Source organism: Pyrus communis, chromosome 5, assembly GCF_041283825.1.
Source record: "Pyrus communis isolate YQ-2024b chromosome 5, ASM4128382v1, whole genome shotgun sequence".
NCBI lineage: Eukaryota > Viridiplantae > Streptophyta > Magnoliopsida > Rosales > Rosaceae > Pyrus > Pyrus communis.
Window position 1 is genome coordinate 31,063,927 of NC_142569.1, and position 144,179 is coordinate 31,208,105.

The 144,179-nt window shown below is 37.5% G+C and overlaps 9 protein-coding genes, 1 long non-coding RNA gene and 3 pseudogenes across 21 annotated transcripts in view; 4 read left to right on the forward strand and 9 right to left on the reverse strand.

Annotated features, from left to right (window-relative positions):
- LOC148697137 (uncharacterized) overlaps positions 1–709 on the forward strand; it is a 7,216-nt gene extending 6,507 nt beyond the window's left edge. The window contains exon 2 of the long non-coding RNA XR_015963097.1: positions 263–709. This is a non-coding gene — a long non-coding RNA (uncharacterized LOC148697137). The remainder of the gene's footprint in view (positions 1–262) is intronic.
- Positions 710–9,328: 8,619 nt separating this feature from the next.
- On the reverse strand, positions 9,329–13,682 carry LOC137725973 (metacaspase-1). 7 transcript variants are annotated; one of them, XM_088694920.1, is made up of 6 exons: positions 13,128–13,602; positions 12,825–13,037; positions 12,060–12,393; positions 11,673–11,784; positions 10,738–10,923; positions 9,329–10,342 (listed from the first exon to the last, which is right to left on the reverse strand). In XM_088694920.1, exons 1-6 carry the CDS (start codon positions 13,318–13,320, stop codon positions 10,283–10,285), a joined length of 1,098 nt encoding a protein of 365 aa, XP_088551046.1. In that variant the 5' UTR covers positions 13,321–13,602; the 3' UTR covers positions 9,329–10,282. The 7 variants fall into 7 exon arrangements, with proteins under 7 accessions (XP_088551046.1, XP_068320923.2, XP_088551045.1 ...); XM_068464822.2 differs by having other exon boundaries at positions 12,825–13,682; XM_088694919.1 differs by having other exon boundaries at positions 12,060–12,390; positions 12,825–13,604.
- A 2,183-nt stretch (positions 13,683–15,865) lies between these two features.
- On the reverse strand, positions 15,866–22,943 carry LOC137725348 (uncharacterized). 3 transcript variants are annotated; one of them, XM_068464005.2, is made up of 5 exons: positions 22,763–22,943; positions 20,125–21,176; positions 19,100–19,241; positions 17,814–19,016; positions 15,866–16,496 (listed from the first exon to the last, which is right to left on the reverse strand). In XM_068464005.2, the coding sequence occupies exons 2-5, from the start codon at positions 21,018–21,020 to the stop codon at positions 16,125–16,127; spliced, it is 2,613 nt and encodes an 870-aa protein (XP_068320106.2). In that variant the 5' UTR covers positions 21,021–21,176; positions 22,763–22,943; the 3' UTR covers positions 15,866–16,124. The 3 variants fall into 3 exon arrangements, with proteins under 3 accessions (XP_068320106.2, XP_088551041.1, XP_088551040.1); XM_088694915.1 differs by having other exon boundaries at positions 17,814–19,019; positions 22,763–22,917; XM_088694914.1 differs by having other exon boundaries at positions 17,814–19,019; positions 22,151–22,909.
- A 3,304-nt stretch (positions 22,944–26,247) lies between these two features.
- LOC137726100 (uncharacterized) lies at positions 26,248–30,063 on the reverse strand. Of its 2 annotated transcripts, none has more exons than XM_068464970.2 (6): positions 29,431–30,063; positions 27,968–28,180; positions 27,628–27,723; positions 27,314–27,459; positions 26,896–27,115; positions 26,248–26,726 (listed from the first exon to the last, which is right to left on the reverse strand). In XM_068464970.2, exons 1-6 carry the CDS (start codon positions 29,563–29,565, stop codon positions 26,535–26,537), a joined length of 1,002 nt encoding a protein of 333 aa, XP_068321071.2. In that variant the 5' UTR covers positions 29,566–30,063; the 3' UTR covers positions 26,248–26,534. The 2 variants fall into 2 exon arrangements, with proteins under 2 accessions (XP_068321071.2, XP_088551054.1); XM_088694928.1 differs by having other exon boundaries at positions 26,588–26,726; positions 26,840–27,115; positions 29,431–29,792.
- Positions 30,064–50,496: 20,433 nt separating this feature from the next.
- LOC137726670 (tubulin-folding cofactor C) lies at positions 50,497–57,552 on the forward strand. Of its 3 annotated transcripts, none has more exons than XM_088694930.1 (5): positions 50,497–50,830; positions 52,911–52,981; positions 54,070–54,176; positions 55,868–57,134; positions 57,278–57,552. In XM_088694930.1, exon 4 carries the CDS (start codon positions 56,014–56,016, stop codon positions 57,085–57,087), a length of 1,074 nt encoding a protein of 357 aa, XP_088551056.1. In that variant the 5' UTR covers positions 50,497–50,830; positions 52,911–52,981; positions 54,070–54,176; positions 55,868–56,013; the 3' UTR covers positions 57,088–57,134; positions 57,278–57,552. The 3 variants fall into 3 exon arrangements, with proteins under 3 accessions (XP_088551056.1, XP_088551057.1, XP_088551055.1); XM_088694931.1 differs by having other exon boundaries at positions 57,296–57,552; XM_088694929.1 differs by having other exon boundaries at positions 55,868–57,552.
- An 874-nt stretch (positions 57,553–58,426) lies between these two features.
- LOC137725050 (tubulin-folding cofactor C pseudogene) lies at positions 58,427–59,615 on the forward strand (annotated as a pseudogene).
- A 14,107-nt stretch (positions 59,616–73,722) lies between these two features.
- LOC137725660 (protein EXORDIUM-like 2) lies at positions 73,723–74,886 on the forward strand. The gene has a single exon (XM_068464430.2). The coding sequence runs from the start codon at positions 73,802–73,804 to the stop codon at positions 74,681–74,683; it is 882 nt and encodes a 293-aa protein (XP_068320531.2). The 5' UTR covers positions 73,723–73,801; the 3' UTR covers positions 74,684–74,886.
- A 3,588-nt stretch (positions 74,887–78,474) lies between these two features.
- On the reverse strand, positions 78,475–79,732 carry LOC137724477 (small ribosomal subunit protein uS13c). The gene is made up of 3 exons (XM_068463218.2): positions 79,504–79,732; positions 79,193–79,417; positions 78,475–78,884 (listed from the first exon to the last, which is right to left on the reverse strand). The coding sequence occupies exons 1-3, from the start codon at positions 79,615–79,617 to the stop codon at positions 78,720–78,722; spliced, it is 504 nt and encodes a 167-aa protein (XP_068319319.2). The 5' UTR covers positions 79,618–79,732; the 3' UTR covers positions 78,475–78,719.
- A 636-nt stretch (positions 79,733–80,368) lies between these two features.
- Positions 80,369–84,463, reverse strand: LOC137724476 (phospho-2-dehydro-3-deoxyheptonate aldolase 2, chloroplastic). Its single transcript, XM_068463217.2, has 5 exons — positions 83,901–84,463; positions 82,826–83,103; positions 81,960–82,236; positions 81,478–81,723; positions 80,369–80,794 (listed from the first exon to the last, which is right to left on the reverse strand). Exons 1-5 carry the CDS (start codon positions 84,387–84,389, stop codon positions 80,528–80,530), a joined length of 1,557 nt encoding a protein of 518 aa, XP_068319318.1. The 5' UTR covers positions 84,390–84,463; the 3' UTR covers positions 80,369–80,527.
- A 15,809-nt stretch (positions 84,464–100,272) lies between these two features.
- Positions 100,273–105,061, reverse strand: LOC137725782 (ABC transporter G family member 1). The gene is made up of 8 exons (XM_068464566.2): positions 104,383–105,061; positions 102,809–102,888; positions 102,118–102,588; positions 101,923–102,009; positions 101,717–101,836; positions 101,394–101,588; positions 101,211–101,297; positions 100,273–101,126 (listed from the first exon to the last, which is right to left on the reverse strand). The coding sequence occupies exons 1-8, from the start codon at positions 104,738–104,740 to the stop codon at positions 100,425–100,427; spliced, it is 2,100 nt and encodes a 699-aa protein (XP_068320667.2). The 5' UTR covers positions 104,741–105,061; the 3' UTR covers positions 100,273–100,424.
- Positions 105,062–111,881: 6,820 nt separating this feature from the next.
- Positions 111,882–114,812, reverse strand: LOC148697138 (ABC transporter G family member 1-like; annotated as a pseudogene).
- Positions 114,813–115,348: 536 nt separating this feature from the next.
- LOC148697139 (uncharacterized) lies at positions 115,349–116,508 on the reverse strand. The gene is made up of 5 exons (XM_088693461.1): positions 116,443–116,508; positions 116,139–116,357; positions 115,930–116,023; positions 115,755–115,837; positions 115,349–115,657 (listed from the first exon to the last, which is right to left on the reverse strand). Exons 1-5 carry the CDS (start codon positions 116,506–116,508, stop codon positions 115,349–115,351), a joined length of 771 nt encoding a protein of 256 aa, XP_088549587.1.
- Positions 116,509–140,661: 24,153 nt separating this feature from the next.
- LOC137725052 (protein FAR1-RELATED SEQUENCE 5-like) lies at positions 140,662–143,075 on the reverse strand (annotated as a pseudogene).
- Positions 143,076–144,179: the final 1,104 nt, after the last annotated feature.

Consider the following 144,179-nt stretch of genomic DNA (forward strand, 5'->3'; position numbering starts at 1 on the left):
TTTGAATCAATTAGATTTTTTTATTTAGTTCATTATTTAATAAACTAATAATCAAGAAAAACTAGTTAATTAAATGATGATTGTGTTGTACAAGGAGTCTTTCTCCTTCCTTTCCTTGGGTTTTACAAATTTTTCAAATGATGTAGCTATCCACATTAGATGCCAGCTAAAGTGGTATAGAAATATGGTATAAAAACATGGTATGAATAACATTAATCTTTACTCAATGCAAGTGACACCCTTTAATTTTGGTCTCTATTAGATTCTCAGTTAACCGCTGACCGGAGAAAAGGACAGAGGGAGGGAAGGATGCCAATTCACGCAACATAAACATAGCAAGGTGAGGGAAATGATTTATGCACATTATTTTTCACTTTATGTACACTCCTTTTTTAGCTGTATGATTAAATAAAGAGAAAATTGTAGCAACGATATTTTAACCTTAACCCAATTCGAGTGATGGTCCCTAAACTAAAAACTCATAACCATTGATCCCTTGACTTATCAAAATGTGCAGCTATGGCCCTTTTCGTTAACTCTATTAAAATTCCGTCAAAATGAGTTATGTTGGAATGAGCATTGCTACAATTGGATTAAAGTTAAAAGACCATTACTCCAATTGGGTCAAAGTTGAGGGATCATTGCTCCAGTTAGGTTAAATGGTCGGCTGTATGAATCCTATAACACCACTATGCTGGGTTTTGCACCATGTCTTCCGTTGTTATAGTACTAATGAAAAATTAACTGTAATTAACATGTAACCAATTAGTTACAGGGTCTATCATGGAAAATTTTGGAAAAAAATAAAAATAAAACTACAATAAAACAATCAAATTTCTGATATATGCATCATATAATTCCACCATCTCAATGTCCTCATTTTATGAAAATGACCAACTTGTGGGGCCCATGCAAAAATATGGTCTCAGTACCAGCTCCGTCTATCTTTTAATTCTCCTCCAAGCATCATCACTATAAGTTCTCAAATCAAAATCTACTTATTCGGTTCCCCTCATGATCACCTATAAGTTTATCGGCAGCACTTTGTCCCTCTATTTATTACAGGACAATTAGACGACTAAAGAGTCCACTGGACTCTCCTTGCATGGATAATCCTTGAAGGCAACAAAACAATCAGTTGGATCGGAATCTTCTGATTATGAGACCTTCTTATGGGTCCCACAATGTAGTCATTTTTCTTTAAACAAAATGTATTTGTGTGTTAAGCACATAACACCTTTTTTTTTTTTGTTTACTCATTAATGCGACAATAGAAGTAATAGAATTGAATCAAATAATTTGATGCGACAAAAGAAGTAATAGTATTTCAAATATTTTGATAGACAAAGTAGACAATTATTTGATCAATAAACATTAGCTTCTTCCCTTTAGTAGGAAATGAGATTCTTACCAAAATAAAACTAGACCACCGTACAAAAAGACAATAGACTAATAGTGTGAACACGAAAGATTCCTTGAAACAAGAAACCAGAATAACGCGTACAAAATAATATTTTTGTGTTTATGATTTTGGGGTTACGATTTCTCTCAAATTTGGTCCTCTGATTCTATCTTCGTAGGGTGTAGGTTTGTGGATGAGTTGTTGATCCAAAGGGCCGTCGGGGCTTGATCTAAGGATGAACAGTTGATGAACGGATCTTCAAGGGGCGTTGGGCTTGATCTTGAAGAATGGGTGTATGGATTTCTTCAAGGGCTTTTGGGCTTGATCTTGAAGGTTGATGGATGAGCAGATCTTCAAGGGCTTTTGGGCTTAGTCTTGAAGAACGATTGGATGTGTGGATTTGTTTGTGCTGTTGATCCAAGGGGCCGTTGGGGCTTGATCTTAGGATGAACGATGAACACTTTCTTCAAGGGCTGTCGGGGCTTGATCTTGAATAATGGTTGTGTGGATTTCTTCAAGGGCTTTTGGGCTTGATCTTGAAGGTTGATGGATGAGCGGATCTTCAAGGGCTTTTGGGCTTGATCTTGAAGAACGGTTGGATGTGTGGATTTGTTGAGGTTGTTGATCCAAATGGCCGTTGGGGGCTTATGCTTAGGATGAACGGATGAACACTTTCTTCAAGGGCCGTCGGGGCTTGATCTTGAAAGAGGATTTAACGAAGAACGAAGAGAGCTTTCTTGATCCTTCGGAATTCTTGGGAATTTGGATGGTTGGAAGCCTTGGAGTTTCAAAGCTTCAAGGATTTGGGGAATTCTCTTCCAATTTGGGAGTAGAGAAATGTATTTGTGAATTGGTTGATGCTTGATACCTTGATGGAGAAGCCTATTTATAGGCTTTGAGAATGAATCACCACCACAAAATATTTTTTTCCTTTCCAAGCACCATTGCCTAATTTTCCCACTTAATGCAATATTGAAATTGAAGTGGTGTAACTTATGGCCTAATTTCCCACTTAATACCATTTTAAACTTGAAATGTGTATGCTTTGTCATTGCCCAAATGAGAAAAACTTGCTTTGATCCGTAATGGATTGAAGTGTGCTTGCCTTGTCATTGCCCAACATGAGAAGAAAAACTTGTTTTGATCCTCAATGGATTGAAATGTACTTGCCTTGTCATTGCCCAAAATGAGAGGAAAAACTTGTTTAATCCTTCAAGGGTATTTCTTCCTATTTTGTTGAGTCACACGCCATGTGTACAATTTGTACAACACGTGGCGTATGCCATGTATGCCTTGACACGTCAAAACTTTAATGCATTGGTGAACATTTGTTTTACTGAAATTTCGATGTCTACAAATGCCCCCACTTCAAGGCGCGTCGTAGACATGTGCTTGTCACGTGTAGAAGATGCGTTTTGAAGTCCCTTAATGTAGATGTCAACCCAAGGGCCGTCGAGGCTTGATCTTGAATTGGGCTGGAAATTTCTTCAAGGGCCATTGAGGCTTGATCTTGAGTTCGACTGGAAGATTTTCTGGTTTCCTCCAATCGTTGATTTTCCACAGGCTTAGTCTTGAACTGGGCTGTAAATTTCTTCAAGGGCCATTGAGGCTTAATCTTGAGTTCGACTGGAAGATTTTCTGGTTTCCTCCAATCGTTGATTTTCCTTTGTGCTACTCTTGAACTGGGCAGCAAATTTCTTCACCCATCGAGGCTTGATCTTGAGTTCGACTGGAAGATTTTCTGGTTTCCTCCAATCGTTGATTTTCCTTTGTGCTACTCTTGAACTGGGCAGCAGGATTCTTCAAGGGCCATCGATGCTTGATCTTGAGTTCGACTGGAAGATTTTCTGGTTTCCTCCAATCGTTGATTTTCCTTTGTGCTACTCTTGAACTGGGCAGCAGGATTCTTCAAGGGCTATCGAGGCTTGATCTTGAGTTCGACTGGAAGATTTTCTGGTTTCCTCCAATCGTTGATTTTCCTTTGTGCTACTCTTGAACTGGGCCGCAGGATTCTTCAAGGGCCATCGAGGCTTGATCTTGAGTTCGACTGGAAGATTTTCTGGTTTCCTCCAATCGTTGATTTTCCTTTGTGCTACTCTTGAACTGGGTAGCAAATTTCTTCAAAGGCCATCGAGGCTTGATCTTGAGTTCGACTGGAAGATTTTCTGGTTTCCTCCAATCGTTGATTTTCCTTTGTGCTACTCTTGAACTGGGCAGCAGGATTCTTCAAGGGCCATCGATGCTTGATCTTGAGTTCGACTGGAAGATTTTCTGGTTTCCTCCAATCGTTGATTTTCCTTTGTGCTACTCTTGAACTGGGCAGCAGGATTCTTTTGGTCTCCCCCGAATGTCTGAGCTTTACTCCTTTTTTCTGTTTCTTTGTTCAATCTCTCCAATTCGTATTGAAGAGGGTTAGAGGATAGCTCAGCATATGCAGTTGTTGCTTGTCTCCACATGCTTTAATGTATCATTTTCACTTGCCTTACTTGCTCCCCTTTGCAGAAGTGGTATTTCCTTATGCAGGTTTAGCATCTTCTCTTGTAGTATTTGTCCTCTGATGCAGGAGTTGAATGCAAACCTTGCATTTGAATGGACCCTCACTTCTTGGTGGCAGCGCAAGTTTGAGTAGAGGTTCCGACATATTGCTTTCTCTGTCCTTGTCTTGGCAGGTGAGAACAAGGGCAAAGGAAAAGACAGGGAAAAAGCATGATATGAGATACCTTTGCTTTCGCCCTTGATGATATGAGATACTTTTGCTTTTGAAGAAGCAGCGAATGAATCAGCACATATATTTGTTGTGCTTGTCTCCACATGCTTCGATTTACCATTTCCTCCTGCCTCATCTGTACTCCAGGCATCTGGTATCTTCTTTGGGGAAGAAGAAAAAAATTGAGTATTTCGAGAGGCTTTACTGGGAGTGCGCCCTCAGAGGTGAGGAAGAGTTGGGCATTTTTTTTTTTTGCAGGTCTGCCTTGCCATAAAAGATGAAGGTTGACACATATAGGGATTTCCCAATAGCAAGTGGTGGTACTGTTCCTTTACCATTGTCGACAACTGTTGGGTAATTGAACAGCAAGATTCACGCGTTCTCAACTTTGTCAGAAATCTTTGACAAAGTTGCCCGTGATTTCTGCAAAGCTGGGGTTGCATATGAAGGGTGATGACAAATCTGGAAGAGCCCAGCTTTTGAAATTCAGAGAGTGATGACTCTTCGATCCTTGAATAAGCGGCCCAGCTTTTGAGGTTCGGAGGGTGTTACCTCTTTGATTTCTGAACAAACGCTTCTTCGATTTTTGAGCAAGCGTCTCTTCGATTTCTGAACAAATGCTTCTTCGATTTTTGAGCAAGCGCCTCTTTGATTTCTGAATGGCAAACAGTAGTGCGGATGCGGCTTTGTCAGAGATCTTTTGACAAAGTTGCACGCGTTTTCTGAAAAGCCGAGAAAGCGTCGCCTAACTTACGCCTTTTATCTGGCTTTTGAGATTTTGAAGAGTGGTGTCTCTTCCATTTTTGAATCGGTGGTCATGTCGCCTCTCCTCTTTATAGAGGTATCGATTACCTCCAACATGCACATCTTGAAGGTTGCTCATTCCTGAAAATCATCTCCGGTGTATTTTGTTTTAACAGCCCCTTGAGATTTTTTCTCCATCCGACCCTTCTCTTTTAACACCTTTGAAAAATGGCCAACCCATCTAACATTTGCTTAGATTTGAGTCTCAGCAGTGCGCCGCGTCAGGGTAAGGTATGGTGCCCGTCTTTTTTATCTTCTAATGGCCCTCTTACAGGTGAAGACTCTGTGATGACGGATGCAACAACAGCTACGATAGTAGCTAGGAACCTCCTTACTCCCAAAGATAGTAGGCTGCTTTCAGGACGGTCCGATGAGTTGGCCGTACAAGAGCCCCTCGCTCTCAGTGTTCAGTGTGCGGGCTCTGTGTCCAACATGGGCCAACGCCTGCTTGCTCGATCCCGTCAAGTGGAATCATTGATGGCAGAGGTGGAAAATCTTAAGCAAGAGATCAAACAGCTTAAGTACGAGAATAGAAGTTTGCATGTGCTTGCAAATAACTATTCGACGGGCATGAAGAGGAAGCTTGATGAGCTGCAAGAATCTGAAGGTCGAATTCAAAGTGACCGTCAAAGGCTTGCGACTTATTTCCAGAGGCACCTTTTTCCTGGGTCATCTAGCGTTCCACCCAATATTGAGGCCTCGAATGCTCTATCTTCAATGCCTCCCGCTCCGATGCCTTCTGCTCCGATGCCTTCCGCTTCTAGAGTTTTGCCACGTAGTGGGGCTTCACGTGAACAACCTTTGTGAAAGCTCCATCTTTTTTTTTTTTTTTTTTTTTTTTTTTTTTGATGATGTAATAAAATTGACTTTCTTTAATGAAACATTTATTTATTTATTTTGATGTGACTGTACTTGAAGTTTTGAAGTTTCAAGTTGCCTACGTACTCTTCCAAAGAAGGGATCAAGTCATAACGTAGTTCAAATGAGTGATGGTTTTGATGATGATTTTGCCGTACACAGTTTATGCTCTTGCAGGCCAGGAGCGTTTTGGTGCCGTTTGCAGTTTCAGCTCGTGCAGGCAAGGAGCGTTTGGTGCCGTTTGCAGTTTCAGCTCGTGCAGGCAAGGAGCGTTTATTGTCACCTTTTAGGCTCGTGCGAACGAGGAGCTTGTGGTGTCGTTTGCAGTTTCAACTCGTGCAGACAAGGAGCTTGTGGACAAGATGGTTGCTGCTTGTCCAATTTCTTCGAAGCGATCTTCGAAAGGCATTCCTCACAATCTTCATAGCAATGAGCCTTGATCGAGAAATTGAATAAGTCTTCGATGAAGAAGAGATCGCGCATGAACGATCTTTGTGTTGAAATTTTCTTATCTTCAACATTTTCACATTGCTTTGGAGGTTGGCGAAAGCTGCTTTCCCTCCTTTCTGATTGGTGCACTTGTGGAGAAGACATATGTTTCTCGTGCAGTTTCTTCGGAGTGACATGAGTCCATCCTTCAATTTCACTTGACTTGGAGCATGCCCCCAACAGTCGAGGTGAAGACTTTGAGTCGAAAGAGCCAGAAGTGACATCTTTCTTAGGGATTTCATCTTCAGTGCCGTCCTCTTGGGTTTGTTGGCATGAAGATTTGCCAGTGTGGACGATGATGCGCCTTCTTACTTTCAGTGGTCCTTTTGTGTCGACCTCTAGGATTGCTTGGCGCTTCATCCTTGAAGGAATCAAGCTTCGAACGTCGCCTTTTTCTGCTAACCCATCGAACTTTTCTTCCTTTGGTGTTGTCTTCCTCTTTCCAAAAGGCTTCTCATTATCTTCAAATCTTTTCGAAGCTGATCGTCGCAGAGGAGAGATAGCTGTGTTGCTTTGTTTCTTAGGCTTTAACAACCTTTCAAAAACAGAGCTTTGGGATGTTGGCGCGTTAAGCCTCTTGAAGACAGAGGTTCGGCCTTGACTACCAATGCGATTAAGCACTGAAATTCTGGAGCTTGAATGGCTCATCCTATCGAAGACCGACGTCCGAGGGGCGGGTTTAGGCACTTTTTGGTCTTGTTCAATGCTCACGCTGATGTGTTGAGCGCTAGCTTTCTTCACTTTGCTTGAAATCTTCACGGGTGTATTTGGTGTGAAGCCAAGTCCAGCTTTGTTGTTGTCAACTCCGTAATCATGCTCCTTCAACTTCTTTTGAGTCTCGGTGAGGTCACGATCTTTGTCATTGACGGTGTTTGAAACCTTCTTTTCAAGATTTGAAGAGGAAGCAAAGTCATGCCTAGCCTTTGACATGAGTTCGTAGGCATTTGGGTTAAAGCCTTCTTCGGTCTTCTTAGTTGGAAGAGAGCTTGGTTTCCTTTTGACGCCATGCTGTGCCTCCAGACGGTTGATGAGTCCGGCGGTTTGCAAGTTTTTCTCATCTGCAGTCCGTGTGAGCTTTGCGATTGCTTCATTCATCTGAGCTAGCTGCTCCTCGATTGAAGTTACTCCAGTGGTCATGACTTGCATGGTTGTACTGCCGCTCGAATCAGCGTCGGAGAGTAGGGACTCTGAGTATTTCCTCGGGCTTTCCCCTCTTGATGCCCTTAGCGAGGCTAGGGTGATCACAGGCTCGTGCCTCAGGTGCTCTTGTTCCTTTGACAGAGTTAATGCAGGGGCGGAAGCCGCGGCAAAAAGAGCTCTTGCCTTACTTCGGGTTATGGTGCCCGAAATATCACCACTTGCGGCGATGATGTTCTTGTTCTTTGCTTTGATTACAGGAACAGCTTGATCCTTTCTTGATGCCATTTGCGTTTTTCGATGATTTGAGGATAAAGATGAGAGGTAGAGATGTCCCACCGGGCGTGCCAAATTTGTGAACACGAAAGATTCCTTGAAACAAGAAACCAGAATAACGCGTACAAAATAATATTTTTGTGTTTATGATTTTGGGGTTACGATTTCTCTCAAATTTGGTCCTCTGATTCTATCTTCGTAGGGTGTAGGTTTGTGGATGAGTTGTTGATCCAAAGGGCCGTCAGGGCTTGATCTAAGGATGAACAGTTGATGAACGGATTTTCAAGGGGCGTTGGGCTTGATCTTGAAGAATGGGTGTATGGATTTCTTCAAGGGCTTTTGGGCTTGATCTTGAAGGTTGATGGATGAGCAGATCTTCAAGGGCTTTTGGGCTTAGTCTTGAAGAACGATTGGATGTGTGGATTTGTTTGTGCTGTTGATCCAAGGGGCCGTTGGGGCTTGATCTTAGGATGAACGATGAACACTTTCTTCAAGGGCCGTCGGGGCTTGATCTTGAATAATGGTTGTGTGGATTTCTTCAAGGGCTTTTGGGCTTGATCTTGAAGGTTGATGGATGAGCGGATCTTCAAGGGCTTTTGGGCTTGATCTTGAAGAACGGTTGGATGTGTGGATTTGTTGAGGTTGTTGATCCAAATGGCCGTTGGGGGCTTATGCTTAGGATGAACGGATGAACACTTTCTTCAAGGGCCGTCGGGGCTTGATCTTGAAAGAGGATTTAACGAAGAACGAAGAGAGCTTTCTTGATCCTTCGGAATTCTTGGGAATTTGGATGGTTGGAAGCTTTGGAGTTTCAAAGCTTCAAGGATTTGGGGAATTCTCTTCCAATTTGGGAGTAGAGAAATGTATTTGTGAATTGGTTGATGCTTGATACCTTGATGGAGAAGCCTATTTATAGGCTTTGAGAATGAATCACCACCACAAAATATTTTTTTCCTTTCCAAGCACCATTGCCTAATTTTCCCACTTAATGCAATATTGAAATTGAAGTGGTGTAACTTATGGCCTAATTTCCCACTTAATACCATTTTAAACTTGAAATGTGTATGCTTTGTCATTGCCCAAATGAGAAAAACTTGCTTTGATCCGTAATGGATTGAAGTGTGCTTGCCTTGTCATTGCCCAACATGAGAAGAAAAACTTGTTTTGATCCTCAATGGATTGAAATGTACTTGCCTTGTCATTGCCCAAAATGAGAAGAAAAACTTGTTTAATCCTTCAAGGGTATTTCTTCCTATTTTGTTGAGTCACACGCCATGTGTACAATTTGTACAACACGTGGCGTATGCCATGTATGCCTTGACACGTCAAAACTTTAATGCATTGGTGAACATTTGTTTTACTGAAATTTCGATGTCTACAAATAGTTCCATAGCCAACACACTGACAACTTACAAACAACTTCAAGCAACAAAAACCATATAAACAAAATTATAGACTTCTTATATTTGCTATATTTCGGGCAGGGTTGCAATCTAGGAAAAAGTTTGAATGTCAGTTCTTCAACAATAATTTCGGTTTTAGTTTTGAAGAAAAAAGTTTGAATGAGACGCAGGCGTATCAGTGTATCTGGAAACCAGAAAGAAACAAAATATGGCAGCCATGCTTGATAGTACCTTATCCTATCTAGCAGCAGATGTGGGAAAAAGAAACATGATATATATTTTTTCAATGCCAGTTCTTCAACAAGAATTTCGGTTTTAATTTTGAAGAAAACACTTTGAACGCGAATCAGGTGTATCAGTATATCTGGAAACCAGAAAGAAACAAAATATGGCTGCAATGCTTGGTAGTACCTTTTCCAATATTGCGGTAGATGTCGGAAAGCAGACCAATGATCGCAACAGTGGTAATGAGGAGTCAGAAATCCCGATTTGCAGTTCATTTCCTTCATAAGCTTGGCATACAGATTCTATCAAAGTATCATTAGATTTAGATGGTTCGTGATCAATGCTGCTACCAAAGTCAATTGCTTGTTCACTATTCTTGTTAGCGCTGTGTTCAATGGCATTGGGCTGCTCTGATGCACTTGTGCAATTCAAAATTGCATCCCCTACTGCATCACAAATACATTTGTCATCCGAAGAAGCATCTATCTTGCAGTGAGTAGCTCCATCCTGATTATTACCAGACTTCTCTAACTCGTCAGAGGTGGATGCCGAGCCATCTTTTTCCCAAGGACATTCAGATGGTTTACCGTTCTTCTCCGTAGCTGATAACGCAGCTGTATTCATACAAGAGTCCTTAATATCTACAACTTTGTAGCTATTAACATGTGGTAATCATCCATACCATTTAGACTTCTTGGGTGGTCACGGTTCACTGAACTATGAACTTTGTTTGAGGACTAACTGACTATAGAATACAAGTCTCTCTGCCCTAACCTCATTTAGGACATTGTTTCCATACCCTATATCATATGAACTCATTCATAGTATATTATCCCTATAATGTAAAAGCCTAAATTCAAGAATGAATTAATATTGCCCAATTATTAATTATTTAAAATGAAATTGTTACATAATATTCAATATTACAAAATTAACTTTTAGGACACAACTCCCAACAAGAACTCCACCAAAAAAATGTCATTACAAGACAAATTTCTTCAAATTAACATCAAATGTTTCAGAAGATGACAACATAGGTTCCTGCACACATCCACATTAAGTAAATTTAGCAACTTCCAATTTCTTAGTTTGACACTAGTAAGATGTATGCATTTTTTTTTTTTTTTAACCAAAGTAAGATGTATGCATTTGAGCATCCAATCCAATTGGCATTGTGTGGAGAGGACCAACATCTTTTAAGAACTTATGCTAAAGTTTCATCCTTCCGCATAGACAAAACAAAACTAGTGTTATTACAATGTGCACTTGTGATTCGGAGCCTGGCTGTAACTGTTTGGTATATCAACTTTGATAAGAACTGAATGAGCTTTGTAGTCAACATGCATGTCACATATAGTACATGTATATATGTAAGAAGAAAAAAAGTGAAGATCGAACCCATTTGATTTAACATGTTGCATGAAGAGAAAGCAAACCTGTATGGTTTTGTGTCGAAGTACAGTCCTCAAGAATCTTGAGTTAGTCCATCTTTCGCTGTTAATCTTTTTAATGTACTTTACCATCTCGTCGAGCAAATCTCCATATGTTATGTCGGTCTTGTTTCTAACAGTTTCAGTGAGAATGTATGTCATTGCACCATTCATTGATTTTCCAGCAAAAGCCTGCATTTGTGATTAATACTATATTGGCTCACATGAAAATGAAGTAAAAAAAGAAAGAAAAAGTTCAGAAGTACGATAAAAGGGGGGTTCGACGGAAAATTTTTTTTGGTCACCCGTTGAACGGTTTAGAGAATGTCCAAGGCCAGCAAGGCTTTATGACAAGGAATGTTGAACGGTCAAACATCAACACGTGCAAAAATGAGTGCAGTGGAGATGAGAATGTTTTGTTAGATGTGTGAGCACACGAGAAAGGACAAGATTATGAACGAAGATACTGAGGTAAAGTATGAGGGACCACAACTGAAAATAAGATGAAAGAAAATCCGTGAAAGTGGTTTGTATATGTTAAATGCAGACCTACATATGTTCCGGTTAGAAAATGCGATTATGAGACAGAAGGTCAGGGGAAAAAGGTTAAGAGGAACACTTGGACATAGACATTAAGAAAAGACGTGGAGTACTTAGAGCTAATGGAAACTGGGTCAAAACTGAAAACAATGGCGTTCTAAGATTCAAATAACTGATCCTACTTGGTGGGATAAAACATTTTTGTTGTTATTGTATTATTGAACGGTTTAGAAAGGCCTTAAGAAAACGTATGCCTTCCAATCCCATCATTTTGTGGAGATAATAAGGGATAGGTTTTCTTTCCCTCCTTACCAACTAACATCTAGTTTCAACATGGAAACATTCAGAAGTTGGCTTTTCATCATATTTTCCTTAAACACAATAATAGAGGGATCACTTACAGTAGTATCAGCTGCCATTTTATCATCTTCGCAAGCACTAAGAGAAATCGCTAACCCACCCTTTGTACTTTTTCTAGCACGAGATGGAGGACTATTATCTTTCCAAGCATTCCTGCAAATTAACACGTAAAAAGAAAATGTATTTTCATAGTCCATTATAAAGGAGAATTTTTAGAGTTATGATGAGATTACATTGCATGCTGCTATGGCATGGACAGTATTGACTCTTAAACTATGGATTTGATGCCCATGATATCTAAATTGTGAAACTTTAATCAAATTTATAATACGTGGTATTATATTCTCATAATATATAAATTTGATGTCACAGATTGAACGTATGTAATCATATAAATTTGAAGTTAAAGACTACGTAAATATACTCACAGTTTACGGTCATACACGTGCTCCAGATCAAGAATCGTTCCACTATGACAAGCATCAACGATAGCGTGAAGTGTGACACCCTCCTCGAGTGGCCAAACAATGGTTTCATTAATATCATTGTCAAGGATCATTCCCTCTTTCATAAAATCAACAGGGCAAATGGTCTCGTCGAACCCATCAAGCTCATCGTCTTTGAAATCAGGCTGTCGTAAGCCATGCCCCGAGAAGTAAAAAACCAATGAGTCTCCCCACTGGCATCCCTCCACAAGCCATTTCAAGGAATTTTCAATATTTTTCTTTGTAGGAATCCGCTCTAGGTCACGCGGATCATCTTCTGCATTCATTGGTAAATTAAAAACGTAAACATATTATCTTATAAAGCACAAATAATGTCAGAGCCCACTCTCCAGTAAGATAATATCCGCTTTGGGCAAGGCCTAAACGGTTTTGTTCATGGGTCTCCATACCCAAAAAACATCTTGCTACAAGAGATCAGATGTGCGCATATAAACTACATAACATTTCCTCACCCAATCGATGTGAAAGTTTGATGCCAACGCAGGGTCACCACAAATAACCACGTCCTTTATCTTTTCCCCCTTTTTCTTTCTCAATTCATTTTTTATGATTGGCTTCTCTTTTAACCTTTATACATAGTATTGGAGACCAATGTTTTCTAAATGAGAAATAATTATACATGTAATTTCCGAATGGTTATAGGATTACGATCGACAAATAAAGAAAAGCTAATTAATTAATAATTACCTGAAAGTATGCGTATGCAGTTGGCAGGAAAACCGAAGGTCTTAGTCAGCAAGTTTTCCATGTTTTTCACATCATTATAAGTGCCTTTGAGCTTGTATTTATGTTGCTTGTATGTCACCCCGCAAAGAAGTGCACGCTTGTTTGCTCGTGATCCACTGGGTACCGAGCTGGAGGAGGGCAACAACATCAGCGTCCCTGTCCCTGTCCCTGTCCCTGTATAAGATTGCTTGAAACTATTACGATTTGAACTACAAGTACTAGAAGAATTGTTTGATGATGATTCCTTGGTTTGAAAACACCTGCCAAACCATCTCCGCAAGCTATGACGCTCACGTTTGTGATCTCCAAGAACATGAATACTAGTTTCTCGTTGTGTTTCTGCAGCAGCACTGCGAGTCGTGATTACATGACCGCAGACGCATCGGTGCTGTGTGGCATACAGCGTCATTTGAACCCATTGCTTGCAACTAGGGCAAGTGATTTTTTTGCTTGCCATAATTGTCCATGTATAATATATATCAATGGCTACAAGGCCAGTTAAGTAATATCTATATATAGAAGCGTAGCCATATAGGGAAGCATAATACGTCGGGCTTTCATATCATCTGGGATTTTTAATAATTAATTGTCAAAACCACAACGGTTGAGACGTTTTGGTCCGCTGAGTTGAGCATCTTCATTTTATCATATATATTCCTAGCCTTATTTAAAATGTGGGAGATCGACCGATCAAAGAAATTTTGGATACAATTTGATATCTATAAAATCTGAGACGTAAGCGTTAAAGAAAAAAGCCTCTAACTACAAGATCAATCTACTACTTGTCGTGAAAATTCATACATTTTAATTTAAAGGAACAGTGTACGTTAATTCATATGTCCAATCAAATAGCAGTGTATGCATGAATCATGCTTCTTTTTTTATTCCAAGTCATGTAATAAAAGTAAGAATTAGATGCCCTACGAAAGGCAAAAGTAACATGGCAAAGACGAGCCACTATCATGGGATTCGATTTACTTTAATTCATACTTTATATTTTAGGGGAAATGGCCGATAAAAACCAATCTCCGTATAGCACTCAACATATTCGCCCATGGTTTGCTGGTCTGTGGATCTGTGCTTTTCTTTTCAACGTTTGAAATAAGGTGTTGACGTCACTCACTTTTTAATTTAAATCAATTCAAAATTTACTTGGCACAGTTAAGAAATTACGTATAACGTGCATGCCAAACGTAAGTTTCAAACAAAACTGAAGTCGAGTTATCTGCTAAACTAAATAGGCAGAATTGGGCTAAAGCAGGTTCTAGAACCTATTAGGAATTTGGCTTGTCAATTTTAGTGTCCTATTTTGTTTAGGATTGTATTATGAAAACTAAAGGTGCATAGATTGTTGTCTTAAAAGAATTAGGAAATAATTAAGTTTCCTTGTATAATTCAAAATAGGAATCCTAGAGGCCTAATTAGAATAGGAAAAAAATTCCATTTAGAATAGGAACCTTAAAAAAAATAAAAATAAAAAATAAAAAAAAAGAGGCATGTAACAATTGGTCTATGTACTACTATAAATATACTTGTTGGGGGCTGATTATTCACATGAACAATAGAGTAAAACACTTTAAGAGTGTGAGGAGTGAGAGATACTAATAACTAGGGTTTGCGACAAGAAATGGGGCTTTTCTTGTAAACCAAAGGGGCCTTCATACTAGTGAACGGTAATTACCGAACCACTATAATTCTTTGAGTAATGTTATTCATACTATATTTTTGTACCACATTTTCATATCACTTTAGATGACATTTGATGCGGACAACTTCATCATTTAAATTAATCAGATTTTTAAATTTAGTTCATTATTTAATAAACTAATAATTAAGAAAAACTAGTTCATTAAATGATGATTGTGGTATATGAGGAGTCTTTCTTCTTCATTTCCTTGGGTTTTGAAAATTTTTCAAATGATGTGGTTGTCCACATCATATGCCATCTAAGGTGGTATGAAAATGTGGTATAAAAACATGGTATGAATAGTATTACTCTAATTCTTTGTGATCATGGCGTGAGTTTTCTTTTGTGTGTTGTGTTTTGGTTGGTTGTTTATTCTTTGTGCTTTATTAATTGTCGGGTCATAAAGAAAGCGTGTTTGTACAACATAACCAACAAGAACTAGATGCCTTTTTCGCTTTTATTCAATGCAAGTGACACCCTCTAATTCTGATCTCTCTTAGATTCTCAGTTAACCGCTGACAGGAGAAAACGGAGGGAGGTAAGGATGCGAATTCACGCAGCATAATCATAGCAAGGGGAGGGAAATGATTTATGCACATCATTTTTCACTTCATGTACATCTCTTTTTTAGCTGTATAATTAAATAAAGAGAACATTATAGCAATGGTCTCTCAATTTTAATCCAATTAGAGTGGTGGTCCTTCAACTAAAAACTCATGATCATTAGTCACTTAACTCATCAAAACGTGCAACTATAGCCCTTTTCGTTAACTCAATCAAAATCCCATCAAAATAAGTTATGTTGAAATGATCATTACTACAATTAGGTTAGAGTTAAGGAACCATTGCTCCTATTGGGTTAAAATTGAGGGATCATTGCGCCAGTTGGGTTAAAGTTGAGGGACTATTGTTACAATTTTTCTCGTTTGGTTTTTCGTATTTGCCCCTCGATTTAGCCTCATGTGCATGACACGTGAATCATTTTGATGAAAGTTATAACAGAATTGAAGAAAATGACCATAATTGCACTTTTTAAGGAATTAAGGGACCAATGGTTAAGGATTTTTAGTTAAAAGATCATTACTTCAATTGGATTAAAGTTGAGAGACCATTGTTGCAATTCTCTTAAATAAAAAAAAATGTTACTCTTACCACATTTTTACTATACCACCTCTTTAATAAAAATCAAACCCACATGGTAGCCCTATTTTATAAGAGAGATGATTGTAGTATGTAAAACGTGATAAGCGTGGCATTTCTCTTAAATAAATCAAAGAGAATCATGGGCAATCATTAGGAGGGGGAGTGCAGAAGGTGGAAAAAAAGCGCGGAATTCATTTCTCCAAAGTGCTAGCCAATAAAGGTTCAAATTGACCCGAAAAACTGAAGGGGAAAAAAAAGAAAAAGAAAAAGCAATATTTCGGGAATTATGACTAAATATTACAAAAGGCGAAATGGAAACATTCCAAAATGGCCAGGTTAGTAAAAATAAAATTTACAGACATCACTAGAAACTAATCACATGAAATGATAGAGTGCCATTTAGAGAGGATTAGCATTCCCAGGGAATGTCGTTACCCAACCACATTGAGCTGCCCAGAGATTTTTGTTTTGCAAGTTGAACACATAAAACCAACGGAATCTGGTTGTATCTCGGAATCAACAGCCTCATGGTTGAACTCTACTCCGCACCATACGCACGCTGTTGTGATCTGATGTCTGCCAGCCATGCTTAGGATGGCTTCTTCTGATTCAAACTGGACAGAGGAACCAAATGCCTTTTCCATCCCCGTGTTGTTTGTCAAATCCATGGGTACCTCCTGCAGTGTAAGAGATTCGTGCCCACAAGGAAATCCATACTTCAGAGGTTCTATTTCCTCCAACCTCAGCTCCTCAAACCCTGTTTCATCGTGTCTCTGGGCAGCACTACTAAGATGCTCATCTCCCTTTCAACATGGAGAAAAGACAATAAAATTAATTTTCTTTAGCAGACGACATATTGCACAGAACAAAGAAATATAATCACGTCTAAGATTCGTTATTATAGTACAACAACCACCAAGTCTTCTAACTGTATGAATCCTAAAACGCCAGTGTGCTCGGTTTTGCACTAATGAAAAATTAACTGTCACTTAACATGTAACCAATTACTTACAGGGTCTACCATGGAAAATTTTGAAAAAAAAAAACTACAATCAACAATCAAATTTCTGATATATACATACACATAATTCCACCATCTCAATGTCCTCATTTTATGAAAAGGACCGATTTGTGGGGCCCATGCAAAAATACGGTCTCAGTATCAGCTCCGTCTATCTTTTAATTCTCCTCCAAGCATCATCACTATAAGTTCTCAAATCAAAATCTACTTATTCGGTTACCCTCATGATCACTTATAAGTTTATCGACAACACTTTGTCCCTCTATTTATTTCACGACAATTAGACGACTAAAAGAGTCCACTGGACTCTCCTTTGCATGGATAATCCTTGAAGGCAACTAAACAATTAGTTGGATCGGAATCTTCTGATTATGAGACCTTCTTATAGATCCGACAATGTAGTCCTTTTTCTTTAAACGAAGTGTATTTGCGTGTTAAGCACATAACACCTATTTCTTTTGTTAACTCATTAATGCGACAATAGAAGTAATAGAATTGAATCAAATAATTTGATGCGACAACAGAAGTAATAGTATTTGAATCAAATAATTTGATAGACAAAGTAGACAATTATTTGATCAGTAAACATTAGCTTCTTCCCTTTAGTACGAAAAGAGATTCTTACCAAAATAAAACTAGAACACCGTACAAAAAGACAATAGACTAATAGTTCCATAGCCAACACACTGACAACTTATAAACAAATTCAAGCAACAAAAACCATATAAACAAAATTATAGACTTCTTATATTTGCTATATTTCGGGCAGGGTTGCAATCTAGGAAAAAGTTTGAATGTAAGTTCTTCAACAATAATTTCGGTTTTAATTTTGAAGAAAAAAGTTTGAATGAGACTCAGGTGGATCAGTGTATCTGGAAACCAGAAAGAAACAAAATATGGCAGCCATGCTTGATAGTACCTTATCCTATCTAGCAGTAGATGCGGGAAAAAGAAACATGATATATATTTTTTCAATGCCAGTTCTTCAACAAGAATTTCGGTTTTAATTTTGAAGAAAACACTTTGAACGCGACTCAGGTGTATCAGTATATCTGGAAACCAGAAAGAAACAAAATATGGCAGCAATGCTTGATAGTACCTTATCCAATATTGCAGTAGATGTGGGAAAGCAGACCAATGATTGCACCAGTGGTACTGAGGAGTCAGAAATCCCAATTTGCAGTTCATTTCCTTCATAAGTTTGGCATACAGATTCTATCAAAGTATCATTAGATTTAGATGGTTCGTGATCAATGCTGCTACCAAAGTCAACTGCTTGTTCACTATTCTTGTTAGCGCTGTGTTCAATGGCATTGGGCTGCTCGGATGCACTTGTGCAATTCAAAATTGCATCCCCTACTGCATCACAAATATATTTGTCATCCAAAGAAGCATCTATCTTGCAGTGAGTAGCTCCATCCTGATTAGTACCAGACTTCTCTAACTCGTCAGAGGTGGATGCCAAGCCATCTTTTTCCCAAGGACATTCAGATGGTTTACCGTTCTTCTCCGTAGCTGATAACTCAGCTGTATTCATACAAGAGTCCTTAATATCTACAACTTCCATAGGATCGTCAGCTCCTTCCACACTTCCATCAGTTATTGTATGTTCACTATCATGTTGATCTGAATCAATTATGTCAAACAAGCGACCCTCCAGGTCCTGTTCACTAAGAGGTGAATCTATGTTCATTTCTTGATGAGAATCGGAAGCAGGAATTTCTGAACTAAATCCCATGTATGGTTTATCAGGTGCAGCATCAGCATCACCTTTGGATTGATCATTAGGTTCAGCAGTTGTGGTTTCTATGATAGAGTTTTGAGCAATTTCAATCAGAGCATCCATTTTTGAGATCCTTGATGGCAAACCTTCGCTGTTTGGAGACTCTATTCTCTTTTGAAGCGTTGATGGACCTGGCGATTCTTCCACCCTCCTGACATAATTTCGAACATGAATCCCTACATGACCATTGTAGCGACGCCTTTCCAAAAATACCTTATGGCAAAACTGGCATTCATATTTCCCATCTTTAATTATTACACCATCACCAACAGTAGAACCAAGTCTATACCTCCTTGTAGTCCTCTGGTGAAAGGATAATAGATGCTGCAAATATGAATCCTTCTCATTAAAAGTCATATTGCATTTGTGACATTCAAAAAGGTCATGTATCTGAACCTCAGCAAGATTGTCTACTCCCAATAAGGTAACTTCCTTTTCACGCCCATTAGATATTGAAGACACGACTAGAGCAGAGCTGGAATTCACGTCTTGCCTACGGTCTGCATCCTTAACAGCATGCTGCTGCACCCCAAACAAAATTTGAAAAAGATTTCTTATCGAAGGTACAATAAACCAAACAGCTGCACTAATATATAACTTACATTTTCAGTAGCCACTATGCACCCTTCCAGAACATTCTCACGCCCATGACCACCATCTGGCTGTCGTGCATTATTGTGATCAGAGAAGGAGTGCAGAAATGAAGAAACTTCCTTGCAGGTCAGAAATTGTTCTCCAGTGGGGCTGGAAAATATCAAGCAACTTGTAACGATGAGAAACACAAGAGAGAGAGGTGACTTCAAAATACAGGATACAAAGTAGAGGAATACTGAAATGAAAATATAAATAACCACAACGCACCAGTTAACTAGTTATGCATTTTGTTCAAGTTATACTATTTTTCTGGTCAATTAAATAGTTATGCACTTTGCTCAGGTTTGTAAAATGCATATATAACACATATTTCTGCTTTCTTTAACACTGCCACATGAGGCATCAGAGTAGTCATGCTACATACTTCAACTGGATTATTAGGTGATCAATATCTGTCAAATTAACAAAATTAATTTCCAGGCTTAGCAAACGGTTCAAAAGTAATGCTTTGTGGTACAGAATTCAATGTCATAGTCCAACCCTACAGCCAATCACGAAAAAACAGACACTAACTCGAGTGACCGCCCTTGCCAAACTATAGCAATAACTGTGTTTGTGTCTCCCGTAATTCGTTTGTAATAGGGGTGAAAACCAGTACAGAATCCTAATTTGATCATCATTACTCAAGGATGATCTGCTAAGATAACCTATGTTGCCATACAAAAGAAGCATTCTCATGGAAATGATACGAAAAAAAATTAAATAAACTTGGAATTCCGGGCACCCCTAACGATGCATTCATACAAAGTTCTAACAATCGGGAGTTCAATGATCAACAGAAATGTCATGGCAAAGTCAATGTCGAGCAATAGAATATAAAAGTATCTTCAAATAATAACTAATTAGACCTCAATGATGCAAATGCCAAATACAAGTGAATCCAAGCACTTATGTATCGACGGCAAAAGAATATTAAACTATCTACAAATAATAACTAATTAGACCTCAATGAAGAAAAAAAAGCAAGTAAAACCTTATGTATCGGCGGCAGTAAATCCAAGCACGTCCTTCCTTCCTCTTAAGACCCAGCAAGAGCTTCCAACCGACCGGCAACGCATCCCCGAACTCACTGGCATCAACAATCTTCCTCTTCTTCCTTCTACTCCCCCACTGCCCACCCAAGTCCCTCATAAACCCCAACAACTGCTCCTCCGTTTCCAAACCCACCGTCCTCCGCCTCAATTCCTCCCCAAAAGGCTCTTCTGCATTCTCCAAACCCGAAATGTCCACCGCAGCGCCCTCCTTATTCACCATCCCCATACCCGCATATCCCTCATTCCCCAGACCCAAGACTTTCACTTTGGGCTTCCTCCCTCGCTTCCTTTTCTTCACCCCCATTTCACCTCTACCCGTCAAACCTACGATTCCACTCCCCATGTCGGGATTAGGGCTGAGCACCCTGAAAAACGACGCCGTCTGGGCGGGCTCGAAGTCGATTTGGCCGAATTTGGGGTCCTGGGAAATGAGGTTCTTGAGGTGAGCGATGATCGCATGGTTCTCGTTGCGTTCGGGGTCATCCGGTGGCACTGGAGTGAGCTTAGGAGGGGTGGCAAGCAGGCCGGCAACGCGACGACGGTGGCCAGTGGCGGCGGCGGCAGTGGAGGTATCAGACTGTTGACGGCGGGGACGAGAGTAGGTTTGGCGGCGGGAACCGGCGCTCTCGTTGAAGACAGATCGGTCAATTTTGGGGACGACGAGGTCTTGGGTGCGGCAGAGGTTTAAGGCCGACGAGGAGGAAGAGGAGAAGAGGGAGAGCGCTTGGAGCTCCGATTGAGAGAGTGTGCTGATGTCTATGTGGGTTAAGGAGTCTAAGGGAATGTTTGCTAGTTGTGGCGATTGTGGCCGCGGGACGGTGGCTGTTGTCGCCATTTGTGGTGGCGCTGCTTGACAGAGTGTCTGTGAGACTGTGACAGTGTGAGGAAATGGCGTGGGACTGTGGAGAGGTTTCGCTGTGGTAAAGGTACAGTAACCATCAATGTTACTGTCCCCATCAAAAAAACAGTTTGTCCTCAATCCAATTTTACCCTAAAAAATGTTCGAGAAATGTTAGTTACACCAACTTTTTAAATTTTTCGTGAAAAAAATAAAATAAAATAAAATTTATTTTATATTTGTAAATAATGTGATATGTCTGTAATAATAAATAAGCACATTAACTAACACTTATAATAATTTAATCATCAATAATTGTATCATATAGTTTATAAAATGAAAAATGAGATGACAGAAAACTCGAGGAGAATCCTACTTTTAAGAGAGTTCTCTTAGCATTTCTCTTATAAAATATGATTTAAATATGTGATCACCCTAACATTTTTTTTTTTTTAATAAGAGGCTTTTATATATAGCTGTTTGACAATACTTTCATTTTCATTTTTTTCACCTTTTTTTTAAATTGAAAACTTATTTGGTAACTACATTCAATTTTTATCTTTGAGAAAATGAAATATTTTTTGCTTACCACCCTCAAGTGAGTTTAAATTTTGAGATATGTGTAGTCGATAAATACAAATATCAAAATTTAAACTCATCAAATGGTATTAACTAATAAGTAGGATGGTGAGCAAACATTCATCCTTCAAAAAATTGAAAACTTAACCAAAGAGTGAAAACTACTTTCTTGCATTTTTAAATTTTATCTTTGAGTTTTTTGTTTTATTTTTTTGAAAACTGAAATAGTTACAAAATAAGCTTTCATGCGCAAAACTAAAATCGAAAAGTTGAAATAATTATCAAAGAACTTCTAGCATCATAATATAGTTTGTAGGATATCATAAAATCTACCTGAAAGCCAAATGTGAATATGAAGACCTAAAATTATATATTTTGCCAAAAGACATATTGCCTAATTACTATTACGGGGCAGTAATAATTAGACAAAGACGCACTATTCAATCCAAAAAATAAATAAATAAACAAAAAATTTTAAGCGATGTTATGGTTGCAAAAATTTGTCGTCTTTAGTCTTGACAAATTTATATCTACAAAACAAGTAACACCTTTGATCAAAGACCAAAGTCTCACGTGCCCACGAGATTGGGGGAGGGGGGGAAGTTTGGCCAATGAATCTTTGATGCCCAAGTCAGTATCTCTGAAATGAGTAAGTGCTTAGGGCTTGTATGCGTAGGGTTGGTTCGGTATGGGATCCTGTCTCGAAAATGGGATCCCGAATCCCAAACCAATCCTTTTTGTGATGAAAATCCAAATCCCGATCCCAAACCGATCCTTAGGTAATACCAAATTTCAGGATTCCCGAAATAAATTCGGGATTTCGGTATGGTTTCTAGATTTCAGTGGGGTAGAAATTTGGCTTCTTGTTAATGGAAGAAGCTGATAAATTCAATTCAAACCTGCAGATTGAGCATGCAAAGCAGAAAAGAAATCGAACATGCAAAGCAGAAATTGACCATGGAAATCCAGAAATCCAAATCAACCAAATCCACATAAAATTAATCTAGAAATCCCCAGAAAATTAATCAAGAAATCCAAATCAAAATCCAAATCGAAACAATCAAAAGCTCTAAATCGTAAATCCCTAATTTGTAAATCCTCATTCGAACCCTAATTCAGAGAAAGCTTTAGAGATGATAGAGACGGAGATGGGTCGATACTAGAGATGAGAGAGCTTCAAAGATTTGAGAGAGCTTTCGGCAGTAGTAGCTCCTTCCTCTCTTTGCTTCTCAACACGAAGAGTGCTACTCCATCCTCTTTCTGCTCCTTCCTCTCTTTGCTCCTTCCTCCTTTTGTTAGTGGGAACCAAAAGGCTCCTTCTTTTGAGTTGGGAAGTGAGAGCCTTCTTTTGAGTTGGGAAGTTTGAAAGCCAATTGAATTTTGTGCCTTTACATTTTTTTTTTTATTAATATTATTTTGTGCCTTCTGTAAGTGGGAGCCAAAAGGCTCTGCTTTTTAAGTTGGCAAATGGGAACCGAAACCCAAAAGTCAATAGGAAACCGAATACTTCGGTATTTTTCAGGATTTCGGGATTACCGAACAAATGGGATTTGGAAACCAATCCCATACCGAAAATTTCAGTATTTTTCTGGATGGGATTACCGAACTTTAGGATGTTTTTGGTTTGGGATTTTTCGGTTTGGGTTTTGGACTTTTTCAGTTTGGTTTGGGGTTTTCGGGAATTTTTTCCAACCATATGTATGCGTAGCAAAAAGCTTACCAAAATTTGGTGGAGATAGAGGCATTTATAGGAGAAGGTGGCCGGCTATAGTTTTAGGGTTTTGCCCTACACATGGTGAAATCCTATTGGTCAAGGTATGTCATCTGTTGGATAATGAGGAAATAATATTCTCAATATATTAATTAAGAGATAATATCTTGGGATAATGGTGGAAGTATCCTTGATTGATTGTAACATGGATTTCTTACTTGATTGAGTTGATCTTCAATTAGGAATGTATTAAAGATGAGATTTAGTAATTAATCATATATTTAACACCTTTGACTTTTTCATACCACAAGAAGGGGAGCTTTGAGCAATCGTAGTCAGCTACTTGGACCTTCAGGGATGTTGAGCTGCTCATAGGAGTATTTGAGAGCCATGCCCATTCAATGAGGGAAATCTGTCTTTCTTGAGATAAAGTCCACGTGTCGCCTCCAGGATTTTTTGGATTATTTTTTGCTCCACAAATGCCCCTACACCTACTAGGCTACAAGCAAAAAAAGGCAATAGGTGTAGAAATCCCAAGCTGCTTAGGTGTGTAGAGAGTTATTTCCCCATTTGATGTACATCTTCCACCTTGTTTTGGAAATAGAGTCTTCACTGTGCAAGGGAAGTCAATGGACACCAAGACTTATTTAAGCCTGCCTTAATCAGAGGACTTAGTAAACTCCGAGAACAATGTTATCCCTATAAAAAAGAGAGAAAAGGCTAAAGGATAATGTAAACCCCTCTCGTAGTTTTCTTCTTTGCTTGCCCTTGCAAAGAATTGATCATCATTTTTTTTTTTTTCCATGCCGCACCAAGATAAGAAAAAATTGAATTTTTTCTTCTTGGGTAGTGTTGTCGTAGGAAAACAGTGGGGGTGGTCCGGCACATCAGCCAACAAGGCCCAAGATGGCGTGGCTGAGAGCCACGAAGCTATCGCTAGAGAAGGGCAGTGTCTGGCTAGTAAGTTGTCCTGCTTGTTGGACATTCAGTTAAGAAGAAGTCCTTATGTTGCTTCCGAAAAACTTGACGTTAAGCTGTTTCTAGCGTCCGAATCTGGAGTTAGAGTGAAGTATCTAGTTGTGGCTAAGTCCAGATTGGCTTTTGAAAAGCTCGCCAGTGAGAGAAATGGGGAGGAAAGTCCATCACTTGGAAAAGTGGATTCGGCTGTTAAAAAGACGTCAAAGCCTGCTCATTCTGCTGATGCCACATCTGTGGTGCTTGCCAAGAAGGAGGGAACTGCTTAAGTTTGATTTCTCAGCTGCCGTAGATGAAGCAGTCAAGGATGAAGTCAAGATCAGAGCTAGTAAAGATGAGGTGTCGGATAAGCAAACTACTGTTGGAAAGCCCAAAGTCATCCAAGTTGCTAAATGGGTAGTCTGCTTTGTTTAGCTTGTGTTAGATTTTGCCAATCTTCATGCAAGTTTATCAATTTGCTAGACTTTTAATAAACTGCTTTCTTCGCTTTACTCTATCTTTGTTTTTCTTGAAACTTTGCTTGCTTGAAGAATTTTATTCTTTTGTTTGTGAATGATGGAAGAATTTTATTAGATATAAACAAGGTTATAAAAAGCGGTTAGCGGTAGTCAAACAGTGGGGAGGGGCCTAGTGCTTAGGGGTCTAGGGTTTATTTTAATTTTTACATCTGTTATATATTGTATAATATAATTATATATATGTAAAATTTTAGACTCTTTTGGTTGCTTTTGCATCATTTTCTAAGCTCATAAATTTTGTTGGGCTTTTTTATTCACATCAATGAAATGAAATTTTAACGAAACACTCTTGGTATTGTTCACTTTTAACGAAAATGACATTTTTACTTTAAAAAGTCACTCCTGATACTATTCACTTACAACACCTTTTTGTCATTTTGATTAAAACTCAAAATTTTTAAACCCTTTTCATTAGTTTTCATTTAATAAAATGAAAGGTTAGGCCTTGTATTCCTAGTTTTAATAAAATTGTCAACTGCTAAAAAAACCTAACTAATGCTAGCTAAAGCTGCTAAACCATTGTCTCCGTCACCCATATCTACAATTGCATACGCATAACTTCTCTTCTACCACTCTCTCTCTCCTTATTGTCGTAGGTCATCATTGACTCCTTGTCTAGCACACCCTGAGTTAGAGCAGGGGTAGATCAGTCTTTTTGGCATTGACAATAACTACAAGTTATGGTTGATGGCCTTCTTCTGAAATACACAGTGCTCACATGCCCCTAAGACAACGATAGCATGTTTGGTGATGTGTTTATCGTTATCTAAGAAGACGAGATATTCTCAAATTTGGTTGTCCATATGGTAGAAGCGCTTTGGAGAAAGATGAGTCTAAGCCCTCGGTTAGTTGAGTTGTGATGGAAAGCAACCCTCCCGAAACCCAAGTTAGGCTTTGGAGTTAATGGGTCGGCATCGCATGACTTTTAAGTAAATAAAAATGTATTAGCCCACAGCAGGCCTTATTTTTATATATGACCCAAACAATCTTACCAAACCCAGCAACATTGCAAGCTAATAATCTCTCTCTTATTGCATAAACTTCAGCAGCAGTGCCAATCGCACGCACTTGTCGGCTGCTGCTCAATCGCAGACTTGAATTCTGCTTGCTGCTTCATGAAAGCCTAGATTCTGACACACACTTGACATAATATAAACTGCAAATCGACACCAAATAGATATTTGGTACAACTCTTAGCACTGAATGAAATTTGGGTTGAAAAGTTCCTCCAATGATCTTCAGAACTCACTTCCAGCACAACAATGGAATTCAACCTCAAAATTGCCAGTGTGCCGAAAAAGAAAAAAGACATTATTTTTCTAGTGTTTGTGTTTAACAATGTAAGTAACAATCGAAGTGGCGACATTCTTCGACACAGTGCTTAATTGTGTGCGAGTGTAGAATAGAAACGAACAATGTTAGAACAATATGCTCTCCTCTCTACATCGAACTTTGAATTCTCCTTGTAATAGTTTTAAGAAACAATCAACTAAAATGGATCTTGTAGTCTGAATCATTCAAGGAACGTATCCTTGTGATTAATTATGCAATATAACAAACAAACAGTTCATCGCATACCCCATTTCTCGACAAATACTATGGTTGAACAATAAACATGACTGACAGGGACGATGTTTTATTTTCTTCAAAATAATACTAGTTCAACTTTGTTCACCATTGTAGCACAATTCTCCAAATTTTCCAGTGTGAAATTAAGGCATCTGTAGATTACAGTATATCACTGAACTTGTTTTTTATCAGAAGCTGAGCCCCTTCAACTAACCTCTTTACCACCTCCCCTGCAGGTAAAATTTCCTTGATGAGTCCTACACTTTGGCCGGCATACATCACCATGCTTTCAATGTCACCCGTTGTTGTCGCATTTGGAACAGTACCGGCAAGACGGCGAATTTCTATTTCCTGATAGAGAATATAAGTCAAGATTGCTATCCATTGGACTCCAAGTCAAATAAAGACATTCCACTTAGTTATATGCAATGCATGAAAAAATGCAGAAACCGGAAATAGCATACTCTTTGTTCTAGTGGTAAGCGTTGCTTGTCAAGTATGAGAAAAATTTCATCCTCACCCTATCATGTATTATTGCGCGGCCGATGACAGGTTGACCCGCTTCATTTTGATCAGCAGGACTATATTTACAATCATTGAAGAAAGGTGTATGCAGAACACGATGTGGTGCATCGGGCCACCTTGCACGGCCGAATACATCAGTGTACTCAGTTGCGTCATATTCAACCACCTTTCTCTTGTATGCAGGATGAGCACGACTTTCTTCAGTTGCAAGAAACCTGCAAGGACAAATTTATAGAAAAACCAAATTACTAAAACTCCACTTATAATTGAAAACATCTTGAACGAACACGGTATGAGAAAGTTTCTGGAAATTTGTAACTCAATGATATGAAAATGTGCTGTTTCCGAAACCTTAGTTGCAAGATTGTTTAAATATGCTCTTTGAAGAGTCTAACAGGTCAAGTATATCAAACCTAGTTCCTAGGCAGATGCCCTGAGCACCAAGGGCCAGAGCAGCAACATATCCACGGGCATCCACAATGCCACCAGCAGCAATGAGAGGTATATCTCGATCTCCAACAAGATCAACTACCTTCGGCAACAATGAAATTAAAGCATCCTATAATTTGAACAATAGAAAGCACATGGGTGTCAATAATTCTAAGTATCTCAATTGACAAGTATCAGGCAATAGGCACTTAAGGAATCAAGCAAACACAAAACTAAGTATGTGACTATTGTAAAATCATCAGTGTCAATAAAACAAGATCCAAGAAAGCAAGCTCACCTGACCGATCACATGCCCTCCTGCTTCACGCCCTTGAACAATAATTGCATCTACACCAGCATGTATTGCTTGCTTCGCTTCCTCCAAGCTCCCAACCTTGAACCGAATTATATACAACTCATCAGCACGTTGAGGAAAGAAAACAACAATTAACATGCCAGATGCTGTATCATACGCATGTATTCTGCCAATAGAATATATAAAAAGAAAAGACAAAACATATGTCCGATTAATTTTAGCGTGTGCACAAAGATAGATATAAGTTAAACACAATAATTCTGCTAAACAAGATGACATTCATATTTATAATTCAGAACAGTATCGCTCCGAGAACACTTACTTGAGGCACAATCTTAACCCCAGATTGATGAGCTTTCAACACAAGCTCCTCCGAACATTCACCCCAGTAAACCTGCAGCACTGCAACCTTTTCATCCAATATGGCTTGTAGATTTTTCTCATGAGGAAATGCTAGAACAACACCAACCCCAAATGGTTTTTTAGTTAAGCTTCGAGTCTTCCTTATCAGCTCTTTCAAGTAATCTGGTGACTCCTGATGATCAATTAAAATTAGTATATCAACGATTCCTTCTTTAATTGAAAATTTAGCAAACTCATATATGTAGTATGTACTCCATTCCACAAAGGTTGAAAATTAACGGTCAAAATTTCAAATCTTGATATGCATATGCATTACATGAGAACTCAACATCAACAAGATCCCCTTGTTGTTTTCTTTTATTTTTCTGGGTTATAAGATATGGAGATAGAGAGGATTGAAGGATGCAAAAGGAATGAATGTTCTCTTCTCTCTTGCAGAAGTTGCAGAGAGGAATATATTTCTCTTAATGGAAAATTAAGCACACACACGTGCATTTCATGACCGTTTTGCCTTAGCTGGATCCACACACATCACACTTGATCTCAACCACACATCTAGCTAATTTAGGATCACTACACATGGCTATTTTAGCCTTACATCTTTTGACCTCACACTTGGCAGATATGCTCATGTGAATACACAAATAAACTCATCTTATTTCACTAATACTAATCAGCTATAGACTTATAATTCAACACCCCTCTCTTGTAGTTGAACAAGCTAAACATGTGGATCAATTCAAATTGGTGATGTAGAGAGGACAATTATGAAGAAGGATTTTTCGAGGAACACCAGCCAGCGTGTGAGTGGGAGGCTCCCATCTCTACCGAGGGGACTGATGGCCCAAGCATTGCTCTTACTAACAATATGAAAGTGCAGAATGTTAATGGAGTGCAGGTAGAAAGGACCGAATTAATAGAGATACAAACTTAGCTGATATTACAATTGTCAGGTAAGGGCTTAACAGGGAGAAATTTTTCATTGTATCCAGAACATAAGCCGTTGCACCACGTGTATTTCCACACCTGGTATATCGGTACGTTGGTGTTACGGGATCCATGAAATAATCACTCATCTACAAAGTTATCAAATTGATTCCCAGAAGGTGAAGTGAAAGTTAAGAACCATGATTGGGAATTGTTTGATCCCTTTCTCCGAGGAAGAGGTGAAACATAATCAGCTTGAATTCGGGAAAGCTATTTGAAATCTTAGTGAGGGATTCATTTGGAAAAACAGTAGGGATATGCAAGAACAATTAATTTCTATTGGAAACATTCCTCTAATGAATTCTCTGGGAACTTATAACAATCATTTATTATCCAATTAAATAAAACTATCAATAAAAATCATTTTCCAACTGGAATTTAAGAAGAAGAAAAAATGGAAAACAAAAAAAGGAAAAGGAAAGAAGGGAGGCTTACCCAATCAGGAGCTCTGAGGAAACCGAGTCCACCAGCATTCGCAACAGCAGCAACAAGCTCCGGTCCTGAAATATCAGCTCCCAGCGGTGCTTGAACTATTCCGTACTCAAAACCCAATATTCCACGCCAACCCATTCTACTCTGTCAAAGCTCTCACTAACTGGGAACTGCTCTAATATCTCCAGTGGGTTTCTAGTTTACTTAAAGTTATGATGATCACTAGGGATCCATGCATTTAAGGATTATATATTTTACTTGTAATGTTTTAAAGTGGGCAGACGGCTGCTGGTGCTGAGTGCTAAAGTATGAACGTGGACGGTGTTCGTCTGTTTTGTAGCAGGATTGTTGTTTCTAGATTCTACACGCAAGCTATAAACTAGTGCACCCTTTTGGTTTGTTTATTTTCCTGATAACGCAAAGGAGGACGTCAATTTTCAGTGAAGGATTTGTATGGCAAAAGTATATTGGTATTCTCCAATTTCATTTTTTAGGTTTTCAGAACAGTTTTAGACTGATTAACACTCATCACACTAATTAATTTTATGATTCTCAAAATTCTCTAGTATATATCACCTTCAAGATATCTTTATTTCTTGTAATACATTTTGTGGCGAATTCAGGACGAAATAGATTGAAGCACTTCTATGCACAGCTGCTCCTTGTATAATGAACATTGTTGGGGAGTTCTAGTTCAATTTGGTTACAACTATGTAAACCAATTAGGTTGGACTTTAATATTTGACTCTAACATATATATTGATTAGATGTATACTCTCTACGGTCTAGTTTTGTTTGTAGAATTGTATTTATACATGTTGTACTTGGAAGTCATTAAAACATGTGAAAAATTTGGGGAATAAAAAAAAACAAAATAGACAAATAAAATCATTTTTATTAATAAATGTTGGCTTCAAAGTTTAACTCATCTCAATTTTGGAGTAGCATTCTCTTCCTTTTTTTTTTCCCTCCCCGTCATTCCTCTCTTATTTGAACGGTCACGGTTAAGTTACATCAACATCTTATATTAATTTTTAATAGAAAGAGAAAGATGAAATAGAGAATGTGAGAGAAGGAGAAAGAATCATACTCCCTCAATTTTACGCTCCCCGGGGGGGGGGGGGGGGGTGGGGTGGGGTGGGAGGTGTATTCAATTGGGAATTTGAAAGATTTTAATAGATTTATAAATCCATGGATTTTTACGGAATTTAACTGATTTGTAGAAATTCTATGTAAAATTTTGATTCAATTCCCTCGAAATCTCATGCGAACAGATGAGATTTGTGGATGCTTAAAATACACTACAAAATCTCTCCAATTCTCTCTGATTCCTCAACTTTTCTAAATTCTCTAAATTCTAATTCTAATTGAATACATCTAGAATGTTATAAACTTCTTTAAAATTCTAATTGAATACACCCGGATTTCTAAGGATTTTAATAAACTATCTTAAAATCCTAATTGAATACACATTGAATTTCAGAGAATCACTTAAAATCTTGATTGAATACCCCTAGATTCATTAAAAGAATTAAAATCCCAATTGAATTCCGTGCTTGAAAACAATAATGTCAATATTTCCCAATAATTAAATCCTAAATAAGCTGCTGTTGTATGAAATCGACCCTTTTTTTAATATATTTGCCCTATAACTCACAGACCGACCTCGTATTTGTATGGAGTAAGCTACTTTCTTTCTTTTTCTATTTTTTTATAATTTTTTTAAGAAGAATCTCGACGATACGAGAGAAATTTTATTAAATCAAAAAGAGAAGTTACACTTAATTAGGGTCGTAAAATAAGAAAAAATAATAAAGTAAAATGTACAAGAAAAGAGAGAGACACATAAACTTGACCCTCTTAAGAAAACAAATAAAACTACAAGAGAGAAGGGGGTGGTTTGGACGTCTGTTGGGGGACTTTTAGGTCGAAGTGGACTTAGGCTTTGAGAACGTCCCCTTATCTCTCTTGGTATGGATTCGTAACAAGTCCCGGGATATCTTAAAAGAGATAGTTTGTTTTAGAAAATACCCCGATAACATCAATGGCTCGAAGATTGCATGAAAGATCAAGATAATAACTTGCTCAAGTGAAACGTGGTGTGGAAGCTAGAAGATTATCAATTTACATAAGAGAGAAGGGATTTGCATGGTTGTATGACATTCTTTGCTGGATAATCTAGGCTTTCCTAGGGTGATTGTAAGGTTTCTAATGGCGGGGATGTTTGATGTAAAGCTATGGAAATTACTAAGGTTGCATGGATGGTGATGCTTAGGGTTTGGAGTATGCTTCTAGGCTAAGTGGAACTTTCAGGGCTTCTTCCTGGGTGGTTCTCTCTTACTATGTTTTCTCTATGTCTCTCTCGGTGTTACTCTAATCTTATCTGTGTTTTTCCCTCCAATGGTTTCTCCTCCTCCTGATGTAAGTGAAGGGTTTTTCTCTAGGTTTCAAGGGAGTATCACTTTGTGGCTTGGTCTTCCCCTCCTTTCTTTCCTTTCCTTTTTTTTTTTTTTTTTGGAATGTGGGCTTCCTCATGGGACTTTTCCTCTTTCCGCGTGGCAACGGATCACTTCTTGCCGTTGTGCTACCTTACTTCCCGTGCATGTCCAATCATAGGGAGAAACTCTGGGTATTCCCCTACCTTCACTTGGTAACTGGTACAAACTGCTTTTCTCCCTAGGACAAGTGTTTAATTTGTCCTTGCTTCTCCTCTCCTTCTTTAATTCTCATTCCTTCTTCAATTTTTTTCATAACTGCTCATCTCCAAATTTTTCTCTGCTCTTTGGGCTGGGTTGTGTCATCCTATTCGTGCTTTTCTGTGTTTTGCAACAAGGTTTTCTTCAAGTAAGGATTCTTCCTTGACCATTTTTTGAAATTTTCTTCTCCTTTTGTCTTCTCTGTTTGCCATGGTGATGAAATTAGACATGCATCTCTCATTTTGATCATGTGTTTCAAAGATTTTGGAGTTTCAACATAGACGCACAAGGTGTGTAGATCCTTCCTTCAGGAAATCAAACTCCACTCCTTGGGTAGTCTTGTAAGCTTCAAAATCATGTGTGTTTGCCTTCTCTGATTTCTCTTATGTTTTCCATGTATCTGTGAAATTGTCATTTAGCCTAGCCTTTTTGCATGTTGGTGCGCATTTGAGTGGGATGGATTGATCAGTTGCATTGATCTGCTTGGTGTGATTAGCTTGATTGCATACATAACCTGTTTTTGCTTGGGTACATGTATAACATACTTTCCTTGGCTAGATTTTTTTTTTTTTAGGGCTTTGATAACATGGCATGTATTTTGTGTGATAGCATGTAGGGAAAATAGTCTCATGTTAAAGTCCTAGAATTTCGCATAAAGGGCTTGGAATTTTATGAACGTACCCTTTTGCTTTCCCAGGGTGTGTTTGTTTGTTTTCCCGGGGATAGATTCGTTATCGTGTTTTGCCTTGTATACTTGCACGTTTCTTCTTGCATGTTGCACTGGCTTGTGGTATCTATGGTTTGGCACTTTCTTTCCATAGGTGTATTATGGATGCGGAATCACCAAAGTGTTCAACTGCGGTTGATGGGTCCTTCACTACTGAGGACCGACTTCGACGAGGGAAGCCATTATCTCATCTTGGTTCTCAAAGCAAGGATTTCAAGGAGGAAGAGCCTTCCTTAGACTCGGTCTCTTCTATTGATCCCAGATGTATTTCTTAGTGCTACATCGAGGGTAAGTTGTTTCCCGCCGTGCCGATCCACTTCAAGTTCTCATATGGTGAGGCCATTGGTTGGACACTAGGCTTAACTTTGCGAACCAATGCACGACCTTGACAAAGGGCCAAGGTTTTGGATGCTTTCTTCATGACCAAGAAGCAGGTTGTTTGCCTCAAGCCCAAATTTCTTCGCCACTTGGTTAAGAAGTGGAGTACAGAGACCCACACCTTTGTTTGTGCTTGGGGAGAATTTATCCCTACTCTGGAGGATGTCGCCAATATTATGCATCTTCCAATTGCGGGTAATGTGGATCCCTTCCATTACGTCATTCCTTCTACAAACAAGAATATTTTTTATGTTTTGAAGAATGGTGCTCCTATTTCTCCGAGCAAGGTTTTCGCTTCAACGAATGGATCAAACACTTTTGGCAAGTAAACAAGAGCCGAACTGCAGGTTCGAGGCTATGTTGTGTTTGTGGCTAGGCCACTTTGTCTTTTGTGATAGCAAGGATACCTTCATTTGCCAGGTGATACCTTGGGCTATGACGATAGTACGTGGCCATGTGGTTCCGTTGGTTTCACTGTTTTTCAGGCTTCTCTACCATGAGCTAGATCAACTTCACACTCTGGAGGAACAAGTTGCGGGTAGTGCCCCGTTGAAAAGTTTCCTCTGCACTAGCTTTCTGCAAATTTTCTTATGTGAGTGTATCAAGGGTCTGAAGATAACCTCTTACCCTTTCGATGCAGCGAAAAGCCGATATGTTATTGATTCTTCCTCTTATTTGCCTAAAAAGCTCTCGTTAGATTGCCGTTGGTTTGGGAAAATTCCAGCAAAAAAGCAGAACTTCTTTGAGCTTTTAGACGATGTTTCTGGCTTTGTTTTTCGTCTGTATGTGTTAGTCCCAAAAGGTTTTGCCTCCATGATGTTCTTTACCGATGTTACTTGTGACGATGATCCAAGTGTGATATCAATTCATCTCTCCGAGATTTTGGATTTCCTTTTGCTTACCGAAAAATCGTTGACTTTGTTAGCTTCTTCAATCCCCTTTTAGAGGGAAGATAGCAAAGAAAGAAGTGTAACTTACTCTCATTTTCGGGTGCGATTTTAACTGGGTTTTGACCAAGGGGTGCCGATATCTTTCCATGCGAAAATTGAGGTCTCTTTCAATAATTTGTTTTGGAGTTCTATGTATGCGCCTCAGGAATGTTTTCGCCATTTTTAGTACATTACCAACCAGACCCGGGTAGGTGGCATCTCTAAAGGCTATACCGCTTATTGGTTGAAGTGTTTCCCTACTATCGCTAAGTTTCATGGTGACAAGCAACCGCGATTGTCTCCCAGCGTTGTCAGCCATCCCAGGCTAGTGTTAGAGCCTATTATTGTTGCTTATAGTTCGAAGCATCGATGCCCTACTACAACAGAGGAAAGCAATGCTTCGGGTGACTCTTCTCAGAGCACCAAGAAGTGTGGGGCATTAGGTGTTAGCAAAGGAAAGCCTACAAATCAAGAGAAAAGCGGCTTCGAGTATATTTCTTGGTTTGACTTCTCTTGCTAATTTTACCTTTGCATGCTATTCCTTAATGTTTTATATGTTGTGTCTCAGATGATGCAGTGAAACACTTTAGGTTCACTGCATCTAGGCCTTGGGTGGTAAAAGACGGTCCACCTAGTAGCAAGCTTGACTCTTCTCTATGCCGAAGAAATTGAAGAGTGAAGGTTTCGCAGTGAAGCCAAAGACTGTAACAGATCTTGTTCCCTTTGCTTTGTGGTTATATGCTAATTATAACTTTGTCACAACCAAGACTCCTGCCAAATAAGTAGTTCATGCTGGCCCTACTTGTAAAACTAGGAATGCATGAGCATCTGCTTCTTCCAGCACTACGAAACATCCTGAGTTCCTTGATATTATTACTGCGAGTAAGGGAGAATGAAATGCAAAAGGGAAACTGACGGTGATGAGGCAGCTGTCGAAGGCTTGGCCGCTGAGGAAAACAGCAATACAAGTGTCAATTCTGACCCTAGGAGTTGAGGACATCCTTAAGCTACCCTAGGGAAGGACACGAAGGGTGAAGACAGTGGCAGATAACTAAACGGCGATGATGACATTAAAGCAGCAAAGGATGTTGATCTTGATGAGGTTGATGGATTTTTGAATAATGACGTTCAGGTTGAAGTGGAAGATATAAGGGTATTGTCAACCTTCTCCTTATGTCTTTGAATTTTTCTTAAGCTTATATGTGTATGTAGGAAGTAGCTAAACTTCACTTAGCATGGTTTCTTCATGTTTTTGCATGTGCATGTATAACCATGTTGATTTGTTGGAATTCTGCCTTAGATACCTTTTGTGGGCTGTGTTACTTTGTGTCTCTGTTTGTTGATATGTTTCTTCACTTGTGCATATTTTCTCTGAGTGAATGCTGGTGTTGTAGAGTCTACAGTATGTGTTGAAGCCCCTAGTGGCGTTATTCCCGAGCTTATAGAGGATGTTGCAATGGGTAGCGATGTTCAGCCAACAGAAGTTGTACCTTCTCCAAAAGTTCTTTCCCCTAAGAAGCAAGCTTCGGTGGAAGAGTGGGCATCATAGCACTATGCCCTCAGGAAGCTCAAGCATAGTATTGCTAAATAGAGCCAGGGTGCTAAGTTCGATTAAGGAACTGATTCCTTCTGGTGAGGCTTTCTTTTCCCGGGTCAACTTTAGGGGAGTAAAGGTCCGCTCCAGACTAGTTAAGGCATTGGGCAAGTTCTTTGAGTGCATTAGTGATGCAGATGTGAGCTTGATAGGTTTATTTTCCTTCATGCGAGGAATGATTTTGTAAGAGCTGGAGACCCTGCTTTATGGCATGAATCATTCTTCCCTATGGGAAATCACAAAGCACATGCTACTATGTTGGTGAGATATGATTAGCAATGTGGTAGCTTTGGGGATGCCAGTGGGCTCTTTAGTTGAGAAGCTAAGAGAGTTGCGTGATATCATGTTTGGGCTTTAGCTTGAGAAAGAGAAGGGCGTTTTGGATCAATTCATTAAAGTAAACAAATTGATGCGTGTTCTCGAACTATAGCGTAAAGAACTAAAGGTGAAAAGCTCAAGTTGAAGAAGTTGGTCCACGTGAGCTCCAAGGTAATAGCGGCATGTCTTCAACTTGCATCAGATCAATTACATGCTAGCATCTTTAGCAGTTCCTCCGAAAAGTGGTGTTCTAAGCTTAACTTCTTACCTTCCTATTATCGTGCGCTTTGCCTGACTGTTTGCATTTTTCTAACCCTTGGCTTCTTTTTCTTGGCCGAGCATAAACCTTGAGATGTTGAACTAGCAAGCTATGAAGAAAGTTACTTTCCTCACTCCACCTATACTTTTAGTTGTACTTTCCTTTTAGACCGCTAGATTATTGTTTTTTTAACAATGGTTATGGGGCCACTTTGCTTTGTATTCTGCTTATTTGCTTTTGACTCCTTCCTTTGGCTTTGGATGCTGATGTTAATTTTATCATAATGCTTATGACGTCTTTAATGTTCTTGCCTTGCATGAGAATTTGCTAGATAAACTTTTATTTAGATCTTTCTTATGCACATGTTTAAGCTTTTGCCTGCTTTCCTGGGAGAAATAGCTGATCCTGCCGCTTGGCATTTTGCCAGCAAGCTTCTCTAAGGAAAAATGAAAAAGATGTCATAACTTACATGAAGAAGTAGAACAAGTAAGGAAAGCTTGACTTGTTTAGCTTTGATTAGCTTGTTGCTTTTAAAAACTTTTCCTTGCTTGTCTTGATTTTGCATTAATAGGCTTTGGCATGTTGCATCAGTATAGCTTTTTGGAAAGCTTTATTTACTTGACTCAATGGTTTTGCATGGCGTATTAGCTTGGCATGTTGCATGAGCATTGAACCATTGAGCAGCTTGCATGGCATTGATAGGTTTGGCATGTTGCATAAGTACTAGCTTTTGGACAAACTTTAGTTGCTTGAATCAATTGTTTTTTATGGCGTGTTGGCTTAGCATGTTGCATGAGCATTGAACCATTGAGCAGCTTACTTAACATTGATTTTGCATTGATTGGCTTGGTGTGGGCTTTTATTATAGCCTTGGCATGATTACTGCTATAACTTGTTTAGAAGAAATCCTTCTAGTTACTCTTGCCAATGTAAAGAAACGAATGTACCAAATCTTTAGACAAAATGCTCATTCATTTCGTTAAAATTTAGGGTACGTTAATCGTTGCATGGCCTTACAAGGTCTCATAGAGTAAGCAAAATGATCATTGCATAGAAGGAGCTTGTTCTTCTCAAAATAAGTAAAAGTTTTTTAGTAGTAATATGGCTTTAGCCACTTTGCATTGACAGATTTCATTAGCATACCTTCGTTGACCGAAGTCAAGTAGTAGTAACCACTTCGATAGGCTTCCTTGATCACAAAAGGTCTTTCCTAGTATAGGGTGAACTTCGAATGTCCGGAGATTTGCCTCCTTATGTGTTCGGCTGTCCTGAGGATAAGATCTCATTCCTTGAAGTTACATGGCTTGACTGTGCAGTTGTAGGCTATAGTAACCTGTTCAGGGTAAAGGATTGCTTTCCTAGTTGTTTCTGCCCTTTTTTTCCTCAAGGTCCTTCCACCCCCAGCTTGCGCATGCTACAGCATCCCATTCTACATCGTTAAATGTTGAAACTCTTGTTAGAGGCATCATCATTTACACAGGGGAAATAACTTTAGACCCATACACCAATGAGTAAGGAGAGAAACACGTAGCGTTCATTGGGGATGTGCGATAGGCCCATAAGACGTCTGGAAGATGCATGCTCCAGCCCCCAGAGTAGTTATGTATCATTTTTCTTAGGATTCTCAGCAGTGTCTTGTTTGTGGCTTCAACTTGACCGTTTCCCTAAGAATAGTACAACATGAAGTGGTTGTGCTTGATCCCATAAGTATCAAATGTGGCACTTACTTGTTTGTTCACAAAAAGATGTGCCGTAACCGCTCACTATTTTGTAAGGTATTCTAAATATGCAAACAATGCATTCCCTAATGAAATTGGGTACTACTGCTCCCGTTACTTTCCTCATAGGGATTACCTCTACCCATTTTGTGAAGTACTCAGTGGCTACTAGGATCCATATATGGCTTTCAGAAGCTGGATTGTTTGTTCCTATCAAATCAAGCCCCCAAGTATGGAATGGCCACGTAGTACATATCCTGTAGTAGCATTGGAGGTTTATGGATCAAGTTTCCATGAACTTGGCATGCATGGCATCCCTTAACCATATTGTGCGTGTTTTCCCTCATGTTTGGCCAATAATATTATAAACTCAGTAGCTACTTGTGTAGTTTATTTCTTCCTTGGTGATCATCGTATTCTCTAGCATGTACCTCTTGCATGACTTGTGATGAGTCGGATGGCCCAATGCATCTCAATGATTCCCCATTGAATCTCATCTGGTCCATAAAGTACTGCTTAGCTGTCCTTTTTAATTTTTGTGCATCCCTTACATTGCTTGGCAATGTCCATCGATGAAAAAGGTCAGGTATGGGGAATTCCTCCAGTTGTCACCTTCTGGAGTTTCCTACAAGAATGGTGAGTCAATTGTTGAGGCCTCCCTTCTTATTACAACAATGTTGGGTTGTTTTTCGACGAAGATAAGCTTAGAGCTAAGTGTGGCTAGGGCATCTGCATATATGTTGGTTGTGCCGTGAATGTGTTTCAACACCACTTGTTTGAAGCTTGCCATGAGTTTCTCGACCATAGTACGGTATAGGGGCTCTTATGGTGCACATTTTGTCTGGATCTACATCGATGTCGTGCTAATGCACCAGGAAGTCTAGGAATTTGCCCGAGGAAACACCAAAGGAGCATTTCTTGGGGTTCATCTTCAACCTATATGCTTAATATCTCCTTAGCACTTCCTAATGCCCTTCCCTGGTCTTGGATTTCACGACGAGGTTGTCCACATAGTCTTCCACCTCATTCCCCATCAGGTTATGAAAGATTGTTGTCATTGCTTGTTGATAAGTAACACTAGCGTTTTTGAGTTCGAATGGCAAGATAGTGTAGTAAAAGTTTCCAAATGGCATGCGAAAAACAATCTTCTTAGCATCTTTGGCAAACATCTTGATTTGATTGTACCTACTGAAGCCATCCATAAACGATATCAGGCATTTCCTTAAGGTTGAATTGATCATAATGTCCATGGTGGGCAATGGAAACTCGTCATTTGGGCATGCTGCATTTAGATCTCGATAGTCGATGCATATCTGGATTTGAACAATGTTCTTTTTCTTTACTAAGATGATGTTGGCTAGCTAAAGAAGGTGCTTGATAGGCTTGATAAATTCGGTTGCGATGAGCTTTTCTACCTCAACTTTGATTTTAGCCTTTATTTTCGAATGGAAATTCCTCATTTGTTATACGATAGGATTGATCCCAGACTATGTATTTAGTGTGTGGCGCGCTAGGTTTGGATCAAGGCATGGCATCTCTTCATAGCTCCAGGCAAAGACGTCCCTGAACTCCTTTAGCAGGCTAACTAATTCTTTCTTTTCCTCAACAGTTAAGTAAACGCTAATAGAAATCAATTTTTGCACAAAATGATCATCACTTAGGTTCACCTATTCAAGCTTTTATGCCACTGCAGTGGATCCATCTTGCATGCATTTTGGCGGGATTCGTCTTCGATGTGATTTTCTGCACAGAAGGATCATCATTTAGGCATGATTTTATGCAGGGATTCATCCTCGGCAATAGGTGCATGCATGTCTTCAGTTTCCTTATGACATTCACTTGCTTGGCATGTAGCGCTTCCATACTCAAGGCTTTCTCCCACAATATGGTCAAGCCCCCCCAACCCGTCATAAGCTATAGATGACACGGCCGTCGAGAATCACGACCCTGGACCATTAAGGTGAAGTGTAGACAAGGACACCGGCCTCTGACTGTATACATTTTCCTTGTCCCACAGTGTCTAGGAATTTTTGGTCATTGAGATCTCAAACTTCTTCCCAATGGGGTAAAGGTATCCCTGAGGCATGTGATATCCTACTTATAGTACTTAAGAAATCATTATAGAACTCAACATCGGAATAGTGAACTTTGTCTAGATTGAATGGCATCTGGTTTCTTGGGATGTAAATAGGCATCGGCCCAATCCTTCCCTTGACGCACTAGTGGTAAGTGAAGGTTACGAGTCTATGCTTGTTTATCCATGGCTTTCCAAGCAGAACGTGGTGAGCCACATTGATGTCTATAGTAGAGCGTGGTAAGCCACATTGATGTCCATCACATAAAACTTAGTAAATGACCTGATAAGGGTGATCTTTTAGTCGATCTCGATATATCTAATAGTTTATTTGATGTTATTCCCAAACCCATTAATAGAGATTTGAGACCTTACCACCTTTGACATTGGGACGCTTGTTGCAGTGAGCACTGCCAAGGGCAGAATGTTGACGGAAAAACCAGTGTCAACTAAAGCTTGCCTGATGAAGACATCATTAATCTATCCTTCCAGGTACAGTGGCCTTCGGTGGTCAAGGAAAGCCATTTCCATGTCTTTGTCAGTGAAGATAATGGCATTGTTGTTCTCAAGGAAGGCCCTATGTAGTTGGACAGCATATCATTGAGGGCCATAGTTATTGAAAACATGCATGAGAGCTTCAGCAGTAGTAATTTTTGCTTCCGGGCCGTATTCAAGCTGGTCGAAAAAAGATTTGAACTTCGGGTTTTCCTGGAGGACTTGCGTAGGCCCTTACCCTTGGGAAAGGTAATGCTCAACTGCTTCCATGTTGGGGAGGTTGTACAAAGTCACAGCCGTCATTTCCTGGCTGAACAATTGCTCTTCCAAGGCTTCCTCGTTGTATTCTTCTAGCATATCGATGGTGAAGACTTCATCACTTAGGCTTAAGGCAAAATCCACGAGATTTGCATCATCATCTCCCCATCCCTTAGCTTAAGGCCATGGAGTATTATAGCTCTACAGCTTGGAGTATTTGCATGAGTAAGCCTTCTCTATGTTCTCAGAAGATTCCCAGATGGCTTCTGGTGGCTTTGGGTCGTTGATCCATAGGTGGTAGACATCGTCATTTCCGGAGCATGTGATGACAGTTGCCATATCTTTCCTTTAGCGTTTTGGCAGAGGGTCAGTGTCTATGGTTTGCGTCTTGCATGGCAGCTTTAGTGTTCCTTCACGGATTTTTGCATGGAGAATTTTTCGCAAAGTTTAGCATATAATATAAGGATATCCCACATATTGATGGTAGCAATAGTACCTGGGATTTTTTCTATCCTTCCTAGAATGGGTTTTGTACGGCCAGGGCAGCTTATGGCCCCATATGTGAGCATGGTATCGAGGATGTCTGGGAAATTTTCATCGTTGCTTGTTAGTGGATGATAGGTTTCCCTTTCACTCTCCATTTTCATCATTTTCTTTGAGTTGTAGTCAATCTGTCATCTACGACTAGGGCATGATGAGTTTCCTTCTTATCAGTTTTCCAGGATCTCCCCGTGGAAGGCTTGACAGACGAACTGGTCTTTTTCACCGCCTCCAATCACCTCGAGAACTGGTTGATACCGATATTCTCCAAGTACACCTTATAGTCAGCTACAATGTTGCTGATGCAGATCTCCACAAGGGCTTCCTCGTCTTTCTTATCATATCAGTCAATGACGAGGTCCTGGAAACGATTACCAAAAGTCATCGGATTTTCCCCGTGTTTTTGGCGTGTATTGTTGAGCTGAGTTGTTGTGACCTTTTCCTCATACTAGAAGTATTTTTTACAGAACTTACTTGCTAGCTCTTTCCATGTCCGGATGGAACCTGGTGCGAGGGTGGTGTACCAAGAATAGGCACAATCAATTAAGCTTTTCAAGAACTCCCTGAGATATAGGTTGCATTCGCCAGCATGAGGACCCAAAACATCAATGAAATGGCTTATATGTTCTTTAGGGCTACCGTTCTTCCCTTCAAAGAGAACAAGGTTGGGAGTCTTGTATCCGTTAGGATATGGGACATGGAGAATGTTGGTTGGATATGCTGGCTCAAGAACATATTTTCAGTCCTTCGAACTTATGTGCAACTCATTTTCGAGCATGGCTATGATGGTTTCATGAGTGACAAATGATGGTGTTTTCTTAGGACTCTTGTCAGCAGCAACAGCTAACTCTTCCTGAGAAGCCTTTTCGAGTATGGCTATCACAATTTTCTCGATTAGCTTCAGGATTAAGTTTTTTAACTTTTTCACGAGCCTAGCAATTTGTTTTTAGGTTTTACCCATGGCATGAATGGATGTGATGATGTCCAGCATGTCATATTCATCTAGATTTTCCTGGTTTTCCTGGTGTTGGCCTTCACGTTGAGACTCGTCAAGTCGAGAAGTAGCCTTGCCTGCGTCTGAGGTGTTGTCGCTCTTGATAGTGTTTCTTCTGGATTTGGGAGCCATTGAATGAAGATTGCGACCTATCCCCAATAGAGTCGGTAATTTATGTCGGGGAACTTTTAAGTCGAGGTGGACTTGGGCTTTGAGAACGTCCTCTTGTCTCCTTTGGTGCATATTCGCAACAAGTCCCAGAATATCTTGAAATAGATAGTTTGTCTTAGAAAATACCCTGGTAATATAAACGGCTTAAAGATAGCGTGAAAAATCAAGATAATGACTTGCTCAAGTGAAGCGTGGTGTAGAAGCTAAAAGATTATCAGTTTACATGAGAGAGAAGGGATTTACATGGTTGCATGGCTTTCTTTGCTGAATAATTTAGGCTTTCCTAGGGTGATAGTAAGGTTTCTAATAGCTGGGATGTTTGATGTAAAGCTATGGAAATTACTAAGGTTCATAGATGGTATGCTTAGGGTTTGTAGTATGCTTCTGGGCTAAATGGAACTTTCTGGGCTTCTTCCTATGTGGTTCTCTTTCACTATGTTTTCTCTATGTCTCTTTGTGTTACTCTAATCTCATCTATGTTTTTCCCTCTAATGGCTTATCCCCCTCCTTATATAGTAAAGGTTTCTTCTCTAAGTTTTAAAGGAATATCTCTTTGTGGCTCTGTCTTCCCCTCCTTTCTCCCTAATTATCTTATTATTCCCCTTTTGGTGTAAACTAGCTGCATTGTTGAGACCTGCATATTGTTTTTTCCCGAGACGCGACTTTCCCAGAACGGTCTTCCGCAAACGCTAAATCTGGTAGCGCGCTTCATGGCTTTTGCGCGTTGGCTGTCTGTGCAGGCTAAGAAAGGAAAGTCAACATTAAATGCCTAACTTGCTAGGCTGAACATGCATTTAATGCAAGAATCTAGTTTAATCCTAACTAAGGGGGTTGACTTGCTAGGGAAATGGATAAACTAGGCTAGTTTTCTCTCAGTGATGCATGTGTGAAATACAAAAGGTATGGGCTCGGATCTTCAGGCTCCTAAGCAACCCAAAGTCTTTCATGACCCCGATTCGACGTTGGCCGATAATCTTCCATAACCATCCACACCACAATCCATTTGGCAGGCCCCGAATATGTGACTTAGGCTTAGCATGATTTGTGGCTAAGGAAGCATGGCATGATGAATATGCATGAGTTTGGCATGAATATCCAGTTTAATCATCGTGGCATGGCATGTTTGTAAATATATTCCTCGTCAATCATGTGCCTTGGCGTGTGTTTGGGCTTGAATGTAGGCTTTGCATGACAATTAGGCCTTAAGACTTAGTTAGGTTAGTGTGTGACATTTTTGAGCCCCAATAACGTCGAGCCTAAACCCATCTAAAGAAAAATCTAAAAGGTCTAAACCAACATAACAAGTTTCAAAGCACAAAAAAAACATCATGTTAGAAAAGAAAAAAAAAGGAAAAACACAGATTATGAAGAACATAAGACCATGTTAGAATTTTTTTTGGCAACCACATTCCCTTCTGGATAAATATGTGACCACCAAAATGTCATCTTAAGAATTCGGTTTAAGCAAGCAAGCCATTTAGCCCGAAAAGGCCAAGAAAGAACAAAGTCTTTTGAACGAAGACAAACAAGAGCACTTGTAAAATCACTTTTCACGAAAACAATGTCAAATCATTTATAAGCCAATTCTACGTCAATAATCTACAAAAAGAATTGTGATGACCAATAACTTGACATAATCCCCCAAGAAATCGATCATGACAATTAACCAAGTAGGACTAGCTTGATATTAGTCATCCTCACTAGTTTGTCTACTCTTCTTAATCTTAGTTCCAATAAACCTAATTGATTGGTCATCCTCATAGATTTATCTAACTATCTAGATGCAAAATTCCTAAAGGTGATCAGTCATTAGAAATTCGAACCCAGAATAAAATACCCACAAAGATGAAGAATCTAACATGGCATATAATTGGATAATAATCAACAAAGTACTTCACAAATATTCATGTCATGGCTTCATCATAAACCTTAGAAAATAACTTAGTTACACATAAAAATAAGAATAAAAGAAAGATAGAACCTGGAATCCATGGCAAAGCACGTCCCTAAGCTCTTCTTCACAAATTTAGGAGATGGTGATTGGTAGTATGGTGTGGTTTATATGGGGATGTAGGGGTTGTGGTGGATATCTTAGAGAGAGCTTAGGGCACTTATTTATACTAGAAAACCCCTTAAAGGTCTGGGAGAAACTCTCCTAAATAAAACAAACTCCTAAACAATTAATGACACAAACTAGGAAAGAATCCTTCTTAACTTGGGAAACACGTCATATGTCTTGCACGTCAGGTCGATTTATCTTCTAGAAAATTTTGTAAAAATATGAGAAACGTAGCTTTATCTCTTATCTTTCCAGGCCTATATCGCACACCACTAGAAAAAATTGGGAAAGCCTCCAAATCTTCATTCTCCCACAGCTGTGCAATTATGACATGAAAGTTACTTCTGCAAGATTAACTTTGAAAATTGGAACGTTTGGCTTCATGGAAAATTATGAAATTTGGTTACAATGATCTTCTGCCTCTTAGCTTCTTTTTCCAATTGACCTTGCATCAAAACTTCTCCAGAAAGTCGAATTATCACCAAAAACGTTCTAAGTGAGCAGATTGGCTGAAACTGAGAAAAGGGAAGTAATAAGGCTCTTTTATAATCAATTCCTTAACAAAAGATAGGGATAAATGATATAAAAATATGTTAAATAATGCACCTATCAGGGGCGTGCGTTCCACACCTTTCTCCCTTTCCTCTAAGTTTTAATGGGCCCGAGCCCAGCTTCATGCCCCTTTGCCCTTGGCCCATGCTGAGCCATCACCTGGCCCACGTCAACTAGTACCCGCGTCGCACCACCAGCACCTCGACTCAAGCCGAGCCAACCCCCGTGTCGAGCCATCAGCAACCTATGTTGCCCAATACAACACAGCAGTCTCGTGACACCCTTGCCATATGTTTCACACTTCCTCGGCCCCCGCTGAGCCAATTTTCAAGAAGAAGGAAAAGTTCAAGTTTTTCTTACCTTGTTGCAACACATAGAAGAAGAACAACAACAATAAACGACTCTTTGCAAGGGCAAGGGAAGAAGAAAGCTAGGGAGGGGAAAAATTGCCTCCGACTTCTCTCTTCCTTGTTGGAATTATGATTGTTCTCCAAATTTATTTAATCACCTGCTTAAGGCAGAATTATGAAGGAAATATTTGTGAGAACAAGTTCATTTGAGCAACATCTATGAATGCAATTAACAATTAAAAGGTGGAATCATGCTTATATGCACTCAAAAATAAAACTTGACCTATGAATTCAAGGCCTAGTGAGTGTGGTGAACCAAGACTCAACTCAAGAACAAAGTGAGTTAAGAAATATTATACCTTTATAGATTCCTCTTTGCATAAGTAAAGGATATTCACCCAAGAGATAGGGCCTTCATTCCTTACTTCTTAGCTCCATGGATTTCTTGGAAGAGAATGGTAGAATAGATTCTCCAAGTTCCCAAAATAGGGAACATCTAAGTCTCCACACCAAGGAGAGTATTGATGAAGAGATGAGTGACCTAGAGTAAGTAAGATTGCTAGCTATTTTCCTCTCGGTTGGCCGGCCTCTTAGAGAGAAAATGAGAGCTTGTGTTCTCTCCAATTTCCTCAAAGAAAACCCTAATAAATTTTGGCTATAAAGTTCTTTATATAGTCCATTCACTTAAGTGACAAAAGAACCAAAACCCTTCATTCTCTAATGTGGCATGCCTTAAGGGTCCATTGGGCTTTCAAGCCCTTTGCTTTTCAAGTTGTCATACAACTTGAGTTATTGGACTTAACATTCAAATCTCATTGGACCTTGGGGCTTAAAATTAACCCGAGGTCTAATACTTACTTATTCGTTTCATTAATTAGCATATTAATTAATCCTAGCCATAAATAATTAAACTATTTAATTATCCTTACTCATCTCCATTGTTTCTTCAATCTCTACCTTACACGGTGTACGATCAATTAGGTTCCTTTTAGCGAGGCAGTGGGCAATTAGAACTTTAGAGCTTTCCACAAACCATGAGTTACACTTAGCAGTATGTCATGGCTACCCAAGCTAATCAGAAGAGGTGGAGAATCTATTCAGTTTAGGATTACAATGCAATACAGTCTTTCTCTAATACAATACTCTTGACCACATTGTTTGGTTTGATAGCTTATTCATGTCTACTATCCAATGTGATTCATTTACTTATATGATTACCTTGAATGTGATTTGGAACGACTTCCTAAATTTCATTCATGCTCTGGCCAGAGATTCTTAATCATATCATAGAGTATTCTCCTTCAAACAGTTTGAAGGTTATAGGTCCCTTGTTGTGCATTCACTTGCCTCCATGGCTAAGTGGCATAACTCCAACAATGTCGTGATTACCCTATGACGAAGTGACTTTGACATAGTCAAAGATCAAGGACCTAAATGATGCCTCAAGTCAAAGGACTATTTTGCATTATCCCAACTATGAGTTCTCATGTGACATGAGTATGAGAACTTCTTGTTGATCATGTTTAGTGGACTCATTCTCTATTGAGCACCAATATGCTTGTCTTGGTGTCAATCACACCAATGACTCAAGACCAGTTATTCTCCCTAAGAGAAGACATGGCACGTACTGATCTTAACGGACTGTCAATGCCCAATTGGCAATCCTATGATTAGGAACGTTTACGGTATGTATGCGAAAGAGAATGGTCTAACGAATCTAACTTCTTTAGATCACATTCTTCCAATTACATATTCCTTGGACTTATCGTTTAAGCATATAAAATTTATATGAGACGACTTTAAACAATAATCTTTGCCCTTTATATTAAACTAGATTAGTTTAACATGTGAAATGTACGGAAAGTATCATCATATGATTGGCCTTTAGGGCATATTTCCAACAAATTAAATAGGTATTGGGGCAATTGGTTTCCTTTTCCTAGAAGAAGTCTATCTGCAAATCAAGAAATGAGATCTAGTTCAAATTGGGAAACAACTCTACAAGCCTATGCAGTTTAGATTTCTACACCTACTACCATTTTCCCATATGCAGCCTAGCATGTGTAGGGGCATTTGTGAAGCTTAAAATAATCCCAATATTCTGGAGGCGACACTTGGACTTTTGCTCAAGAAAGACAAGATTGCTCTTATTGAATGGGCAGGCTCCTCAAATACTCCAACGCACAGCTCACACCCTTGAAGGTCCCAACAGCTGAATATGACTGCCCACAGTTCACCTGCCCTTGGCAAGGAAAAGTCAAAGCATTAAAGATAAGGATTAACTGCCCAAATCTTATCTTTAATACATTCCCAATTAAGGATTGACTCCATTCAAGTAAGTAATCCCTATTTAAATCAATTAGGGTAATTACTCCATTATCTCAAGATATTATTTCCTATTTAATATCTTGAGAATATTTCTCCATAAAACCTTGGCTAATAGGATGCCGTCATGTGTAGGATAAAACCCTAACACCATGGCTTACCACTCCCCTATATATACCCCATATTCTACCAAAATTCGATAAGCTTTTGCTACCCCAAAAAAACCCTAAACACTTTAGCCACAGTTATCCACCACTTCCAGAGGCCGAAAATACTCACAAAGGCATTTCAACCTCTCCCTGGCCACAAGTCTGGCTTCCACACCAGCAGCGAGTTTCAAACCTGAGACCTCCAGTTTTTAGTTTTAAGGAAGCCTTAGAACTAAAGTTTGAATGAATGGAGGATATGTCTATAGAATTACGAGGCTAAAGTTTGTATGAGGCTAAGTGGCATAACTCCTCTAGTTTTTAGGGTTTTAGTCAAAATGAATGGAGGATAAAGATTGTATGAGGCTAAAGTTTGATTATTAGGTGTGTATTTATTGATAAATTGTAGTTTTATACAGTGGCGGATCTAGGATTTTAACATTGGGTGGTCCTAATATAAAGCTAAAACAATTAGTTGAAAATAAGATTGAAACATTAAACAATCAACGACAACTTTTTATTCTTAATCTTAATATAAACAACAATTTGATGCAACCTTTTTTTTACCCTTTATTAGCAAGATCACTAATCCCTTACAATTGAGAAAAATCACTTCTTAAAAGCACTGAATGAATATAAATATCAAGTTAATCTTAAAATGTATAGGTATGTGAAGCCTGAAGAAGAGAACGAAGAAGAGATGGTGGCCTTCGGTTGGGTGGGGTGGGAATATTAGGGAACGGGGATTAGGGATTAGGGACTAGGGAGTTCATTTGGGTGGAGTGGAATTGTTTGAAAGTCGAACCTTTTTTGTTTTGTGTTTTTTTTAAATAAAAAATGGTGAGGCTCTCAGCCTCCCACGTGACCTAGGATGGTGTTCTCAAACAATACATCAATACTCACTATTTTACTTAATGCTCCACGTCACGTCGTGGACCTAGGATGCCGTTTAAAAAGTAAATAGTCTTCTTCTTCTCTTCTTCTGGTTTGGCAGAAAGCCAGAGTATTTGTGCAGCTGCTGCTTTTCCCCTCCACCATTGCCCAGACTTGGGTGGTCCTTGGATGTCCTCACGGCCAATTATCTGAGCTTCCGGGTGGTCCTGGGACCACCCAGGTCCCTTAATAGATCTGCCCCTGGTTTTATGTTTACTTTCATCTTGTACTTGATGGTAATTATGCAAAAGGCTACAAAAGACAAGTTACATTTACAATTTAAGTTGGGTGTAGAGAGATGTTATATGGGTTCAAATAAACTTTCCATAAAGATTTCTTATACCTATGTCCATAGAATTACACTTATTACAATGTTAAGTAAGCTAGGTGATTTTCACATTTCATTTTTAACCTTTCACATGTCCTTTTTATTTGTGGTCATTAAATAAATCAAATGAAAACAACATATCGTACATGTACAAATTTCTTAAACAAAATATTTGTTTACCCTACACCATCTCAATGATTTGTTAAAGTACACATTTGTTCTAAAACTATTGTTTGTACCATTGTTCACCAACCCGAAACTACTAGCCATCGATCAATTGTATACCTTCAAAGACTCACTAAAGAGTTTGTGTGGAGGCACCTCTGTCGAAGCACATGAGTTTCTTTCTAATTAGGAGACCAATCATTACTAGAGTCCCACATCGACCACGAATGACAATAGAGGACTCTTCTCAATTTTAAAAGGAGATCACTCTTCCATAATTAAGTTTCTTTGGACCTAAGATTCCTTAATCGATAGTTAGATCTAATTAATGATGATTATGTTTGAACCTCAATATCATGTAAACTCTTACATAAATGAAAACTTCTCTACCTTCGTGAATGTAGCCCAACTTAAGGTGAACTCCTTATGCCTTGTGTTTGTTTTCTTATCCCTTATTTCTCTGCCGACTATCTTTATTAGGTGACCGAAACAACCTTGAAAATATCACTCCTTAACACTTTCATTGATTCGAAGTTAACTTTTATCTAAAAAAAAAAAATATTTCATTTAGAGGAAGATGACAAAGTAAAGATAATAGGTTAGTGGTGATAGAAAATATTAAAGTACAATTTTGCCTAGTCTATTTGAGTGACAAATATGAGGCAATTAAATAAGCAACATATCACGTTAGCTATTATGGTACCATTTTGTCATTTTGTTTGCGAATACAATTTAAGATGCTCTTAGTAGTTAGAAATCAATCATTAATAAAAATTAATTTAAAAGTATCTTATAACAAATGAAAACGCTCTTGATGAAAATTATTTTAGAACCAATCATTTATCTTTTAGTTGAGTGGTAATCAAGTCTTTTTACATCACTTTTTCTTGAATAATAAAATAAACTTAATTCATACAAAATAAAATCAATTCAATTTACACCCTAAATTTATGTGTTGATTTATTAATTTCAGTAAATTTCTCATTTCCTCCGTTCCGCTTCCTCCTCCCCCACCAAACCCCACACCCACTCCCACCCACACCACCCCCCCCCCCCCCCCCTCCCCCCCCCCCCCCCCCTCCCTCTCTAACCTCTCAACCTCCATTTTGTTCATGCTCCACTTCCGAACAAACCCTAACAATTCAACAAATACACACCACTTCCGAACAAACCCTAACAATTCAACACACACACAGAGCGACGCGGTTGACTTGAATCGAAGAGAGAGGATCTGAGTCATCGGCGATATAATTTAGATTGTGTATGGACCCGGTCTGATGGGTGCTGCGGGCTCCAAACTCTAGAAGGCTCTCGGCAACCGGTTTCCGGAAGGCGAGCGACATTTCGGACTCGAGAATTTCGGCAACACTTGCTATTGTAACAGCGTTTTGCAGGTTTCTCTTCCGCATCCTTCAAATTCAATCGTTTTATTAGTAAAATTTTAAAATTAGGCTATTGGTTTTATAGAAGTTGTGTAATATTTGTGGTAGAACGAGAATTACGTGAAGCATATGCAAATTTTGAGCTGTGGTTGTTTCGAAATTGAGTAATGGCGCAAGTTAAGTAAATCGGATTGGATATTGTAGTTCCGCTTGGAGAGTTGCCCAATTAGGTGTCGTTTTGTGGCTGTTTATGGTCGTTTAGTTTTGACTTGTTAGCTAGGTTAGCAAGTGCTAGGTTTGGGGTTGAGATTGTTGTAGCATTCTTTAGTAACATTAACCGTCTGCTTCCCAAGGTTATCATCGATTTCACAATGCGAGCATTTTCTGTTTTTCTATTCAGTTTTCCGGTGGTGCTGAAAATTTTATTTCTGGGTTCCGGGTGAACTTGTTGAAATGCTAGTGCATCGTGCAATGACCAGCTTCTATTTTGTTTGTCTGAATGGATGAGCACTGGGTGAAATGCCTTTTAGACACTCATATATTTCCAATTTACTGCAATTGGGATTCTTTGTCTTGAAACTGAATATTTTATAAAGGAAACCGCGTACCTTTTGACGAAGATGATGTACTGGGAGTGACGGTGGACGCATGGTAGAGATGGAAATCTTGAAGTCTGACATTTGGAGGGACATTCTGGTGATGAATGTGGTGGTGATTGAGTGTCTTGTGAGGTGGCAATTTGGTCGAGTTCTGGGGCTTCTGGTGGAAGGTCTGGGGGTGCAGTATCAGGTGCAGTCGTTGGTGGGGGCATAGGTGGTGCGGCCATGGTGATGGTTTGGTTAGTGATGTTGGTACGATGCTGATCAGACTCTGTGAGTTGTGGTGTGGGAAGGATTGCTCATCTTATTCGTGATGAGGTGTTTGATTTTGAAGCAAAGGTATTTTCATAGAGGATAGCCGACAAAAATGCACCCTACAACGCTTTTGACCTAGAGGATAGGCAATAAATATGCAACTGCGTGCTCGTGATATTCCAACTAAATAAGCCTATTTTACAATTGGATTCTATGAAAACATTATTTAATGTATAAATCAATGCTTTATCCTTTTTGGATTGTTGGAAACCATTTTTTCTCAAGTAATCATCACCCCAACAAGAAATTTAGTAATGTGTAATTTTTTTTTTTTTCCGGCTTGCTTTCTGATTACACTCTCTTTCTCGGAGGTATAAGCTTTTGCTTCTCTCTCAACATATTTTGTTTGTATGTTAATTTTGGAAAAGTTCCCAGCAATTGTGTGAGTGTGTATTTTTTTTATTAATTTTAATTTCTGGATTAAATTGTATATTTTTGTTAAGTATTTTTGGATTAAAACTAAGAGCGTTGATTTAAGTTTGCAGTTTTGAAATTCAGTTTCAAGTGTGTTCAAATTCAAGACAAGAAAAATTGTGATGATCCCCAAGAACATAGGAAGTAAAAAATTTTGATGATTAGATTTTGAAATTTCTTTTTTCCCAAATCCATATCGACATGGGTTTGTGATTGTTTTAAGGAAGTGGAAGAAGACAAGGGCATCTTGCTTAACTCAGCTTTTCTTTCAATGGTTAATCAGTAATAAGCAAGCGTATACGATATAAATTTCTGATTGAGTAAAGTTTGACGCTTTATGTGTTTTAGTAGGCGTGTGAATTTTTTTCGAGTCATATCTTAAGCGATTAGTTTTTGTACACGGTATGAGTTAGTAAACATAATGACAGGAAGAAGACTATGGTTTAGATTATTTGTGTTCCTATTCTTTGCTAGAATGGTTTAGATTAATCTCTTCTTCTGCTCCCTACTTGACTGAAAAACCGTTAGTTACAGTTTTATGGTGAACAAAATATGCTCCATTTATTTTATGCTTGTTTCGTTCTTCTTGCTTGAAATGTTAGTAAATTTTGACTAATTTTGGGAGTTGAAATGGATTTTGAAATTGGGTAATGGTTATTTATATTGTATTATTAGTTAAAAAAAAAAGAAATCATTTTCATATCCTTCAAATAAGGTGAATGTAATTGTGTTGAATGATTTTCTTCGTATATTGGCTTCTACAGGGTTGGAAAAGTTGCCTGATAGAGATTTTGGCATAGGTGTTTGTAAGCGGACGGAGTACTTCATCCCCGAGGCAAGTCTTTTTACACAAATTCGTTTGGAATATATAGTTGTATACTGAGTTTTTTATAAACAAAGCTAAAAGTACAACTTTCTTTGTGTACTATTATTTTTAAATGGGATTTTTTGACAATTTTTGGCTTTTGATTTTGGATTGGAATTTGGTTTTCATTGACAAATTCGGCTGCTAGCATTTGGAAATGAGTCAAATTGCTGTAGAAATACTGATTTAGTAACCTAATATTAGCCCTTTCCTATCTTTGTGGTGGCTCTTGCATGTCTTTACAAGTGACAAAAAAAATGGAAAGAAAAATAACTGACTTATTCAAAACCAAATATAATGGTCCTATGGCATAACACCTGCAAGGAAAAGATACCAAAGAACTCAGATTCTTGCTCCCTCATTTCAGAAATATGACATTGAAGTGATATTTTTTAGGGGATCACTAGATGGGATTGAAAGAGAGGAGGTTACATTTTCGTGTTCCTTCTACTGTTGTCATTTATTAAAACAATGTTTCTTGTCAGTTGTTTTCTATTTGTTTTTTTCTTTTCTTTATTGTTGTTTTTCAGTTGGGAAATTGATTAATATGGTCAGTTAAGGCCGTTCATTAAAAATTGTTTGACTTTCTATAAAGAAAGACAAAGAAAATAAAAAAATAGTCATTTATTCATGTTAAGTTTGAGCAGAAAAGGAAAAGAGAATCAGGAATGGTCATCTAGCTAGAGGGAGAACTACTTTTACAAGTGTTTTCTTTTTTTTCGTTTTTGTGGATTTTTCCCTTTTCTTTTCTTCTCAACTGTTATGTTGCCTGTTATTCATAACAATTTCTCACTCTGAGTGAAACAAGATTTCGCTGGTTCCTTATTGTTTCAGTAACAGTTTATTAATCTATGAGCATGTTTGGGAATTGAAGAGCATTGTGAATGTTGGTTCGTTGTGTTTGCTTGAAATTTTAGTTATTTGTGTGTAATTTTGGGAGTTGAAATGGGTTGTTAATCTGGGTAGTGGTTGTTTACTTATGTCATTTTGGGATTGCATAATGTTGCCCATTATCTGCACTTGAGATATCCTAACATCAGTGTTTCAATTTCTTGCAGGCTTTCCGTTCCAAGTACAGAGGCAGTGTTCCTTTGCTTGCATCAATCTTTTCGAAGTGTTTGACAAAAAAAACTTTTGGAAGTGATAATAACTGCTGTTGTTGCAGGTTAGTAAAAAAATAAAAACACTTTCCATATTATTTCAATTTCATGCATTTTAAAATCCTTGCTTTTGTGACTGTGATATGATTATTATGTATTTCCTTTATTTAATTTAAATTTAGGAGTTATGAATATTTTACAATTTAATTTATGCATGTTTCATTTTATTACTTGCCAGCTATCAATCTGTTGTTTGGCGTTTTAATTTTTTGCACATGATGCTAAAAAGAACAAGATATAGCAAAAGAAATCAGGCAACACAAGAAGATCATACTTCTGACCCTTCAAATGGAATAGAAATATTCAACGAAAATGTTTATCATGCTGATAATGCACATATGTTGCTTGAAAGCTCTTCCAAGGAAAGTTTGGTCATGAAACAAAAGCGTGACTTTCGCACTTCTGATATTGCTGGCCTTAAAAAAATTTCTCAAGCCCAAAACAAAAGACAAAAACAAAAAAAAAAATGAACACATTTCCTGTATCGATTTGAATACAGTTGAAACAACTGCACATGAGATCGAGTTTGACAATTTAAAGACTTATTTTACCATGTGGATTTATCTGCTTTAATTGTTCTTTTAATTATTTAGAAATGGATGTGTTAAATTGTGGTTAAGGTTTCAAAACCCGCAGCGGAGCGCGGGCATTTTTGCTAGTTTAATCTACACTAAAACCCAAAACACTCTGAAACACTGTTCATAAGCACCGTGCATTATTACGTTTTTACACAAACAAAAAAGCCCTGCACTCATATCTTTCCTCCCGATTAGTCTAAAATGATTCCTAACTTATTGACCTATTGCATGTCAAAATTGGCTTCAAATTTGTGATTTAATATAATTGGGCTTTTGAAAAAAATTTCATGATTTTGTCTAATCCAATTTAACGGTTAGAAATTTCGCCTGGGGACTGCAATTTCATCTGCTCCAAACAAATAAATTCTTTTTATTCTGAATTTAGAAAATTATATTTGAATTTGTTTTACATCTGATTCAGTTGGATTTAGGGATTGTGTTTTAGTGTTTCCTGGCCTGAGTTGTATATAAAGAAAAAGAGTGATTTTTTTTGTATCGTAAAGAGTTCATAAGGATCATAGACATGAGTTTGATATTATCAAGTAAGATGCTGAGTCCTCCTACATTCATATAATTATATTTATGAGCTGCTTTTCTGGGTTTTTGTTGATTTTGTTTGCTTATCTAGTATATATTGTGACACTGCCTCCAACATTATCAGTTTATACATGAAAAGCATAACACTTGGGCCAATCTAACCATTTATTTTGAGCACATCACATCAGCAAAATAATAAAACATATGACAGCGGGGTTTTTCAAGTCAATTTTTTGTTGGCATGTTGTTCATGTAAGTGTTGATTGATAAATGCGAGTGTTTTTGGCATTTTATGACAAAGAAGAAGAAGAAGAATAGTATGTATGCTATAACATTATGAGTCTGAGAATTGAGACATGTGAATTGTATGGAGGTAAGCAATAATTGTGATTGTTTTTTCACTAAAAAGATTGTGTGACTTTTTGATATATTCTTCATTACGAAACAAGAAAGAAAATGATATGATCTCTAACTATTCGACTTTGTTATAAGCAATATTGTTTGGTGAAATAGTTGTGTTAAGATATAGGAGAAAAGTAAAAATATTTAAAATTAATTTTGAGGTTTTTCTCATTCTCCAGGTGTAATCTGGATATCAATTCTCAAGATGGGTCATATGAAGCAAGGCTCTTGTTAATTTGGCTAAACCCAAATACCGAATTCCCTAGTTTTTCTCTCAAATTCTACACATTTTCGCTTTCTCAAATCAACCCCATCGCTACCATCGATGGAAAATGAAGAAGTAGCTTTTTCATCAAACCCTAACCCTAACCTCCTAGTTGCAGATCCATCCCTCCAAAAGAAGCACCAATCAATGCTTGACCGCCTCTCCAACCGCCACCAAACTCGTTTAGACAACTCACTCACCCGCCGATCTGACGAGTCCGACTCGTCCTCTTCCCCTTCCTTCGAGTCCACATCAAATTTCCTCTCCCGCTTTTCCAACTCCAAGAGCTCCATCGAGTCCCAACTCGCCCAATGCCGGCTTTGTGATCCGACTCAAGTCAAATCCCACCTCGACCAAATCTCCTCCTCCATATCCGATCTCGAGAAGCTCGTCGCCGAGAACTCGTACTTCTTACCCTCCTATGAAGTTCGGTCCTCACTCAAGACGACGTCGGATTTGCGGCAGAGTCTTGAGGTTTTGAGCACCGAGTTGTTACCCAAAAAGAAATTCTCTTTCAGAAACAAACCCACCAAACCCACCAGAAAAGACCCAATCGCCGAACCCAAAGAGGAGGAGAAAGAGCAAGAACCTGAGAAGAAATCGGGTTTCCGGGTTCCAGACTCCCCAGGTTTCTGGAACAAGAAGGGAGAGATTTTGGTGCATAATTTTAAAGGATCGGAAGTGGGAGAGTTTTCGATTTCGGACCTTGATTCCTGTGAGGTGAGGCTAATGGGCTCCGTGAGAGCGCTTTTTGTTCACAGATTAAGGAATTGCAGGGTTTATACTGGCCCTGTGACAGGTTCAGTTTTGGTTGATGGTGTTGAAGGGTGTGTTTTTGTGATGGCCTCGCATCAAATTCGGATTCACAATGCGAAAACGAGTGATTTTTATCTGAGGGTGAGGAGCCGGCCAATAATTGAGGATAGTTGTGGGGTGAGGTTTGCGCCATACTGTTTGACCTATAAAGGAATTGAGGAAGAGCTTAGGGAGGCCAGTCTTGACAAAGAGACAGAGAAATGGAGCAACGTGGATGATTTCCTGTGGTTGCGGGCAGTTCAGTCACCCAATTGGTCTATTTTGCCGGAGAATGAGAGACTTGGTTTGGTTGATATTTCAAAGTCCGTGGAGAGTTAGTTTGTTATCCATTTTGTTTGTCACTAGGATGTGCTTGGAGTATAAAGGTAACATTCTTTTGTTGTATTTGGTGTTAATATGGATATGGATTACGGAAATGTTGAGTCTATTGGTTTCTCTAGCATTCTGTACTTAAGCCTATGGTTATATGAATTTACATTCTTACTCAGTTTCAATTTTATCTGCCAAGATGATTTTGATGTTGCAGTGTGAAATTGTGGGAACTTGGAAGTAGCTCATGTTGGATGAGATTGGTTCTGGAAAGGGTAGTGGAAAAGATATGGCAATCTCGTTGCTCATACCCAATCAAGAAGTCAAGATTTTTATTTGAAATGTCTTGTTTAAATACATTATTTTGTTCTGGAGACGCGGGATCTGTGGTGTCTTTTGTGTGGGTTGTTATTGGTTGACATTATGGACATGTAAAAGTCAAGTCTCAAGTTATATAAACTTCTGTTTTTTTGACACAGTAAGCTGATAACTATAGGTAAGTTGTAGTTTAAATCCCAAAATTACAAATAGATGTTTAGCAATGGGAAAAGAATTCAGATGATTCATTTAACGTTTTCAATTATATCAGACAATTTTTCTCAGACTGATTGAGGCTGCATGTGTATATTTGCATATTATTTTAAGACACCCACGTGGGAGTGCTGGACTTCACGGGGGAGCATGAATAGTAAGTAAGAGCCCCTTTGGATTTCCTTACCTTCTTGGGATTAATTCCTGTCTCTGTATTTTGTTCTCATTAAAATGGTGCTTCATATATGACAAGGATTTTTACATACTTGATGCGCATGTAGCTTGATCTACAATTTACGTTTGATTGTTAGCTTTGACGACCTATTTGCTCCCCTTTATGAGCTTTAGCGTACATTTTGTATTCTCCCTTTATTTGAGATTAAAGTTTAACAGAGTGTAAGGAGATCTAGTGGAAAGGAAAACATATTATTAGATTGCCAGGGATTAAATTTAGAATTAACCCTAGCATCAAACAATCTTTTCTTTTAATGTGAACAATTTCACAAGTATTCATGTTTAATAAATCAACCCTTTCTTCGTTTTGTTTTTTTAAAGTTCTCAATTGATTGACCACTTTTAGTTGGTTTTCATGAGTAGAAAGTGAAGTACTTGCTACAACCCTTTCTCTGGGAACTTGCTTTGGCACTCTTAAGATGGTGAAAATGACTTGATGGTAGTCCGCAACTTGTGAGTTCCTGTTCGAGTCAGTTAACTTCCTTTCTTTAAATGGGTCTTTTTTACTCTGCTGGTTTCAGGAACATATTGCATCTGTTTGCAAATATGAAATCCTGATATCTCTCAAGATGAATGGTGCCACAAATTGGCATATGAAGCAAGGCTCTTGTTAATTTGGCTAAACCCAAATACCAAATTCCCTCGTTTTTCTCTCAAATTCTACACATTTTCGCTTTCTCAAATCAACCCCATCGCTGCCATCAATGGAAAATGAAGAAGTAGCTATGTCATCAAACCCTAACCCTAACCTCGTAGCTGTAGATCTATCCTTCCAAAAAAAGCACCAATTAATGCTCGACCACCTCTCCAACCGCCACCAAACTCGTTTAGACAACTCACTCACCTACCGATCCGCCAAGTCCGACTCGTCCTCTTCCTCTTCCTTCGAGTCCACATCAATTTTCCTCTCCCACTTTTTCAACTCCAATAGCTTCATCGAGTCCCAACTCGCCCAATACTGACTCAAGTCAAATCCCACCACAACCAAATCTCCTCCTCCATCTCCGATCTCGAGAAGCACGTCACCGAGAACTCATACTTCTTACCCTCCTATGAAGTTCGGTCCTTGCTCAAGACGACGTCGGATTTGCGGCACAGTCTTAAGGTTTTGAGCACCGAGTTGTTACCCAAAAAGAAATTCTTTTTCAGAAACAAACCCACCAGAAAAGACCCAATCGCAGAACCCAAATAGGAGGAGAAAGAGCAGGAACCTGAGAAGAAATCGGGTTTCCGGGTTCCAGACTCCATGGGTTTCTAGAACAAGAAAGGAGAGATTTTGGTGCATAATTTTAAGGGATCGGAAGTGGGAAAGTTTTCGATTTTGAACATTGATTCCTGTGAGGTGAGGCTAATGGGCTCCGTAAGAGAGCTTTTTGTTCACAAATTAAGGAATTGCAGGCTTTATACTAGCTTTGTGACGGGTTCAGTTTTGGTTGATGGTGTTGAAGGGTGTGTTTTTGTGATGGCCTCGCATCAAATTCGGATTCAAAATGTGAAAACGAGTGATTTTTATCTGAGGGTGAGGAGCCGGCCAATAATTGAGGATAGTTGTGAGGTGAGGTTTGCGCCGTACTGTTTGACCTATAAAGGAATTGAGGAAGAGACCAGTCTTAACGAAGAGACAGAGAAATGTGAAGGAAAATTTGTGAAGGAAAATTTATGAAAAGCAAGTTCATTTGAGCAACATTTACAACATGCAATTAACAATTAAAGGCGGAAACATGCTTGCATGCACTAAAAAACAAAATTTTACCCATGAAATTCAAAGCCTAGTAGTTATAGTGAACTTGACTCAACTCAAAACAAAGTGAGTTGAGAAACTTTATACCTTTGAAGCACCTCTTTACTTAGCAAAAGTTAATCACCCATGTGAGGGCCTTCTTGCCTTTGTCACCTTGCTCCTTGGCTCCATGGATTTGGATGGAGGAACTTTGCTTCTTGGCTCCATGTCTTCTTGGATATGGACGGAAGAATTAGGTTCTCCAAAAGTCCCCAAAGTTGGAGACCTCTAATTTTCGACATCAATGATGGTTGAGGAAGAAGATGAATGACCTTGGAGGAGGATTGATGCTAGTCAATCCCCTCCAAGGGGGCCGGCCTCCTAGGGAGAAAGGGAGAACCTTTGTTCTCTCCAATTTCCTCAAAAGAGACCCTAATGAATTTTGGCTATAAAGTCCTTTATATAGCCACTTCACTTAAGTGACAAAAAGAACAAAACCTTTCTTTCATGATATGGTCGGCCTTCTAAAGGGTTTGGGCTATTTGGGCCCTTTTGAATCTTTAGTCATTAAGTTGTCATACAACTTAAGTAAATGGGCTTGACGATTCGAAGCCCATTGGGCTTTAAGGCCCAACACTAACTCAAGGTTTAAAATGAACTTATTCGTTTGATTAATTAACATATTAATTAATCCTTGCCATAAACAATTAAATCATTTAATTGTCCTTACTTATCTCTGTCAAATCCTTCAAACATTACCTTACACGGTGTGTGATCCATTAGGCTCCTTTTAGCGAGGCAGTGGGCGATTAGAACTCTTCAAATTGATTGTGAATTGAAACTTCCTTTCAATGCTCCCTTTAGTGATTATACACCTTTAGGGCTTCCACAAACCATGAGTGACACCTACCAGTATGTCATAACTACCCAAGCTAATCAGAAGAGGTTGGAAAACCTATTCAGTTTGGGATTACAATGCAATACGGTCTTTCTGTAATTACATACTCTTGACCACATTGTTTGGTTTGATAGTTTATTCATGTCTACTATCCAATGTGATTCTCTTACTTATATGATTACCTTGAATGTGATTTGGAACGACTTCCTAAATCTCATTATACTCTGGCTAGAGATTCTTAATCATATCATAAAGTATTCTCTCTCAAACGGTTTGGAGGTTAGAGTTCCCTTGTTGTGCATTCACTTGCCTCCATGGCTAAGTGGCTTAACCTCAACTATGTTGTGGACACCTTCTGACATAGTCAAAGATCAAGGACTTAACCATAAGACAACTATGATACCTCAGGTCAAAGGACTACTTTGTATTATCCTAACCATGAGTTCTCATGTGACATGAGTATGAAAACTCCTTGTTGATCGCGTTCAGTGAACTCATTCTCTATTGAGCATCAGTCACACCAATGAATCAAGACCAGTCGCTCTCCCTGAGAGAAGACATAGCATGTACTGATCTTAACAAACTCTCAATGCCCAATTGTCAATCTTATGATCAGGAAATTTTAGGATATGTATATGAAAAAGAATGGACTCATGAATCTAACTTATTTAGATCACATTCTCTCAATTACATATTCCTTGGACTTATCGTTAAAGCATATAACATTTATATGAGACAACTTTAAACAATAATCTTTGCCCTTTATATTAAACTAGATTAGTTTAACATGTGAAATGTCCGTAAAGTATCATCATATGTTTGGCTTTAGGGAACATTTCCAACAATCTCCCACTTGCACTAGAGCCAATCAACATGGTCATCAATGATGATACCTCTTCCGTAGTCATTTCAAAAATTGCTAAGAAGTATGCCTAGACAATGGATATCTATATGTTATCCATAGAAGCAACCTTGAGATTAACGACGTCACCATTATACGTGATTCTCAATCATATGATTCAGTCTTTCATTTGTGTTCTGATCTTGATGAGACCGTAATTCCCTGGCTTGAGCTATCGCCCCATTAGTGTCGTAGTGTGAGTACACTAAAGACACTAATAGATTGATTTAAACCAAATTAAACTCGCAAGCGCATGAATCAATTGTAGTAATATATGCAAATACAAGGTCGATCTCACATGGATTGCTTTAACACCAATTTTACCAATTAATCACGCTAGACTATATTAAACAAACAAGGGATAGATTGAATTGAATAATTGATTAAGACTATAATTAACAAGAAAAATAAAAGACAAGTAATTAAAATAAACACACGACACAAGAAAAACTAAGGTTATGAATCCACCAACAATGATCCTATTTATTTTTCCTAGAGCCAACTACTATCCAATTACCATGCCAACGCTAAAGGTTGTTCTTTCTAAATATGAATTAATCCGTGGTCAGGCATCAACTCGTGTATCTATACATGATAACTATATCCTATTGGTTAGGCATACAATTAAACACATAAAAACTCATTAAGGGCTAATGTTGAGCCCTACACTTGTGAGTCAACTTGAATGCCTTTCTAATTTTATTAAAGCTCGGCTAGCCCCTCAATCTAGGCCACTCACTCTTCTTTTCGTTGGCCTCCTCCTGCATCGTATTGGATCAAAATTAAGGTTGACGATGCTTTCTGTGCTGCTACAAATTCTAGGGGTGTCGGTGTGATTTTTCTCAAAGAAGTCGGTAGTTATGCTAGAGGTTTTGTTCGTAAAATATCTCATGTGACTAATCTCAGGATGGTTGAGGTTTTAGCTGCACGTGATGATGTTTGTTGGCAGCAAATTATTTTGGAGTATGATGCACTACATGTGGTCCAAGTTGTTGGAAGTTTGCATGGTGGCTCCTCCGCTATTGGTTTGTTGATTGATGATATTAAAACTAGCCTGCGGGGTTTCGTTGCCTTACGAATTTGTCATGTTCATAGATCCGTTAATGTAGTGGCGCGTAGAATTGGCAAGTTGGCCTCAATTTTCAATTTGGCTAGTTGTTGGTTTGAGCCTCCAAAGTTAATACAGGACGTCCACCTCGGAAATTCTGTACTTTCTTAATGTTATGAATAAGCTTAACTCAAGGAAACTAAGGAGGAGAACAAAGTACGAACGAATAATTAGGACCTTCTGATAGATAGGTTGAATACTCATAGAAGAAATAATACAAAGGTCCAAATCAGATGTGTGTTTAGGATAACCTTGCCAGCATAAACAATCCTGGAAACAACAGACATGCAAAAGCGATAAAAGGAGATGGGCCGGCAGCAGGCTACTTGCCCTGTTGTGATTAATGATACTTACCAATGTAATTAAATAGTGTTTGTTGATGCACGCGGAAAATCAATAATATTAGAAGATGGATGGATTGCATCTACATTTTATGTGGGTATATAGTTTGGTCAAATTGGCGTCATTGTTTATTGGCGATAATTGTCATCAACTATCTAGGATACCACCTTAATTAATATTCTAATTATTCAACGAGATACTATTTAAGGGCTTGAAATTGATAAATGCCAGACCCAAGGGCTGAGAGAACTGTGTTTTTTTTAGAGGCTTTTACATCTAGATCCAAAAACGTAGAGTTTTTTTAGGAGTGAGTTCAGTTATCAAATTATATGTTTTTATTTCTTTTATACTCATTTTATATTTTCTAAAAATATTAAAAATCAATTTTTGACACGACTTGTTAATCCGACATGAAATTAACAGGTTTTCAAGTCAACACGATAATGAATCGGGTCGTTATCGGGTAACCCGATAATCACCTGTTAAGATAACGGGTTGGTCCGGGTATACATGTGGATAACCTGATATACGATAAGTAAATTATTAATTTAATAATTTTATACACCTAAAAATGTACTATAATAATTATATATATTAAAATAATTTTGGAAAATAAATGACCGTTGGATTAGCTGAGATTTAATCTCAACCGTCCAATTGTACATTAGGTTGGAGTCCAGACTATCCTCCTCTCTCATTCACTCTTGATTTCTCCAGACTTCAACGCTCTCCTCGAATCCGCTCATTTCTATTAATTTCTCTGTTAAGTGCTAACGTTGCTTGAGACAGAACCCATTTCCTAGCCAAATGGATAAAAATATTAATAAAATAAAAATAAATTATTTTTATATTTTTATTTTAAAATGTGGGACCCACCCCCTATAATTATCTCCCTTTCTCCCCTTTTTCTTCCTAATTCGTTCCAACCCTCTCTATTGCCTCTCTCTCTCTCTCTCTCTTATCTCTCTCTAGTCACCTGCATCCCCAAAATCCCAGAACCCCCTCCCTTTTAACCCTTTGCAATTATCCTCTGCAGGCCCCAACAACACTCACCCCCAATACCCACCTTTTCCCGTCCCCTACCTTTGTCCCTCCTTCTGTTCCAGAACCCCCTCCCCTTTGAAGATCTTCGACCTAAACCCTAACCCTAACCCTAATTCCCCAATTTCAAACAGAAACCCCAATTCCCCACAACCCAATCCTGTAAACTCACCCAAGAATCAAAATACATGTGGGACCCACCCCCTACAATTCTCTCCCTTTCTCCCTTTTTTCTTCCTAATTCGAACCCATCTCTCACCCACCTCTTCTGCACCAAATCCTGATCCTCCAAGCCACCAAACCCTTCCTCACCCATCCCCCCAACCTTCATCCACCACCCTATATCTCCTCTCTCTCTCTGGGCAATTGCAATCTGCAATTTCAAACTTTAAAAAAAAAGTAAAGCCGAAGCTAGAGGGGCGAGGGAGAATGGGTCTTAGGGTTTGGGTGGAGGAGTTGGACGATGAGGAGGAAGAAGAGGAGCTGCGTATGGAGTTCTGGGACAAGGAACCGGAAGGCTGGAGGTTAAGCTATGCCCTGGAACCGTAGAGGATGATGGTGGCCTGGTCGTATGAGCGGGCAGCATCCTCGACAGTGGTGAAGGTCCCCATCCACTTGCAGGTGTGCTTACATGGCTCGCGGATCTGAACTACCCATTTGCCCCAGCTCCGCTGACGCCCGTCGCAGTACCTAAACTTGTTGTTTTCGGGGCCTCCTTTACCGTTGCAAAAAAAAATCTGGGTTTTTTTGGTCCAAAATTTTTTAAAAATAAAAAGGTGAAAAATGGATGAAGGAAGAAGGTGAAAAATGGAGGTGAAGAATGGATGAAGGTGAGGGTGAGAGAGATAGGAGAGAGAGAGAGAGATGGAACGCATTAGGGGAGAAAAGGAAGACAGGGAAGGTTGGAACGGATCCGGAAGAAAAAGGGGAGAAAGGGAGAGAATTATATTATAGAGGTCTGACGTTAGACCAAATTCGTAAGATAAGGTATGACATTGTCAATTTTAAAAGATGAGATATGATAGTGTCGTAAGATCAATAGTTGAGATAGTTATATGTAATTTACCGAAAGGTTTTAACTTCTGAGAAAGGCTTCACAACCTTGAAAATAAAAACTCCTTCATTTTGCATATCCTTTCACAATTGATATTTTATAGTAGACTAGTAGTGTATTGATGCTTTTTATTAGGCTTTTATTTTGAAGTGTAGATGTAGTACTTAACGACAAATGTGTTATTATGTTTTGAAGTAATATTGTATGTGCAAATTTAAGGAAAAAAAATATTTTGGGTCGGGTCATTTACCTTTTGGGTAAAGTGACCCGACTTGTTAAGAACCCATTAAGATAACGAGTGTGACACGATACAATCTGTTAAGATAATAGGTGTTACATGAAAATAACACGAACACGACAAACACGATCCGTTTGCCAAGCCTAATGTAATGTAACTTTATTCGTTTATATATCAAGTCAAAGTAAACTGGATCAAGAAAAAAAAGTCAAAGTAAGACACCTCAATTGCTTTCAATTTTACCGAATTTATTTAAGGAATGATTTACCAGAGAAGACCTAATAAATGAACAATTTAGATTATGCAAAATATTGTGAAGTGAACTCAGAGGAGTGGCTACTACTGTATTAAATTACTAACTAGTTAGCACTAGGGAGAGTTAACTAACTAATAATCAAATAACTACGATGAGTAATGGACTACATTAACACCTCATGAACAGCTGATCAATAGTTGTTTTATATTACATATTGTGATGGCGAAGTTGTTAACGCTCAAAGTTGTAAGGTTAACAAACTAGATTAACTAACCCTTGGTGGGTTTATGACAAAGAAAGAAGTGGTTCACCCCTCAAAATTGAGCTATGCTCACTGTATTACCCATAATATATTAATTTCAAGCCTAAAAAGCGCTCGGCTAATACATTCACTTTTTTTCTCTCCTTTTCGTCTGACCCCTATATTGGAGGTCTTTATCTCTTTACATAGGCCATTCAGTCTTGGAGCCTTTTAAACTGTCATTTAATGTGCCGCCAACTTGTACAAACACACTGATACCTTTCCACCTGTTCGCCCAGCCTTCTGTCAGTGAAGTGGCATTTTTTTGCAGTTGGGGTGGCATGCCCTTTTAGGTTATGTCTCATCGAGCATCCCACTCGGACCTTTGGTTACCCCGCCCTGTCTCATCGAGCACCATCCTGACTACCGTTACATTGCATCTTAGGCCTCTACTGTTGACTATAAGCTGCCACATGGTCTAAACGGCACTTTAGTAGTTCTGCTCTTGGAGACCCGTGCCATAAAGTTGTTAGTTTGCCCATGTGTTCCATGCAGTTGGGCAACTCCTTCTTTGTCTTGGTTGGCTTAAGTGCTCGGGATGTCTCTCTTTGAACCTCTTGGGCCTTGGGCTCCTTGGTCACTTGTTGGGCATGCGCCATTTAGTGGGCCTAAAAGCACCTAGCGTTAACAAAAGTAATATCTATACTACTTTTCCCACGTTCTGCAATTTTATTTTTTTATTTTTTACTTTTTGTATAGATATTAAATTGAATAAATCAAAATATAAAATCAAAGGGACTAGAGAAGAAGTACAAAAGGTGACGAGAAGTGTTGAAATTCCTTCCCAAATCCCCTCCCCATTAACAAAAAGACATTAAGAAAAAATAACAAATATACACTACTTTTGCGTTCCATTGTTGGGTATGAGAAATAAAACAATTTATATGACATGAACATATTATCATATAACATTTTATGTTTATGATATAATAATATATAAATAAAGACATTCACATATTTTTAATTTATTAATACGAAATACTATCGTCACGATATAATTGTGTTATATAAACCTTTTTCCACGAGTAGGTGTGATTTGATGGTCCCCAAGTTGAGCAAGCCAACACGAATAGAATGAAATATGCATTTATGAAAAGAAACAAAGACTTTGAAAAGGGATGGGCTGCATACATAATAATAGTGGAAGAAAAAAGCAACCAAATTCCAAATCCTCTCCATGCATTATTTAAGTTCTTTTGTCGTTTTGTTACGTCGCTATCTTTGCCAGAATATTGGTAAAGTCGGTTCGATTAGAGCGTCTCACTCCCCCTCCCCGACACCCAACAAATGTTTGGTACCTATACATCCATTCAGGCACGCTGATATAAACGAGGATTCTTTACTCTTTTATTCTCATCATTTTTTATTCTCTTATCTCACACATTACTTTTTATCTTATTATTTTTATAAAAAAATTAATATAAGATGTTGACGTAGCTTAACCGTGATCGTTCAAATAGGAGGGCATGAAAGGATAGAGAGATTAGGAGGATAAAGAATCCTCCTCTCATACATATGGTGCATACCTGTCTCACTTTTCTTTTAATTTGTTTAGCATTTTTAGCCACACTCTTTTTATTCATCACACATCTTCTTAATTATCGATCGTCATATCCAATGAAATGATGATGGTCAAAAGATAGAAATTAACAAGCGCACATCCCTTTTCTCATGTTACTCTGGTTTTATTTATTTTTTTTTAAATTGGACTCAAAGTGCTGCTCTTTTGAAGGTACGAGTTGCCCTTGAAACCTGCTTTCCACCTGCTCGCCGGATTGCCTCGATAGGCAAGGCAGCTTCTGGGAAGCTTGTCCCCTCCCAACCCCTGCTTTCTTTTTAACATTGACCAAAAAAAAAAAAAAAAAAGGAGCTTCAGGTACTTGTAGAAACATAGCCACAAATCCTAATCCCACTCAGCGAGTCGAGTTGTTTGGGAATGCAGCCCAATCAGACGGTAAATTTTGTCCAAGGTTAAATCCCAAAATCCTAAATAAAGAAAAAATAATTTCAGGTCTGTTTAAAATTTTCATTTGTTGTTTGTTCGGTTCTTTTATGATTTTTTTATTATTGGTGTGAATTTTCATGTTTTTTGTTTAGTCAAAACTTTGCTCAAAAGTCGGATTTCATTGAGCTATTGAAGTTCTGCATTGGGCTTTTAATCTATGATGTGTGATCACTGTTTGAATCTTTTTTTATACCTTTAAGAGGCGGAGAGCGTTTGTCAAAAGAGAGAAAAATAAAGGAAATTTCAAATTTACATTATTTTTTGTTGGACTAGAAAGTAATGTGTACATCTCTTGTAAATGTAAAGTAAAATGCTAATGTTGAAGCGTCTTAAATTTTATATTTGAGTCTAAATATAAAGCAAAACATTTTCAATGCACATCCAATTTAAAACTTATATTTGGGTGTTTAGCCAAAGTGAGACCTAAGTTTGGGTTTCGATATGAGATTTGAATTCAGGGTGGTCAGTGGTGTCTATGCCGACTATAAGAAAGGTTATTCATCCAAGAAAAATGAGATTTGACTTTTGAATCTAATCATCTCGATGCACATAACCAAATTGTTAATGAGTTCAATGTTTTTTCTTCTATACAAAAATTCAAATCTTACCATTTAGTATTATGATCTAGTGATATTTTTCTTTAATTAAAAAAAATATATATCACTCTCTTCCTCTCTTGTATTTCAAAAACAAAAGTAAAAAAATTTCTCACACACTTTGTGTGTGCCCATACGCTAATATTGAATAAGAAAACCAAAATAAATAAAACTCACCAGCGGTTTGCGATCCAAATATGTCTAGAATTTGAGTTTTTGTGGTGGAGATGCTCTTAGTAGTATGCCGGACAGACATCTCGTGTTTGCACAAAGCTGATCCCATTCATTCGCCCCATTCCATGCATCATTTGATGCCACACTACGTCCACAAAACATCTTGTCAAAGATTGAAACGTGTCAAATACCAAAACAATATAAAACGTGCGAATTGTAGAGAGTTACCGAAAGGCTAAAGTGAAGGGGCCCATGACTCCATAGACTCCATCCCAAATTCCCCAATGGAATTGCTCTTCCCGATCAACTAAAATTTTTAAACGTGTCAAATATCATTATGTGTGCTAATCATATTGAAAAATCTCTCTTCGGTCACTTGACATAGTTGCTACTCACGTGAAACAAAAGGCAATTCTATTAAAGTCACCAACTTTTTCATTTTCTCCGTCAATTTCTTTAAAGATTCTTTTAAAGTAGAACTTTTATAAACTCTCGTCATCTCAACTTTCTAGCACATTATTTTATACAAAGATGATGTGACGGAAAGTTTATAAAGAATTTCAATTTTCAAAATCTTCTTGGTATTTCTATTTATGTTAACATCACAAATTCTGCATTTTTGAATATACAACTTCAAACTTCCAAGAGCTTTAATCTCGCAGGCGTAGGGCAAAACCCAAAATCAGTAAACTCGTAGATGCGCCCTAAGAGCATCATCAAGAGAGGTAACATTTGAGAAGCATAGCTAAATTTATTATGTCATGTACCCATATCCAACGAAGGTAGAAAATCATATGTTAGGAAGATCAAATTTTCAAACGAAATTTGTAAACAAAATGATACGTCATCAATAGAATATAAGCACGTTATCAACAACCACATTATTTTATTTATAAACACGTTATCAACACTTCAGTAATAATCCAATCATCAACAACCATATCATTTGATTTATAAAATTTGATCTCTTTAACGTTACTTTTTTGTTGAAAATTACTTTTTTTTTTTTTTTTTTTTTATGGTTTTGGTTATTGAAACCAGAAGGGTAATGTTAGGTACATTAAATTTGGAGACAAAGTTTTGAAAACTAAAGGACATGTAAGTTGATGATTGGTTCGTTATTTAACGTTGATAAACATGCTCATTGTTATTGATAACATATCATTTAGTTTTTAAATTTATTCTCTAAATTTAATCTCGCTAACATTATCCAAATAAAAATTGTTAAATTAAGACCCGTGCGAAAACTCACGTAGTCGGCAATTTGGACTAGCGTGTTTATTCTTTTGCGTGTTGCGTTTCTCCAGCCTGGAAAGAAAAGTCACTGTTTAAACCTTTCAAAAACCTACTATTAGGCCACTATACTAATACTGTGGACCACCCCGTAGGGCACCAGAATCTATCCTACCTTACCTTGCTTGTTGGTACTTGATGCTTACCCTCTGCGCATTTCCCAATTGTGCCACCCAAATAAAAAACACCACGTTCACGTACGTACGTATCGTACCCCATAAGCGCCAAACAAAGTGTATGTGGTTCCCACACTAGCCTACTGGGTCCCGCTCCAAGGCATCCAAACTCCACTGTTTTAAAAATTTCTGCTAGCTAGCATCGCCGAGGCTCCATCTAAACATTACACTACTGATCATTGTTATGATTAACTTTTAAATATTTAAATATGTATAAATGGAGCTTAAATTTGTTTAGATGTCCACCTAGTCCATTTAGAATCTTGTCTAGATTCGCCTAGACATTTATTTAAGTTACGATTCTTATTTACATAAAAAATCGATAACTTTTACATTATATTTTTTTAAATAAAATGTAAGAGACATATTAAATATTTGGATAAATACTTATTACATGATTCTTCCTCATGTTTTCATGCATTAATACTTTATAATTTATATGGTATTTTCTTTTACAATTTTTGTATCACAATATAATTATGTATTTTTTTAAGTATAAGAAGACCCTTGTTTGTACGATACATAATATTTACTTAAATTCACCTATAGGCTCTGCCTAACCATCTAGGTGCTAGGCATCACCCAACTACCCTATTAATGGCCAGCTTTTTTTAGAATTTTGCTGAACTTTTTTATAATGCATTTACCATCATTATATTATCTTAATTCAATAATGCACTATTATGTGTCGTTGAGGCTTCTCAACAAACTAAAACATTAACGATCAAAACGTTATATGATCGAGAACTCGTTTCAAATAAATCATTCTGAGTCTCACAAGAATGCCGACATCAATGCTAATATCGAATTGTATTATATTGCAGACTGGCAACAATTATGCATGCGGGAGCATAATATTTAAAATAATCCCAAAAGCAGTGAATAAATTCGGTCTCGAAGTCTGCACCAAGGCAAAGCTTCTACTCATTTCTAGCTGGGTGATGTCATCGCTTATCGACACCTTCTCTGACTCTGACTCTCTCCAATTATAGACCAGCTAAGACAGTCTTCGGTCCACGTCATACCTCTATGTGTCATGAAAGCCTATTAGGTGGGCCCTATCAAATAAAAGAGCACAGATTGCTTAAGGGAGGGGTCTCTATTATTTTTTTGAAAAATTAGAAACATGCTATTTAATTTTAACGAAATTATGTGGTTGAGATTGTATGATTTGTGTTTTAATCTTAACCGTATAATTTCATTAAAATCAATTTAACGGTAGGGAGCTTGTCCCCATTTTTTTGAAAAAATAGGATCCCTCCCATTAAGCAATTTGTAAAAGAGCACACCCTATTTTACTTTTCACACACTTTTTTAATTTTTTATCGTCGAATCAGATGAATTGAAGAAAATCAATAAATAGAAATTAACAAAGGTTATATAAAAAGTAAAATGAGATATGTACATAGCACATCCTTAGATTAAAGGTACCATGAACCCTTTCAAAATTTTTTTACCCTCCCCTATTTTTTTCACTAATATTTTCTTGTTGTCCTTTTTACCAACTGCATTGATACGTTTTTGAAAAGTAATTTTTTAGGGAAAATTTGAAATAGGTCCAATTTTATAGACTAACTTTTGAAATAGATCCAATTTTTAGTGACTTTTGACTTTTGAAGTAGGTTCAATTTTTAGTTACTTTGGACACATTTCAAAAAACCCCTAATTTTTTTTTTTATTTCTAGTTAGCGAATACATTAATTAAACGAATTTAATATAGTAATTAAAATATATGCGTAGAAGATCAAAATGAGTATGTAATATTTTTTAATTTACTAATTTCTTTATTAGAGATAACAAAGATAAGTGTTACCACTTAATATTATAATCTAGTTATATTTCTTTTTATTTGTAAATGAGAGTTTTTATATTTAATTCTTACAAAAAACGAATTTGAATCACATTATTATAATCCTTTTAAGCTGTATATTCTAAGACTTAACCCTCTTTCCCACTCTCTTAATATAGATGTTTATTTAAAAAAAACAAAGATAAGTGTTAAAGTAGATTATAATTGGATAGATGTGTCACATCCCGGTTAGGGTTGAATCACTTCCCGGGCCCACTCCGCCACCGTAACACGATATTGTCCGCTTTGGGCTTCCCATTCCCTCATGATTTTGTTTTTGGGAACTCACAAGCAACTTCCCAGTGGGTCACCCATCATGGGATTGCTCTAGTCTCCTTCTCGCTTAACTTCGGAGTTCCAACGGAACCCGAAGCCAGTGAGCTCCCAAAAAGACTCATGCTAGGTAGAGATGAGAATATACATTTAAGGATCACTCCTCTGGCCCCGGGGTGAATCACTTCCCCGCCCCGCTCCACCACCGTAGCATGATATTGTCCGCTTTGGCCTTACCATTCCCTCAGGGTTTTGTTTTTGGGAACTCACAAGCAACTTCCCAGTGGGTCACCCATCATGGGATTGTTTTAGCTTCATTCTCGCTTAACTTCGGAGTTTCAACGGAACCCGAAGCCAGTGAGCTCCCAAAAGGCCTCGTGCAGTAGAGATGAGAATATACATTTAAGGATCACTCATCTGGGCGATGTGGGATGTTACAAGATGTCACAAAATTAGAGATGCCACATTATAATTGGTTTCGAAACTAATACGCATAACAAAAAAAAAAAAAAAATGAGAGTACAAAAAAAAAAATTTAAATCACACTCTATACTTAAACTTATAAACTAAAAATTGAGAATAGTCTTTAGAAACATCATCACATTTTTCAATTTATTTATCTTTACTGATATGACAACAGTTCCCTTGTTTAGAATTTAAACTCATTAAGGCATAAAAAATAAACGACATTCATGAGTTGTATTCAACCCAATTCAAAATTTCTCTTTCAACACTGCTAAGAATTTGGAAATATCATTTAAGGTCGATTCATATTTTTCGTAACCAATAAAAACAAAATTTCACATATATAATATGATATAACTTTGACATAACTATTTGAGAAATGCACTCTTTCAAAAAGGGACTTTATATAAACGTTCCACACTTCATATTTTTAGTATCATGTTTTATAATATTTGATACAAAAATTGTGTCAAAAATATGTAAGGACAGAGTTTAAGAAGAATTCCGCTTTTATAAGAATATGCTTAACACTTATCCAACCATTTTTTTTAAACATAGTTTTTATGTTTATTTATTAAATTAAATAAATTAAACAAAAAAATACGGTCATAATCCAACATATCTACTTTTTTATCAGTTTCCCCATATAAATAAGAGGGCGAGAGATAGGCATGAATACCTAGGCGCATGCGGGGTCACGAGTCTCTACGGCATAAAGTCAGCATCAAGTGCCAGGAACAAACCACTCTGCACTCTATACCACCACCCACGTCACTCCCTATTCCTATTATATTTTTATATTATTTTAGATGATATTTAATGTAGACATTTATATCATTTAAATTAATCAAAATTTTAAATTTAATTTATTATTTAATAAACTAGTTAATTAAATGATGTGGTATTAATAAGTTTTTCTTCTTCTTCTTCTAGGATTTTTTTAAATGATATGAATCATATCAAATGTTATATAAAATAATATATAAATATGATATAAAAATATAATATGAATAACATTATTACGATAAATCTTACAGCCAGGCAAACCCAAGGGTCTCCAGAGCCCTCTAGGTCCAATCACCAACTCCCACGTGGAAGCCAGAGACTGTGACACCTTTGCTCTCTACAGCTGTCTTCCTTATCGTCCGGATATAAATACCAACCCAAACCAAATTCACCAAATCGTCCTCCCTCTCTCTCTCTCTTCCCCCCCCCCCCCCTTCGCCCTACTCCCGAAGAGAAGCCTTAAATCCTCACCGTCCTTCGGAATGTATCCTATTTACCATTTTGCCACTGCTCTCTTGCTCCTCCTTTTGGTGGCGAAGCCCGGTTTTGGCGCTTTAGTGGAGGAGCAGCCACTGGTGCTCAAGTACCACAACGGCGCTCTTCTTAAGGGCAACATCACCGTCAATCTTATTTGGTACGGCAGATTCACCCCTATCCAACGGTCCATCATCATCGACTTCATCCACTCCCTCGCCCCCCGGCGTTCCCCACTCCCCTCCGCCTCCTCCTGGTGGAAAACCACCGAGAAGTACAGGGGCGGCGCCACCAATCTCGTCGTCGGCAGGCAAATCCTCCACGAGGCCTACTCTCTCGGAAAGTCCCTCCGTAACCGACACCTGGTGGCCCTCGCCGGCAAAGTCAATGCGTTGAACTCCATCAACGTTGTTTTGACTGCCAGTGACGTGGCGGTCGACGGTTTCTGTAGCCGCTGCGGGACCCACGGCTCCAACCGGGACAAAAAGACGGCTTACGTGTGGGTCGGGAACTCGGTGGTCCAGTGCCCCGGCCAATGCGCCTGGCCCTTTCACCAGCCCATTTACGGCCCGCAAACTCCGCCGTTAGTGGCTCCGAACGGCGACGTCGGAGTTGATGGCATGATCATAAACATCGCCACTCTCTTGGCGGGAACCGTAACCAATCCGTACAACAATGGGTACTTCCAAGGGCCGGCCAGCGCGCCGCTCGAGGCCGTTTCTGCCTGCACCGGCGTTTTCGGAACCGGGGCCTACCCCGGGTATCCGGGTCGGGTCCTGGTAGATAAGGCGACCGGGGCGAGCTATAACGCGGTTGGGGTAAACGGGCGTAGGTTCCTATTGCCAGCCATGTGGGACCCGCAAACCTCTGCATGCAAGCCGCTTGTGTGACCGACGTGGCAAGCATCTGTAGCGCACGTGATCGTGTAGATATTATTATAATATTATATATTATTATAAAATGTGTTGTACCGGGAGGGTGGATAGGGTTAGGGGGTTTTGTACACACTTCAAGTTTGTCGTCTTGCGTGACATGTAAATCTTGTTTCCTGTCTTAAAAATACCTTGGTAACTAAAACCTTACTGATTTTAAATTTTTGCGAATTTTTTTCCTGTCGTAGAAGTATTTTATGATATTTTTTTTGAGGTAAATTACTGTTCGACTCTTGGAACTATCAGTTGAAATTGAAATTTTAAATTATTTGTTTGGTAAATTAACTTTTGAATTATTTAAAATCAGTCATCTCTCGTTGTCTGATTGCGAGATTAATTTGGGATAAATTAGTTATTTCATTGTTAATTTTTACTTGCAAGTTATAATTATATATTATAAAGTTTCGACATATGAACATAAAATAGTTCAAAAATATATAGCATTTAACGGATCATCTCATATATCATTACACATTATTATGTTTGATGTCATAATTAATATTGTTTGTTATAATTAACAAGTAAAAAATTGATGAAAGAATGACGAATTTGATGAAATAGTGGATGAAATCTACCGATAAGTGATTAATTGGCTTATTCAAATGGTTTATGGGATTAATTTATCACCAAAATAATTAGGGGATCAATTTTAACTGAAGTAATAATTTAAGGGATCAAATGGGGCAGTTTACCTTTTTTTGGACAAACAATATAAACTACGTTAAGGAAACAGGAGAGTGTTATGCTTTATAAGGGGTAGTAATAACAATCATTTTGCCAAATATAAAATTTCTTAAGTACAAATAAATAAGAATATAATTAAACGAGAAATATTATTAAATTGTGATATTAAATGACTTACTCTATGATATTTTTTACAAATGTCTATTTGATGTGACATGATTGGAGATCAATGTTTTCTCCATACTTTTTGACATTTATTTTATTAAATTATTTTGTAACAAAGTTCAACGATTTGATTGTTTATTTTATAATATAAAATTTTTTAAGTAAGACGAAAAAAAAACCTACAATTAGATTGTTAAAATTTAGGAAATTGTTACTAGTACCCTAAAGATCTCATTTGATATTCTAGACTTTCTATAATTAGAAAGAAAAATACACTTATAAGGAGTGTAGAATGAAAATTTTGAAATACTAATAACAGTTTCCAAAATTTATTATAATCTATCAATGTGGCATATATTCCTTGTATTATGCGTACCGAAGACTAAAATTTTGGCATGTGGGTGGCATAATATGAATAAAAACAGTGTTTATCACAAAAAGATCCTTGAGATTGATCAAACTTATTATTTTAATCATTCACTTTAAATATCAATTAATGTCGTCATTGACATTCATTACCCCACATCATTTTGGTCATTCTATTAAGATTTCATTAACTATTCTGTTAATTTGTATGTGAGACCCACAAATCCAATAAAATGGGGACACATGGATTACACAAAATAAAGGTTTTTATTGGAAATGGTCCCTGATATTGATCCAACTCCTCATTTTGATCCCTGTGTTTCAAAAATCAGTAAATTTGGTCCTTGACTTTCACATCAATTTACCCTTCCATTTAATTTTCATCAATCTTTTTTGTTTGTGTGCTGATGTGATCTCACTAATTCAATTTATGACTCCACGTGGATTAACTAGAACAAGCTATTTTTTTAAGAGTGAAACAATGGATGAATATTTCGCGTTGACATTTTTCTCGTATCCCACAACCCCAATTGGAAAACATTCAATCTAAATTCGATAAAATCAAATACAAATTCAATTCAAATTTGATAGGACTATAACCAACTATAGAGAATGAGGAGTGAGTTCAGGAGGTCAAGTACTTTAGTGGTGTCATAGTACCTTCTTTTTCTTTTGTAACATACTTGATGAAGACAACGATGACTTTTTTTTCTTTGGTTTTGGTTTTACTTTTTTTATTTTACTTTTACTTTTAAATCTTAAAAAAAGAAAAAAAAAGAAAAAAAAGGGTTTCTCATAATGAATCCACGTGGTGCCATATGATTGGATTAGTGGGACAAAAAGTATTGATGAAACTTTAACGGAATGATTAAATTGAAGTGTGGTATTGAAGGTCAGGGACCAAATTTATCGATTTCTGAAACTTAGGGACCAAAATAAAGAGTTGGATCAACGTCAAGGACAATTTGTGATAAAAACCCTTATTTTGTGTAATCCACATGTCACCATTCCATTGGATTTGTGGGTCCCACATACAAACTAACAGAATAGTTGGTTGAATCTTGACAGAAGGACCAAATTGATGTGGGGTAGTGAATGTCTGAACGATATTGATAGATTTTGAAAGTAAGAAAACAAAATTATGAGTTTGATCAATTTCAGTGATCATTTATGGTAAAAACCCTAAAAGAATATTGTGCACATAACATAAGTACATAATATAAAAATATATTGTCTCACTTTTCTCTTTTGTAGATTCCAAAAATATAGAAATTTAAGAATTTAATTTAGGAAACTTTAACGAAAAGTTTCCGATACTGTTTACTTTAACGAAAAACCACATTTTTACATTAAAAAGTCAATTTTGGTACTATTTACTTTACCCTTTATTTTATCATTTTCGTTAAAACTCAAAATTTTCAAACATTTTTCACAAATTTTCCTTTTAATTTATTGAAAAATTTTTAAATTTATAATGATTGATGTGGAAAGAAGTTGAAGAACTTTATAAAAAATTTGAAAGACACCGTTTCAATTAATAAAATCTCATCACCAGGAATTAAAACCTAAATTTTCTTATAAAAAACGTCAGAAAAAAAATTCAAATGGAGATAAAATGCTTATCGGAAAGTAGTTCAACTAAAGAGAAAAATGTTGGGTAATACTAAAAAGATCAAATTTATAAACTAAATGGTGTGGTTGTAGATGTTGAATTATTAATTAAATATCGATTCACGTGCTTGTATTTTTATTGATGATATATCATTTGATTTACAATTTAATTTAAAAAATTTGATTTCCTAACATTCCATATCTTAAAAGTAAAAGACGAAAGGATGGTGGGAATGTCATTATGAGCATGTCTTTCGCTTTTGGCGATCAGAGTTTGTATTTTGCCGTGTAAAGGAAAGCTTAATGATGAGTTAGCATCTCCTGGAGGAAAGGTTTTTCAATATCATCGTCCCACGAAGTGATACATTACATGTTTTTATATAAATGATGGGTTATGTGCATTAAAATGTTAATAACTTAAAAATTAAAAATTTCCACCATTTGCATAAAAACACGTAGAGTATCATCTGTATTTCCTTCACAATTAAAACTTTTTACTCGGGGAGTGATTAGGTATATTGTTACGGTGACTTATAATGCAAATAATATCAGAACGTGTAGTACTTTCCCTCCATGGGTCTCAATATTATAAGTACAAGATGTCAGTACTCATGTCAAATAAACTGTTCTCCACATATAAACCAAAGAGCAAAAACTTCGTACATGATACCTGATGTAATGTAGGAGAAAAGGAGGCCTAGTTTCTCACATGCTTGACACTTCAAACCCATCATACATGATTCGGAGTACAAATTCCGGTACAAGCAGGACAAAACAACGAAGCATGCTAGTGAAAGGATTTTTATGATTTGAGAAACTACGCCTCTGGATTCTGTAAACAATTCCAGCAAGTTCATCGCTTGTGATTAAATTTCATCGCGTTCTAACGAGTTAAGAATCTACTTCACATTGTGATCAAGTGATTAGACAACATTCCTTCTCAACATTTGACAATCCTATGATAATTTAGCTCAAACAAGCACACCGAGATACACAGTCATGATAAAATGCTCAATATACATTGATGAGCCAAACTACATTTCCAAAGGCGAGAACACAACTCGATCAACCAAACGCGATGAGAACAATTGTATTAATACTAAAGCATAAATCCAGACAATGGAATTCATTACCAATTACAAAAGGAATCGAAAACCCATTCGATTACCTAACGGGCCTTTTTCTTTCCAGCAACTGTGACCCTCTTACCCTTCAGAGTCCTAGTGTTGTTCTTGGTGCGCTGTCCTCTGCAAGGCAATCCCTGACTGTGGCGTATGCCTCTGTAGCACTGAATCTCCTTGAGTCTCCTTATATTCAAGGCATTGAACCTCCTCTGCAACACCAAAACAATCCCAATAAAACTTCCATCCAATGGAAACGGTGGCCATATCCCAAACCAGTCATGCAATCCCACGTGTGAAAGTTAGGACGTGATTGATTGACTTGAGATACCGCCACAATAATATCCATTGTATGAAAAGGGAAACCCGAACAAAATAAGGGGGCATTCTGCTCCAACCACCGCAATTGATTGCGGTTAGAGGCGAAGGTGGCCTAATCTATCTACCACACAAATATCGAAATTTAAACTCATCTAACGCCAATGGCAGGGAGCAAAAGCCTAAAGTTTTGAGGGTTTACCAAATCTCCTTCAATCATGTACTTGGAGACTTCATCTCGGATAATGGTGAGTTCTTCTTCCGATAAATCTTTGGTGATTTTGTTCTCCATGTTGAGGTCGATTAGGATTGTTCGCGCCCTGGTACGCCCAATTCCATGAACGTACTGAAGAGAGTACTCGACCCTTTTGTTGTTGGGGATTTCAACTCCGCCAACACGCACGCATTTGATGCTCAAGCCGCCAACCTGCGCGGAAATCGGCGAGACCCATGAACTTCGAGCTCGACCATGAAATTTTGAGCTCGACCCAGAATTTAAAACGTGAAATTTACCTGATTGGGGGGTCTGATTGGGAAGGAGAGGGTGTTGGAGAGGGGATTAAGGTTCCTTCCATTGCAGATTACAGAGAGGGAGGGTGCCAGAGGCATTGCCAGTGTTTGCGCCATGGTTGTGATCTCTGCGTGTGTGTGAGTTGTGAAAGTAATGAGCTCTGTGTTTGTGTGTGGGTGACGATGGGGTCGAGCTTTATCCTCTTCTGGCAAAATCTCAAATGCGCAACGCTGTATGTGCTGCTGCTTATGTGCGCAGCGTTTCGACACCGTTGGATCAAATATGGACAGTTTAGATTATGCTGAGATAAAAAGGTTTCACGTGGAAACGGCTGAATACTTGGTGGGGCTGCGGTTGTGGCGGTAGATGTGGATTCCCAATGGAAGCCTTGGGGAGAAGAGTAGGCCATATTTAACTTGAATTATTTGAATTCTTGAGTTTTTTGTCTATTGAAGTATGGATAAGGAGATTAAGGAAAACTAAATATCTAAAATTTAAAAATCAGATCGACTAGAGGAACTAGTTGATTTGATTCCTGTTTCCTTCTCTTGCTATTTAGAGCATCTCCAAAGAAGGTGTCGAAATTGCCATGTAAGCATACAATAGTAAAAAATGGCAGCAAACTCTTTCCAACCGAGCCTTCAATTTCTTAGGTGGTGCAAATATATTGAATTGGACATGAATTAAAAGAATTTACTTTTTAACAGAACGGAACATTGAAGTTAACCTTACCTCATGTTTTCCTTTCGACACGAGACAAAAAATGGAAGTATGAAACCAACAATTTACACAAACATTTCTACAATCAAGTGAACAACTAAGCATAATTTCTAGCTAACTAAGCATGTAATTGACGTGATATACAAATTGTAGGCAAAAACCTCATTTTCTTTTATTATATTGGATCTAAACGCTTCTTTCATCGTGTATTTTCCGATGCGTTATTTATCTTACACTGTTAATACATACACCTCCCCATGGTTTTCTAACAAATATACATTCAAGTAAGAAACAAACCAGAACCTCCTATATAACAGCAGACGCTGAAAAGTGCCTCGATCCGAGCCTTCTCTTCCGTAGTCGCTCTGCAATGATAAAGGCCAGTTCAAGAGATTGGGAAGCGTTGAGCCTTGGGTCACAATGGGTGTGGTACCGTGAACTCAGATCATTATACGTTATAGTTCGTGAACCTCCTACACATTCCGTCACGTTTTGCCCTGTCATCTCTAAATGAGCACCTCCTGGGTAGCTTCCTTCTTGATCATGGACATCAAAGAACGCTCTCAACTCAGCCTGAGAGTTAAAAAACAATACGATCATTGCTCCTATTACAGTTGGACGTGTTACTGCAGCAAACAAAACTACCAATGGTGGTTGGTGTTCAAGCGCATCGGAAGGGAATTTCTTTGTTTTGACCAAATCACGGATTCATTCATTTCATACGATGTGCAATGATTAGAGCAACTGCTCAAAAATAAATCATTAGGCATTTGACTAGTAGTTTTTCCAGCAAACTAACAATCAATCGGGCCATTTATGAATGGCCAGCACTTCAAGCATTTTCTTCTCAATGGAGTGAAATAAAATCCTAGAAATAAATAAATTACTTTATTTGGAAAAGAAATCATACCTTTCACTTCACGGAATGCAGTTATTTTTCCATTTTTACTTATATTTTTTTGTGAAAAAACTATTTTCAACTAAGGCAGAAATTGGTAGACTTAGCTGACTGCAGAAATTGGTAGACTTACTTGACTGTGCACATTTTGACAGAATAGCGAATTTGTGCGATGTCCAAAACCGTTGCGCAAGGAAAACAAGTGGCAAGTGTGAAATAGACTTAGCTGACTGCAGAAATTGGTAGACTTACTTGACTGTGCACATTTTGACAGAATAGCGAATTTGTGCGATGTCCAAAACCGTTGCGCAAGGAAAACAAGTGGCAAGTGTGAAAGAGTAAATTTATGACATCATACCCGTATTGCATCGAAGGAACGAGTTTTGAGTCCACACGGAGCTTTGATAGTGTTCCCATGCATAGGGTCACTAACCCAAGTGACAATTTGACCAGCTCCACGAACTGCCCTGATCAGATGAGGAAGCTTCACTCTCATGTTCTCAGCTCCCATTCTCACAATTACGGTTATTCTTCCTGGTTTGTTCTTGGGGTTTAGGATCTCTATGAGCCTAACAAGTTCATGTGGATCCATTTTATCACTCACCTGCATCACAATACAATCTATCATACACCACCTACATTTTCCGGTAGGAGAAACAGAAATATGTCTATCAGGTTCACGGTCACAAACCAAGTTATTCAACTAAGACTTCCAAGTTCATCATAAATAACTGCATTAATTTTGTTCATACAAAATAACAAATGAAAAGGAATTTAGTATCAGAAATAAAAAAAAAAAGTAATTTTTAGAGCATAAGTGAAAGCAGAAGTGCAGGATACCTTGATGCCAAGGGGATTAGCAACTCCTCTCAGAAACTCCACATGTGCACCATCGAGTTGACGGGTGCGTTCCCCAACCCAAAGCATGTGAGCAGAACAGTCATAGTAAAGCCCAGAAGTAGAATCCTCCCTAGTAAGTGCTTGTTCATAAGGCAGAAGCAAGCATTCATGAGATGTCCAAAACTCTGTTGAGGTCATGATTGGGTGGTCAACTGTGAGTCCAGCAGCAGCCATAAATCCAAGGACCTCATCCACCCGGTTAGCCAACTCGCGGTATCTATTGAGCCAGGTCAATTTTATGGTTAAGCCTAAACTTTTTCCCTAGTACTGGAAATTGAAGATACTCGGTTGAACTCTTAAGCTACTGCAAACTAATCCACACAGAAGTCAAAGTATGTAGGTTTTGGAAATACACATGTTGAAACATTATTCAAGTATGGAACATACTTCCTCATTGTCATCTCAACTATTTGTTCCCTTCTCCGCTCATAATAAATTCTACTCTATTAAAAAACATCATTAAACTTAAGTGTGATGCTCAAGACAAACTAATAACATGATCTAGGGCATGTTTGGAATCCTAAAGAATGCACTCTCATGTTATCATACACATACGCAGTTAAGCTAGATGTAGAAAAAGGACTCAACCACCTAAATGAGGTCATCAAAACAATCAAGCCCACATCACTAGATGGCTTTCGGGGCCTTCCAGCATGAATTATATTATCCGGAACTTCACTGATATTCAGCACCACTTTAAAAAAAAAGTCTATTTAAGATATCATATGTGATGATGTGTGAAACACAAAGTGGTTACTAAATAGTGAGGACAGAAGTTTGGCACTATAAAGGAGCAAGAACCATACCTATCCCCTTGCTCGCTATGCTCTGTAAAATCCAAATTCCAGTGGATGACTCTCTGCATGGCTGCATAGCCTCCAGTTGAAAATGCCCGCAGGAGGTTCAAAGTTGCCACAGATTGGCAATAAGCCCTAATCATCCTGCTGGGGTCCGGAATTCTTTCTTTTTCATCAAATGCATCACCATTGACATTGTCACCTCTGTAACTAGGCAACTTGACACCATTTTTCTCTTCAAATTGATCCGATCTTGGCTTTGCGAACTGGCCAGCCATTCTCCCTACCTAAATTATCATAGCCATAATTTATGTCACTCAAACTCACCAACATTAATAATTATTATATCAATCAGTTAAAACTCAACGGCAAATAATTACAGATTAGAAAAGTTTTACCATGACTCATTTCTAAGATTACAGTTCTACCATAGGGAACCAAAATATCAAAAAAAATGAAAAATAACAAGTTTGGTTCTTTTTATTTTTATTTTTATGAAAGACAATATTGTATTATTGGAGAATAACAAAGTTGAGTACAACGAGGGAGAAAATGTTGGAATCTAACACACCCAGAAGAGGGCGAAGGACCAGGCGAGACAAATGAAACATAAAGGCTTGGTGGTTGGACTCCTTTCATAGCCTTACTCTCCTTCCTCTTAGAACGTGTGGAAGAACAAAGATCCCAAGACTAAGGTCCTCAAACTACTAAAGTATCCAAACTCCCAATAGAGCGTCTCTGAAACACGGATGGAACTACGAGTCCTCAATCAAAATCAACAAAGCCTTATCCCAATCCTCAACAATGTATCATTAACGAGTTTGGTTCTTAAAATTCAATTAGCATTCTACCTACCAATGCATTCTAATTCCATCAATTAAATTTTTTTTTTTAAAGGCCTAAAACAATCATACGCCCATAACCAAAATTTCAGATAACCCAACGAACACAAATCCCAGCATGCCTCCTCAAAAATTTAAAAAAAGAAGCTCAATATTTAAACAGAAATGATTAAAATACATGTTGGTTTTAGAAGAACAAAAATAATAAAATGGAAGAAAGAAAGAGGGAGGAAAGCCATGACCTTAATAACAGGCATTTGGCCACCAAACATAAGCACTACACCCATCTGAAGAAGCACACGGAAGGTGTCCCTTATATTGTTAGCATTGAATTCCTTGAAGCTCTCTGCGCAATCACCGCCCTGAAGAAGGAAGGCCTGCCCCTTAGCAGCCTGACCCAGTTTCTCTTCCAAGCTCCTCGCCTCTCCGGCGAACACAATCGGCGGGAAGCTCTCGAGGGTGTTGAGAACCGACTGCAGCTCCTGCTGATCTGGGTATTCAGGAAGCTGCATCGCCTTCTTCGCCGTCCAGCTATCCAGCGTCCATTTGGGTTGTGGTTTGAAGGGTGATTCGGAGGACTTTGAAGGGTCGGCGGCATGGACGGCCGAGATGGGTTTCTGGGTTCGGAGGTGGGGCTCCGAGTGGTGGTGGTTATGAGGTTTGATGGGTTCGGGGATGATGAGGGATTTGAACGAGAGAGCAGTCTGAACAGAGTAAGCTGCAATAGCCATTTTCTTGCAAGGCAATTTTGGATGTTGGAACTTGGATGAGAGGATTATTTTATGTGCTCCTTTTTTTAGTTAGGGGTATGTAGTTAAACTCGGATTTGAGAGCATTTAGAAAGATTTTAAAATCCTAGCGTAGTCAATTAAAATATTTTAAATGATTTTAGAATTCATTTAAATCTAGGTGTAATCAATTAAAAGATTTTAAAGGATTTTAAAATTCATCCAAATCTAAGTGTATTAAAAAAATTAAGATTTTGGAGGATTTCAACAAGTTGTGGATTTTATGAGATTTGAGAGCAAAAAGTATATATAACCAAGACTAAAAAAAATCCAACCTCACCCCCTAGGATTTCAACATGTCCCTAATTTTACGATTTTATTAAATTTAAAAGAGTAAATTGACGAAAATGCCCCTAAAGACGAGATCGTTGACTGTCTTTTCGTGACACGTGCGAGTTACTATTTTATTGTATTCTTGAAGTACTCAACAGTACGAATGCCTAGGTGCAAAAGGAATCGAAACCGGAGTTACGGTTAAAATTTTACGGACTTAAGATGTTCAATGGCATTTTAATATTTTTCGTGTAGGATTTTCTGCATGGTGGGACCCACCCACGTGGGTCTCCTATCCCTTTGTCCCCGTGTCACTTCTTCTCCCATACTCTCTCGGATTCCCTCACCTTTATCTCCAGGGCCAGTCCAAGCCCAGTGTTGGCAGGGTGACTATTCGGGGTCCAAAATTATTAGGTGACATATTTACATATGTTTTCATAAGAGTATAAATTTATAAAATTTGGTTCAATGACAAAGAAATTGAACCAGAATTGGTGGTTTTGTTGTTTGAAATTAATGAGGAGGTCTTGGATTCAAAACACCATGTGTGCTTATTTTTTTTTAATTTTTACAAATTTCTTTTCATTATAAGAGTATAAATATATAAAATTTGACTAAATGATCAAGAAGTTTAATTAGAATCAATGGTTTTAAAATTAATGAGAGCTCCTAAGTTCGAAATGCTAAGTGAGTGTTTATTATTTTCAATTTTTACGAATTTTTGTTTGGTTAATTTATTTTTAATTAGTAGCTAGTAGCTATATGGGTTGTTATTTTTAAACATTTATTCAAATTCAAGTCTAATATTCAACAAAGAGTCATGCGTTGACCAAATTTTTAGACCAAATTTGCAAATCATATGACGTGACATCAAAAAGTTTAATTTAGTACCCATTTATTACTTATGCATATCAACTAAAGACTCAAAAACATCATTATTTTTTTAGTCCCATATTGACAAGGTTAGTAAATAAGAAAAAACACCTCACGATTTATACAAAAACACTTTAAAAGTTCAGATAGAAAACAAAACTCATATCTATCTACTTGTAAACCCGAAATTTTTTTGTTTCCTTCTTACGATACAAAATAAATTAGTTTTTCCGTGTTTATAAATTATTAAGTTTGAAGTGTTTTTGTAAGTATAATTTTATTGTTGTCTTACATGTGAAAACAAATAATTTTCTTATATAAAGTGACGGCACATTTTTTGGCGTCACCTTGGGCCTAAAAAATTTCTAGACCAGCCCTGTTTATCTCTCTCGTCTTTCATCCTTCACCTCTATTTTCGAACTCTTTCTCTCTCTCTATTCTCTGTGCAACGCAGGGCAAGCGAGCCCCATCGCCGTATGCTACGTTCTCCGGCGAGCTCAGTTGAACCAGCCATTTGTAGCAGGCCTCGCAACAAATCATAATCAACGTGGATGCTTCCTCTCAACTCCCTCCTGTTTACCTCTCTCTGCAAGTGTAGAGAATGGCCATCACCATCGTTAGCCACATTTAACTAGCGTACTCCGGCGAGTCCTCAAGTCACCATACCACTTTGTCTCTCTCGTTTGTTTTTTCTCTTTCCTCTCATCTTTTTCTCGACCTCTCTCTAACTTTCTTTTCTTTTAGTGAAACACCGAGAAGTTGCAGTAGCCAACACCATCGCCAACCACTCACAACGATGGCCATTTTGGCAAGCAATATCACACCACCTCGTCCTTCATCTCGTCGTCTTCCCTCACAAACTTTCTCTCTCATCCTTTTCCCTCTCGGTTCACTGATGCACAACACCATCACCACCCAATCTCGCGAACTCCGACAATATTTCCAGTTCTTCTGATCAAGGTAAGCCTTAGATCACCTATGCCCTTCCTCCTATAATGATTCAGAAGTAATGTTGACGCTGGATGTCTGATTTGGTGAGGTTTGATACATAAACATCTCAATGAAGAACTTCCCCAGATTCTGGAAAATTTAGGCCGTGGCTGTCAGGCCACTTTCAGGTTATTTTTTTGGCCAACGCCGACCACTACTCAGCCTAATCTTGGTATGGATTTGTTCCTCTCATGCTAAGCTTCATTTCCATATAAATTATGTTGAATTTGGTTAAGTATCGAGCTCGAGATGAGCTTTGAAAGTTGGGAAGAAAATATGCAAAATCTGGAAATCATGAGGAAGGTATGTGGCGCACATGATGACCGGCGTGTGAAGGAACCCGAGGTCCCTCCTTAGGTTTCTCGATGTGCTGAATCCAAATTTAAACTGCTCTCTGTTTTCCAAAATTCTACCATTTTAAAATAGTTTATTTATTAGCCGTACTTTGTACGAAAACGCGTTTATACGTTAGTACATTATACATTTACATAAATGGTCTCGTTTCTAGATGAAGCGCATTGCAAGGATCATCGATGCCCACGAGGCGGGTTCGACCCAACGACATGATTTGTGAGTGGGCCTTTTCTTCTATATAGTATATATATTTGTTAGTTTCCATTAATATATTTGAAAAAGAATTTTCTACATCACACCTAGATTAGGGTAACATATATAAAATTACCCTATTGACAAAATTCATGTAATTATACTACGTCCTACGGGATGCATATGTATGCGTATTAGTATGGATGCTTTAATAGTATTTATGGTTATGAATAGTATTTCATTGACTAGGGTTATTGAATTATCGATTTACCATTGCATGATCATATTTACATTATCTGCTCATCGTATGCTGCATTGGTGTTAGGACTCGCCCAGGCTAGTCTTTCACGTGTATGTTCACATCGCACTGTATGCTCACTTTGGATCCATTGTAGGTACCAGTTTTGTCCTAGATTGCTATAGGCAATTAGGACTCATATGTGATGCGCATAGCACCAGTCTTTATGTGATTGTAGTACTAGAGCGTAAATCATTATTACACTCAGTCCTGTTCATGTTAGAATACCTCAGCATGAACTCATGTGTTAGCATATGTTGATGAGCACTCTATGTGATATGTTTATTTTTGTGAGATATTGTGATTACTAGAAGTTATATGCCTATTTACGAATTTGGTGACGTATTGAATTCTTGAGATATTATAGGCTACGGTAAGTATTTTCATACAATACGTAGTATGTATATTTTGGAAACTATACTTGTTTTACAGCGAATGTTTTCAAAAAGATTTTTATGAAACTTTATTTTTAGGCCAACTCACCCTTGTTTTTCGCCCCTCTAGGTATTAGTGGCAGAGCTTTCGTGTCGCCGATGATTTCTGGCAAAATGTTGATGTGGGAATACTACCGATGGTATAATTCTCAATCCAATATGTTGTACTTTACTTATGCTTTGACATCACGTGTGGAATGGGTTCATTCCCGCTCACTAGCGCACTCTTACATTTAGGCACTTTTAGGTTTAAATTTACTCACATTTCCACATCACTACACTTTATGGCTTTGTCACCCTCCTGGTGTCGGCCAACATAGCTCGATTCGAAATCCAGGTGGACATTCCGGGTCAGGGTGTGTCATTCATGAATTTTCATTAAGTAAGGATAAAATGACAACAATACCCTATAATTTTGTCAAATTATTGAGGCCTATTATTTATTAAATTCAAGGCATTTTTGTCATTTTGATCGTTATTTAATAGAGATTTTTCATGGAATGACCAAAATAATTGATAGTGGACAAACTCAAGGATCACTTATATCGATTTTAAATTTCAAGGACCAAAGTGAGGAGTTATACCAATCCCAATGACCATTTTGGATAAAAAGCATTTTGCAAAATATGGTTGGTTTTATGAATTCTAAAACATTACTGTGTTTGGTTTTACACTAAGCTTTTTGTTAGTTCCAAGTATTCCATGTCTTTTCTTAAAGTCTCATTCCAAGTCTTCACAGGTCCTCCTTTACCCCTCTTATCTTGTGCTTCTATCTTATAATCACATTTTCTAACCGAAGTGCATGTACATTTTTGTTTCACATGTCCAAACCACCATCATCTATTTTTTCTAATCTTATCTTCAATTACGACCATTCCTACTTTACCTCGCGACAAAAAAAATGATGTGCATAAATTATTTTCCTTACTTTAAATGTGGACTATAGTCGGCAAATTATTTTCTAACACATCATTCTTGGTTGTATGATCTTTTATGAACAAAGAAAATTGATTAATTCGGAAAAGGCGCGAAGAGAAGGATTGTAGAGGCTTTGAGTTTGTATTGGTTGTAGGGATGGGCATCATACCTTTATTGTGTTTATTACTTTTGCCGTACAAGAAAAATGATAGGGAGTTCATAATTTTTTACATTATTTTGTAGACCACAGCATATGGTCTAAAAAATATGATTCAAGAAGATAGTCTCTGTTGTGTTACCCTTTGCACAATCTTGCTAAAATTTCAATGATTTATTTCATTTAGAAAGTACGGTTCAAATTCTTCGATTTTGACAAAAAACTTAGAGGTACTTTGGTCATTCTTAATTTAATTCAACTTTTTGAAGAAAGATTGTGAGAAAACGTTTTTCTTAGTTCTTTCAAGAGTAATGCTAAGTGAACTAACTTTTTAGACTAAATTTGTAAACCATATAATGTGTCACCAATTGAAAATAAGCACATTAATCAATACTTCAATAATAATCCAATCATGAACAACTATGTTAGGTGGTTTATAAAATTTGGTCTAAAAAATTAGTTTCCCTATCATTACCCTTCATTTAAATATCATGATAGAGAAATTAAGGTTCGTTTAGAAGTGTTTTTAAAATGGTTGAAAGTTTTTTGGTGAAAATATTTTTGCAATCAATCCTTAATAAAAATGTAGATGAATCCTAAAAACACACTTGAACTGCCTTTGGAGTTTAAAAACATTTTCTCTTAAGGCTTGGCAACCTGGCCCAAAGGTTTGGTTTGTTGGATGTGGGTTTAAGGGTTTGGGTCAAGTCGACCCGGTTTCAGGCCGTGGGTCAGCTGGTTTCTGAGCAAAACTTCAAATGCTCATAACTTATTCGATACTTAACCAAATCAAGTGATTCAAAGATGAAAGTTGTAGTTCTCAACGAGATGAAGAGAATGGTACCTTGCAAGATGTAACTTGCCATGGTTTGGCTGGAAAACGCCTTGAAAGTGGCGGTGCTCACCGGAAACTGGGAAAAGCTACTCCGAGCTATTTTCTATGTTTAACACGTATGTACAACTTAAAACAAGCTTTGATCTAACCTTAAAACACATCCCAAGGGTTTCTAGAAGCTTACCTAAGTCGGAATATCCCCAGAAACCACCAGAGCTCGCCGAGGAAGTGTGCACCATGACTGTCACGGTGAAGTTCCACGTTTGGCTTGGGGTTCGAGATCCAACGTCCAGGTTGTGGTGGTTTGGGGTGGTTGTGGTTGTGTGAGTGGAACTCAGAGAATAGAGGGAAAACTTGCAAGAGGGGGAGTCGGGGGACTAAGTAGGAAGAAGAGAAATATGTGAAGGAAAAAGAAAGAGAGAGAGAGAGAGAGAGAGAGAGAGAGTTGTGAAGGAAGATATAGGTGAAGGATTTGGGCCGGGGGACAAACCGAAAGAAGTGGGCTCCATAAGGCACACAATTTAAGAGCCGAAAAGAAACATTTCAAAACGGGTAATCTCAGTTTACTACCCTCAAGTTTCGTGGTTTTCAACATTTGGTACATGAAGTTTTTTTCGTCCCAGAGTCATACCTAAAGTGTTAGTTTTGGGACAGTCTCATACATTCGTTAGTTTGGTTGTTAAATCAGCTGTTAACTAATGACGTGGCACCCACGTGGACAATGATTGGGCACTATGTGTCAATATGGGGCCCACGTGAATATTAAAAAAGTAAAAAAAGTTAAAAATTAAAAATTTTAAAAATTAAAAAAATTTTGGGCATAACCCTATTCCCTCTCCCTCCCGACCCCCTCCCTCATTCTCTCTCCCTTATCTTCCCTGCACCGATCCTCCTTGCACACCCACTCATTCCCCTCATTTTCCCTCCCTTCTCTCCTCTGCACTCACCCTCCCTGCACAACCACCCACCTCGCACACCCACCCATCCGCCCTCTCTCTTTCTCCGACCTTGTGAGACCTGAGCAACCTTTCACTCCGCCACCATGTTGCACCGAGCCACCATCCTCTTGACCCGATCCCCTATCTCTTTCCCTTTTCTCCTTTGCACTCACCCTCCCCGCACACCCACCCACCTCGTAAACATGCCATTAGTGTTGTGTAACGATTAAACGATGACATATAGCCTTACAGGGGAACCAGAATCTCAAAACCTTAACCCTAGCTCTTTGGATTTTAGGGTTTTCAATCTTTGATTTCCAATTTCAGTTACTGCCATGGAAGCCGACGAGGAAGATGCTTCCAAGGTGAATGAGCCTTCGATTTCACCCTAAGACGATGCTTTACTATTGCCTTATACAGGAGAGGAGCTTCAAAACACCGAACCACAATGCGACCTGGAGTCTGCACCTAATCCCGAGCATGGGGGCTCGGGGCTTGAGGTCGACATAGAATCTGATTTGGTTGCAGCTTCAGTAGAGGGAGGTGATGGGGATGGAATTGAAGGAGGGTGTAAAGAGGGGGTACGGAAATGAAGGATAGTGCAGGGAAGAAAAGGGAGAGAGAATGAGTGAGGCAGAATAGGTGAATGTGCCTAGAATTTTTTTTTATTTTTAAATTTAAAATTTAAAATTATTTTTTTTAATATTCACATGGGCCCCGTATAGACACATAACGCCGGTCATTATCCATGTAGGGGCCACGTCATCAGTTAACAGCTGATTTAACAGCCAAACTAACAGATGTATGAGACTGTCTTAAAATTAACACTTTAGGTATGACTCTGGAACGAAAAAAACTTCATGTGCCAAATGTTGAAAACTACAAAACTTGAGGGATCGTAAACTGAGATTTGGTATCTGGGTGGAGTCGGATCCGGGTTGGGTTTGGGTTCTAGGCTGGGCTTGGTTTGGTATCTGGGCTTGGGCTTGGGTTTAATGGGTCGAAGGCCTGGGTTGCAAATATAGGTTTGGGCTTGGCAGCCCGGCCCAAAGGTTTGGTTTGTTGGATGTGGGTTTGAGGGTTTGGGTCGGGTCGATCCAGTTTTAGGGGTTGGCCGGTTTTTGGGCAAAACTTCAAACACTCTTAACTTCTTCAATACTTAATCAAATCAAGTAATTCAAAAATGAAAGTTGTAGTTCTCAACAAGATGAAGAGAATGGTACCATGGACGATGGCTAACTCGTCATGGTTTGACCGAAAAATGCCTCGAAAGTGGCAGTGCTCGTCGGAAATTGGGAAAAGCTACTCCGAGCTATTTTATGCGCATAACACGTATATACAACTTAAAACAAGCTTCTATCTAACCTTAAAACACATCTAAAGGGTTTTTAGAAGCTTACCTAAGTCGAAAAATCCTCAAAAGCCATTGGAGCTCGCCGGGGGAGTATGTACCGTGATTGTCACGGCAGAGTTCCACGTTTGGCCTGGGGTTCGAGATCCAACGTCCAGGTTGTGGTGGTTGTGGTTGTGTGAGTGGAACTCAGAGAAGAGAGGGAGAGCTTGCAAAGAGGGGGAGTCAGGGGATTAAGTGGGAAGAAGAGAAATATGTAAGGGAAAAGAGAGATGAAAGATTTGGGCCGAGGGACAAACCAAAAGTAATAGGCTCCACAAGGCACACAATTTAAGACAAAAAGAAACATTTCAAAATATCTAATCCAATCATAATGAAATTACAAAATTGTTATTCCATTCCGTAAATTTCGGGACAGGTCGTTACATATTCTCTCGAGTTCAACTTGATTCAATGGCTTCTGAAACTTCTTTCAAGTAAATTCCATTCTTCTATTTTTTATGTTTTGACTGTATGATCATATAACGCTAACAGTTGGTATCAGATCCCTTGATTGTATGGTTAAAACGTATGCGAGTCTATTCTGAATCGATATATACATATAATATTGTTAGATTGAATGATTGATGTCATGGTTTTTTGCACTTACATCGTTTCAGTTTTGTTAGTTCTTATATGTATTGTTGTTCAATTGATATCACATATAGTCCCCTTGCATTATATTAATTCATGTTAATTTTAACTATTTTACATGATTGTTGGTATTTCATTACCTATTCAGTTGCATGACATATAGGCTTGGCAATTCTTGACACGACCTGATAACCCGACACGACACGACACGACACAAAATTAACAGGTGTTCGGGTCGACACGATAATGAATCGGGTCGTTATCGGGTAACCCGATAAGCACCTGTTAAGATAACGGGTTGGTTCAGGTATACACGTGGGTAACACGATACACAATAAGCAGAATATTAATTTAATAATTTTATAACCCTACAAAAATACTATAATAATTATATATATTAATTTAACAATTTTATACCCCTAAAAACTATAATATATATATATATATATATATATATTAAATTAACTATAATAATTATAATAATTATAATAATTATATATACTATAATAATTATACCCCCAAAATATTAACTATAATAATTATATATATATATTAAATTTTATACCCCTAAAAACTATAATAATTAATATGCATCATACCGCCCTAGTAGGGTGGGTTTTTCCACCGTGGTTTCTCAAGTGTGCACTTGTTATTGTTAGGATAAGATCCAACAACTGTGTTCCTGACACGTGTACGTCATTTACCTCTCTCTCTCCTTTTTTTTCTTGAGAAATTTTTCATTGTAACGGAAATACAAATAGTACACCATGTGTTTTAATAGAAGTGGTGATAATTTTTATTTTTTTAAGTTATTAACTTTTTATCACACATATCCCACTATTTTCATAATGACACGTGATGTACTACTCCGTGTACCGGTCAATTATACGTACAAAATAAATAGATTTAAATCTACTTAATAAATAAATATATATATATATATATACACACACGCACCATTGAATTTGATGGGATACACATTCTACCAAACTAGTTTCAATGATCCAACTGTCAAACATGTTTGTATATACTTCGAGATCGCATATGCCAAAAATTGAAAAAAAAAAACATTCTGAGATCAAGTAACGGGACAAAATTTTTTGACGGTTATGAAAAAAAAAATCACGATTTAACGGTTATTTTAACTCCGATTTTGATGATTTTTTACATGTACACTCCTTGACCCTATATGAATACAATGATTGAATTCGATCTTCAATTTAAAATATTCACACTAGTGGATACCACAAAATCTTATGTTATACTTAATGAAAGTATAAATAAACTCTGAAGTGTTAGTGAATCTATTGTTTTGATGAGATACGCATTCTACAAAACTAGTTTCAATGATCCAACCGTCAAACATGTTTGTATATACTTCGAGATCACATACACCAAAAATTGCAAAAAACAAACATTCTGAGATCAAGTAACGGGACAAAACTTTTCGACGGTTATAAAAAGAAAAATCACGATTTAACGGTTATTTTAACTCCGATTTTGATGATTTTTTTACAGCTACACTCCTTGACCCTATATGAATACAATGAATTAACTCGATCTTCAATTTAACATATTTACACTAATGGATACCACAAAATCTTATGGTAATGAAAGTATAAACAAACTCTTAAGTGTTAGTGAATCAATTGTTTTGATGGGATACACATTCTACGAAACTAGTTTCAATGATCCAATTGTTAAATATGTTTGTATATACTTCGAGATCTCATATGCCAAAAATTGAAAAAAACAAACATTCCAAGATCAAGTAATGGGACAAAACTTTTCGACGGCTATCAATGAAAAATCACAATTTAACGGTTATTTTAACTCCGATTTGGATGATTTTTTACAGCTACACTCCTTGACCATATACAAATACATTGAATCAACTCGATCTTCAATTTAAAATATTTACACTAGTGGATACCACAAAATCTTATGTTATACTTAATGAAAGTATGAATAAACTCTTAAGTGTCAGTGAATCTATTATTTTGATGGGATACGCATTCTACGAAACTAAACGATCCAACCGTGAAACATGTTTGTATATACTTCGAGATCGCATACGCCAAAAATTGCAAAAAATAAACATTCTGGGATCAAGTAACGGGAGAAAACTTTTTGACGGTTATCAAAGAAAAATCATGATTTAACGGTTATTTTAACTCTAATTTTGATGATTTTTTACAGCTACACTCCTTGACACTATGTGAATACAATGAATGAACTCGATCTTCAATTTAAAATATTTACACTAGTGGATACTACAAAATCTTATGTTATACTTAATGAAAGTATAAATAAACTCTAAGTGTTATTGAATATGTAAATACAATGAATAAACTCGATCTTCAATTTAAAATATTTACACTAGTGGATACTACAAAATCTTATGTTATACTTAATAAAAGTATGCATAAACTCTTAAGTGTTAGTGAATCTATCGTTTTGATGGGATATGCATCCTACGAAATTAATTTCAACGATCCAACCGTCAAAATTGTTTGTATATGCTTCAAGATCGCATACACTAAAAATCACAAAAAACAAACATTTAGAGATCAAGTAAAGGGACAAAACTTTTCGACGGTTATCAATGAAAAATCACGATTTAACGGTTATTTTAACTCCGATTTTAATGATTTTTTACAGCTACACTCCTTGAACCTATACGAATACATTGAATCAACTTGATCTTCAATTTAAAATATTTACACTAGTGGATACCACAAAATCTTATGTTATAGTTAATGAAAGTATGAATAAACTCTTAAGTGTTAGTGAATCTATTATTTTGATGGGATATGCATTCTACGAAACTAATTTCAATGATCCAACCTTCAAACATATTTGTATATACTTCAAGATCGCATACGCCAAAAATTGCAAAAAAACAAACATTCTGAGATCAAGTAATGGAACAAAATTTTTCGACGGTTATCAACGAAAAATCACGATTTAACGGTTATTTTAACTCCAATTTTGATGATTTTTTACAGCTACACTCCTTGACCCTATATGAATACAATGAATGAATTCGATCTTAAATTTAAAATATTTAACCTAGTGGATACCACAAAATCTTATGTTATACTTAATGAAAGTATAAATAAACTTTAAGTGTTTGTGAATCTATCGTTTTGATTGGACACGCATTCTACGAAAATAATTTCAACGTTTCAACCATCAAACTTGTTTGTATATGCTTCAAGATCGCATACGTCAAAAATCGCAAAAAACAAACATTCAGAGATCAAGTAACGAGACAAAACTTTTCAACGGTTATCAACAAAAAATCACGATTTAACGGTTATTTTAACTCCGATTTTGATGATTTTTTACAGTTACACTCCTTGACCCTATATGAATACAATGAATGAATTCGATCTTCAATTTAAAATATTTACACTAGTGGATACCACAAAATCTTATGTCATGATCATCGATGAAAATTGAGAATTTTGTAAAATGAATAATATGCAAGCTTTGAGTTCCATTGGCAAGTTTTAAACTTTTGAGAAAGGCTTCACAACCTTGAAAACAAAAACTCTTTCATTTTGCATGTCCTTGCACATTTAAAATTTTGTAATAGACTAGTAGTGTATGGATGTTTGTTTATTAGGCTCTTATTTTCAAGTGTAGATGTAGTACTTAAACGACAAATGTGTTTTAATGTTTTGAAGTAATATTTATGTGGCAATGTGTGGTATGTGAAAATTTAAGAAAAAAAATACAATTTTCTTAACGGGTCATAGCTGGTCATAACGGGTCGGGTCACTTTACCCGTTGGGTAAAGTGACGCGACCTGTTAAGGACCCGTTATCACTTTACCTGTTGGGTAAAGTGACCCGACCTGTTAAGGACCTGTTAAGATAACGGGTGTGACACAACACGACCTGTTAAGATAACAAGTGTTACACGAAAACGACACAAACACGACAGACACGACCCGTTTACCAGGCCTAATAACGTGTACTTACGTAAATTTTTGGATCATATAAACAAAGGCGTAGCTGTTTATTATGAAATAATTAATCCATGTTATCAAGTTGTTGTCGAATTACATTTTGATCATAACACAAGGGCTAACCTTCTTGCTTACAATTGTGGATTATGTTTTTTTGGTTTGATTTTAAATGCCATGGCATGATTTACACATTTTGTTAGTTGTGAGGATTTTCATCTCTGTTGGACCATAATTTTCTAGGGATGGCGTAAGGCTAATCTGAATATCGTTACATCAGAAGTCCAGTCATGGACTCAATAACTCCGAGTGGAGCTGGACTAAATGGGAGCAGAGGTGCTCATCACTCTGTTATAGGGTAATAAGTGAAGTCTGAATGACTCTACTGGTATGACCATGCTTGTTCGCAAAACACGAAATCAAATCTGGATATATACACAATCAAATTTCTCGTAAGTCTTGGTGGTCCCACAATCTAGGAATTGGCATGCGCCGTGCCGCAAGTAATCACAACTCCTAAGAAGGTGCAATATCTACATCTAGATATCCTCTATAATTCTCCTGGCTTAGAATGGGGATTCTATCCTAAAAAAGTTTCTCTCCCAAACGGTATAAGTACACCCATCTAAGGCTCGTTTCTAGTAAGCAATCTCTATACTCTTATTCTCTTGCCCATTGCTCAAGTCTAAAACTACTTACTAATTTGACCGTCGGATACCCATTAGCTGACATGCCCACCCCCAGTTTAAGGGTTGCTTGTGGTTGTTCTCTGTTTTGCAGGTTGCTTGAGTTTGTGCATCCATCATCTACGACTGTGCGCAAATTTAGTTCCAATAATTGGTGCTTTCATTGAGAGATAAACTCATATTCCTTTCGACCAAACCACTCAACCTCTATGAATATTTTCCCTAAATCATCCTGTTACGGACCCGACATCTCTACACAAGCGACTAACTTTGAGTTGATGGGGCTACCGTCATAGGCGAGATATAGGAAGATGTTATTGAGATATGTTAGTCCTTGGAGGGCGTCCAACGAAGTTCACTAGCCAAAGAAACCACAAGACTCACCGGCACGAAAGTGCAAGTGAAAGATTTGCAAAAAGTCGTATTTCGCTTTAAAGACGCATTGACTCGAACAACGCACACCTAAGTCCTACATATATTATTGACCTGAGTCCTATAGCGTCGCCACAATAAGTTACCCTTGAGAGACATCGTAGAAAGTCAAGAAGACTCCAAGATCTTCATCCAATTCAATATCTACGGAAAGAGACACTCCCAAAAGTAAATTGCATATACAGCGAGCAGAAATATTTGGGAAACACCAAGAAAGAAAGAGAAACGGTCTGTAAGAAGCCTAAAATGATGGCTTTCAATAACAAACCGTTGACCATTAACTCTAACATCTTAATGTTCTTCGATCAAAACTTGAAAGACGTCCACTCATCCCATGACGGTGCCCTCGTCATCAAGGTGCAAATCTCCAACACCATGGTTAGCCAAGTCTTAGTGGCTAATGGATCTAGAGTGAATGTCCTCTTCAAGGATGCTGCAGAAAAATGGGCATTCTTGATAACATCAACAAGGGGAGAACCACCTTTCATACCTTCAACGGGGCACCAGTCTAATCCCTAGAGACGGTAAAATTGGTAGTCCGAGTAGAGCCCTCTAACTACTTGGTGACTTTACATGTTATGGACTACCTGACTCTCTACAATGCCATCCTCTGTTGGAATTGGTTGCACAATATGAAAGCTATTCTGTTTAGCTATCATTAACTACTCAAATACCCCATCTCATGCAGGGTAAAGGAAATAAAAGGAGACCAAACAGTGGTGCACTGCTATGTTGTAAAAAACATGAACATGATCCAAAAGGAAGAGCTAAGTTCCAGCAATTCCATAGATGAATTGGCATAGCAATCACAGTCAGAGGGTCAGCAGACGAGCTACAAAGAATTCGACCTCGATCTTGACCCCTAGGACGACAGCACCCCAACCTTAGAGTCGAAAGCAAACGAAGACGTCGTACACACGCCTTGATCTTGACAAACCGAGCAGAAAATCAGGGTCGGATCAAAACTGACTAACTACGAGAAAGAGCTGTTTAAGACGGGAAAATGTTTTTGTGGTGGCCAATGAGGGGAATGCAGCTGACTAAACGTTTGGTTCATGGTTGGTCGAGTGACAGCTTGGTGGGATGCGTTTAGAAAGAATATCATTATCAGTTTTCATCCTTCGTCAAAATGACTCGTCAATAGTGCGCTGTGTTTTGATGTGCTCGAAGAGTTAACTTGCCAAGATGAATTGTCGCGCGAAGACGCTGGTCAAGTATGTAACCTGCTGGGATAGGTATGGATCACTATTTAGATTGGCAGAGCTCATCTAATGGGCATCTTTGTAAGTGGTAAAATTGTAGTAGACATTGGGTGCCTCGAGTTGGGATCCCAGGCCTTAGGCTTGGGAAGGATAAGCTCGTTAGGTAGTGCATGTTCTTGGGAACAAAGGTCGGCATTTGGTCTTGGGTTTGAGCTGTTAGGAAGTGGGCTTGGGCTGCCTGAGCTACAACAAGTACTTCCTTGGTTTAGGCTGGAGCTGCTGCATACTAAGCTTGTGCGTTCTGGACTTGGGTTTTGCACCTGGCCTTCTGCCCTTGCTTGCTGGGGCCTACTCGACTTCATCGTGGGCCTGCAATGTTGCAGGTTAAGCTGTAGCACCTAGATGCTTGGTCTAGGGCGTAACAATGGCTATCGTGGTAAAATTTGAGCCGAAACGGGTCAAATCTATAAAAATAAAAAAAAGGGTGAGAAATGCTAAAAAACGGGTGCGAATCGACGAAAAAAAGGGTTGGAAGCGTCATTGGGTCAATTTCTGGTTCGTTGATAGACTAGTCAGTCTAGCCTAAACTGAAGCTAATTCGATTGTCGATCGGTGGTTCGGTTGAACCAGTCTGGGATCTGATCTGTTTAGAGTGGCTCGGGTTGGGTGCACGAGTGCAGGCGCTAAACCAGGTCAACCTGCGAAGCGCTGTGCTCGTGCGTGGGAAGCCCTCCTGTCTTCTTGGGTTTGGGCCAACGCCTGAGTTGCGTGTGTCTAGGCTTCTAGACCCTGCTCCTTGATGCTCAACTGGCATAAAGTCAACTTAATTATCGTTCTTCTATTCTTTGTGTTTTAACTGTATGATCACATAAGGCTAACATGAAGTCAACTTGATATGCTTCTATGTAAAACTAGAGAGAAACACCGACAAAGTTGGATCGAAACCCGCACCAAATGATTTCGGATCAATCCCAATATTTCAAATGCATTTCATTGCATAGGGAGGAGCACTTGTGGTTAGTTTTTAACCAAAAAATAGCAACGGCGAGTGTGAATAAAAGGAACATTAGTGTCAATCCCGACAATGTGGATCGAAACCTGCAAAAAATAAATTTGAACCAATCCCAAAAATTGAAATACATATTTATCACATAAACGATCATTTGTGTCAATTTTTATGAGGTTGCATGAAAACATAAAGCCGACTTGATTTGGTTTATACATACAACGAGAGAGAAACAACGATGAAGAGGATCGGAACCTTCACCAAATCATTTCAGATCAATCTTAAAACTTGAAAATACAACTTTATTACAGAAGGTCATATTACACAAGGAAATGAGAAACATTGTGGTAAGTTCTTCCGATGGTACAACTTTAGTATTCCCAATTTCATTCCACTACTGATTGAAGTACCTATCTCTCTGCTCAACACACCTTCATATGACATTATGCAAGTGGTTCTCTCCATGCACGGGGGTAGAGGAGGGATTGGCCAATACTTGCATGCTTTGCTTAGGAGACGTTGACAGAAGAGCTGCTTTAACAGTCTTCACCTTCTCTGTAGTCTTGATGATAACCAAGAACAGAATTCGATATAGAACTACCATCCCTAACAACACAGCAACATTCACCCACTTAGAATATCCCATTTCCACTTGCCATATATCTCTCAAAATTTGCTCGCCGCTAAGGGTGAACGGCCCTCCGGCTTCACTTGCCGGAAACATTGTTCCTTTGAATTCATTTTTGAACAATCCCTGGTATGCGTACTTGTGGAAGGCAATGTGGTACATTGGGTACTTCCACACCGGTCCCGGAATATCACTTGGTAATTGGAAAAATCCACCAGATAACATCATAAGCCCTTGAATTCCAGCACCAGCTATTATCCCCATGAGGTAATTGGGCACAATACTAGCAACTATCATCATAAGACTCTCAACCAACATCATGCAAGCAAATAACACACAAGAAAAGAAAACAAAGTGTTCGAATCCGGTTTGAAGTCCAGCAAGGTAATAAACTATTGCCCCGGGAATTAAAGAAATCATTACCAAGAAAGGAACAGAAGAAAATGTGTTGCCAAAAGCAAATGCACAGACACCGTAGTGCCCGTTTAGTCTTTCTCTTTCAAATACCTGTATTTACAACATCAGAAAGTAGAGTTTAGGAACACTAATTTATAACATCAATTGCTAATGAAGTATTCTAAATTAATTTACCTTCATGTCTTCCACAAAGGAAGGGAATCCACCAATGGCCATGAAAGTTAGAAAAGTAGATATGAACATGAGCAGCGAGCCTCTTGCCTGCAACATATGAATGTTTAGTTCAAATTAACCGTCTACTAAGGGGACACAATTTCCTTTTATTCGTAGTACAAAAAGGATCTCTCTCTCACTCACCTGAATGGATCTATAACCATGTCCAAGCTCATGATAGACAGTACCGAGGCCTAGAGTCATGAAGATGTATATAGCCAGGCGCAACCAATAGTAGCCTCGATCTCTATGCATGTTCACGAATGATCTTTTTGTAAGTACGAGACATTGTGTAAGAAAGCCAGCATGGCTTCTCTTCTCCAATTTTTCACCGAAGTCCTAAATTTCATGTCAATTAAGGTTAGTCGATGTTGCCCCCATTAATCATGGGCTAACTATTGCAAATTATGAGTATTTTAAAAAAGGTATGTGCATAATTACTTCTATGAATTTGATTACTAGTTTACCTGTTTACATAGTTCAGCTACTTGTATGTGAACTTGCTGATAGGTTTCAGATTCTTTGTAGGATCTTATTAGAGTATCAATTGCTATTTCTGTTGGTGTGGTTACGCCTTGCTCAATGTCCTGCGATGTGTTACAAAGTTCTGTTAGATTTCTAAAGGTTTATCGACATATCATGTGACTTTCTGTTTCCAAAGAGATTTTCTTACCTGCTCAAAATCTTTGTTTATGGTCTTAAGGAAGTGATCCGATGGATTTTGGAGAGTTGGGCATGGGAAACCAGTTAAAGTGAAAAACTGCAATCAATTAAGAACAGCAGTACATAGTTAACAACAAATAACTCAGGTTTTTTTCTGAACTTAATTAGAAAATAAGCCAACTAATATACATGGAGCTGGTCTCACCTGATTTGCTGCAGAAGCAGGACCAAAATAAACAGTTCTTCCAGAAGACAGCAGACAAAGACTATTGAAAAGTTGAAAGACTTCAGAGCTAGGCTGATGGATGGATGTAACAATAGTCCTTGGAGTTCCATCACCTTTATCAAGATTTGCAATTCTGCTCATGACATAATAAGAAGCTGCACTGTCAAGGCCGCTTGTCGGTTCGTCGAGGAATAGAAGTTTAGGCCGTGTGAGAAGCTCAATGCAAATGCTGACTCTTCTCTTTTGGCCACCACTTATGCCTTTAACTCCCCAACCTCCAATCCTTGTGTTCATGGCGTCCTGCAAACCCATCTCTCTAATTGTAACTTCTGCTCTCTCTTTCTTCTCTGACTTGGTCATGGAGTCTGGCAGTTGGAGCTGAGCAGAGTAATATACTGCTTCTTTAACGGTTAATGTCGTCATTAAAGTATCATCTTGTGTGACATATGCCTGTGTCCGCAGGCAAGTAGATGTGATTTATTAAAAAATAAGGAAATAAAAGTGTGAAAAATTAAGGAAAATTTCTTCAAGACATTGCATATCATTTAATGATATGCGAGAATGAATGACTGAGATTGAAAATAGAAGATTTAAATAATTGTGAATTAAATCTAACAGTTAAAACACAAACACATGTATTCAATATACGTATTATTGAAGTCACACTCACCGAAGTTCCATAAGTCAGTGATTGTTTATGCCCATTGATTAGGATCTTCCCTGTTTGCCTTGTGTTTGAATTCAGTCTCCCTGCAGTGTATGAACATGACTTGTTTGTAAGTTAGAGTGCCTTTGCACATAGGGGTGGTCTTTAATATAGTTAGTTTAGAACTCAGCAGTCCGACTAGTTAAATAGGAATTAACTTGACTCCTCAATGGATGAGAATGTTTCATCCTTAAGTCATAACATGGCAAATTTTACGAAACCTAATTCACACTTATTATGACCAAAGAAGTTTACATGATAAAACACTTTGTAAAGACCATATTTGCAAGAAATAAATAAAATATGAGACCGTTTATTCATTGGACTGCATAAAAACAGATGCACAAATTCTATAAAAACATTTATATTTGCTTCCATTGATTGGCTAAACAATCTTGATTTGAATGATTTTCCTTTTTATAAAATTAATTTTAACAGAAACATTTATAATAGTAATAATTTTGATTATAAATATAAAATTTTGTTAATTAACCACTAAACAAATTGAGGGCAGGAGGAACTCCTCTTCAATCTAGCATTTTTCAATTAATTAACATCTTCAATCAGGCAACAACACAATTTTGGTACAGCTCCCAAAACGTAATTGTCTATGAATGATAGGCGGCCTTGGATGAGGATCTCTTTCTATGCTCTTTGTGAGGATTACATAAATTACTTTATTATGTATGTTTATTATATATTATACGGTTAATTTTTGTTAAGTATTATTTGTGTTCAATTTTAAATAAAAAAATTTAAATTAATTTATGATCATACAATGCACGATAAATAGACACAAGAAAGTAATTTCCAAAATTGCCATAAGGAAGACCAAATAAGATCCTATTCCCGCGACTTTAGGAACAGAACTTGAAACATAGTAGGTCACAAGTGCAACTAGTGACATGGGCAAGACAATTTGAAATTCTACTAATAAAAGTTTGGTCTTACATGAGAAGATATGTCGAGAATTCAACACCAAGAGTCTGACAAAAGTATTTACAACTTAATATAATTATATGATTTCATATTTAATAATAAAAATACATTTTGCAATAAAACTTAATATTTGTTAAACTTTACAGAATATTAATTAAATCAAAACAGTATCAATATAGTAACGGGTCTCTAGTCTGACTCAAAAATCTTGACACGTAAATACAAAACTGCCCTTTATATTTGTTTTATTTTGTTAACTCTCTGACACAAGAATCTATATTCCTCACAAGATTTATTAAATATTGTTTGATTTGACAACGAAAAAATAACATCCACATGTTGGAGAAATATTTTATTGTGATCGAAATACAGATGGTACATCACGTGTTTTTATATAAATGGTGATAAATTTTATTTTTTAAGTTACTAACTCTTTACCTCACATCTTTCATCATTTGTATAGTAACACTCGTGTTTTGACCACATTGAAAATTTTGATACTGATCTCTATACCTGCATGCAATCGTTAAACCATGCTGAAACCATATTTCGTGGAGTGGAAAATGGAAAGAATTATTAAGGAGGATATCGATTATTACCTCCTAAAGCATCAAGAAGAGTGGACTTGCCACAGCCAGAAGGTCCCATTATAGCCAAGAGCTCCCCAGGCTTGGCATAACCGGTTAGACCTTGCAGGATTGATCTGCTGCTGCTACCAATACTGTTATTTTTCTTGGAAACTACTGTCACCCACACGTCCTCCCATGTCAGCAAAACACCCTCCTCCAATATCTTTGCATGGTTGTTGTTTTGGATTCCGGCACCTCCTCCTCCGCCAGCTCTTGGCAGTACTGCTAGATCAATATTATTAACTTGTGTTTCAACCTCCAGTGCTGCTGAACCATATTCATGCTCAGTAGCTTTGTGGTGGACATTGAAATTAATAGTAGAAGCCATATGGATATCGGCAATTTCTATGTCACAGAGAGAGAGAGAGAGAGAGAGAGAGAGAGAGAGGAGGGAGGAGAGAGGAGGGAGCAGAGATTTTAGGGTGAGTTTGTGTTGGGGAAATGGTTAAGGATTCCCTGTATTTAAAGAATCTTAAAAATCTAAGTAACATGATTTTTTTCACCTCTCCTGAAAAAAACATGCGAAGAAGAGGACAGGGCCGGGGCCCTCTTGTGGAGAAAATTGCGCAAGGCCTCAAATATATAGGCCTTAGGATAAAAAAAAAAAATTATATAAGCCTCCCAAATTATTGGCCATTCGTGCACGGAATCTCTCTCTAAAGCAACCCCTATTTTGTTATAAAAACTAGAGTCTGGAGAGTTCATTCTATATCAAACTTTGACAATCTAAACATTTTATTTTTTAAACCATCATTCATAAAGTATCTTTTCAAAAAAATTATTTTAATCCGAAATATTTATCTATTTGATGTCATGATGAAATTTCAATATTCCATAGTACATAATATTTGTTAATCTCTTAAACTCAATTAGATGCATGAAACATTTCAATTTAATTAATATTTTGCAAGAATAATATATGAAATGCAACTTGAAAAAAAAAGTTGGAATCATTAAAGTTCATATAGAATTCAGCCCCACATGACTAGTAACAATTTTTTTTAAAAAAATGGGCACATGCATGCAGAGATGTGGAAGTGATTTTCACAAATACCCATTTTTTACTTCACGCCCATGCTTATTATATATAAAGTATATGTTGCTAGCTTCCTCTTTAATATATTCAATCACTAGTAGAAAAAATTATTTGTGTGGTCAAACTTTACGTGATGCACCAAATTTCCTCCCGCAATGGACACTTGTGCGACAATATTAGGGTATGGTTGCACAAAAACGTTTTGATCGAAAAAATTATTAAAAACAGTATGTGATGAAGCGTTGCAACATTCTTAATTGTTTTTATGTAATTGGTGGGAATTTTTATTTTCTAAGTCATTAACTTTTTAACATACATATCTTACCATTTGTATAGTAACATATGATGTATCATCCCATGTTTCGGTCATATAAAAATCTCTCCAACCTCCCCGTTCCAACCCCAATTCCCATTCCCCAGCCGACCCCAACATATAGCCTACAGACCACAGCCTTCACCGAACCGGCATCCCACAAAATTTTTTCCTATGTTTGGTGAGCAAAGAGACTTTCAATTGCAGGCGGCGGGGCGCCGAAAATATAGCTATTGAGGCTATTCATTTGTCTTACCTAACCACGCTTTATCGTGACCATAAAATCAGCGCAAGGCTTCGTTCTTGTGTATATGTTGGAAAAATAAGATCTAATTGTTATATTAAATCACATGAAAAATTAATAAATAATACATGCAATTATATATTAAAATAATACATGCACATGACATGAGTAACTAATGTTAAATGAACATGACATAATAGATTAGAAAAACCTGGAAATAAGGTAGAGGCAAGTGTTGGACATTTTGTCTTGAAGACAAGTTTACATCCCACTACGGTGCTCATGGTTGATCGACGCTTGTCTCCCAAGATACAATGACCACATCCTTGTAATAGTAGCACTCCAAATCACAAGGCTCCATGAACCACGATTGTGTTGAAAACCTTCTCATATGGACTCAATGAGACTCTTTAATATTTAGTGAACTCTATGTATGATTATGCAAAAGGACGACGATAGTTCGTGCACTCGTTTTGTTTGTTAAATAGTAGGGAGACAGATTGTCTGCCCTCCTAATATGGTGCCCTCCCGATACTCTTCTATTTTATACGGTCACGGTTAAGTCACGTCAACATTTTATATTGATTTTTTTTTTTATAAAGATAATAAGATAAAAAACAATAGGAATATAAAATGTTGACGTGATTTAACCGTGACCGTAAAAATAGAAAGACATGAGAAAGGCACCATAACAGTCAATGTTTTTTATATCACGGTTAAATCACAGTTATTGTGCCTTTCTCATGTCTTTCTATTTTTACGGTCACGGTTAAATCACGTCAATATTTTATATTCCTATTGTTTTTTATCTTATTATCTTTATAAAAAAAATTTAATATAAAATATTGACGTAACTTAATCGTGATCGCATAAAATAGAAGAATATCGGGAGGGCAACATATTAGGAGGACGGACAATCTGTCTCCCTACTATCTGTCTCACCACATTGACCGTAAAAATAGTTGACGTAGTGCATCTGCATGTGCACATCCAAAATACTAGTCAATGCTCGAGTTTTATATTCGTGGTTGGTATCTTGTTCCATCAAATTAATGAGAACGTTCTGGAGACACATATTTTAAATAGTAACAGTTTATTGGTCACGTTTTAACTGCACATCTTTTTATTTGTGATGTGTTTGCGTGTGAATGCATGAATGAGCAAAAAATATAAATTTTCTGTCTTGTTAGGTGGATGCGTGAAGGAGCAAAACGTTGTCAATATACATTGTCCTTGTTGAGACACTTGTCATTATGACCAGAACATACGTGGTATATTATGTATTTTTATATAAATAGTAAAAAAATTTATTTTTTTAAGTTATTAAATTTATAGCACATATATTTTATAATTTGTATAATGATACATAATGTATCATCCTATATTCCGATTACACTAAAAAATCTCTCGTTTGTTTTGTGATGTGGATGCATGAATGAGCAAAAACATTAATTGAACACAATCAGGTATATATATATATAGGGATGGGTTAAAGAAATCAAAAAATGGAAAACAAATCTATCCGAATACCGAATCGAAACTAAAAAATTGGATTAAAAAAAAAGGAACCAAATTGAGAAATCCTAACAAAATTCTATTGGTTCGGTTTCGGTCTTAAGAGTTCAGAAACCGAACCGAAACCCTTGAAACGACGGCGTTTTATGTTTACCATTTAACTTAAAACGACGGCTTGCATGAATTGTCATATATGAAAAAATCATGAGAAGATGAGGACAGGGCTGGGGCCCTCGTTTGGAGAAAGTCAAGCAAGCCATCAATTATAACGTCCTAAAGTATTGGACATACATGCACAAATTCTCTCTGTGAAGCGACCCCCATTTTATCGTAAAAAATAGACTAGTTGTGAAGTTTATTCTATATCGAACTTTAATGATCTAAATATTTTAATTTTTAAACCGCCATTTTTCCTAAAAATCATTTCAATCTAAAACATTTATCCATTTGATTGTCATGGCAAAATTTCAATATTTCATAGTAGATAGTGTTCGTCAATCTTCTTAAGTTCAAATAGATGCATCAAACATTTTTGATTTGGCTAATATTTTCCAAGAATAATGTATGAAGTGCAACTTGAAAATATACAGTTCCCATTATTAAAGTTCATGCAGATTTGAATGTTTGTCATGCAAAAGCTGAGAAAAAACACGAGTAACGAGAGAATTGGCACCAAAATGTTGCGCAACGAATTCTTCGTACCCTTAGTATTTATGCAACGACAGGCTTTGATTCCTTTGATTAGTCATTTAGCTGGAAGTGGGAGTTGGACTGAAAGAGAGAAGTGATTGGAAGAAGAGAATAGAGACGAACCTAATTGCTGAGAAGCGATGATGACTTTTCTGAGATTTTCTGGAACGCTACCTTTTAATTTTTGGAAAAAAATTGAGGAATGGTCCCTAAACTGTGATTGAATTGTAACTTTGGCCTTGAACTAAAAGTTTCATTATATTCAATCCTTATAATTGATAAAGCTAGAAAATGATGCCCGTGAATTACTTTATATTAAAAATTATATAAAAGATTATGTTTGAAAGATTGAAAGATTGAAAGATTGCGTGATAGAAGATTAATACTGTTTACATTAAAAAAGTTAAGAAAAAATTTATACACAAAATATTTAGCCGATAAAAGTACACAGAAAAAAAATTTCTATTTATATGCATTTATGTTTATAGAGAAATTAATTTACCATTCTTTGTCTTAAGCAGCAAAATTCTCACTCCTTCGGGTATCAAAATAAATTATATCAACATAGAAGTGATACTCACCAATTAGAGTCCACAGAGTAAAAAGCCTTGTAAGAAAAAAGGACACAGAATTGAAAACATCACATGGTCACCATTTATTATCAAGCACAAGCCCAGCAAGAGTTTAGAGTCCACAGAGTAAAAAGCCTTGTCAGAAAAAAGGACACAAAATTGAAAACATCACATGGTCACCATTTATTATCAAGCACAAGCCCAGCAAGAGTTTAGAGTCCACAGAGTAAAAAGCCTTGTCAGAAAAAAGGACACAAAATTGAAAACATCACATGGTCACCATTTATTATCAAGCACATGCCCAGCAAGAATTTACTTTGAAGTATACATATATAAGAATAAAGTTTAGTGGATTTATACAGTATAGGTAAAGTTTTACGACATCAAATTCTTAAACTAATTTGAATTAGAAATTAGCTCCATATTGATCAAATATGAAAAGATGATCATTTCAAAAATTAAAGCTTATAAATTCATCATTTCAACTAATTTTTCAAATATTTATGTTGGTGTCACTTCTCTAGGTTAGGTATATTTGAGTCTTCGGGACCCAAATACAACCGAGAAGATAAAATAATTAATAATTTTTCACTTACAATTGAGTGGTATAAGGGAATGACCCTTATGAAATGATCAATCTATTATTTACTACTTTATACAACAACACAGTTATATTTAACAATGTAGGAGTATATAGTTAAACACATTTACATATCAGTTCATCAACTAAGCAGTTCATCAATTGATGTGACTTTTTGACTCTTCATTTGGAGATGCTCTTAGGCTTCTTTTTTTCTTTTTTTTTTTGGTCGAAGATGCTCTTAGGGTTTTGTCTTGAACTATTTGTGCCCTAACAATATGATTAGGAGTATTGAATTAAAAAAAAAAAAAATTGAATTGCATTGTAATTCCAACCAAATAGGTTCTTTGATACATTCTATATTAAGGAAAAGGATCCGGTGGATCCCGTGATTGTGACCGTTCATTGTACATCGTATGGTAAAAAATCATTTGAAATTAAAAATTTAAAAGTAAATATAAATAGTATCTAACGAAAATTGACTGCATAATATATGATGAACGGCCACGATCACGGGATCCCAAGAAAAAGGATCCGGCGATGATCCTTTTACCTATATTTAACTAGATAGCCATGATACATGAATAGGTGTTACTCATGACGTGGGATTCCTTGAGAAACAATCACATTTGTCCTTAACCAAATGAGAATTAAAAGGCGATTTTAATTCACTATTACATTAGTACTAATTGTATGTCCATTACCTAGCTAATTAGAACCTAATAAATCGCACTAGTATATCCACATAAGTACAATGAGTGACGAAGCTAATTGATTAGATTAATAATTTAAAGGTGAGATTAATTAGATAGTCGTTAATTATTAGTTAATTAAACTAGTACAAATATGTACTGAAGTGGGTATTAATTTAGGTTATTTGGTTACCAAGATCAAATGCATATGTGGATCAATTGAGTTTTCGAGTGAGGTTTGAATATATTTGTAGAAATTTATAAATTAATGTTTTAAAACTGATTCACATATGTTGTCCTATAGTCATTTGTACGAGTTTCGCAACTTACCGATTTATGGTACTACCCGGTACACAAAATGATATGGTATTTATAGGAAACAACACACTAATCAGGTTATAATACAATTTGTTATATAGGAAGGAGCATTGCGGCCAGTGTTTATGGGAAAATAGCAATGAGAAGCACGAAAGCTTAAAGTCGACTTGATATATTTATGAAACACCGACAAAGTGGATCGAAACTTACACCAAAATGATTCCAGATTAATCCCAAAAATTGAAATTCATTAAATTGCATAGGGAGGAGCACTTGCGGTCAAGTTTTACCCAAAAAATAGCAACGACAAGTGTGAACAAAAGGAGCATTTGTGTCAATCCCAGCGATATGAATCGAAACCTGCACAAAATAATTTTGAATTAGTTTCGAAAATTGAAATACATTTTATTACATTAGAAGGAGTATATGTGTCAGTTTTGAGAAAACAATAGCAACAGGTTGCATGAACACTTAAAGTCGATCTACTTGAACTGCTTACATACAAATACAATGGGAAACAACGATGAAGAGGATCAAAAATGCTAATATAAGATTTTTTTAATTGTTGAACTTTTTTTTTTTCACAAAGGATATTATTTACACTAAAAGGATTGGGGAGTGGATTGTTTCACTTTGCTTAATTGCATTATTTGTATAACAATTTGCGCAAATCGTTTGACATGAATTTCACAAAGTTGGTATTTCAGTGCCTCTTTCTTTCTTTTGTTTTGTTTTGTTTTTTTTTTTTTTTTTTTTTTTTTTTTTTAGTACTAGATAAAAGTGTGAGGCTTGTAAATTATAATGCTTGAATATTGATAAACAGTAACCAGTGACCACCAATATTGTTTTTTTTGTGGAGACTAAAATTCTCGTAAGATGGCAAAGCAAAAAAAAATTAAAATGTCAAAAATAAATTTAAACAACAAAAAAAAAAAAATGGGGAGAAGGAGGCCACAACTCCACCAAGAGCTTAAAAACAGAATCTTTTTATATATAAAAAAAAAGTCCAAAACAAATAACAAATGTTTAAAAAATAAATTTTAATAAAAAAGAGAAGTAATATGATTAAAATCTGAAATATTAACTAGGGGCGTATTTGAAAAAAGAAGAATAAACTTCTTTACACATTCAATACATAGATGTAAGGGTAAGTTGATTCCACGTGACGAAAGTAAATAAGGAAACACAAATGGGGAAGGTAAGTAAATAAAGACAAATGAGGAAGGTATCTAACATTCCTTAATATTTTATTGCATACTGAGGAGCATTATGGCCAATTTTATTTTATAAAAAAGAAAATACCAACAAAAATATGAAAACATAAAGTCAATTCGATCTTCTTTAGACGTAAAATTGTAGCGAAATATCGATGAATTGAATCAAAACCTTCACCAAATGATTCCAAATCAATCTTAAAACTTGAAAATAAATTTTATTACATAAGGAGAAACATTGTGGTAAGTTCTTCCGACAGTAAAACTTTAATATTGTTATGTACAAATCCCCAATTTCAATCCAATATTGATCGAAGTACCTATATCTCTTTACTCACACGGCTTTGTATGACATTGTGCGAGTGGTACTCTCCATGCACATGCGTAGAGGATGGATTAACCAGTACTTGCATGCTTCGCTTGGGAGGCATTGGCAGAAGAGCTGTTGTAATAGTCTTTACTTTCTCTGTAGTCTTTATGATAACCAAGAACAGAATTCGATATAGAACTATCGAAAAGTTGAAAGACTTCAGAGCTAGGCTGGTGGATGGATGTAACAATAGTCCTTGGAGTTCCATCACCTTTATCAAGATTTGCAATTCTGCTCATGACATAATAAGAAGCTGCATTGGCAAGGCCGCTTGTCGGTTCGTCGAGGAATAGAAGTTAGGCCTTGTGAGAAGCTCAATGCAAATGCTGACTCTTCTCTTTTGGCCACCACTAAGGCCTTTAACTCCCCAACCTCCAATCCTTGTGTTCATGGCGTCCTGCAAACCCATCTCTCTAATTGTGACTTCTGCTCTCTCTTTCTTCTCTGACTTGGCCATGGTGTCTGGCAATTGCCGCTGAGCAGAGTAACACACTGCTTCTTTAATGGTTAATGTCATCATTAGAGTATCATCTTGTGTGACATATATATGCCTATGTCCGCAGGTAAGTAGATGTGATTTGTTAAAAATAAGGAAATAAAAGTGTGAAAAATTAAGGGAAATTTCTTCAAGACATTGCATAGCATTGAATGATTGAGATTGAAAATAGAAGATTTAAATAATTATAAATTAAATCTAACAGTTAAAACACAAACGCATGTAGTGTTGAATATATGTATTATTGAAGTCACACTCACTGAAATTCCATACGCCAATGCTTGGTTATGCCCATTGATTAGGATATTCCCTATTTGCCTTGTGTTTGAAATCAATGTCCCTGCAGTGTTTGAACATGACTTGTAAATTAGAGTGCCTATGCACATAGGGTTTGTTAATTCACACCCATGATCCCACATGGTCGTTAATATATTCCAACTAATTAAAATAGTAATTAGTTTGACTCTGCAATGGACAAGGAGCGTTCCTCCTTAAGTCATAACATGACCGATTTTACGAAACTTTATGCATATTATGATTGCAATTATTTATATTATAAAATACTTTGTAAAAATCACTTTTGTAAGTAATCAATAAAATATGAGTTAATCTGAACTATATAAAAATAGATGGATATATTCAGTAAAAACATTAAAAACCGTCTATACATTTGCCACAATTAATTGATTAAACAATTTTAGTTTTAATTTATTTTTTTATAAAAATAATATTTACGAACAAGTTTATAGTATCTAATTATAAAAAAAGGACCTGGCTTCTTTGCCCTTCCAGTTCCCATACACTCTCATCTCCTCCTATTTGTACGGTCATAGTTAAGCCACGTCAACATTTGATATCACTATTGTTTTTTGTCTTATCATCTTTATAAAAAATCAATATAAAATGTTAACGCGGCTTAAGCATTACCGCACAAAATAAAAGAAGATGAGAATGTATGAAAACTGGAAGGGTAGAGAAGCTTGGTCCATAAAAAAATTATGTGAATCGACCACTGAACGATTTGAGGACAGGAGAAACTCCTCCTTAATCTTGAGGACACAATCATTTGTCAATTAATTAACATCATATAAAATATATATTTCAATCATGCAATTAAACTATTTTAGTAGTGTCTTAATTCTCTCGTCTTTCAAATCAGATTGACTCACATGCATGGCTATTTTCCCACAGTGTATTTGTTTATGAAGATGTTAGACGGCTTTAGGAAAGGAGCTTGCCACGTGGAAATAGTAACATCGTCATAAACAAATACACTGTGGGAGAATAGCCATGTCTGTGAGTCAATCTGATTTGAAGGACGAGACAATTAAGACACTACTAAAATAGTTTAATTGCATGATTGAAATATATATTTCATATGATGTTAATTAATTGAGAAATGATTGTGTCCTCAAGATTAAAGAGGAGTTTCTCCTGTCCTCAAATCGTTCAGTCGTCGATTAACATAATTTTTTTATGAACCAGGCTTCTCTGCCCTCTTAGTTTCCATGCATTTTCATCTTCTCTTATTTTATACAGTCACGATTAAACTACATCAACATTTTATATTTATTTTCATGTGACTCACTAATAAAAGTTTGGTCTTACATGAGGGGCCTGTCGAAAATTTCAAACTGAAAGTCTGACAAAAATACACAACTTAATGTAATTACATGGTTTCATTTAATATCAATATTTTTTTTTGTGATAAAATCTAATGCCTATTAGATTTTGTCCATTTTTAATTAAATTACAACAATATTAATATAATTAGTAATCGTTTGCTAACCCAATTCTAAAATCTTAATAATTAGAATTAAAACCTTTTTTTATACATTGTATATTTATTTTGTCAAATTTTCAAGGCGAGATTCTAATATTCCTCACAATAGTTATTAAATGTTGTCTGATTAGACAACCAAAAAATAACATCCAGATACTGATCTCTATACCTGCATGCTATCGTTAAACCATGCTGAAGTTATATTTCGTGGAGTGGAAATTGGAATGAATTACTAAGGAGGGTGTCGATCATTACCTCCTAAAGCATCAAGAAGAGTGGACTTGCCACAGCCAGATATTCCCATTATACCCAAGAGCTCCCTAGGCTTGGCATAACCAGTTAGACCTTGCAGGATTGATCTGCTGCCACTACTACGCTTAATTATTTGTGTGATGTACAAAAGTTGATCGCGTAAAGTGTCATTCTGTTACACGCTTAATTATTTGCGTGACGTACAAAAGTTGATCGCGTAAAGTGTCATTCCGTTACACAAATATTTGCGCGACGGAAACTTCGTTGTGCAGAATCCGTCGCACAAAGATCGTGAAGAAAGACTTTACGCGACGAACAATAGCATTGGTCGCAAAAACGCGGCGTGACGGTTTAGCGTTCGTCACAAAATTTATAGGAACGAATGTGTTCGTCGCACAAAATATTAGGATACAAACGTGGAACGACTAGTATTCTTCTCTCAAAACTTTTCACGATGACAGTTTACAGTTGTGTGACAAAACCTTGTTAGTCGTTAGAATTTTGTGAGACAAAGGTATTCGTCGCGCAAAAATAAAAAAAAATATTTTTTTATATTTAATTTTTTTTGTTCTGTTTTTTTTAATTTTGTAATAAAATTAAATTGCAATTAAAAATGTAATGAAGAGAAAAATAATTTATTTAAATACAAGGAAAATGTTTAAAAAGTAAAGGAGTAAAAAACTAAGAAAATAATGCGGCGTAATCTACAGGGTTGTCATTCAGAGGCGATTAAAAGGTCTCGAGGTTGGGGATGGGCTCAGAGATCGAAAGGGCAGAGTTGTGGGCATGCTCGGGTTGGAGGGGCTCGAATGTTGACGGCGAACAAAGATCCAGGAGACAAATGCCGGACTGATTGAGGGCTTATAGAATCTGTGACATCTGGCTCTTATACGAGGTGAGCTCAGTCTTAAGATTGGCCACCTTTGCTGTCAAACTTGTCACTTGACTCTTTGACTGCGATGATGAAGAGGCTCTAAGTTCCTGCCGTCGGGCATTCCCTATCCCCCTACAATACATCCCCAGCCTCCGCCCGAGAGTCTGATCCAAGGTCTCTGTAAGGATCTGAAACCCTGCATCCTCTGGGGGATCCACATACTCGAGCGGAGTCTTAGGAGGAAACTGGGAGGCGGACTCCTGAAGAACCAACTGCCTCTTCTCCATCATCTTCACCTGTGTAATATAACATGAAATTATTAATAATAACATGCAAATAATAACCATGATACTTAAATGCGTAAGATACTAATTACAATTGAAGAATACTTACATGAAGTGACTCGACCAACTCATCCCCGGGTCGAACATAAACGTCGCTGAAGACATCAATCTCGGGGAATTTTGAACCCCCTTAAATAGAACAAGATACGTAAATTGTTAGTACGAAAAAAAAAAAATATTATTGACATATTAAAAATTGAATATGAAAAACTTTATTATTACTTGTCGTCGCGCCTCCATCTTATATGAGAAGGGCCTCGAACCAGAATGGTGGAGAAGAGTCTTTTTCTCCCAATTGCTATTGTTGGCTTTGGCCTTCTTTTGTTATACAAAATACAAACGTATTAGTTCTAATTTAAATGAAATATAAAAAAAATCAATAAACATTAGTAAGAAACGTATAATACTTTTAAACTTAATATAAAAAATGTACCATATAGTAGGGCTCCTGAAAATGACTGCAGAGCCACACCCAATTATCTTCCTGATCCTTAAGCTCCTTCGGGCAACCCTTCTCAAGAGTGACCTGCGGATCATCAAATGTCTCAAAATATTGGTGCAGGTTGCTCTTCCACTGCTTGTACTGTTCAGCGAATAGCCTGTTGACGTATGCCAACATATCGTCATTGATGTCGTCGAAATTGGAGTTCGCCTGCAATGTAACAAATTAATTACATACATTAAGTAACATAAATATTAAAATTTGAAGGAAAACAATTAAAAGGTAGGATATTTACCGACAACTGTTCACGCACCTTCATCCTCACCTCGTCTAGCATTGCCTTCCAAGACTTCCACTGCATAGGGCAATAGGTCCGAACGACGTGACCAATGTCGTGAGCCAATGCACTATGCTACTCCACCATTGGTGCAGCCCAATGCCGGTCGTCGTATCCGATTGTGATACGTCCATTGGTCACGTGGGTGACCTTCGCCGTCTTCAACTGGTGACAAGGTCCCAGGGTATTTTTCTTTGCTGCACAAAAAATAAAAAATGTAACAACTCGTCCCTAAAAATTATATATGTGTTTTCAAAACAAGGGGTTATTATGTTTAGAAATAAAATATTTTCCTATTATTAGTATTATTATTATAAACTTGGTCCACTCACATTTTCTGGTTTTGCGCCCCCTCAGGAATTAGGATCGAGGCACATGATCCCAGCATCAGGGCTATTCGACTTAGTTATCCTCGAGTCTTCTCAGTATAGGTATCATTTCCTTGTTCATATCTTTTCTTAGTAATCCTTTCATATTATTCTTAGTAGTTGTATGCTCTGAACACGATTCTGCATCGGTTTATGTCTTTCTAATTACATATTTAATTGGTATGCATGTTTGTAATGGCTTCGTCACCCTCAAGAGTCGGCCAACACGTGCCTACCCTGGTATTTGGGGATATCGGGGTTGGGACATGTCAGTTTGGACCCGTCCCGAAAAATTATAGTATTAATAATTTTAAAAAGTGAATTTAAGAAAAATGCGCTTCGAGGCAAATACGTTGACTTATGTTGATTGCCTTATCGTGTCAGGTAAGGTTAATTTTCTTGGCGTAATCTTGTAGTACTTGTCGCTACGAACGCGTGGGTTCAAACGGAACGTGATTTAGAGTTATAATGAAGGAGTTATTAACGAATGAAATTAAGGGTAAAATTGTAAATTTATTATTTTTTGGAATGCTCCAGATATTTAGAGCAAAATTTGGAAAGCCACGTTTGTGGCTTAAATTAAAGGAAATGAAAGATGCTCGGTGGAGATGGAAAATAAAGGAGAGAAAAGGGAGGGAAATCGGCCCATGAGGAAGAGAGGGAAAAGGGAAGTGACCAATGGGGGAGAGAAGAAAGGAGGGGAAAGGAGAGAGAGGGGATGCACTGGACCACCCTTGACCTGGTTACCCCTTAGCCAACCCGTGGGACCCGGTTGATTCGAAGCTATATCCAGCGGTTTTTCGTCGTTTTTTCTGGCGATTTTCACCAGTTCACCACCTGGAAACTTGACACTGGCCTTCCCTATTCAATTTCGACCAATTATTGATGGGTTTTGGCCCTAGTTTTGTGAAGAACACGCACGGTGGCGCTGAGGGTCTCATGACGGCGATCCGCCATTCCTGCAACGATTCCGATTAATTTCCACCACTAATGTACTTCCTTTGAGCTCAAGAACAATGCCCAATCATTAGTTGGAGCGTCGGAGTCGATTTGAGGACAAATCAAGGGACACCCTTTATAGGGTTTCCGATGGGTTATAGTGAAATTGGGGATTTTCCCGGCCAAATTGGCCTTAGTCTCAGGTATGAAAGTTGCTCCACTAATGGAGATCTTCATTCCTATAAAATTTGAGAATTTTTGGAGTAATTGGATTTTCCGACGAGTCAGGGCGGCTGACTGCCACATGCAACGGCGCTTGGAGGAAAAACCCACGATTCCTAGACGTGCCGAATCCGAGTCCACCATCCGTTTTCCAAAATTATTACATTTTAGTAGAGTTTTACTAAAAGGTCCCTATTTGTGTTTAGGCGCGTTAGCGGGAAAGGATTACATCCTCGATAGTTCGAGCGGCTTCAGGCAATGGAAAAACTAGTGAGTGGACCCCTTCTAAACTTATATATTTTTATAAAATATTAGCCTAGGATGCATTTCATATTTCGTGCATTTAATATGTTTTATAATATGTTTTTTTTCCGGATTTCTATAATTATGATTTATCAAAATTATGTTTTACTAAAGAGTATGAATTATTGGATTTACATGGTTTTGAATATAATTTATATTACGGATTTATGAAATATGGTGGATTTACGGATATGGATTTATTATGGTGTGATGATGTTTGAACTAGAAAGTTATATGATTTATGAGACGAGGTTTGAGATTTTGGACTCCGAGATTTAATTTGAGTTTTTGAGACATGTTTTTAGTACTTATCTAGTGAGTTATCATACGGCACATCCGCACCATGTGTATTATGTCTATGACCATAGGATACAGATGATGGAGGAGTGAGTTATGATATATATATTATACCCCCAGCTTCACCGCCGAAAGCGGTGTCAGACATCTTCACTAGCCATGGCTAGTGTCGGTGTAGATGTATGCTATTTGATTCAGGTTCACCTACAGGTGATGGATAGGTTATTCAGCTTCACCTACGGGTGATGGACATGTTATTCAGCTTCACATTCGGGTGATGGATAGGTTATTCAGCTTCACCTTCGGGTGATGGATAGGTACTGGCCTTCGGGCGACTATGATACCCCTAGTTGAGTACAACACGAATATGATTTACAAATGTTTTACAAATGTTTTTCATGGCATGTTTTCATAAAACCTATATGTAGTATTATATATGTGTTTTCAAAATAGGGGGTTACTATGTTCAGAAATAAAATATTTTCCTATTATTAGTACTATTATTATAAACTTTGGTCCACTCACCTTTTTTGGTTTTGTACCCCCTCAGGAATTAGGATCGAGACATATGATCCCGGCGTTAGGGCACTTTGGCTTACTTATCCTTGAGTTTTCTCGGTATTGGTATCATTTCCTTGTTCATATCTTTTCTTAGTAATCCTTTCATATTATTTGGATGTCAGCCATCACGTGTCTACCCTGATATTTGGGGATATCAGGGTTGGGGCGTGTTAGTTTGGTATTAGAGCATGGTTTGTTCAAAGCATACTTAGGATTTTCTTGCACTCTAGTAGTGTGTCGGCCTTGATATCATTTGGACTTCACGACTTTCGTTTGCTGATGTCTTTCAGCACGGAAGTGTAATCTCCATTCTGCTTGAATAGTCACATCCTCTTTGGAGTATAAGAAAATTTGTGTCGGGATCGTGCCTCAAGTTGGCGTAAGTGACTAAGTGAATGAACACCTTTAGCATCAGATTGATACTCTACTACCTGCGTTCCTTAGAATGGTGGGCAGAGTTGTACTTTGTGGGAGACTACTCAAAACATCAGAGGCTTATGTTAGAGGAAAATAAAAAAAGCACCAGTTGTAGGAAATGTTAGCATGTATCTGTGTGGAAGACCGAATCAGTTTTCCTCAAGTTGTTGTTTTCGTTAAGGGAATTTGTTTAGACCCTCAAGAAAATTCCTCGATGATCGTCTTAGTGATAACATTCTTACCTACTCCACTACTCCACCACTCTACCCATGAGGTCAGCTTAATAAACATCTACAGCTAGCTTGATATAAAATTCCTCAAAGGTCGACCTTGCTTAGACTCGAATCTTTCTTGGGAGATATGAGCATAGCAGAGATTGTTCTTATCAAATTCAATATTGTGATTGTTGGAAATCAAGAACCCTCTCGAGTTTCGTGAATTATGAATTATCATCGGACTTGTTGACTCCTATTGACAGTTGTCAACGATTCTTTGACTATATCCCTATTTCCATTTTTTGTGGCTAGGAAACCAGCCAGTTTTGTTTGAGATGTTGCCTCACCCTACCATTGTTCTTATCCAATCTTTATTCTCTTTGGAGAATAAAATACAATTTTTATTGCAAGCGTGAATTTTTTTCATAACCTAATCCAAGACCATTCAACACCTTTTGTGCATGTTTATGGTCTTTCGGTAAACAATTGTCCTTTGGAAGCATTCTCTTGAAAACCTCCAAAACATAATCGAAACATTGGTTCGACATATAATCCTTTATTTTTCCGTGCATTAGTTCCACAATAGCCGTGAGAACCGAAAAGCTTTCGCACCTCGGGTATAACTCCTGGTTGGCATTTTTTAATAGTTTTTCATATTGTTTGAACTCTGCACTGCCCATTGGTTTCAGCATGTCATCTTCGCCTTCCTGGTTGATGTTTGTTGATGCAAATGGAAAAGCATCATTTATAATATCCATGACTTGTTCATTAGGATCCACAATAGGTTCAACATTGTCCACTCATGTGGCATTTGAAGATGAAGCATTGTCTAATTGTTCCCCATAATGGTTCCAAGTGTTATATGTCTCAATCGTTCCATTCCTTACTAAATGAAATTGAACATTTTCAATTGTCTCCCTTAACGTGTTGTTACACCTCCTACAAGGACACCGGATTCTAGTTGCACCCTGCAAAGTCAATAAAATCCTTAATTGCATCCAAGTATTTGTCCGCGCATCTATTCGGGTTTTGTATCCATGTTCGGTCTATAATTCCTGCAACCACAATAATAGTACAACAATCAAAACAACTTCATACAAATGGTAGGGTCACCTTATGCCTCCGGTAAGGGCCTTATCCCATTTGGGAATGCATAGTTATGTCACATAATTTATGGCTACATCAGATTAGATTTCGCCTTGGATGAATTTCAGTAGCATCTTAGTACAGTTCTTCAGATGTACGACGTAGATACAAAATACCTATGTGCCACCCGAAGAACGTACAGAGATGACACCGAAATCTCCACAACCGAAACCTAATCCTGCAACCATAAACTATGTGTCGTAACTGTGCATTCCTAAGCTGCCCAAATAATGGGACAAGTTAAGAATTAATTGGACCGCAATCATGCTTTTGCATCGATGTGCGAAATCCAACTAATCCTTGAACGGGAAACTAAGTTTTACTAAAAATAAAAAACAAGTATGAAGTTAATTTCAATTAACTCCGTACATCACAACACATATTTGTATGTCACGTACAAATTTAATAACCTAATATAAATATAATTTCACAGCACAATATAAACATAACAACATAAGTGCAACATAATTTAATTAATTTGATATTTTTTAAAAATATAACGAAGAAAATACCTTCTCAATTGTTCTCCACCAATTGCTAATCACACACAATATCCCTATAAACAACGAAATTCATGGCGTTAGTATGAATTTACATTAATGCTTTTACCCTAACAAAAATAAATAAATAAATAAATAAAACGTTTACCAGACACACTAAGATAGCTCGATCAACCTAGAAAATAAGATAGAGGGAGTATTAGATGATGAAATTGAGAGAAAATGGAAATGACGGATGCCAGATTGAGCATAACCGAAGGGGATGAGTGCAAAGGCAAAATCTGCAATTTTTGTGCAGTTTGCCTCTGCATAAGCTGAATCCAGATTATGAATTTCACTTTTGGACGAATGATTTTGCACGACGAAAAAGATATTCGTCGCTCAAATGACCTTTTGTGCAACAAAAACTCTATTAGTCTCGCAAAGGTCATATGCGTGACAAAAATAACGTATTCGTCGTGCAAGTTTACCATTTTCTTATTTTATTTTATTTTCTTCATCATTTATTCTTTTCAACTGTGCAGTCTCTACACATTTTGAATACAAATTAATTATAAAGTTGACTTTTGGACGAACGATTTTGAGCGACGAAGAGCGAAATTGTTCATCGCGCAAACAACCTTTGCGCAACAAAAGTAGTTTGTTCGTCGCACAAGTTTACCATTTTTTTTATTTCCTTTACTTTATACTTTATTCTTTTCAACAAATTGCGTGACGAAAACATGTATTGTCGCATAATGCATATTTTTTAACTTTTATTTAAGTTTTTTCGTTTTCTTTTTATGTAAAGTAAAATTTTATTTTAATCTAAATTAAAAATCAGACCTAATTAAACATTAAATTAATTACCAAACTCGGCATCTTTTTCCAAGACTCAAACTCGGTAGAACATTCCCTCCGCACTAAATCACCAATATCATAAATAAGTTCAACGTACGCCTCAGCCATACTTTTGTCTGCAAAGTACGACACTTGCTTCCGTCGATACCTCTCTGAGCACACTACAAGTTTCTTTTTGCTAGAACCTTCTCCAGAATCGGCCATAGCTTTTGAAACAAAAACTTTTGAAATTTAGGGTTTTGAAACTGTGTTTATATACCAATAGGAACCCTTTGTGCGACGAACACATTGGTTGCACAAAGGCCTGAGTTCGTCACGCAAACGCTTCATAACTGCGCAATATATAGGATCGTTTGAATGCAATCTGACCTTTTTCTTGCGCGACGAAAGAAGATCTTTGTCGCACGAAGTGTGCTTGTGCGACGACAGTTTCGTCGCGCAATCTCTTTAGCGACCACATAATTGATTGTAATTATAAAGTTTACATAAACATAGATATCTATGTTTACTTAAACTTTATAATTACAATTAAATTTTCAGTTAACTATTTATTCTAAAAATAAATATTACCTTAAATATTTATTCTAAAAATAATTAATACCATAATCCATTCAATTATTTTAAAAACAAAATAGGAATTAAATCCTAATTAAGTCCAAATACATAACTATAAAAACATCTTCAATTTAAATATTGTCCTAAAAAACGTAAATTTAAAACTACTATTTTGATGGTCCTCCATTCCGCTCGACATCATAACGCCACTGATTGTAACCTCCCTCCAACACATCCTCCATCAACTTCATCAACTGTTCGTTCGTATCATCATCAAGAGTATACTTACACTATTACACATTTATGGAAATAATTAATTCCACTCTATAACAACAAATTTCACAAAATTAATTATTGATTCATCAACGATATACTTACTAATAATTCATCCATCACCGCCTTCTTCGCATTCTCAAGCACAAATTTCCAAGAACGCCACTCAACAGTAGGACAATTATTTCGCATGGCTACAACAATCGCATGTGCAAACTCAAAATGTTCCCTCAAATCATGCGGGTTAGTGTCGCACACACTCTAATCTTTATTTTTGTCCTCCATCCCATCACGAATTGAATTGTGAAGAATAAGGAGAACATAATTGTGAAGAATAAGGACGGCAGAAGCGCATATTTATAGGAAAGTTAAGGCCTTTGTTTACACAGCCTTCGTCGTGCAAACATGTGTACTAAATGCAATCTTGATTCCTCCGATTCATCTGTAGTGAATGGTTTGAGTGAAAACTGACAACCACTTACGCGACAAACCCTTTTTCGTGTAAAGGTCACTTTTTCGTCATGCAAGATTTTCGCACCAAAAAAATTATCCCGCGTTTCTCTTGCTGACTTTGCATGACGACAACACTTGTTCGTCGTTTTAGGTATTCTTGCGTGACGAATATTTTCGTCATGCAATTTTTTTTCTTTTCTTTCCTCTCTTTTTTGCGCAATGACATTGTTTCTTCGTCGTGCAAGCTGTTTTTCCTACCAATGTTGTCACACCCCGACCCGCGAATAAAGACTATTCACGAGTTAGGGTGTGAGCCATATCTTAGCTATAGAAATGAATTCTACAACCAAGATGTGGTGGAAAAATTAAAGTAAGTTTATTTGGAGTTGATTACACAATGCGTCACATCATAAGATCTCACATGATAAAACTTGAGTTTACCACATATAATTTATTGAATATGCAGCGAAAATAAAGGAGTACACAAATTAATTCACAACAAACAGTACCAACAAAATAATAATTAAATTGTAACAATTCTTTCAAATGCATGAAATATATGCAAATGAGATGGATGAATGTACTCACTTCCTTCTAATCTCGTCAACACATACCTAAGGCACCCAAACCTGCACGTCCCATACCATGCTTATACCACTTGGCTCTGAGTACGTTAGAATATAAGTTAATTCCCGTTCATCCCTTAAAATCAATTTTTGTAATTAAACTCTCAGTTTCCACTTTATTAAACAGGCACTTCCCCCGACGCCTAATTGTATATTCAAGCCCTGCACCATACGCTTGACATATACAAAATTTCATTATTTTATAATCAACCAATTTGTGTACTCAAGCCCCTGCACCCTACGCCTGACATATACAAGGTTCATTATTTTATATTCAAGGCAAACTTCAGCCCTTGAACATCCTCACAAAGCAAACACTTTACACAACTCAACACAACTGAACTCTTTTTCTTGCTTGGCATGAATGTTTATGTATATGTCATGTTCATATAGATATCCATACTCACATTTTATCTAACAAGCCTGAAAGCTTCAACATAAATTAATTTGATTAGTAACAAGAGTAATATAATATTAATAACGAAGTAATTTTTCGTATACTTTATGGCTGCATCTAATCTCCTCGTTAGACTACCTACGTACCCTAAATAGGGATCAAGCCATTCGTAGTTCACCAGCACCATCAACTTCTCATGACAACCAACTAATATGTCACACAAGCAAATAAGTTCTACAAAATACTTCTAATAGGTTTCTAGGATCACATTTATAAAACCAGTTCATGTTCACAAAGGATAATAATATAAGAAATTAAGGTAATAACCCTATCCCATAAATTCAAATCACTCTTTAACCAATGTGGATCCACTAGACCTCACTTAGTCTCCCGTAGTACCAATTTTAGTATCTAGAACGTTTCAAGACATGTTGACCAAAAGTCAACTCTCGGTTAATGATAGGGTCTACAACTCTATGTCATTTGATCTGAAGGATCCGCCCATCAGATTTCGGATCCGTAACTTCCTAAGGTTCTCATTATACTCATAAGTTATATATATGTGTGTGTGTGTGGGTAATTATTTTTACGTAATGATTTTATTAGATATTTTATGCAAGAACCGACTTTCGATATGTAAAATAGTTTCAATGTAAAATCCTTTTTGCTACAAATTATTTCAAAAACTAGCTAGTAGTATTTCATGTTTATATGTAATTAGAGATATTTTTAGTTCGAAGTGGAGAAGGGTGATTACATGAGTTTGGTTTGATTTTTCCTCACAAGGGGCCTAGAGTTTGAGGTTGGACTAAATGAGTAATTTTGTCTTGATATTTTCTCTCAAAGATGAGTTGGAGAGTTTGTAACATTAGGAGTTAATGATTTGGTGATTACTCACCACTCTAAATGTGAAGGTGGAAGTCTACTTAAGGGTGAGTTGGCAAGAGCTACTCATTTCAATTATTATTTTAGTTGGTACTTTTGTTATGAATTAATTTTGTATACTAATATTTTATTTTCGTTGCGTATTCAACAAATTATATGTGGTAAACTCAAGCTTTTATTATGTAGGATTTGTTATATGATATATTGTGTAATCAGTTCCAAATAATTTTATTTTATTTTTCCACCATATCTTGGTTGTAGAATTTATTTCTATAGCTAAGATATGGCTCACACCCTAACTCATGTATAGTCTTTATTTGTAGGTCGGGGCGTGACAAGTGTGCTGCTACTAATAATGTTCTTCTCCTTGGAAACTATTGCCACTCACAAGTCCTCCCATGTCAGCAAAACACCCTCGTCTTTGCATGGTTGTTGTTTTGGATGCCCTCCTCCTCCGCCAGATCTTGGCATTTCTGCTTGATCAATATTGTTAACTTCTGTTTCAACCTCCAGTACTGCTGAACCATATTCATGCTCAGTAGTATTGTGGTGGACATTAAAATTAAAAGTACAAGCCATATGGAAATCGGCATTTTCTATTTCCCACACAGAGACAGATTTAGGGTGAGTTTGCGTTGGGGAAATGGTTTAGGATTCTTTGTATTTAAAAAATCTTAAAATGTTACTTAGTACTACGGTCTAGTGATATTCCTATTCATTTGTAGGTGAGAGGTCCTAGATTCGATTCTAGTCACAAAGGCAAATTTGAACTATATTATTATTAGTCCATTATGAAGTTAAGCTTACTTACCTTCCCCTTACAGTAGATAATATCGCTTGCTCAAAAAAAAAAAAAAAAACAAAAAACAAAAAAAGGGAATCTTAAAATAAAAATTCTACTCTTACTACATAGTTGCATCATTTGATTTCTCTAATAGAGATGAGACCCATATGTATTGATGGACTCTATCTCTATTAAAAAGATGATATATATGATCGTATTAATATGTAATGAGAATAGCGTTACTCATTTTAAAAATGCAAATAACATGTGCTTCAATTTTTTCTCACCTCTCATGAAAAAAATCATGCGCAGGAAAGGATAGGGCTAGGGCCCCCGTGTGGAGCAAGTCCCCATGACCTCAATTTTATAAGGGCAGATTGAGGATTTTGGTGCTTTTAAAAGAGGGTAATGTTAGAGACTAAATTTGTAAATAAAATTTGCAAACTAAATAATGTGTCACCAATATAAATGAACACGTTCATCAATGCTTTTTTTTTAAACTGATGTGAATGATAGTAGAAAAATATAGAAAAGTAGAAGTAAGGTTTACCATATTTCCAAAAAAAGTGCTAGTTTTTTTTTTCAAAGCATAGTGTTCAATGGCCGTATAATTGAAATTTTCAAATGACAACTATACTCCCATATATTTTGACAAATTACAATCTTTACGCCTACATTATTATCTTTGACAATTATTATTTCACATTATATACTATATCCCTTTTAGTAATTTAGCATTTTCACAGCAATTTATATAAAAGTTTACCAAATACTTAGACATGTTGCAGTCATATTTAGAATAGGAATGTGATTGTGTAAATCTTAAGGAATCTGGGAATGTATCTTATATTCCTATTAGAAGTAGATTGCCTATTCAATGTTGTAATCCTAAAGGGAAAGGTTTTTACCTATCCTAGTACTATAAATAAAGGCACAATGGGGGTGAATCAAAGACACCTCACAATTAAATCAATCTCTCTTCTCTCTCAATATTGCCGACCCCTCTCTCTCTAAACCCTAGATCATTCAATCAATAGGGTTACAATGCGTTATCAGCAAGCTTTTACCAGAAGCTGAGGAATTGACGCATCGTAGGAGGGGGCTATCATCCACCACATTCAAAGGCTTATTCGTTTTCTGCTAATCAGGTACACTTAAAATAAAGGAAGATATTTGAAACTCCACAAAGCATGAAAACATTCCCTATGATGCATGAACCCCTTTATGTTTATATTTTCCTTTCGATATATATATATATATATATATATATATATATATATATATATTGTATATGTTCATATATTTGTCAATATATATATTTGTTTCATGCATCGTACTATTAAATTGTTATGTGGAATTTGTGAGTCAAAATATATAAAATAAATTAGAAGCATATTTAGGGTTTCCTAAACCCTAAGGGATTTTGAAAACTACTTGGGAATGGGATATGGTGCGGCATACCACCGCACCATCACTATGGACACAGCACCAGGCCACGACCTGAATTTCAACTAGGCAGGGCCTAAAACATTACACCCAAAACGCTGCCAGCCCAGATTGGCTGGGTCCACTCTTGCATGCCGCAACCTTTATGGTTGCTGGGCTCACTGCTTGCCCCGGCCTACATCTAATCCAGCCCAGTTAGCTGGGATTTTCCCACGGCCCGTGTCCTATGCAGCCAGCCCTCGTGGCTAGGCTTCCCGCGCCAAACCCACAAGCTTTTGAGCTTGCTCTCGTGCCCCCTTCCCTTTGTCTAACTTCGACACCTAGCTGCGGCTGGGGTTTCCCTTCATCACCTATGGCCTGCAGCTATCACTTGAGGTCCTTTGGACCTTGCCTTATGCTTAAGGCACCCATACCCGTGCCATATTACCCACGGCACTAAGCCCAAATTATTTTGGGGCTATATTTTTCGACCAATAATATTATTTTAATATTATTTTGCTTCTACAATTGACCTTGTATGGCCTGATTTATTGAATTAATTAAAAGTGACCTACAATCCATTAATCTGATAATGAATCCAAAATCATTGACCTGAAGATCACTTTTGGACATTAACGATTCAGTAATTTATTTTTATACTTTGAACCGTCACATACTTTCGTAGTAATGAAGCTCTCACACTTGAGTTCCCGAAGAACCTCAAATCCACTATATCCAAATTAGTATATTGCATTCTATGTTTCTTGCAGAAACCTCTCATTATGAACTAATTGTTCATAAAAACTAAATTGAACCTGTAGTTTCAAATTTAGTGCCTTTAAAACTTGAAGTTTTCATTCAAAACATGAAACCCGTAGTTTTCATGCATAAATTAAACGACTACATGTCTATAGAACCTGTATGTTTTACGATATATGTCTATGGTTTACCATATGACTAATCACGTTTTCTCCCTCCGTTTTAGGGACATGTCGAACTTGAACAAGCTCAATTTCTCCACTCTAAAAGTCTTTGGAAGAAACTATCTGAAGTGGGTACAAGATGTGAAGCCCCATTTAACTACAAAGGGCATTCGAGCCATCATTGAGGCACTTATCGCCAACAAACCTATTGATGAAGCTCAGAAGGCTACTGCAATGATCTTCATTCGAAGACACATCCATGAACTGCAAACTGAGTATCTCATTGAGGAGGACCCATGCACCTTCTGGCTTGCTCTGGCGGATCGGTTCAATCACCAGAAAGACATATACTTGCTTGAAGCAAGACACGATTGGCAACATCTTCGCTTCCAGGACTTTAAGTCCGTGAATGAATACAACTCTGAAATTTGTAGAATCCGTTCTTTGTTGAAATTCTGCAAAGCGGAACTAACCGAATTAGATTTCCTGGAGAAGACCTATTCGACCTTCCATGCCACCAATATTGTCTTACAGCAACAATATAGGGCACATAAATTCACCAAGTTTTCAGATTTGATCTCTGTTTTACTTCTCGCTGACAAGCAGAACCAGCTTCTGATGAAGAATCATCAAGCTCGACCCACTAGCTCGAACGCAGCGCCTGAAGTGCATGCGACCTATTCTAGCAGCCATAAATGATGAAAGAACCGTTGTGGCCATGTCAATAGACAGCAAGCCCAACCACGGGCCCAAGGTCAATAGAGTGCCGCACCAAAGGGAATAATTGCGACCCAGCAGCGTCCACCACTCGTCATTAAGGTCCCAAACTTCAAAAACAAGGGCAAAGTTCCCGTTCAGGCTGCTTCTCCCAAACTGGACATGTGCTATTGTTGTGGATCAAAGGATCATTGGCCACGCGTATGCCGAGCTTCCCCTGAGGCTATTGCCAAGTATCATTCCCGTCATGAGTCTAACTTTGCACATATGGATCATCCGAAAGATGCAACTACATCAATGGAGATATCGGATTTTTATGAGGTGTCAGCGCCTATGGATGAATAAATTAGACATGTTTTTTTTAGGGTGTTTACCCCTAGTGGCCAAACCCACTAGGAGTGACCGGCCGTACCCCCTATTTTGCTAGGTTTATGGTTTATTTTTGAACAATTTTTCTATGTATTTGGAATAATTTGTTTGGTTTTGGTTTGTTTTGAATTATGGATTGTTATTTGAATGGATATTATTTTCTCGAATTGCTTAATTGAATGAATGAACTTATATCTATGCATGTGACCAATTCAATCAATTTACTTCTAAGTATGTCTAGTGGGGAAGTTAGTTGTTTGGCAGATAGTGCAACCACGCACACCATTTTATGTGAATGACACTATTTTACTAACTTAATACCCAAGAAAGCTCAGTCGACAACTCTCTCAGGCCCATCCAACCTGATTGAAGGATACGGAAAGACACGTATCATGTTGTTTAATGGTACAATCTTGACCATTAAGGAGGCACTATATTTTCCATGTTCTAGAAGAATGTTGCTGAGTTTTAGAGATATTCGAGATAATAAATATCATCTTGAAACCACTGAAGATCATGGTTATGAATTTCTTTGTATATCTTCATACGAATATGGCTAGACACATATTCATGAGAAGTTGGAACGACTGCCTAGTGGGTTGTACATTACAACCAATCGCGGCATAGAAGCCCATAGTGTGGCCAGCCCTATTCCTAAGTTCCAGGACACTTTGTTACTTTGGCATGACCGTTACATGACATGATGCGCCGTATCCTTAAATCTTCTCATGAGCATAAGTTACATCCCTATGTTGGAGTTCCGCCATGCAAAGCGTGTTCTTTAGGGAAGTTGAATACTCAACCCTCCCATACAAAGATTATTCACAACCCGCCTAAATTTCTTCAGAGGATTCAAGGGGACATTTGTGGACCAATCCAACCAACCTGCTGACCATTTAAATATTTTATGGTGTTGGTTGATGCATCGACAAGATAATCACATGTTTGCTTGTTGTCCACATGCAATGCCGTGTTTGCTAAACTCCTAGCTCAAATCATTAAGCTAAGGGCTCACCATCCTGATTATCCAATTAAGTCAATTCGACTGGATAACATTGGATAGTTTACATCACAGACTTTTGACGATTATTGCATGTCAGTAGGGATTAATGTGGAATATCCTGTTCTCCATGTTCACACCTAAAACGGCCTGGTAGAAGCTTTCATAAAGCACCTTCAAATGATAGCTCGAACTTTGATTATGCGAACCAAATTGCCGGTATCTGCCTAGGGCTATGCAATATTGCACGCAGCTATGTTGGTCCGCCTGAGGCCCACTGCTACTCAACCACATTCACTGTTATAGTTGGTCACTGGATACGAGCCTGACGTCTTGCATTTACGGGTGTTTGGGTGCGCCATTTATGTGCCAATAGCGCCGCCGCTACGTACCAAAATAGGTCATCAGAGAAAAATAGGAATCTATGACGGTTATGATTTGCCATCAATTGTTTGCTACTTAGAACCCTTGACAGGAGATTTTTTTTTACCACACATTTTGCGGATTGTCATTTTGATGAGACAATCTTCTCGTCGTTAGGGGAGATAAGCATGCTAACATTCTCGTAGAACGTCGCATATTGTCGTGGTATGCTCCCACTATATCTCATTTAAATCCTCGCACTGCCTAGTCATATACTGAGGTGCATTGAATTATAGATCTTCAGAGCATTACTCAAAGCATGCCGGATGCTTTTAATGATCTAGCTAAAGTGACAAGATCACATATACCCACTGCAAACACACCTGCAAGGATAGATGTACCTTGCGTACGTCAACAACACCCCTGGGAAGGCTGGATCATCCCCGAAGGTGGGGAGACCGCACATTCCATGCGGCAAGGAACATTGTAGTTAGCCAATCATCTGCCCTGACCTTGAAGCGTGGCAGACTCCTTGGTTCAAAGGATTCATAACCCTGGAAGAGGAAAATGGCACCAACTAGTAACCCTAGTTTGAATCCAACCATCGCTCACTCATCCGTTCCAACGCATGAGGTTATTCTAGATTACGGTGATGCTTCAGATGAAACATGTCGGCCTCTCGAGAATCATGAGATTTAGGTCCACTACATAGTTTTGGATGAGGTTTGGAATAGGAATGAGATGATCATCGATGATGCATTCTCGTACTTAGTAGCTACTGACATTATGCTTAGCGACGATATTGAACCATGTTCCGTCGATGAATGTCGACGTAGAACCGATTGGTCAAACTGGAAACAAGCAATCCAGGTCGAACTCGATTCGCTCGTGAAACGTAAAGTGTTTAGACCTATTGTTCCTACACCACCATGCGTAAAGCCTGTTGGCTACAAATGGGTTTTTGTGAGGAAATGTAATGAGAATAATGAATTAGTACGATATAAAGCATGCCTCGTAGCGCAAGGCTTCTCTCAGTGCATTGGGATTGATTATGAGCAGACGTATTCCCTTGTAATGGACGTTATAACATTCCGCTACCTAATCAGTTTGGTAGTTTTCTGAAAAACTGAATATGTAGCTTATGGACGTGGTAACCGCGTATCTCTATGGGGATCTAGATACAGAAATCTACATGAAAGTTCCAAAAGGACTTCAATTGACTGGTTCAAATAGTTCTAGACCACGGAACACTCTCTCAATTAGGTTGAGGACGTCACTCTACGGATTAAAACAATCTAGGCGGATGTGGTATAACCGTATGAGTGAATATTTGACAAGTCAGGGTTATATGAACAATGAACTATGCCCATGTGTGTTCATAAAGAAGTCACATTTCGGATTTGCAATCGTTGCAGTTTATGTCAATAACATAAATCTCATTGGGACTCCCACAGAGCTTGAGGAAATTGCTGCACACTTGTAATCGGAATTTGAGATGAAAGATATTGGGAAAACTCGATATTGTCTCGGCCTGGAGATCGAGCATTGTTCGGATGGAATCCTAGTGCATCAATCGAACTACACCCAAAAGGTGTTGCGTTGTTTTAATGAGGATAAAGCGAAGCCTTCGAGTACACCCATGGTCGTTCGGACTCTAGATGCTAAACGAGATCTCTTCTGTCCAAAGGAGGATGAGGAAGAGATTTTGGAACCCAAAGTTCCTTATTGAGGAAGAGAATTTGGAACACAAAGTTCCTTACCTAACTTTGTTGTACTTGGTTCAGTGCACTAGACCCGACATTTCTTTCGCTGTGAATCTTTTGGCAAGATACAGCAATGCGCCCACATGCAGACACTGGAATGATGTTAAAGACATTTTCCGCTACCCCAATGGTACTACGGATTTGGGCTTGTTCTATACCCGCGAATCTCCAAGTGTTGCTGCCCCCTATAGCCCTCAGATTGATTCTCGCCTTGTTGGTACGCATATGCTGGATATCTGTCTGACCCATATAGAGCGCGTTCTCAAACGGGCTATGTCTTTACCATTGGAGACACCGTTATATCTTGGAGGTCTACCAAACAAACGCTAATTGCGACTTCGTCTAACCATGTTGAGATTTTCGCCGTACATGAAGCATCACATTAGTGCTTTTGGTTGAGAGAAGTTATGGAACATATTCGAAGCACTAGTAGTTTTACATCAGTCTTTGACCTTCCTACGAGGATCTTTGAAGACAATGTAGCATGTATCGAGCAGTTGAAGAAGGGATACATCAAGGGAGACAACACCAAGCACATAGCGCCGAAGTTCTTGTACTCACACCAGCAGCAGCAGCATCAGAACATTGAAGTCAAGCAAATCCGTTCCCAGGACAGCCTGGCCAATTTCTTCACCAAGTCATTGCCCAAGTCTACATTTTAGAAACTCATCTAAGGAATCGGTATACGTAAATTATCTGAGTTCAATCGCTTGAAGTTCTCTTATTTATAAGTTATGTCTAACTTAGGGGGAGTATCTAGAAGCATACTTACATGATCTTAATGTACTCTTTTTCCTATGATTACGAGCATTTTTCCCACTGGGTTTTTGCAACCTAACGAGGTTTTAATGAGGCACCCATCCTGAGATGATCATACTCCGTTGAGTTTACTACCTTCGTCCAGTTTGACGTTCGTTTTTAGACATTATGCATACTTCTCACTTTTCTCCTTAGTCTATGGGTTTTCCCCATGCCTTGGGTTTTACCGTAGCGAGGTTTTATGAGTTTTACTACAAATGCATACTTCACTTAAATTTGAGACTCGCGATCACCCGTTGTGTCGATGACTTCATCAACTATTCTACCTTATCTGCTGAAGAACTGATGCGATGGTTTGTTGAGTATTTACACACTCAAGGGGGAGTGATGCAATCACATTTAGAACAGGAATGTGATTGTGTAAATTCTAGGGAATCTGGGAATGTCTCTCATATTCCTATTAGAAGTAGATTACCTATTCAATGTTGTAATCCTGAAGGGAAAGTTTTTTACCTATCCTACTACTATAAATAAATGCACAATGGGGTGAATCAAAGACACATCACAATTAAATGAATCTCTCTTCTCTCTCAATATTGCCGAACCCCTTTCTCTCTAAACCCTATCGTTCAATCAAATAGGCCTACAACAAGACACTTTTTTTTTTTTTGTTCAAAGCACTTTTACAAAATAAAGTTTACCAAACACTCGATAACTTTATTATATAGTTGTTTATTTTCACAACACATCAGAAGCATTTTTTTTAATAAAAAAGGCACACTAATACCAATCTAGCCCTAAGACTCCTAAATCATTGGATCATATACATACAATGCATGTATGCCCAACACCTCTCTCTAAAGCGACTTATTATTATTATTATTATTATTTAAATGAGAACTATTTGTGAGCTAATTCCACAACCAACGTAAACGATTTGATTTATTTTTTAAGTCGCCATTTACAAATTATTTTCCAAAAAATTATTTCAATTTGAAACTCTTTACCTATTTGATTGTCATGATTAAATTTTAATGTTTCGTAGTATATAGTGTTCGTCAATTTCTTTGAACTCAATTAAATGCATCAAACATTTCCGTCTTGGCTAATATTCTGCGAGGATGATCTATAAAGTGCAACTTGAAAAATAGACGATTTAGATCGTTGTATTTCGATGTAGAATGAACCCAATTGAACATAGAATGAACCCCACAACTAGTCTCCATTTTTTTTTGGTAAAAATGGGCATGCATGCTTGCATACATGTGGAAGTGATTTCCATTAATACCCAATTTTACTTCAAGCACAAGCTTATTATAATGTTGAGTAATGCTAGGGAAACTAAATTTGTAGACTAAATTTGCAAAACTAAATGATGTGTCACCAATAATAATGAGCACGTTTATCAATGTTTAAATAATAAATCAATCATCAACTTTCACATCCTTTAGTTTTCAAAATTTAGTTTCCTTACCTTTATACTTTTTTCGTTGTTTGCTTCCTCTTTCATTTTTAATTCATGCACATTTATTATAAGATAAGTATTTGAAAATCATTTTCCTATGATATGAAAAATAGCAGGGAACCACATTGCACCACCTATCAAACAAAGGTAGGGCAACCATTAATATAAGTAGGTGTTGCCTATATAGAAATAGTCATTGTTATAAAAATCTTTGCCTAACGTCGCTTAGGCGCTAGGCGGTTGGTCATCACCCCAATTAGTCCCTAACTATTTGAAAATTAAGAAAGCGCACTTAGACTCGCTTAGGCGTCTGCCTAGCCCATCTAGATCCGCCTAAACACCTATCTAGGTCGCGATTCTCACTTAGACAGAAATAAAATGTAAGAGACTTGTTAAATACTTGGATGAACACTCATTATATGCTTGTTCCCCATATTTTCAATATGTTCTAATACTTTATAATTTATTTTTCATTTTATTTTCAATTTATGTATCCTAATATAATTATGTGCATTTTTAAGTATAATATGTGCTTATTTATACAATATATAATAAATTTACTTTAATCCGTCTAGTCAACCTAGGCCCCTGCTGTGATGACCCATCACTAATTGAGTGATTTTACAAAAATGCCCTAAAGGCAAGGATTTTGACTTTCGTTAACTGTCAAAGGACGTAGGACTCATTCTTTTAGCATAATTAGGTAGTACTCGACAATACGAACACGTGGGCACAAGAGGATTTGAATTTGGAGCAAAAACGGGGATATTATGGAATTCGAAATGTAATTTTGGTAAGTTCACAAATGGAGATATTTCTCCACTTTGGACACCACATGACTAACACGTGGCACCCCATTTTTGGTGCCCTTTTCTTTCCCCTTCCGTGATCTCTCCCTCGAGAACTCTCTCTCATCTTTCCTTTCTCATCTCTATCAACTCTCCCTCTTTGCCAGTTCAACCCAAAACACCACCACCCACTGCCTTCTCTAGCGAGTTTCGCCATAGCACCACCATAACTTTCTCATCTCCAACTCTCTTTGCACCCACCGTGCACAGTGAAACTGCACCCCCATCACTGTCTTTCTTCTTAACCTAGTGGTTAATTATGCTAGCATGAATCCTCAGGGTATTGGGTTCGATGGCTGGTACTGACGATGGTGATGATGAAGAATTGATGAATGAATGTTTATTTTCAAGAGAAATGCTAAGGGACTTTCTCTCTCTCTCTCTTTTTCTCTATTCTCTGTGCACAACACTGTGCAACCATGGTGAGTCTTAAGACACTTAAATTCTTCACGTTTCAAAGCCCTTTTAGTGTTGGTAACTTTTAAATGGTGATTTGATGACAATTTAATGTAGGAAGCAACCTGGGAAAAATTTCCTTGATTTTTGGAACAAGACCCGTGGCCATTTGGCCATTTTCAACCCAAATTTCAGGCTAACTTCTATCTCCGTTGGGCTTCCTAAGGGTATGATTCTCTTATCTACATTTCTAACTTTATTATGGCTTTTGAATCATCAAGTTTGGTTAAGAATTGAATTAGAAAGTAGTTATGAAAGTTGGGAAGAAATTTCCAAAATTCTAGAAAGTTTGGCCATGAACATCAATCCACTTTTAGGCCGTTCCCCTGTTCAACGCTAGCCACGATTGGACCTTGAACTAGTATTAACCTTTTCCCCACATCCTAGCTTCTAGTTAGTTTTTGAATTATTGAATTTGGCTAAGTATTGAGTTAGAAATCAGCCTTGGAAGTTAGGAAGAAAACCAGCAAAATTATGACCTTTGCGAGAAAGGCGAGTACTTATGTACTTATGGCGCGTGAAGCGCATGGGATGCCGGCTTGTGCAACTCGTGGCTGCCAGTGCAGCGCGTGGTTGCCAGTGCAGCCACCTTGTGGCGGCATGTGCGGCTGCGCTGGGAGGAACCCGAGGTCTTTCCTTAGGTTTCTCAATGTGTCGAACCCAAATTCGCCTTCCATTTCCCAAAATTCGATTGTTTTAAAATAGTTTCTTTATTAGCCATACTTTGTACGAAAACACGTTTATATATTAGTACATTACGTATTTACCTAAATGGTTTCGTTTCTAGGCGAAATGCATTGCAAGGACTCTCGATGCTACGAGGCGGGTTCGACTCGGTGACATGATCTGTGAGTGGGTATTTACACACACACACACACACACACTTACACTTTACAGTTTCCAGAAATGTTTTAAATTGAATATTGCATTTCATGCCATGTCTAGAAAATGTTATATTTTTAAATGTAGCATTGTTATGAAATGTGTTTGTGCTAAATGATCCAACGAAGGCGCATGCAAGTTCAGGTGAGTTATTATATGATTGAACTGGTTGTATTGATTGGGCATGCATATATTCATTAGAGCTCATCATTGCTGCACCACAGTGTTAGTGCTCCTGCCTCGGGCCAGGGCACAGTCCTTCACGTGATGTTCACCTCCCTCACCGCAGGCTCATCTTGGATCCAAGTTTGGTGACAGCCCTGTCGTACAAACTGCATTAGCCAGTTCTGACTCATAGGTGACTCGCGATTTATCGTTAGCCATCATGTGATCGTAGCACTAGAGCGTGCATATTTACACCCAGCCCTATCGCACAAGTCACATTAGGTGACTCCGACTCGTGTGCAAGCATAGATTGATGAGTAATAGGTCCAATCGTACAGGTCACATTAGGTGACTCCAAATGACATGTTAGTTTAGCACACCCGACTTACATTTATCATTGCTGAGATATTGTGACATGGCATACTTCTGTTTTCACTACCCTTGAGCACTCATTTTCGTACTTACGTAGTATTATTTTTGGAACTATACGGGTTTTACAGAGAAGGGTTAATATTTTCAGAAAAGATAAATGTGTTTTCTAAAGCTTTGTTTTTGTCCACTCACCCTTTTGTTTTTCCCCCTTCTAGGTCTTAGTAGCTGAGCTTCCGTATCGACGAAGATTCTTGGCATACCCAGTATAGGTGGCTACCTATGATGGCATAATCCTTATCTTACCTTACTGACTTTACTTATGCTCTATAATCACGTGTGAAATGAATTCATTTCCGCTCACAGCGCACTCTTATATTTACGCACTTTTAGGTTTAAGTTTATTCACAAATCCACATCGCTACACTTTATAGCTTCGTCACCTTCCAGGTGTCTGCTAGCACAGCTCGACTCAGAGTCATAGTGGACATACCAGGTCGGGGTGTGTCACCCACCTAGTTGCCTGGGCACTAAACCCCAACCCGCTGCTGAACTAGTGCCTAGCACTTAGCGTCTTTTAGAACCTTAAAAATAGTAGAATATAATCATCCAAAATGGGATACCATCCCAAGTGTTTACTGAAGAATACAAGAATTCACATTAAAATGCAAGTATAAAAAAATTAATTTGATTAATAGGGGTGTGCTCAATGTTTGTTTCTTGTCATAGTGGCAGTGTCGATATATTCGAACCTTAGTTTCACTTAAGTTTATAAGCTTTCAATTGTTATAATTTTAACTGAACTGTTACAATTTTAAGACAATAACTTAATTGCGGCACTTTTTAGCTAAAATTAGCATGTGAAGGGGAAATATAAGTTCTGGCGTTAAGCTAGCTATGTTTTGTTTTGTTGCCCATTTTTTATCTATCCTATTTTGCTATTCCTATAAACACAATTATTACAGTCTTTATATCAATCAAATTTTTTAAATCAAATGATGTGTTACTAATAAGAAATAAGAACGTTGACTGATACTTAATTAATAATTCAATTATTTATAACTACATTATTTGGTTTGCAAATTTAATTTAAAAATTTTAATCTTCCCAACATTACTTTAACATATTTATATGTTAAAACTTGATTTGTTTGGAATTAGGATCCGTCGAAGGTCCAAGTCGTAGGCGGATGTCTCAGCACGACCTAAATTTGGGGACCAGTCCCGACCACTTTTCACTTTCATTAAGACTAAATGGTCCACTCGTTTTGTTGTTAAATAATTGCAAAAGGACGACGATGGTTCATAGAAATGGTCCACTCGTTTTGTTGTTAAATACTATGCATGTACACATCCACTCGTTTTGTCTGATATTTTTTTTCATTCGGATGGCTCACTTTGATCGATTGAAAGTCGCTATGTGTAGGACACTCTACATTCATGACCCGTCACTTTCTACAAATACCTCATCTTCACCATTTAGTAGTATGTTTTTGTTACGCATACCAATTCTAAACACTCACTCTTTCCAAATATACTAACTCAAGCATCGGAATTCATTGGTCAAGCTTCTCTCCAAACCGGACCTGGATTGTCTACCCTCCTATTGACCATGCCCTTCTATCCCTTCCTACTTTTCTAGCCATTGATTTCATTTAATGCTCTAGATTTTGCCACCTCACCAACAGCTCCAAAACACCTTTAAAGCTTCCCGCCTCTTCCACTTTTCCTAATCTTCACTCTCCCGCCTCTTCCACTTTTCTGCTGCCTTTCCCGTCACCTCCTTCCGATTCGCCTAATTCAGTTTATGTTAATTTTCTTTGCTTGGCCGATTCGCCTAATTGGGTGGATCGGGTGCGGTGAATAATCTAATAGCTTTGAAGAATTCCTGGAAAAGTGGGTGCGCGTGTGCGGACGATCTACCTGGTGAAAATACAGATATTACAAGGACTCTTCCAACAGAAAACACAGAGATTATGAGGACTCTTCCAAAACATCTTTAAAGCCTAATTTTTCTCCCTTTATCTACTGCCTTTCCCGCCCCCTCCTCCTATCTGCTTTTAAGATGCCTTTGTTTCTGAGGAGTATTTTACATTGCTCTGTTTTATATCATGTTTTGATGCTAAGACAAAAGTAAGAGTGCCTTGGTTGGAAAATGAGTTTTCATGCCAGTACATGCTTCTATTACAAGCACAACTTTTCTGCATATTCAAAATTACACACAAAAAAATGAGTTTTCATGCCAGTACATGCTTCCATTGTAAGCACAGAATCTGGAGCATTCAAAATTACACACAAAAAATTTGTTTTGCAGAAACTAGAGATTCAAAATTAAACACAAAAATCTGTAGATTCAAAAAATGAGTTTTCATGCCAGTATTTGCTTCTGCAATAACAGTAAGTTGGCTTCCTCTCTTCATCTCCAGTGGTCACCACTTACATTCAAATCTTGGTGTGCAACGGAATAACCAGTGGGATTTGTTTGGAGTAGCTCTTGAAATGTACTATACTGAGGTTCTTCATATGTCATCCACGACATGGATTTAAGCATGTCATGTCCCTGTGACTATGAAAATTGCATAAATAACTAATAAACATAATACAAAAAAGAATATAAGGAGGTTAATTACCACTCACCGAATTCAAAGTATTCACCACTGGAAAAGGTCCCCTTGGTTCAGCCATCACGGGAGCACAAGAAAAAGGTGGAGGAGAAGCAATATAACATCCCGCTGCAACGGTCTCCTTTGGAACACAAGTTTCCTTTAAGATGTCACAATATAGATAAGTAAACCATATGACTTAGTTTACTGCTATTATAATTTTTAGAAAATTAAAACTGTACCTTTGATAAATGGGAGTTAGATGATCGCTTCCCTTTGGCTATAGCTTTTTACAAACAACTCTTAGGTCGTCTTCTTCCTCGACAAGTCTCTCTCTTCTTTAATCCTTTTGCTTGGACAACAGTGGCATTATTCAAGTTGGGAACATCATTAGACTGGTTTAGAGCCATAATGGGGGCAGAATCCTCACCTTCATATTCTGTTTTACCATTAATTTGTAAACTGAGCTTGTCTTCAGTCAATTTACCCAACTTATGTGCATAGCTACGAGCTATTTCATATGTTTCATCACTTTTTGCAGCCCTGGACGAGATCTGAGTAAATGCGTGGCACAAGGACCTAAATCGAGAGCTCTGTTGCAATCTAGGATCAACTTGGATTTCCTTCCCATGCATGTCTTGTATGCTCTTAGCCCTTACTTTTTTAGTCTACCTTTTCAAAATATATTGACTAGGAATCTCCAAGGTGTCCATTACCTCTATAAGGATTTTTATGGCATGACTACACAAAATACCTTTTATCTCAAACAATCTGCAACTGCAACAGATTATGTTTGAATCTCTCTCCCTCCTCACATGTCGTTCCATAAAAGCACCGTAAGGTGGAAAATCTGTGTACACAACATCTTCACCATCATCAACGGTACTTTTTATTCTTAAATCAAGAGATTCCCCATATTGTTCTTGAAAATCCTCAAATATTGCTTTCATGTAAGTATCACCTGCTTGTTTGACCATCATAGCTGGAACTTTCACTTGTGCATTCTTATAACACAAGTTATATTCAGCTTGGTACTCCTTATACCTCTGATCATCAAGTTCTCTCTCAAAATGCATGACAAATTGTACCACATTATAGTCAGACTGTAAATACTCTTTTAACCTACCATTGAAGCTCTCACTAATTCCCGTAGCTGTCATTCCTGCAGACCATGCCATCTTTACATATGCCTTAGCCCATTTTTTTCTCAACTTCTTTATTCCTTTCAACCACTCTAATGCTTTCCCCTGCACATTATGTTTCACAAACACTTCATCCCAAGCCACTAAAAACTCATTCTCCCTCATATTCATCAATGAACTTTTTTAGGACTTCTCTAACCCCACTGTTACCCTTGAATATACAATTAACATTCTTTAGTGCATTTTGCATCATATGCCACAAGCAAAGCCTATGATATGTATCAGGCATCACATGTGGAATGGCATTCATCATAGCAGCATCTTGGTCTGTAAAAATGGTTTTGGGAGCCTTGTTGGACATTGCTACCAAAAAAGTTTCAAATAACCAAATAAACGAGGGAGCAGTTTCATCGTACATCAATGCTGCCCCAAAAACTACAATTTCTCAGTGATGATTCAAGCCAGCAAACACAGCAAACGGACGACCTGCTCAATTAGTTTTATAGGTAGTGTCAAATGAAACAACAGCTCCAAAATGACCATAGTCACTTATCATTTTAGCATCCGCCCAGAATATATTGGTTATTTGCTCTTCATTATCCAATTGTACGGCATAAAAAAAAATGAAGGATTTTCAACTGTCTTACATTGAAAATATCTCAACAAGCTTCCTGCTTCACCATACACCATTTTTCTTTGCCTTTTAGGCAAAAGATAGTTCTTCTGATCAACCTTTGTATAACCAAGAGATTCCCTTCCTCCAACATGCTTAGCCATCAACTCATAAGATTCCCAAAGTGGGATACCAGATTCTTCTGCCAAGTCTAACTCAGCAGCCTGAGAGTCTGATATTTTTCGCTGAGATGGCAGCATATGTGCACACTCTGGTTTCTTAAGAGCATGATTGTGTTGTTCCTCAAATTCATGCACAAAAAACCTTCCATTAGATCTATTCAACTTAATAACCATTTCAGCATGACAACCTGTCCGTGTCTCTGCCCTTGGCTTCTTTACTTGTAATCCCGCTTATCTTGGAGCCAAAAACCCTCCTTACTACAAGCAAAAATTCTGGAAGTGACTTCATTAGTTTTCTTATTCTTGTAGTGATGATCTTTTCTAATACTAAATCCCACTTTTCGTCCATCGGCATTGTATAAATTATAGGCTGCTTCTTGGGAATCAAACTCCATACCACTCCTCGGTGTACAATCGAATTCGTTCGAGTCATCATTGTTGATATTATTTGCTTCTTCAGAATCAATCATTTTCAATCGGATCTGCAGTATAGAAAAAGGTATGGTACAGAAAAAAAATCAACATTTCAAAGTTGTTTCTTTACGGAGGTTGTGGGCAATCTAGAACAAATCCCTCTCCCACGAATCCCTCCCCAGATTTTCAAAAATCAACATTGCAACATTAAACAGATCCCACGAATCTCTCTTGTTCTCAATTACTCTAGATGAACAAATAATGGGACACATTAAATCAGAAAATGAGGACCCCAACATGTTATAAAAAAGAAAATACAAATCCAATAGCAAAAAGGAGCAAGAACAAGCAAAGAAAATTAACATAAACTGACCTGGGAAGATTAGAGAAATTAGGCGAATCGGAAGGAGGTGACGGGAAAGGTAGCAATCGGAAAGGCACTACTGGAAAGGCAGCAGAAAAGTGGAAGAGGCGGGAGAGTGAAGATTAGGAAAAGTGGAAGAGGCGGGAGGCTTTAAAGGTGTTTTGGAGCTGTTGGGGAGGTGGCAAATTTTGGAGCATTAAATAAAATCAATGGTTAGAAAAGTAGGAGGGGAAGGGGCATGGTAACTAGGAGGGCAGACAATCCAGGTCCCTCCAAACCTAACATAGTCTTGCAACTCTAGACTTTTCGTTTTCCCAAAACCACTTTGTTTTCACAAAACCTATTTGTTTTCCAAACCCTCCTTTCCGGAGATTAATCCATCCCTCTCAGTATCAGGGATGGAGCCATAAATTTCTTCTAGTGGGGGCAACCGAAAACAACTAAGAAAATCTTATTATAGTATGGTTATACGCAATATGATATTAAGGATGGCTTCAAATGATGATGTATCACAATTCCAATGTTACAAAAATTTCAATATGGTAGTGGAAAGTGGCAAAGTGATGAGAAAAATATAAGTACATGATAGGCAGGAGAGAGTTTTGTCGGTTTGAATGACAAACAAGAGCACTATTGCTCATATAATATTTGATGTGAAGTATAAGTAGAATGAATGTATGTTGGATATTAGATACATATATTTTCTTCAAAGATAACCCGTGTATATTATATAATTATAGTCTACAACTAAACAAACAAATTACTTGAGTGGAGGCATCTGCCCCCAGTGAGCCTTCATTGGCTCTGTCCATGCTCAGTATGTTTTTAAAAATAAGTTTTGGTGTTAAGCTATGTTTTGTTCTGTTGCCCATTTTTTGTCTATCCTATTTTGCTATTCTAGTAATTGCAACTTTGGTAACAACTAATTTATAGTCTTTATCTCTGTATATAATAAAATTAAAAACGTAAAAAAAATTCCACTAACACTATAATGCAATTGTATTCTTTCTCACTTGTAGGTGGAGGACTTTATATTCGATTCTCATGAACAATAAGTTAAACGGTCCTATCTCTCACCCCAAAATATCGTTGC

Coding starts and splice junctions, on each gene's coding strand:
- LOC137724476 (XM_068463217.2), bottom strand. CDS start 84,389: ATGGCTATTGCAGCTTACTCTGTTCAGACTGCTCTCTCGTTCAAATCC. Junction 82,237..82,825: donor CATAGCGAGCAAGGGGATAG/GTATGGTTCTTG, acceptor CTGGCTCAATAG/ATACCGCGAGTTGGCTAACC. Junction 80,795..81,477: donor GTTCCTTCGATGCAATACGG/GTATGATGTCAT, acceptor TTTAACTCTCAG/GCTGAGTTGAGAGCGTTCTT.
- LOC137725973 (XM_068464821.2), bottom strand. CDS start 13,320: ATGGCAAGCAAAAAAATCACTTGCCCTAGTTGCAAGCAATGGGTTCAA. Junction 11,785..12,059: donor CACGTGTATGACCGTAAACT/GTGAGTATATTT, acceptor GTTAATTTGCAG/GAATGCTTGGAAAGATAATA. Junction 10,924..11,672: donor AAATGGCAGCTGATACTACT/GTAAGTGATCCC, acceptor TCACAAATGCAG/GCTTTTGCTGGAAAATCAAT.
- LOC137726670 (XM_088694929.1), top strand. CDS start 56,014: ATGGAAAATGAAGAAGTAGCTTTTTCATCAAACCCTAACCCTAACCTC.
- LOC137724477 (XM_068463218.2), bottom strand. CDS start 79,617: ATGGCGCAAACACTGGCAATGCCTCTGGCACCCTCCCTCTCTGTAATC. Junction 79,418..79,503: donor CAATCAGACCCCCCAATCAG/GTAAATTTCACG, acceptor ATTTCCGCGCAG/GTTGGCGGCTTGAGCATCAA. Junction 78,885..79,192: donor ACATGATTGAAGGAGATTTG/GTAAACCCTCAA, acceptor TTGGTGTTGCAG/AGGAGGTTCAATGCCTTGAA.
- LOC137726100 (XM_068464970.2), bottom strand. CDS start 29,565: ATGGGTTGGCGTGGAATATTGGGTTTTGAGTACGGAATAGTTCAAGCA. Junction 27,460..27,627: donor GAGGGCATGTGATCGGTCAG/GTGAGCTTGCTT, acceptor TTCAAATTATAG/GATGCTTTAATTTCATTGTT. Junction 26,727..26,895: donor GCGCAATAATACATGATAGG/GTGAGGATGAAA, acceptor ATTCTCTATCAG/GAAATAGAAATTCGCCGTCT.
- LOC148697139 (XM_088693461.1), bottom strand. CDS start 116,508: ATGCAGTGGAAGTCTTGGAAGGCAATGCTAGACGAGGTGAGGATGAAG. Junction 116,024..116,138: donor TTCAGGAGCCCTACTATATG/GTACATTTTTTA, acceptor GTATAACAAAAG/AAGGCCAAAGCCAACAATAG. Junction 115,838..115,929: donor TAAGATGGAGGCGCGACGAC/AAGTAATAATAA, acceptor CTTGTTCTATTT/AAGGGGGTTCAAAATTCCCC.
- LOC137725348 (XM_088694915.1), bottom strand. CDS start 21,020: ATGGCGACAACAGCCACCGTCCCGCGGCCACAATCGCCACAACTAGCA. Junction 19,242..20,124: donor TACTGCCGCCGATACATAAG/GTTTTACTTGCT, acceptor GATATTTTCCAG/CCCCACTGGAGAACAATTTC. Junction 16,497..17,813: donor CTACTGCAATATTGGATAAG/GTACTATCAAGC, acceptor CCATGTTGAAAG/GGAGATGAGCATCTTAGTAG.
- LOC137725782 (XM_068464566.2), bottom strand. CDS start 104,740: ATGGCTTCTACTATTAATTTCAATGTCCACCACAAAGCTACTGAGCAT. Junction 102,889..104,382: donor TCTTCTTGATGCTTTAGGAG/GTAATAATCGAT, acceptor CATACACTGCAG/GGAGACTGAATTCAAACACA. Junction 102,589..102,808: donor CACTGACTTATGGAACTTCG/GTGAGTGTGACT, acceptor CTGCGGACACAG/GCATATGTCACACAAGATGA.
- LOC137725660 (XM_068464430.2), top strand. CDS start 73,802: ATGTATCCTATTTACCATTTTGCCACTGCTCTCTTGCTCCTCCTTTTG.